The sequence below is a fragment of the Lepidochelys kempii genome, chromosome 3 (genome assembly GCF_965140285.1).
Source record: "Lepidochelys kempii isolate rLepKem1 chromosome 3, rLepKem1.hap1, whole genome shotgun sequence".
In the NCBI taxonomy this organism is placed as follows: Eukaryota; Metazoa; Chordata; order Testudines; family Cheloniidae; genus Lepidochelys; species Lepidochelys kempii.
Genome location: NC_136382.1, coordinates 210,459,549 through 210,603,727, shown reverse-complemented (window position 1 = coordinate 210,603,727; position 144,179 = coordinate 210,459,549). Strand labels below are relative to the sequence as shown.

General features: G+C 49.4%; 1 protein-coding gene across 1 annotated transcript; it reads right to left on the bottom strand.

Moving 5' to 3' along the window:
- Nucleotides 1-32,657: 32,657 nt before the first annotated feature.
- On the bottom strand, nt 32,658-127,736 carry SYNDIG1 (synapse differentiation inducing 1). The gene is made up of 4 exons (XM_073335334.2): nt 127,399-127,736; nt 107,755-108,302; nt 91,695-91,832; nt 32,658-34,101 (listed from the first exon to the last, which is right to left on the bottom strand). The coding sequence occupies exons 2-4, from the start codon at nt 108,217-108,219 to the stop codon at nt 33,943-33,945; spliced, it is 762 nt and encodes a 253-aa protein (XP_073191435.1). The 5' UTR covers nt 108,220-108,302; nt 127,399-127,736; the 3' UTR covers nt 32,658-33,942.
- Nucleotides 127,737-144,179: the final 16,443 nt, after the last annotated feature.

Sequence of the window (144,179 nt, the reverse complement as noted above, 5' to 3'; positions counted from 1 at the left end):
CTGGTTTTTGCCCCCAAAATGCAGTCCCTTTATCTCTTAATGGCTTCTGATTTAATCAAGCAACTTATCAAAGTCAAGAGTTAAACTACAATTCCCATCAGTATAGCGCAAAAGCCAAATTCCGGTCCCCAGGGTGCGTTCTCTGGGCTGGCTTTCTACTCCCAGGGAGTGTACACAAGGCAAGGGGACTCGGACCTGGGCTAGGCTGTGCCAGGTCCTGGATGGGTGCTGGGGGAGAGGAGCTTCCCTCCCGGTGCCCCCCTGTAGGGGCCAGGCACAGGGCCCGACGCCGCTCACGCTGGTCCGGGCCTGCCACCTTGCAATCAGTGAATTCGCTCCGGGGGTAGATGCAGGAGCAGGGAGCAGCGGAACTTGCCCCGTGGCCCCAGCCAGGGCCCTGCTGCAGGGGGAGGGCAGGATGTCCCAGGCAGAGCTGCCGCCCCCCCCATAGGCTGGGTGGCCTGCGCAGGTGAGTCAGTGGATGGAGGTGCAGGGTTGGCCCCACCGCCCAAGCCACCTAGTGCCACTGTTTGCCCCCTAAATGTTCCTCTGCCCACGCTCTGAAAATCTCTGTGGGGCAGTCATGTGCCCCCTGGAACCTTTAAAGTGCGCGCCCTGGGCCCCCCACCCCATCAACTGTTACGTGTCACCTCTGCCCCCTACCGGGTTTTTTTCTGTCTTTTGTCCACCCCATCTTTCTGCCCCTGTGGCTTTGTGCCCTGGGCAGCTGCTCCTCTCCCCCTGCCCTGGTTACAGCCCTCATGTGCACTGTACAGAGCTCACATAAGAGGCTTCTGTGCACTGCTCATTTTCCAAAAATACCACTTAGGTAAATGAATATGGAAATCATGCTTGGGATAAAATTTGAATATTTTAATTTCTGCAGCTGATTTATATTATGCTGTAATTAAACTATATTCCCATGACATGTGTAACGTGAGGATGGTAGTAATATGAAAAATTAGTAATTAAATCTAATTAGTTCAGTTAGCAAACGGCAGATTCCAGGTGAGGAAAGGCTTTGCAAGTTGCCCAGGGAAAACAGAAAGGCGAGAGTCTGTTAGGAAAAGCTCCTGGCTGGCTGTATAGACGATGGGAAATGGTAGGAAACTAATTTGGGAGGATTCCAGGGACGGGGGGTGTGGAGTGTAATTTTATAGAAATAGCCTTCACAAAACAAGCAGCCCTGGTGATTCTCTCCATCCCCCGTCTCAATTACTGTCCCATCCTGTTCTCTGGTCCTGCTGACAGCATCTCGTGCTGGTTAGATCCGTTCAGAATGCTGCTGCAAAGCTGCTTTTCCTAGCCTGGTGCTTTGACCCTGTCGCCCTGCTCTTTGCACCCCTCCATGGGGTCCCCCTTCTCTGGTGCATCAAACGGAAGCTGCTGGTCATTGCCTTCAGGGCCCTTTTCAGCCCATCCCCAGCGTTTGGATCTTTCATTCACTGGCGAGATGTCAATCCCTGCCTCCGCTCTGCCAGCGAGGCCAGCCTTCACCCCCCACTTGCTCCATTTCAAACCAGCCCCAGCTGCAGTCCCTGGTGCTTTGGAGAAGCTCCCCAGAGCTACCTGGTTATTCCTCAAATCCTTCCTGCAAACTTTCCTTTGCTCTGGCACCTCCACCCCACTTGGCATTAGGTAAGCTGTTTGCTGTAAAGCAGCGGTTCCCAAACCTCTCCTTTGCGGACCTCTTGAAAATGGGCGAGGGTCTCGGCAGGCCGCTCGGCGAGGGTCTCGGGTCTCGGCAGGCCGCTCGGCGAGGGTCTCGGGTCTCGGCAGGCCGCTCGGCGAGGGTCTCGGCAGGCCGCTCGGCGAGGGTCTCGGCGAGGGTCTCGGCAGGCCGCTCGGCGAGGGTCTCGGCAGGCCGCTCGGCGAGGGTCTCGGCGAGGGTCTCGGCAGGCCGCTTGGTCTTTCCAAATGTTTGTACCACTAGCTACCTGTTGTAAAGCACTTTGCATAAAAGCACTACATAAAAAAAACCCTTCATCATAATTCACCTATTTTGTTCTACAAACAAAAGCCCACAACTCCTATTTTAATATCTGTAGTCTTACCTTTCTAATGCTGTGGATGTGCCCTCTCTCCCCTGCCGCGGCAGCCCCCGAACTGGGGCTGGGAAGGATGAGGGGGGTCCTCCCCCGCTGCGGCAGCCACCAAGCCAGGCTGGGGAGGAAGGGGGTCACTCCCTCTCACCCCTGCCGCGGCAGCCCCTGAGCTGGGGAAAGTCGCCTCCTTTCTCTGGCCGCTGCAGCCCTGCACATCCCAAATTCTCCCCACCTCCTCTTCTCACCCCACCTTACATGTGTATCTAAGTAGGTGGGTGGTCCTTCAGTCTCTCACGTGCGGCCACGCAGGTGCACACCTTAGAGGGAACTATCCGCGGACCACCTGAACGGAGCTTGTGGACCACTGGTGGTCCATGGACCACAGTTTGAGAACCTCAGGCTGTGGTCTTTACACCAATCAAGATGACCAGCGTTGTCTCACTGTTTCTTTGTACTCCCCACCTGTATCCATCTATTGTCTCTCATTTTATACTTAGATTATAAGCCCCTTGGGGGCAGGAACCATCTTTTTGCTCTCTGTACAGCACCTAGCGCAGTGGGCTCCTGGTCTGTGACTGGGGCTTCTAGGTATGTAACTTTGGATTTTAAATGTTTTCAATTAATGTAATTGAATTTGGGTATTGGTGTTCTAATTTCTTTAGGTTTCAGCCTCCGGGGCAGTTACAGAAACTTAATTTAGTGGAGAAGGCTGAGTGGCACAGTGAGTGATGGAATTCAAAACAGTTAAAGCAAACGGGTATCGCAATGTAACCGTGCACTGCATTTTTATACTCCTTTCTGAGATGAAATGGTGCATCCAGAGTGATCGGTACCTGGATGAGATGAATGGGTCACAATCCGTCCTCTAATGGTATCTTGATGGTAGCCGAGCACACTGAGCTTCACTGAGCAGCCACCCTTTTTTAATCCTTTACAATAACACTCTGTAATTAATTAGCATTAAGCCTGCCTTTTACCATTTCTGTATTTCTGCTACCCTAATTAAAATACCTTCTACTCCCTCACTGGCTAGTTGATATTTAACATCGCCTTTAATTAACATCTGCATAAATACCATTCCAATGACTATCAATACAGATCGCATTCTTCCAAAATCCTCCATGTTGCATCTGAAACTCTTGTTAAGCCAGGTCCTGTTGTAAGCATGCTTGGTTTGATCTCCTAACTTATTTCTCACTTGCCCCTGAGCTGGCTCACTTCACCCAGAATTTCTCCTGCCTCATTATCAAGCTTAAACTTCAGCCCAAAAACCTTTACTCTGATTACATTTTAGCATAATAAGATAGTAAAGAAACATCACTTTTACAGGTTAGCTGCTGCTGTACAATACCAATAATTACTATTGAAAACCCGAGAAAACAAGCAAGCAAACATTCACACGGTTTGGGGGTTTGTATCCCTCTAGTGGTTGGACCAGGAAAGACGTTGGAGACTACTGGTTGACAGCTACTAGACTTGGGGCTTGGCTTGATGTACAGCGCTGTCACGCTTTAATGAAGACCCTCTAAGCCAAGGGGAAAGCTTCTCCCGTCAGCGTAGCTAACCCACCTCCCCGAAAGGAAGAAGCTACGTCAACTGGAGAGCTTGTCTTTTGGCACAGTGCTGTCGACACCAGGGGTTAGGTCGGTATAACTACGTCGCTCAGGGGGTGGCTTTTTCACACCCTCGAGCAACGTAATTATACCAATAGAAGTCCATAGTGTAGACCTGGCCTTAGTCCCCTACCTCAAGTGATGGAGGCTTCTGCTCTTAGACTGAGGTTCATTTCCCTGTGGACAACCCAGCTGGGTTTGTGATGCGTGAGCTAGGCAAAGTAATTTGGAAATCTCAGACCTTCTATGCTACACCCATTTTCCTTTACAAGAGAGTAGCTGCCTGGTGAGGCAATTGAACTGTGTTTCAGAAATAGGTACTAAAGCCAGGTCCTGTGAATTAGAACCGGTAATAGCCCAGCCAGTGAGAGACTGCTTTATCTGCAGTGATCAGGTCAGCACCAGGTTATTCCCAAAAGCAAACTGCCCATTAGAATGGATGCTGGCTATTTGCAGGGCTAGTGAAAATTGTGCTCCCCCAATGAAGAGGTTAGCAAAGGGCAGAAGAAATGAAGTGCGTTTAACTGGAAATGCCCACCAAGGTATGAAGATGGAACATAGGGAGACACAGTCAACAGGGACCACATTTGTGTTTACAAAAAGAAAAGGAGGACTTCTGGCACCTTAGAGACTAACAAATTTATGATGCATCCGATGAAGTGAGCTGTAGCTCACAAAAGCTTATGCTCAAATACATTTGTTAGTCTCTAAGGTGCCACAAGTCCTCCTGTTCTTTTTGCGGATACAGACTAACACGGCTGTTACTCTGAAATTTGTGTTTAGTAACTGTGGAGGCAGATACAACACAATTCAAAAGAGTGAGGTGTCATGCTTGCAAGAAAAGCAATAATTTTGCATGTGGGTTTTTCTCTTGCATAAATTGCAGAAGCAAGATATGTGCACGAGCATACCACTGGAATGCAAAGCTCTGACGACAATGATATGGGAACAGAATTCTTTGTTGGATCCTTTACCACATCTGCAACACTGCAGCTAGGGACTTTGGGGATAAACACAGATAAAAGATCCGAACTGATACTCCAGGTCTTAAAATTCCATGGCATATTTAAAACTGATAATTAAGCTTGCTTGATATAGCAGACATACAACGAATCCAGTTGCAAAGCTGCTATGTCTGTAATTATTATTTATAGTCCCATAGCACTTAGACAGCTCAGGCTGCTATCAGCCCTCATGGTGCTAGGCACTGTACAAACCCAAAACAAAGAGATGGGAGGAGCTTAAGGACCTACCGCTCAGTGAAGTGGGAAACCACCCCGAGCTGTGCGTGCTTGGGTTGAAGAGCAAGCTGAAAATGCAGATGATCATCCGAGTGTATAACCTGCCCATGCAGCAAGACGCAAAAGACCTTCCTGAAGAACTCAGCAAGGCTGTGCCCCAGCGACACACGAAGGATGGAACACACAACACTGACACAGATGCCAGGGCACCCTCAACAATCCACGCACCACGTTGTCGTGTCGTTAACACAGAGAAAGCACACCCTGAACTTGACCTAGTACAATTAGAGCTTATTCAGTGACTTCAGACACCAGCTGTATGGTCACTGCCCAGTTTTATTGCAGGCTAAGAAATTGTAGACATTGGCAGGATGCCATCAGCTGGGAGCTCTGCTCTGTCAGATCAGCTGAGGAGGTCATGTCTAGACTTCAAAATGCAGGCATGACTTCAGATTTGGATGCAAGCCAAAGGTTTTGTTGGGCTGACTTGCTAGCGAAAGAGTAAAGCTCGGCTCCTTCAGCTCTCCTGTGGGGAAATGTGCTCTCAGCTGCTGCTCTTTGGATCGGTGTCCGGGCACTGGAAAACCGTCCCCTTTCTGGGACTCCAGTTTCCTTTCCATACGTTGAGTTTTGGGGCAGGGACTGTCTCTTGCTGTGTGTCTGTACAGGGCCTAGCACATTGGGGCCTGTAAGTCCTACAGTAATAATAATAATCCATTACCTGTGCTGTGCTCAAGCATCACGACCCATCTCTGGGAGGATCAGGCTGAGGTGGGAGTAGTTGCAGCCTGTGGGCTGCTTTGTGGCGTTAGTGATGATCACCACAGGGAGAGCAGTGTAATGGGCCAAGGAAAAGAAGCTTACATTGGCCAGGAATGACCGATCCGTTGGGCTGAACGAGATCAGTCTCTGGCATGCAGGAGATAGACGCAGTGACCGAGAAGTCTGGCTGGATCCAAGGAGGGTTGAGGTCATTGTACCCATGGAAATGCCCCCAGAACCAGGCGCTTGGCTGAGACGCAGGGACATGTTAGCATAGCCAAGCAATAGCTTAAAGTGGGAATCGATTTTAGGATCTGCTTTAGGGGCTGTCTATGCTGCCCCTGGCAGTGAGCCTCCGGCCTGATTAGACACCTAGGCGCCACCTCTGCTTGAGCTAGTGCGCTAAAAATAGCAGTGGGGACCGGCTGCCTGGGTACAAGTGCACCCGACCTCCTGGGTCCGCCCCCAGGTGGGCAGCCCCCGTTGCTGCCCACGTGGCTACCGTGTCCACGCCACTGTCTTCAGTGCGCCAGCCTGAGCCAAGCTAGAGCATCTCTGCCCACCTGGGCTGCGAGGCTTGTGCCCAGCTGTGGTGTAGACGTAACTGTTGAGTCTGGGATCTGAAGTGGAGCCTGGAGATCCCGTCTCTCCATTTGCATCCCTGCCAATGCAAGGGAAAGTTGTGGGGTGAATATGGAATGGAAGCATTAGAGTTAGCTAAGTTTGGTTAATGAAATACGTGTGTGTGCTGTAAAAGGAGGCCCTGCTTAGCTACTGGAAGGAAGGCCTAGAAAATAAGCACTAAGGGCAGAAGAAATGAAGTAGGGAAGATGTCTGAGTCAAAGCGTAACTAATGAGGTATGGGGAAGTGCCTAATAAGGACTCTGACCATCAGGGGTGACTGCAGACGGTTTTAAATAAGGCAAAGAGAGAATCTGTCTTAAAATGAGCCAACATGCCATTTCCACCCACACGCCAGTGCTAAAGCCTGCGTGAGCCCAGGTACAATGGGAACACTGGGCAAGGAGGAGGGAGGAAAGGCCTTGGGGAGAAAGGAGGTTGTAAATCTAATCTGGATTCAGACTGGAAATAAGGATAACCTGTCTCTGGTCTTCATCTGAAGTCAGTAATTGGCAATGACATCACTTGTTTGTTAAAGGGTATAAAAAAGTGAACTCCTAAAGCATTCATTGCTAACATCTGCCTCACCACCTTGGGGCCGACCCATATGGCTCTAAGCACCCCGAGTTTAGCTATTTGTAAGTATCTTGATCAAATGATTAGAAATGTTTCGTTACTGTTTGGATGTAGTAAATGCTTATTATTCAGGCATATTTTCAGCGAGTGTATAAGTACCATTTGGCGTTTGGATTTAATGAGGAATGTATGGTTAAATTAGTGTTTGGTTTCCCATATTAATAATTTCCAAAAAAGTCAATAGAAATTTGTCTGGAACACTTATTCCTCTGGCCCTGTGAGATCCTGCAGTCTGACACTTCTTTTTTTTTTTTTTAAATGCAAAGGAAAGAAAGGGGTGATTTTTATCGTTAGTCCTGGGTCCATAGCTCTGTCTAAAAGTATCTACACTGCAGTAAAAACCCCCTGGCTGGCTCGGATCAGCTGACTTGGGCTCACAGGGCTCGGGCTGCAGCGTGATAAAATTGCGGTGTAGACACTGCAATAAAAAACCCATGGCTCTACAGCATAATTAAACAGCCCCTTCGCCCGAGCCCAAGTCAGCTGGGATGGGCCAGCCGTGGGGTCTACTTGGCCCTGTGAGGTGGGAGGGTCCCAGGCTCCAGGCCGAGCCTGGACATCTATGGTTTTGTAGCCCTGCAAACCTGAGTCAACTGACCCAGGCCAGCCGTGTCTGTGCGGTGGGTCTCTTATTACAGTGTAGATGTGCCCTCCGACTTCCAATGGCAGGTTTGTGGTTTCTTCTGTAAAAGCTGGGTGAGGTAATCTTTATTGGACCAACTTCTGTTACATATATTTCTTCTCGACAGCAGTCACATGGGAGACCCCAGCTGGCCCATCTGTGGGTCTCCTGGCTTGCTAGGTCACTGTGGCAGGTTTTCTTGTATGCTCTATTTATAGCACCCAAAATGACCCTTCCGCATTGGGTTCCAAAAGCTGATTTGACTCTTGGATCTAAATGTCATGGGCCTTGAGGACTTTAGCCATTGCTCCAGGAAAGGAGGATGAATGATGTTCTGCAGAGATGCAGCCTGTCCGGCTCTCTCTCACACAACGACCTTTAGCAGTTCAGCTTTCAGGCTGGTCTCTTAGAAGTCATTCATTACAGGATTACAGGATTTTTCTTTGTTCTTGTATCAGAAGGAGAAGAAAAGACATTGGCTCTAGGGTAGAAAGACTGGACTAGCAGCTAAAGCACTGGGATCGAGGGCTGGGTTTAGTTCCCAGCTCTGCAACAGACCCTGTGACTTGGGGCAAGTCACATCATTGCTTAGTGCCTCAATTTCCCTGTCTGTAAAAGGAAGATCATAGTTCTTCCTTTCTCCTGTGTTTAGACTGAGCTCCATGGTGCAGCCACTGCCTCTTACTAGGGGTGTGTACAGTCCCTTGCACGTGGGTTGATGTGAGATGGGTCTTCCAGGGGCACCTGCAATATAAACAATGGCGGAAAGAGAAGACACTTGAAAGAGGGAGTGAGAGGCCAGGAGTCGCTCTGACCCATTGGCTGGGACTAGCTCCAGGTGCTCTGCCTGGCTTTGGGAAGTGGCCCAGCGGGTCTGTTGGCTGGCTGGCCGAAGGGTACCAGAGGGGAGAGGCCAGCTGACTACATCCAGCCACAGTAGGTGACCCAGCTGAGGATTTGCAGCCCACAGTAGCAGAGCGCTGGAGGGGAAGACTCCAGTCCCCTGGCCCATGGCGTAGGCGATGGTGGCTAAATGCAGAAAGGGCAAGTTCAAGAGGGGCTCGTTGGGAGCTGGATGGCTAATGCGAACTCACTGAGCTGCAGCAGTCCGGCTCGCCCTCCTGGATTCATGTGAGCCAGCCCGCTGGGGAGAATCGGGCATTTCCTTGCTAAGCTTCGGGTTAATGCTCCATGCGCAGCACCTTGTGCACCGGGGCCACAAGCAGGCAGCCTGGCAGCCGCAGACCTGACACTCATGGCGGGGAGACCACTCCCCCCCCAGGCAACAACTTTATTCCCCAAAGCTCAGGCAAGAGAAAAATGAAGTCCCCAAGAACCAGCCTCCCCTGTAACCCAGTGTGTCTCTTCCGCCCCCTCCAACTGGGGCTGGCTGCTGTGACCAGCGCAGGGTGGGGGAAAAGAGCTAGATCTGACTCTTCCCCCCCCCCCCAATCAAACTGCCTTTCCCCACACCGTCTGCCTGGCTCGTTCAGCAGCCCCTGGGCTGCAGAGGACCCCTCCAGACACAGCAATCAATCCATTCCAGATCAGCACTCTGCCCCACACCCTCGCTGTCCCGCTCTCCCACAGCCTTTGCTTCAAGCTTTTTCTGTCTCTCCCGGAGGGTGCTCAGATACCACGGGTGTGGTCATGGTCTGAGAATCAAGCAAAATCCTGCCCTGTTTTACAAGGATACACCAGATGCGTAAAGGGACCCAGGGACCCTATGGCTGTGATGAGTTTAGCAGAAAAGCCTGTGTCGAATTGAATACAGGTTTCAGAGTAACAGCCGTGTTAGTCTGTATTTGCAAAAAGGAAAGGAGGACTTGTGGCACCTTAGAGACTAACCAATTTATTTGAGCATAAGCTTTCGTGAGCTACAGCTCACTTCATCGGATGCATACTGTGGAAAGCATAGAAGATCTTTTTATACACACAAAGCATGACAAAAATGGGTGTTTACCACTACAAAAGGTTTTCTCTCCCCCCACCCCACTCTCCGGCTGGTAATAGCTTATCTAAAGTGATCACTCTCCTTACAATGTGTATGATAATCAAGTTGGGCCATTTCCAGCACAAATCCAAGCTCTGCGATACAACCGCATTTGCTCCAACCCCTCAGACAGAGACAGACACCTACAAGATCTCTATCAAGCATTCTTACAACTACAATACCCATTTGCTGAAGTGAAGAAATGGATTGATAGAGCCAGAAGAGTTCCCAGAAGTCACCGACTACAGGACAGTCCTAACAAAGAAAATAACAGAACGCCACTAGCCGTCACCTTCAGCTGTCACCCCAACTAAAACCCCTCCAACGCATTATTAAGGATCTACAACCTATCCTGAAGGATGACCCAACACTCTCACAAATCTTGGGAGACAGGCCAGTCCTTGCCTACAGACAGCCCCCCAACCTGAAGCAAATACTCACCAGCAACCACTTACCACACAACAGAACCACTGACCCAGGAACCTATCCTTGCAACAAAGCCCGTTGCCAACTGTGCCCACATATCTATTCAGGGGACACCATCACAGGGCCTAATAACATCAGCCACACTATCAGAGGCTCGTTCACCTGCACATCCACCAATGTGATATGTGCCAGCAATGCCCCTCTGCCATTTACATTGGTCAAACTGGACAGTCTCTACGTAAAAGAATAAATGGACACAAATCAGATGTCAAGAATTATAACATTCATAAACCAGTCGGAGAACACTTCAATCTCTCTGGTCACGTGATTACAGACATGAAAGTTGCGATATTACAACAGAAAAACTTCCAGTCCAGACTCCAGCGAGAGACTGCTGAATTGGAATTCATTGCAAATTGGATAAAATTAACTTAGGCTTGAATAGAGACTGGGAGTGGCTAAGTCATTATGCAAGGTAACCTATTTCCCCTTGTTTTTTCCTACCTCCCCCCCCTCCCCCCCCAGACATTCTTGTTAAACCCTGGATTTGTGCTGGAAATGGCCAACCTTGATTATCATACACATTGTAAGGAGAGTGATCACTTTAGATAAGCTATTACCAGCAGGAGAGTGGGGTGGGGGGAGAGAAAACCTTTTGTAGTGGTAAACACCCATTTTTTCATGCTTTGTGTGTATAAAAAGATCTTCTACACTTTCCACAGTATGCATCCGATGAAGTGAGCTGTAGCTCACGAAAGCTCATGCTCAAATAAATGGGTTAGTCTCTAAGGTGCCACAAGGCCTCCTTTTCTTATTGTCTCTGACTGTCACTCCAAATCCTCTTCCAACACTCTTGTCATTCTGATCCTTACTGAGAGGAGCAATGTGTACAAGAACGGAAAAACGCGTTGTTCTCGGGCTACAATAATTAAAACCAATTAGGGTGTTTGTGGTGTGAGCCGTGGGTGCAGCACCATCGAATGTAATGAACATGAACTTATCAGGATGTCAGCCCATGTCCTCGAATGTAAATGAGGATTGCAACTGTAAATCATTCTCCCCAAGGGCTTGCAGAGAACATGTGTGTTTCTGTCCTTAAATATTCACTAAGGACATTTACATTCCGTAGGCCAAATGCTGTGCTCCCATTGGTTTGAAATCAGTGCATCGAGGTGATGGAGGAGCACTGGAGTGCATGGGGTTGCAGTAGGTCAGAGGAATGTCTCGTTAAAATTCTGCCACCCACCTAAGACAGCTGATGCTTAAATCTTACCTGATTTCTGCCAAAGATAACTTATTCCTGAGACTCATTGTTATTACTCTTATGACAGGAGTCATCCTGGGGCCAGTTTTGTTCAATATCTTCATTAATGATCTGGAGGATGGTGTGGATTGCACCCTCAGCAAGTTTGCAGATGACACTAAATTGGGAGGAGAGGTAGATAGGATACAGAGGGACCACGACAAATTAGAGGATTGGGCCAAAAGAAATCTGAGGTTCAACAAGGACAAGTGCAGAGTCCTGTACTTAGGACGGAAGAATCCCATGCAGCGCTACAGACTAGGGACCGAATGGCTCGGCAGCAGTTCTGCGGAAAAGGACCTAGGGGTTCCAGTGGACGAGAAGCTGGATATGCGTCAACAGTGTGCCCTTGTTGCCAAGAAGGCCAATGGCATTTTGGGCTGTATAAGTAGGGGCACTGCCAGCAGATCGAGGGACGTGATGGTTCCCCTCTATTCGACATTGGTGAGGCCTCATCTGGAGTACTGTGTCCAGTTTTGGGCCCTACACTACAAGAAGGATGTGAAAAAATTGGAAAACATCCAATGGAGGGCAACAAAAATGATTAGGGGACTGGAACACCTGACTTATGAGGAGAGGCTGAGGGAATTGGAATTGTTTAGTCTGCAGAAGAGAAGAATGAGCAGGGATTTGATAGCTGCTTTCAACTACCTGAAAGGGGCTTCCAAAGAGGATGGATCTAGACTGTTCTCAGTGGTGGCAGATGACAGAACGAGGAGTAATGGTCTCAAGTTGCCGTGGGGGAGGTTTAGGTTGGATATTAGGAAAAACTTTTTCACTAGGAGGGTGGTGAAGCACTGGAATGCGTTACCTAGGGAGGTGGTGGAATCTCCTTCCTTAGATATTTTTAAGGTCAGGCTTGACAAAGCCCTGGCTGGGATGATTTAGTTGGGGATTGGCCCTGCTTTGGGCAGGGGGTTGGACTAGATGACCTCCTGAGGTCCCTTCCAACCCTGAGATTCTAGGATTGAGGCAGCACTGTTATACAAAGTCTTACAAACGCTTTCTCTTAGCAGATGAGCTCATGTTCAGTCTTGGGAAGACATCTTGTGGTGTTAGTTTTTCTGATGCAGTTTCTTTGAGGGTGCTGTAGCTAGCAACCAGGGAGAATCATAGAATATCAGAGTTGGAAGGGACCTCAGGAGGTCATCTAGTCTATCCCCCTGCTCAAAGTAGGACCAATCCCCAATTTTTGCCCCAGATCCCTAAATGGCCCCCTCAAGCATTGAACTCAACCCTAGGTTTAGCAGGCCAATGCTCAAACCCTTGAGCTATCCCTCCCCCCGTTCCCTCCTGTTTGCACTCTGTGTTACCTGAGGCAAAGGTGTTCTCTGGGAACCGGGTATTGGTGCTGGGCTGAGAGAGCCCTGAAAGAGGGGTTTGCCTAGTATGATGCTTGAATGTTGTGTCTGTGTAAACTAAACAAGCTATACCAAACACAGACCCAGACTCTGCGTCACTGATTTCTTCCCCTGGTGGGAAAGCCGACCTACAAGGCCTGAGATCTGTTACAGCTAAGCAGGGGATCAACATTATTATTATTTATTTCTATTATAGAAGGACCCCATGCTCGGCCCTGTGAAACACACCACCCCTGAGGAACTTACACCTGCAGCCTTGCCTACAGGGGAAGGGTTTTTGTGTATAACCCAAGGTCTGAATTTAAACAGACATGGTTACGCCGGTATAACCCTCTGGCTGGACGTGCATTCTGGTGTCAGTGGCCTTTTTTGCTCTTTGGGAATAGGGGCTAAGCTAAACTGGTGAATGTTACGCTCAGACAGAGTAAGAGCGGGCAGGGTTGCACCTGTATAACTATATTGGCATTTCCCATTCACATGGCCTTCATAGAGAAGACAAAGGTGGGAGAAAGGAAGTGGTGGTATCCCTGTTCTGCAGGTGGGGATTGAGGCACAGAGGTATTAAGTGACTGGCTCAAGGTCACACACAAAGTCTGTGGCAAAGCCAGGAATTGAACCCAGATCCATAGTCCAGGGCCTTGACTGCAACACCATCCTTGTCAAAATCTCTCTCTTAAGGGCTGTGGCTGGGGAATGTCTCCATTTCCCCAGAGAGAGGTGCTCAGGGGAAAGCCGGTACTCTGGGAAGGATGTTCTCAGAATCCCTTACAAGGTCTTTGACCACCAACGGAGCCAGCTGACCACTGCGTTATACTGCCAGAGGGCAGAGATCCTTGTAAAGGGCCAATTGTCAGACTAACCCAACTAATTTCAATGTCCCCACTCAGCTAGGCCCTTGCCATTGGTGACCTTGGCCATTATGGGGCTCTGACTGTTATAAAACGTTTTTGGTTTTGTGTGGTTTTTTTTTTTTTTTTTTTTTGTAAATCCCACTGCTGACCTGAGACCTTTTCATTCACAGTCAGCGTCTCTCTCAGTGCATTTCAATTTTCCACATGCCCCTCTGACTTCATTGTTACTGTGCTCCTCAGCTGTGGGCTGCTGGGGGCAGGGAATGTGGGACATTTGAACTCTCTGCTAGAGGACACCAAACAGTAATTGGCCAGAGAGACAAAGGTTCTATTCATGTCTTCAGCGAGGCAGCTGTGTTGGATATGTAGCCCCCAGGCAGGGCTACTCTATGCCATCTGAGGGCAGCAGCCCTACACGGCAGATTATTAGCTAAGGAAATTTTTGAAGTGATGGGCGGGCAGTGCTGCTTTGATGATAATCAAATCTGCCCGGAGAGTGGAGTACTTTGGTAATGCCGTGTTCCCGTGTGGTGCTGGGAGCAGGGCTTGAACCTGGGACCTCTGATTCCAAAAGACCCAGCTTTTTTAAGCCAACACTATGGCAGGCTAATCTGCCTTTATATGTATCCCAGCCACCAGGAACAGGGGAGAGAGTGTCACCTGGAGCTAGTTATACTTTCACCTTGTGTGTGTGATGATCTTCAGGAGCAAAACACCTGCAGTCTGGCCCTGGTTTACATCCCCTGGGAACCTGTTCGAGTAATGGTGCCTCCCTGTTTTCACTGTTGTAATTGTGTGTGATTTTTTTTCATCTTTAGGGGAAGAGAAATGAACAGAGCAGTTGAGCACAGGGAAGGTTCCCCCCCCCCCGCAGCAAATTTCTCTGCTATGAGGGATTGAGCATCAAATTTCAGGGATATGTTTGGGTTAGAATCCTGTGCCAAGATATTGGCATCATGTCCCTGATTCAAGGGGGGCCCTACATACGCGCTGGGGGGGGGGGGTGCATGATGTGTAATGAACCGAGCTGGTCGGGAACTTTTTGGCAAAATAGTTTTTCATTTTGGAGGGAAAAAACTATTCATTGAGACTGAAACTCTGGGTGAGGCCGTGCCAGGTTTGAAGAAAGTTTTGTCAGGAGATGCTTCTCGGGCCCAGCGTAGACTTCCTGCTCAGAAGGGGAGACAAAGCAGCCCCCTTCATTTCAGAGCAGCCAAGACCTGGTGGTTAGAGTTAGAACGGGCCTTGAAAAGCCAGCTCTCCCACAGCCCAGCGGAGTGCTGGGGCTACCAGCCTAGTCTCCTGCTCAAGCCATTCTACTCAGTGGAACAGGGACTTGCACTGGGATCTCCCAGGGATGCCCAAAGCACCAGGCCCTTGCGAGATCTTGCACTGTTTTTCCCCTGAAAAACTTCAAGCGGTCACTGTTTCATCCTGATTGGGGTTTGCAGGGGGGGGTCCACTATCTCAAAAATATTTGTGGGAAGGGAAAACCTCTTCCCGCCCAGCTCTAATCATTAATAGCTGTTTGCTCTCTGTAGTCTCACTTCCCTCACTGCCTCGAATCACCTATAACCCTGTCTCTGCTGTACAAAGTTAGTCATAACCGAAGCACTTTAGTTATAACACAAGTTGATGCCTCGTGCATTCACATTTGAAAGAAAATCTATATTACTTAGCCCATAGATTGATTCATCTGCCCATTTATGTCAGTGCTCTAGATCAGCCCGGCATCCTGCGAATGTCTCAAATGGTTAGAAAATAACAAAGAACAGGTCATCACTGGATTGGTAGCTCCAGGAACTATACTGGGCAATCCAATTCCGTGCGCTAACAAGGAAGTCTGGCCCCAGTCCCATAGTTGTTGCTATCAAATTCTCCTGATCTTTCCCATCAGTCCTTATGAGGGAGGAATGTCAAAGAAGACTAACACCACCCTGCTCTTTCGGGAAGAGTAGCTACAAAATGAATTAGAGACGTGTGTCTGGGTACTTCTATAGATCCCTCATCATGGTATCATTCTAGAGCTGGAAACTCAAGGCACAGGGAGATTAAAGGCCAGATTCTTAGAGACAAGAAGCCACCTAACTCCCATTGAAAGACACTGAAATACCTTTGAGCCTTGGGCCGAAGTGCCTTGGCCAAGGTCATCTGGGAAATCTACAGCCACCCTGGAATTGAACCACATCTCCAGAGTCCCAGTCCGGAGTCTGAACTACACGGCTGGCTTCCACTGTAGCGCATCATTTCTCATCCGGGAATTGGGCCAGGGCAAACCACTCCCATAAAACTGATTGTGGGCACTTTTCTCACTTCACGTGTCCAGCACCTTGTGTCTTATGCTCTGCCCAGAAAGTCAACACCCGTGATATCCCTCTGCCCCCGACCGCCATGCGAGGGGAGCTTGCACCTCCTGTGCCAGACACACCACTTGCTGGAGTTAGCCTCCGCTGGTCCTGGGATACTGCCCCACAGACCGCTGGCCCAGCCTTCCGGCCAGCCAGTGTGAGCGCAGAGGGGTGGATGGGGTGCAAGGGTGTGTGGGGAGAAAGGGTTGAGCGGGACGGAGGTAGAGAAAGGTGAGATATTTTTAGTAGTATGGTAGCAGCTAGCGGTGTCCCCCAAGAGTGGGGCCCCATCACACTAAGGATGTGTACAACCTGCCCTCAAGAGCTTACAACAGAGTGAGCAGAGAAAGGGTGGGAGAGGGAAAAGGGGATGAAGTGACCTGCCCTAGGTCATCCAGCTGCTCAGTGGCAGAGCCAGGATTAGCCCCCAGCTCTGCTGCCTTGGTCCAGGCCACTGGCCATCAACCCAAGAGGACTATTTTGTGGTACCTCTTTTCCAGTGAAGTTTGTTCGTGATCGTTCCAGGGCAGTGTGACTGATCCCTCAGGGTGACAGTTCATCCATTACTGGGAGTAGGGTTGTTTTATTTTCATTAGCCAGCTTGAAAAGCAGCTGCAGATCAAAGAGCTTCCCTGCATGCGTGGTAACTGCATAATTCCCTCCTGCCGAGCAGCAGACAGCTCAGCACAGGACAAGCCGGTGTGCTGTGCTCTGCTGACGCCTTTCAAAAGCCAGAGCTAGGTTACTTTTTCAAAGCTAGCCGAGGCGACCTGTACAACAGACAGACAAACTGCCCTCCTGCCTTTCTACCCGCTGCACTGTTTGCTGCTCGACCATGGGATTCCTGCAACCTGATGAACTAGTTCTGACCCATAAATTATGGTTCTCCCGAGACCGCGATCTTGGTGTGTGAGATTTGGCATCGCCTGGAAGGGCAGGACAGGCTCTGGACTAGTAAACAGAGCTTTGGTTTCCTCTCAGTGCTTTGCTATTACCTGGGCTTTGGATGAAACTCCTCGATGCACTGACCTCCAGTGCCTGGTTCGCTCTCTAGTCCTGCTACCCTCCCCTCATCTTCAGTAACCACAGAATTTACGGACAGCGCTGGACTTCATTATTCTGCTTGCGCTTTGTCCTAGCACCAGGGGTCATGTTTATACAGTCTGTCAGTCTTCCGGGTATTTGAAGTGTTTCCAGCTATGGCCACGCGTCACTCACGCACATGATCTCACATGTTCTCACACGTGTTGGCCCCTCAGCTCGGTTACGCTGTTCCTGTACGTGGGGTGTGAACAGAAGGCAAGAGGGAAAGTGAATTTAAGCCACTGTCAGAACAGCTTCAGGGCTGCTCTAATAAATGTACTGGCAAGCCGAGAATAGTCACAGTGCAGTGGGCTCCAGCAACAACCCCCTCCCAACCCTCTCCCCAGTGGGGCCACTGCGGAGCCCTTAGGCCTCAACCCTTCCCCTAGGCCCTACAAATAGCACCAGCCCCCCAGCGAGCAGCACCATGCACTGCAGAAGCAAGTGACCTGATAGCAATAGGAATGACATGAGACCACTCCGGGAGCAGGGGTGGGCACGTCCCACACAGATTGCGTTAGTCCAGTGTGCGTGGCCCAGAGGAGGAGATGCTGCTAATTGACAGGTCAGCTTTATGCTGCAGAGAATGGCCTCCTGGTGCTGGAGCGGGGAAAGAGCTGGTGGCCTAGTTTACTGCTTCTCTCGCTGTTCGCCCGTGTCTGGGGAAGGGCAGATGTTAATGCAGAACATTAGTCACACCTCCCCTTGGATCAGGGTTACAATTCATCATGAAAACAGAAGCAGATCGACAGCTTATCCCCGCGCCATCCCCAGGCTTCACAGTCTGCGTCTTGGTAAACAGACGTGCAATATCATCTGAAAGCCACTCAGACCCATCGCACGGGCCATGATAAATTTCAGAAGCCACTGCTATTCATTACACCGAGCAAAGCCCTGGCGGTTTCTTTGTTAGTTCTGCGTGCCTTGTTACGGCCGTTTTGCTGCACGCGTGTTGTGTGCGCCCCAAAGGAGGTGAAATCGTCTCTTGGTCCAAGGAACAGTGCAGTTCACTGGTGCTGACTTTTATTTTTCCCTATGGATGCTCCACCCCTGCTCCATCCTGAGGCCGCGTCCATGCCCCGCTTCTTCCTGCCCCTGCTCTGCCCCCTCCCCCAGGCCGCCTGGGAACTGGCGGCAGGATTTTACGGTGCTTGGCCACAAGGGGAGAATGCCGAACGGTCTCGTTTGATGTGTGTGTACTGAACACCTGAAGCCCTGAGCTCACGGGGGGTCCTCAAGGCACTTGTAACAGGGTGCAACATAAATGGGCCATTGGTCTAACCCACTGTGGCGGTTCTGATGTTCTTATGCTGGCCCTTTACGGATGGGGCCTGGGGCAGTATAGGCCTGTTATTGATGTCAGCCCAGGCTGGGGCAGCAGGACATGCTGGGAAAGGGAGTGGGGGTGTAAAGACAGCCTCCTTCCCCAAAGTAAGAAGAGCCCCAAAGCGGGTAATTTATTAGCGCTCTCCTGGCACCTCTGACAGGCTTTGGAACAGGCCAAGGAAGAAGCCAGACATGGTGTGGGTCTGGGTGCAAAGACTGGCTGATGGATCTCTCTGCTGATGGATGAGGAGCAGCTTGTAGGCCCTTCTGCAAAGGGAGCCCAGCAGAGGGTCTACCCGGCCTTGGGAACATTGCTTGCTTAAGGGACACTGGAGTAAGTGCTATATGTAGTCTGGAAAGCTGAGATTAGGAACATAAGAGTGGCCAAACTGGGTCAGACCAATGGTCCCTCTAGCCCAGTATCCTGTCTTCTGACAGTAGCCGGTGCCAGATGATTCAGAGGGGCAATTAGCGAGTGATGCATCTCCTGCTGTCCACTTCCAGCTTCTGGCAGTCACAGGTTTAGGGACACCCAGAGCATGGGTTGGCCTCCCTGACCATCTTACCTAACAGCCATTGATGGGCCTATCTCCGTGAACTTATCTAATTCTTTTTTTGAACCCCACTATGGTTTTGGCCTTCACAACATCCCCTGGAAAGGAGTTCCACAGGTTGACTGTGTGTTGGGTGAAGAAATACTTCCTTTCGTTTGTTTTAAACATGTTACCTATTAATTTCATTGGGTGACCCCTGGCTCTTGTGTTATGTGAAGGGGTAAAGAACATTTCCCTATTCACATTCCCCACACCAATCATGATTTTATAGCCCTCTACCGTATCCCTCCTTAGTCGTTTCTTTTCCAAGATGAACAGTCCCAGTCTCATTAATCTCTCCTCATACAGAAGCCATTCCATACCCCTAAGCATTTTTGTTGCCCTTCTCTGAACCTTTTCCAATTCCAATAGATCTTTTTTGAGATGGGGCAACCACATCTGCACACAGTGTTCAAGATGTGGGCGTACCATGGGTTTACACAGTGGTATTATGATATTTTCTGTCTTATTATCTAGTCCTTTTCAAATGATTCCCAATGTTTTGTTCGCTGTTCTGACGGCTGCTGCAACGTGTGGATGATTTCAGAGAACTATCCACACTGACTCCAAGATCTCTTTCTTGAGTGGGAACAGCTAATGTAGACTCCATCATTTTGTATATATAGCTGGGATTATGGTTTCCAATGTGCATCACTTTGCATGTGTCAACATTGAATTTTATCTGCCATTTTGTTGCCCAGTCACCCGGTTTTGTGAGATCCCTTTGTAGCTCTTCGCAGTCTGCTTTGGATTTAACGTAACTAGTCACCTGACTCCAGGAGCTGAGGCTTTCAAACGCACCAAACATTGCAACACTTGGGATAAAATGAGGAGAGTTGGCAACCGTGGTATGTGGAAGTGACGGTATGGACAAAACAGACTCTGTCTGGGTCAAAATCACTGTGGGGAAGGATTTTATAAGATTCTGTTGGGATAGAGTTGGGGTCTTCAATAGACACCCCCTTCCCTCCCCCGTCAGACTCAGCTATGGGTAGAGATCTGTTTAATATTATTAGAGAGAAGTACTATTGGGAATTGTGATCATGGGGTATAGATTGGAGAATAAATGCTACTCAGTTATTTCTGGAGGTGATAGATGACCATTTTCTTCATCAAACTGTCACTGAACCAAAAAGTGGTGATGCAATTTTAGATTTGGTTTTGGTAAGTAGTGAAGACATCACAGAAGAGCTGGTGATAGGAAATAATCTTGGCTTGAGTGATCAGTGTGAATTAAATGGAAGGATTATCCAAACCAGGTCATCAGCTGTGCTTTTTATGTCAAAAGGGAAGAGTTGGGGAATTAAGGTAATTAATTAAAGAAGTCAACTGGCCAGAAGAGCTGGAGGGCTTAAATTTGGACGAGGCTTGGAATTTCTTCAAATCAACTCTACAAAAACAATCTCAAATCTGCATTCCAAGCAAGGAGAAAAAAACCTGTAGGGAAAGGCCCCTACAGACCCAGTTGGATGAATAACCACCGCAAAAAGTTTATTAGGAGTAAGCAGAGAGCCCCTAGGGAATGGAAAAAGGGATCAGCAAAGGAAGCTACATCATGGAAGTTAGAAAATGTAGGAATAAAGTGAGAGTTGGTAAAAGTCAAGCTCTTGCCAAGGCTATTAAAATAAATAAGAGGTTTTTTATTATATAAATAAACAGAGAATAGGGAAGGATGAGGCTGGGCCACTATGCAGTGGGGATGGGCAGGAGGTTAAAGATAATCTAGGTATGGCCCCAAACCAAAATGAATACTCTGCGTCATTTACGGGATGATGATCATATGGATCATGGGCATGAAGGCAGGACAGCTGATGAAATGGAAATGACCACATCTGAGGTGGAAGAACAACTTTAAGGAGCTTAGTGCACTCAAACCAGGGGGACCAGATAATTTCCATTCCAGAATACGGAAAGAACTGGCACATGAGATTGCTAGTAGCAAGAATTTTTAATAAATCTATTCAGGGGTATTACCATATGGCTGGAGAATAACTAACATATCTGTATTTAAGAAAGGGAAGTAAAGTGATCCAGACAATTACAGACCTGTCAGTCTGACCTCAGAAATATGCAAGGCTTTAGAACAAATTGTGATGGAAAGAATAATTAAAGGAAATTAGGTAGCCAGTAAAGCAGACATAATGCAACAGGGATTTACCAAAGGCAGATCAGGCCAGACTAACCTGCTTTTCTTCTTTGAGAAATAACTGGTCTTTTTAGATCGGGAAAGTGCAATACACCTAATATACTTGGACTTTAGTGAAGCATTTGACAGGGTACCACCTGGGAAATAATTAGTTAAATTAGAGAAATGAGGATCAGCACAAGAACTGCAAGGTGGATAAGGAACTGGCTAAAGAGGAGAAGACAACAGTTTGTGCTGAAAGATGAACTAGCGGGCTGGCGGGAGGTTACTAGTGGAGTTCCTCAAGGATCAGTCTCGGGGCCAGTGTTTTTACTGATGACCTTGGCTCGTTCGAGGGAACTCAGATGCTTTGCTTAGATGGACTCTGAGCAAATAACACAGTCAGTTCAGAGACTAATTACACATTACAGCTACTGGTTGATAGGATTTCATAACCACTGAGATACTTTCATTGATTCTCAGTGTCTTACAGTGGAGACCTCGGTAGCTTAGAGCATCATTTACTGCTCTGTCAGTCGAAGATAAATTCCCCAGTTCTCCCTGGGAAGTCTGGAGTGTGACTCGCTTGCAGAAGCTCTGCTCAGAGGCAGCGAGAGGCCAAGCTAAACAACCAGAAACAAGGCATGAAGCACGCTAACTGCTGACTGTTCCCAGATGGCTGCTGAAGAGCGATGCTGCCCTTGTAGCATAGATCCAGCTTCCAGTCTGTTGTTTTTTTTGTCCCTCCTTAACCTGGGGACACTCCCATGATAATAACGGTGCCAGTCACTGCAGTAGCTAGGGCCCAGGTCTTCACAGATATTTAGGTGCCTAACTCCCACTGAAACCAAAGAGGAGTTAGGCACCTAGTTAGTTTTGAGGAGCTTGAATCTAAATGCCTCTCAGAGAGTTAAAGAGACCAAATTCACAAATAGCCAGTGGCCTAGTTCTTCTCCCAGCTTCCACTTTAATCTCTGTTGGCCTCATTTCCTCATTTGCAGAGTGCCTGATGAGAGATGCATTTGGCATTTCTATATGGACAGCAACGTCCCAGCCTGGAATGTGTTCAGCACACAGCTAGAGTAGGGCTGGATCAGTGGGTTAATCATTAAATAAGAATAGGTCCAAACCTCAGCCTCTCTCCAAAACCAGACTTGGGGTTCTTTTGTTTATGCCAGTGAGGAAGCACCAGCCTTCGCTCCAGATCACCTTGAGGCTTCTGTGGTCATAGCCCAGAAGGGACCAGCAGGTCATCCTGCCTGATCTCCTATATATTACAGGCCACCTCCACCTGCACGTTAAACACATCCTGCCCAAAGTGTTGCAGCCCACCGGAGACTAGACTAGTATGGGCCACAGGCAGAGAACAGGCCTGTGCTTGAGGCCACCGCAGTGGCAGGGAAATGCTGAAGTGAGAGAGCCTCCGATATCCCTGGCAAGTGACCCGCACCCCATGCTGCAGAGGACAGCAAAAACTCACCAACGTCGCTGCCAATCTGAGCTGGCGGAAAATTCCTTCCCAACCCTAGCTGTGGTGATTGGTATGGCCGTGAACATGGGAGCAAGCACCAGACAGCTCAGCACCACCTCACAGCCCTGGTGTTTCCCGGCCAATGTCCCATCTCCAGCCATGGCCACCTCTGATGCCTCCAAGGAAGGAGATGCAAGCAATCAATAAAGAAAGCAGAACACCTGGCTTGTACGCATGACCCTTTGATAGTACTTTACGTTACAAGAGTCAATCAGTGCATTCCCTTGCTGGCAGAGACAGGTTTGTAGTCACTCATTGTGGGAACTCTGCTGAGCAACGTGGAGTCTTGGCGGTGGGAGGAGCGAAGGCCCAGAAACGCCGGCAGGGCCCAGGTGGAGTGCGGCAAGGCAAGTGGTGTTCCAAGGGGTCAGAGGGGAAAGCAGGAGGCATAGCTATGTATGCTAGGGAGGATGTCGCAGCTATGCCATATGAACTGGGGTCTGTGTTCCCTGGGTACTCATATTTGGGGGACGATTGTTCGGTGGCTAGGGAGGAGATGGGGAAGCTGATGACAATAAGGGATCTTGGTGTCTTGGCACTAGAATTGGAAAACCCTGGCTTCTGTGAATAAGACTCATAATTTTGCCCACTCCTGGTCTGTATCTCGGGTCTGGACCATGTACAGGTGCTAGCCATGTCTCCATATAATACTAGTATTTGGCACTTCTGCAGCAGCATCTGCCACCCGAGTTCCTCAACGTACTTTACACATATTAATGAGTCCAGGCTCTCTCTCAGCTAGAGCTGGGGCAATAAACGGTTTTTTGTTTGTTTGCTGGAAGTTGAAGAAAAATGTTAGTTTGCGTCAATCCAACTATGAAATGTTTTGGAGTTGTTGGTTAATTGACAAAGTCTCCTTTGGTCCTGGTCCAGAGCAGGGATGTGACTCAGGATCTTTCACACCCCAAGGGAGAGCCCTAACCACTAAGCTAAATGTTATAAATGTGGGGGGTGGGAGGCGGGCTGTGGGACATCAGTGGCACCAACATCTCCTACCCCGCCCCTAGCCTCTAACTGGCTTGTGAATTGCTGAAACTATTTGTGTCAAATTTGTGAATAGTTTTGTCCAAAAAATTTCACCTAGCTCCAGTCTCAATGCACTTCTAAAGTAGATTAGCGTTAGCCAGATCCGGCTCACGGCTGGGGAATGAAATGGCATTGTTTAAGCCACACGACAAGCCAATAGCAGCACTCCTGATTAAAATCCACATCTCCTGCTCACCAGTACGCAGCATAATTATTGGGACAGTCTTTGCTTGGTGTGGAGTCATGGGGCAGATCACTGATGCCTGAAGGCAACTTGGCTGACTCAGGGGCTATCAATATTTTTCTGTAGTAGGCAATTTGTGCGTCTCTCAGTGAGTTCTGTTTGCAGTGGTCCTGGCTATGTATGCACACAGGTGAAGTGTACAGTGACAGGGCATTTGATGCTTTTGCTCGGTGGTGAACATATGCAATGAGGTTAAGGAACAGCTGGTACTATGGGGAGAGTAATCATGCTGCTCCACGTTGCTGCATCATCACTGCAGGTAAAGCTTGTTTGTTGCAGATCATTTACACAATGGAGCTGATCCTTAGCTCATGTAAATGGTCCTAGCTCCATTGAAGGCAAGTTAGGAACGTTTCTATTTGCACAGCAGTCCCCCGTTTGTTTTTATGTCGTTCTTTGTTCAGTATTTGCTGGCTAGTCTGAACTTGGTTTTCATAATTCGAGTTGGTTGTAATGGTCTCACTTTGACTGTTTGCTATTCATTATTCATGTGTGATTGGTCATGTCAGGCATATGGCATTTCTTAAACAGGAGACTAATAATGAATGACAGAAAGCAAACAACGAAGAATTTTCAGCTATTAATTCAGGCTACAGTTTTGTGGAACTTCTAGGGCTCATGAATATTCTCATAAAGTAACTAGCAGTGGCTCAGGTAGTTACATAATGACTAGTCTGACCCCCATCAATCATAGAATATCAGGGTTGGAAGGGACCTCAGGAGGTCATCTAGTCCAACCCCCTGCTCAAAGCAGGACCAATCCCCAATTAAATCATCCCAGCCAGGGCTTTGTCAAGCCTGACCTTAAAAACTTCTAAGGAAGGAGATTCCACCACCTCCCAGTGTTTCACCACCCTCCTAGTGAAAAAGTTTTTCCTAATATCCACCCTAAATCTCCCCCACTGCAACTTGAGACCATTACTCCTTGTTCTATCATCTGCTACCACTGAGAACAGTCTAGAGCCATCCTTTTTGGAAGCCCCTTTCAGGTAGTTAAAAGCAGCTATCAAATCCCCCCTCATTCTTCTCTTCCGTAGATTAAACATCCCCAGTTCCCTCAGCCTCTCCTCATAACTCATGTGTTCCAGTCCCCTAATCATTTTTGTTGCCCTTCGCTGGACTCTCTCCAATTTCTCCACATCCTTCTTGTAGTGTGGGGCCCAAAACTGGACACAGTACTCCAGATGAGGCCTCACCAGTGTCGAATAGAGGGGAACGATCACGTCCCTCGATCTGCTGGCAATGCCCCTACTTATACATCCCAAAATGCCATTGGCCTTCTTGGCAACAAGGGCACACTGTTGACTCATATCCAGCTTCTCGTCCACTGGAACCCCTAGGTCCTTTTCCGCAGAACTGCTGCCGAGCCATTCGGTCCCTAGTCTGTAGCGGTGCATTGGATTCTTCCATCCTAAGTGCAGGACTCTGCACTTGTCCTTGTTGAACCTCATCAGATTTCTTTTGGCCCAATCCTCCAATTTATCTAGGTCCCTCTGTATCCTATCCCTACCCTCCAGCGTATCTACCTCTCCTCCCAGTTTAGTGTCATCTGCAAACTTGCTGAGGGTGCAATCCACACCATCCTCAAGATCATTTATGAAGATATTGAAGAAAACCAGCCCCAGGACCGACCCTTGGTGCACTCCACTTGATACTGGCTGCCAACTAGACATGGAGCCATTGATCACTACCCAATGTTGAGCCCGACAATCTAGCCAGCTTTCTATCCACCTTATAGTCCATTCATCCAGCCCATACTTCTTGAACTTGCTGGCAAGAATACTGTGGGAGACAGTGTCAAAAGCTTTGCTAAAGTCAAGAAACAATACATCCACTGCTTTCCCTTCATCCACAGAGCCAGTTATATCATCATAGAAGGCAATTAGATTAGTCAGGCATGACTTGCCCTTGGTGAATCCATGCTGACTCTTCCTGATCACTTTCCTCTGATCTAAGTGCTTCAGAATTGATTCCTTGAGGACCTGCTCTGATTTTTCCGGGGACTGAGGTGAGGCTGACTGGCCTGTAGTTCCCAGGATCATCCTCCTTCCCTTTTTAAAAGATGGGCACTACATTAGCCTTTCTCCAGTCGTCCGAGACCTCCCCTGATCGTCCTGAGTTTTCAAAGATAATGGCCAATGGCTCTGCAATCACATCCACCAACTTCTTTAGCACTCTCAGATGCAGCGTATCCGGCCCCATGGACTTGTGCACGTCCAGCTTTTCTAAATAGTCCCGAACCACTTCTTTCTTCACAGGGGTCTGGTCACCTCTTCCCCATGCTGTGCTGCCCAGTGCAGCAGTCTGGGAGCTGACCTTGTTCGTGAAGACAGAGGCAAAAAAAGCATTGAATACTTTAGCTTTTTCCACATCCTCTGTCACTAGGTTGCCTCCCTCATTCAGTAAGGGGCCCACACTTTCCTTGACTTTCTTCTTGTTGCTAGCATACCTGAAGAAACCCTTCTTGTTACTCTTAACATCTCTTGCTAGCTGCAACTCCAGGTGTGATTTGGCCTTCCTGATTTCACTCCTGCATGCCAGAGCAATATTTTTATACTCTTCCCTGGTCATTTGACCAATCTTCCACTTCTTGTAAGCTTCTTTTTTGTATTCAAGATCAGCAAGGATTTCACTGTTAAGCCAAGCTGGTCGCCTGCCATATTTACTGTTCTTTCTATACATCGGGATGGTTTGTCCCTGTAACCTCAATAAGGATTCTTTAAAATACAGCCAGCTCTCCTGGACTCCTTTCCCCCTCATGTTATTCTCCCAGGGAATCTTGCCCATCAGTTCCCTGAGGGAGTCAAAGTCTGCTTTTCTGAAGTCCAGGGTCCGTATTCTGCTGCTTTCCTTTCTTCCTTGTGTCAGGATCCTGAACTCGACCATCTCATGGTCACTGCCTCCCAGGTTCCCATCCACTTTTGCTTCCCCTACTAATTCTTCCCAGTTTGTGAGCAGCAGGTCAAGAAGAGCTCCGCCCCAGTTGGTTCCTCCAGCACTTGCACCAGGAAATTGTCCCCTACATTTTCCAAAAACTTCCTGGATTGTCTGTGCACCGCTGTATTGCTCTCCCAGCAGATATCAGGGTGACTGAAGTCTCCCATGAGAACCAGGGCATGCGATCTAGTAACTTCTGCGAGTTGCTGGAAGAAAGCCTCGTCCACCTCATCCCCCGGGTCGGTGGTCTATAGTAGACTCCCACCACGACATCACCCTTGTTGCTCACACTTCTAAACTTAATCCAGAGACACTCAGGTTTTTCTGCAGTTTCATACTTGAGCTCTGAGCAGCCATACTGTTCCCTTACATACAGTGCAACTCCTACACCTTTTCTGCCCTGCCTGTCCTTCCTGAACAGCTTATATTCATCCATGACAGTACTCCAGTCATGCGAGTTATCCCACCAAGTCTCTGTTATTCCAATCACATCATAATTCCTTGACTTTGCCAGGACTTCCAGTTCTCCCTGCTTGTTTCCCAGGCTTCGTGCATTTGTGTATAGGCACTTGAAATAACCCGCTGATCGTCCCTCTGTCTCAGTATGATATCAATGATAGAGGAGTCTCTTGCCACAATGACAATGAGTCATGAAGCTATTCACAACTCGCTCTCTGCATGTGTGACCCAGTTTAACAGAATATGGCTTTGTCCCACTGTAGTGGTAGGCTATGTATATAGGGGCATGAATGTGAGGGGGAAAGGAGTCCAGGAGAACGGACTGTATTTTAAAGAAATCTTATTGAGGACGCAGAAACAAACCATCCTGATGTGCAGAAAGAATAGCAAATATGGCAGGCAACCAGTTTGGCTTAACAGAGAAATCTTCGGTGAGCTTAAACACAAAAAGGAAGCTTGTAAGAAGCGGAAACTTGGACAGATGACTCGGGAGGAGTATAAAAATATTGCTCGAGCATGAAGGGGTGTAATCAGGAAGGCCAAATCACACCTGGAGTTGCAGCTACCAAGGGATGTGAAGGGTAACAAGAAGGGTTTCTACAGGTATGTTAGCAACAAGAAAAAGGTCAGGGAAAGTGTGGGACCCTTAATGAATGGGGAGGCAACCTAGTGATAGATGATGTGGAAAAAGCTGAAGTACTCAATGCTTTTTTTGCCTCGATCTTCACAGACAAGGTCAGCTCCCAGACTGCTGCACTGGGCAGCACAGTATGGGGAGGAGGTGAGCAGCCCTCAGTGGTGCAAGAACAGGTTAAGGACTATTTAGAAAAGCTGGACACACACAAGTCCATGGAGCTAGGTCTAATGCATCCGAGGGTGCTGAGGGAGTTGGCTGATGTGATTGCAGAGCCATTGGCCATTAGCTTTGAAAACTCGTGGCGATCAGAGGCAGTCCCAGACAATTGGAAAAAGGCAAATATAGTCCCCATCTTTAAAAAAAGAGAAGGAGAACCCAGGGAACTACACACCAGTCAGCCGCACCTCAGTCCCCAGAAAAATCCTGGAGCAGGTCCTCAAGGAATCCATTTAGAAGCATTTGGAGGAGAGGAAGGTAATCAGGAACAGTCAACATGGATTCACCAAGGGCAAGTCATACCTGACCAACCTGATTGCCTTCTCTGATGAGATAAATGGCTCTGTGGCTATGGGGAAAGCGGTGGATGTGATATATCTTGACTTTAGCAAAGCTTTTGATATGGTCTCCCACAGTATTCTTGCCAGCAAGTTAAAAAAGCTATGGATTGGATGAGTGGACTATAAGGTGGATATAAAGCTGGCTAGATCATCGGGCTCACTGGGTAGTGATCAACGGCTCAGTGTCTAGTTGGCAGCTAGTATCTAGTGGAGTGCCCCAGGGGTCGGTCCTGGGGCCGGTTTTGTTCAACATCTTCATTAATGATCTGGATGATGGGATGGATTGCCCCCTCAGCAAGTTTGAGTATGACATTAAGCTGGGGGGTGAGGTACATACATTGGAGGGTAGGGATAGGGTCTAGAGTGACCTAGACAAATTGGAGGATTGGGCCAAAAGAAATCTGATGAGGTTCAACAAGGAGAAGTGCAGAATCCTGCACTTAGGAAGGAAGAATCCCATGCACTGCTACAGGCTGGGGACCGACTGACTAAGCAGCAGTTCTGCAGAAAAGGACCTGGGGATTGCAGTGGATGAGAAGCTGGATGTGAGTCAGCAGTGTGCCCTTGTTGCCAAGAAGACTGACGGCATATTGGACTGCATTAGTAGGAGCACTGCCAGCAGATAGAGGGAAGTGATTATTTCCCTCTATTTGATATGGGTGAGGCCACATCTAGAGTACTGCGTCCAGTTTTGGGCCCGCCACTACAGAAAGGATGTGGGCAAATTGGAGAGAGTCCATCGGAGGGCAACAAAAATTATCAGGGGGCTGGGGCACATGATTTACGAGGAGAGGCTGAGGGAACTGGGATTGTTTAGTCTGCAGAAGAGAAGAGTGAGGGGGGATTTGGTAGCAGCCTTCAACTACCTGAAAGGGGGTTCCAAAGAGGATGGATCTAGACTGTTCTCAGTGGTAGCAGATGACAGGACAAGGAGTAATGGTCTCAAGTTGCAGTGGGGGAGGTTTAGGTTGGATATTAAGAAACACTATTTCACTAGGAGGGTGATGAAACACTGGAATGTGTTACCTAGGGAGGTGGTGGAATCTCCTTCCTTTGACGTTTTTAAGGTCAGGCTTGACAAGCCCTGGCTGGGATGATTTAGTTGGTGTTGGTCCTGCTTTGAGCAGGGGGTTGGACTAGATGACCTCCTGAGGTCCCTTCCAACCCTGATAGACTATGATTCTATGAATGTGCTAAGGGCTGTTTTTCTTGCTCAAATGGTAGTGGCTTCTGCTATGAGATCCTGCAGATGCCCTATCCTGTGGTGTCTTTCACATAACCCCATTACTGTTTTTGAGAAGAACTTCCATTCCCTGTGTGATGCTGACAGACCAGGTGCCAGCTCACGGCAAGGTCCCTAGGTCCCAGCTGGACATGGACAGATGCATAGCTAGTGTCTAGCCGGCTCCCCTAAGAGTTAATAGTGTTAGGGTGGGTATTAGGATGATAGGAAGTGAGTAGTGATCAGCCTCTACCGAATGCTTGTTTAGTGCTGCCTGGGTTAATTTGACTTGCAATAGCTGTTCCATACGGTCGTGTAATATCTGAGCAGGTGTATTGCGAGCCTCTGGGACCGCATGAATCAGCCACACAGAAGAGTTATTTCGTGTGACGCACTGCCAAAATTGGAGACCCTTCAATGTCACACGAGCTCTGGGTGGATCTTACAACTGGAAAATCCCCATATCTGGCTTGATAAACCAGCAACAAAAGACTCTCACTGCTGTTCTGCGCCCCACCCTGTGATGAAGAGGCGGGGAAGTGCACTCCTTCCAGCAACTCAATTTGCAGCTCAGAGCATGTGGTAGGAGGGGGATTAAAACCCCCAGACAAAGTGAACTAAGCATGTCTATATCTCTTGGCCTATGTGTGGAGTGCGGGTGCAGGGGGACGGGAAGATGTTTCTAGGCATAAGCAAGAGATCCCCAGCTGCTTAGCCTGGATTAGCCCTGAAGATCAACTAGCCCTTGCTGATTATAGAAGCTGATATTACCTTTTGAATCCTAGGACTGTAACTCATTCATGTGTCTGTTTGCTTGCTTTAACCCAGTAAATAACTCTCTCATTTCCTGTTCCTATTTAATACATCTTCACATCGTTTACTATAGGATTGTACTATAGCTTTCCTTTTCAATAAATCTCCAGTTTGCAAGAGGTCTGGCTGGAAGCATTGTGTTTGGTGTGAGACATAACGTGCACTTGGCTAGGGGTAAGGGACCGGTCCTTTGAGATCAGGAGTAACCGGAATGTCGCTGTGATTCTTGGGGCAAGGGGCCATCTATCCCAGAGATACACTGACACCCCCTCCCAAGGGAGGGATCAACAGCCTTTCCCTACAACACACACGTATGGCCCCCATGGGGATTCCCCTGAGAAGACCACCTCCTTCCACACCAGGGAGGGACCAACAGACCCCTCCCTGATGACTCTTCTGCACCCCTCCCCCTCTGGACAAACGTGGCAAACCCCACTTTGGTCACCAGGAAAGGGGTAGGACCCCAATGTGTGACTCCCCCACCAGCCTGCCCCATGGGGGGATTCCCCCTGCTAGGCAGCAGGGAGGTGGTGCAGACCTGAGAGCTCTCCTGCCGGACCACCACCCCCAACTCTTCCACCCCCTCCTGTCCTGCTACTGGGAGAGAATCTCCTGTGCCCCCATTGGGGGGGGGGAGGTGACACCCCACCAGTCCCTGCCCCATTGGGGGAGGGGAATGTTCCCCCCCACACTGTTCCCTCTTAGCCAAGCGTGATGCTTCCCCACCAGTCCCTTTCCCCTTCCCTAACCTGAGGATGATCCCCCCCAGCCCAAGTTCCAGCCCAACCTATTGCCCCCCCCATAACCTAGAGATGACCCCCCCCCCAATAGCTGGAATAATGCTCCCCCCATCCCTACCCCCACAGTGCCTGGGGGCGCTCTATAGCCCCCCCCCACAGGGATGATGTCATCGCTAGGGTGACACCTCTCCAGTCCTCTCTCCTAGCAGCCATCACTAGAGCGTCTCTGCCTCTCCATCCCTCCCAGGGGTGGCAGCCGCCTCACGGGAGCCCCCAAGGGGGCACTGGTCCCCAAGGACTCGCTGCCCAGGACACGGGAGCACCGCTTGCGTGGAGATAGCTGCAGCTGCCGGGCATGGGGCGGGGGCAGGGGTGCGGGAGGGTGTGTGGGGGGGTTGCTAGAGCCTGTGGGTGTAGTGGCTGCAGCCCCCCCGCCTTGCAGAAAGGGTGCTCTGCCACCAGCATGAGCCTCCTGCTGCCTGGGTCGGGCTCACTGTAGTTTGGGGGGATGGGGGGCCTTGCCCCCCCCCATCACTGCCTGTGCGTAAAATGTCAGCAAGAGGCTTTATCACCAAGGCTGACTCCAAAGCCAAACCCCAGCACTGCCCCTTTTGTCTGCCCAGGGGAACCAAGGAGCCACACAGCTGAAAAACCCACCACTGGGTGGGTCAAAAATTGCCATCCCGAGGCGAACATCCCCAGTGTTGGGGTGCTCCGAGCTGGCGGAGCAAGAGGGGCCCCGCGTACGGATGGGCCAGTGCTACGAATCCTGAGCTGAACGTAGGGCCGGAGCTGGGGGCTCTGAGCTGGGGGCTCTGAGCTGGGGGCGTGCATCCCCTCCCGCCTTAGCGCTTTGCGGAGCGTTAATGGGTGTGCTGGGCTAACGCTGGCTCACGGACCACGTAGCACCCAGGGGACACCCGTATGGAAGGGACTCGCCCCCAAGGGTTTGTAGCACGGCTGAACGCACTGTTCAAACGCTACACCTGGACTGTATGCTCGTGGGGGAGAGCCCAAGCCCGGGCTCCATCACCGTCACGCCGTTCGCTTGGCCAGGTGTAAGCCAAGTCTCACTTGTTCCCACTTCAGCTTTCGGCCCCTCTTCCCCTGACCTCGCCCTTGCTAACTACCCTTCCTGCCCAAGAGGGGCCACACCCAGTCCCTTACAGCACGCAGTGGTGGTGCTGTTAAGGTTTTGCACCTACACGTTAGGATGTGTGTTGCTGCACACTCGAAAAATCCATGTGGTCAGGGTGTAATGAAGCTATAGCCTAAACGGCTGTGCGTTTATCTTGCACTCTCCCTTTTGTTTTTTGCCCCGCTCTTACAGTGGATAAAAAGGACGAGGAAGACACTGCTTTACACCTCGGGCCTGGTGCAGTGGGAGCATTATCTTGGCCTTCACCATCTACAGTGCAGAATCAGATCTTCTTCCCTGATTGCATGAACTCTGGCTTGAGAGCACCTGGGCTGCTATCCCTGCACATTACAGGGCACTGACAGCTGCAGCTGTCCAAAGAAAGCTCCAGCACTTGCCCTAGCTGCTGAGTGCTGCGTGTTTTAATGAACTGTAGAACTAGCTGAAAACTAGTCCTGAACGGGGTTGTACTCCTCCCCAACTCCCCTCCCTCCCAAAACAAAGGGAGAAACCAGACAAGAAATACAGAATTGGAACAAATGATCCTCACGGGCCTTCTTCGATAAATAAATGGTGCTGACAGAACCCCAATGAGTGAATATTAAAACAGCCATTTGCAATGATCCATGTTCCAACATTATTATGTACAGATCTCTCGCTAATGAACCCATGCTCTGGAAAGGAATGCGAGATTTGAAAAGGAAAAGGCGGTGGGGTGTCAGAAAGCAAATAAGCCTCTTGTGAAGCGAGGAGAACACTTAGTTCCTTTCCCGTGTACCCGTCCAGCTGTCTGGCAGGACAGCACAGTGAGAAAATGATTTCTACGAATGAGCTAGGGTGCCATGATGTAGGAATTTGAGTGTCCTCCTTTGCTGTTCTCTGTCTGAGTCTGCTCCAGGGTGGGCTACAAAGTGTTCTCTCCCTTTGTTAGTCCCCTGCGTGCCCAGGACATATTTCCAAGGGCTGCTCGTCTTTAGCTGCTGCATCATCCCCGCAGGGAGGCGGAGGCTGCCTGACTGCGGTACGTGGCTCAGGAGCGTCACCCACGCAGCATGACTGACGTGAAGGATTAATTTTACAACAGAGCCCATGCTAGACGAACCTCATGTTCCGTGCACTGAGCGTGTTCATGCTTAGCTGTCGCTATGCACGGCCTCGCCCCATTAGTTTCATTTGAAAATGAAACAAAAGCAGGAAAGGAAAATCGTTTTCTCTTTTTTCCTCTTACGGCAGCCTACTGAATGCAAGAAGATTAGGGAACACCGTTCTATGCTGAGGCCTCAATCTCACCCTTCAGCAAACGCGTCCTACTGTCCAAAGAAAAACTTCCCCTTTGAGGGCTCGCTCCTCTAAGAACCAGTGGCTGAGTGTGCTCCTGCAGAGTTCAATGCAGTGTGGACTAACGTATTAACGAGCAAGCCGGGGCAAACCAGGGGTGGGGGCAAAGTTCTAGGTCACCAGCAGGAGCTAGATTCTTGTAAACACAGTATTGTGTAAAACAGAGAAGAGTTGGAGGATGAAAAGATGCAGGACTGGTGCATCATAAACCATCAACCCACTTTCCTGTCTTCCCAGTATCCAACACCAGCACGTGTGTCTCATGGGTGCCTTGGAAAATTGCAGTCCAAGCTGCTGTGGTTTTCTGCACTGCAGAGGGCTGCACGGGTGGTTCTTCCTCTCTCCTGAGCCTCACAAGTGGTTGTTCTTGGATAGGTAGGCGATCAGAGCCACAGCAACCCCCACATAGATGCCAGTTCCAATCGTGATTGACAGCACGGCCAAGAAGAGTGCTCGCCGGGAGCTGGAGCTTGCTTGGTGGAAGTCTCCCTTGGCCACTGCTTTGTTCGTCTGCAAGATAAACCGACAAAAACTGTATTTATCGACCCTGAAAATGAAGTGGACACACTCCTACAATACCGAGACAAATCTTACTATTCATAAATCAGCAACAGCTTCTGCGTGGAATGTAATGGAGATAGGCCCAGATTTTGCAAGATATCTGGGTGCTACTGTGGTCACATCACAGCACCTAACTAATTTAGGAGATCAAATCTCATTTTCAAAGGGGGCCTTTTTTGGCTTTCACTTTGGCCTTGCCCTTAACGAAGCAAGGCAAACCAGCCTGAATGTTTTCATTTCCGTATCGCTGTTTAGCCCAACCACCAGAATGTATTTATTACTGGCAAATGATTACCATAAATGATTAACATAATTAGTGGGTAAAACAGAAAGAAGGTTACCCGCCCCCCATCTCTCTTACAAGTGAGTTGTACCATTCCACAGTGAATATCCACGCTGGAGACATGTAAGGTATGGGGGTGGGGGAAGGATTTGTGGGCATCAAATGGAACATTTTATGGGACTCGCCCTGAGGCCATTTCTCCATTTCCACATGCAGTGTCTGAGTGGGAGTTTAAGAGCTGGGAACCCAAAAATCTACCGAAACGTGGAAATCACAACTGGCTCCTCTCGGATGGCCTTCAAATACCCGACGCTCTTCCTGCTTCCCACGCTCGCTGCCAGCTGCCAGACAAACATTCTCGCCAACCTGGCCAAAGCTGCTGCAGACAGTCACTCCACATGGTTTGGGGACAAGAGCCAGAGCCATGCTGCTGAGGGGCAGCAGGTTTGCAGCTAGAGGCTTTGGGTGTTCCCACTAACCACCAAGGTTACTGCTCCTACGCTTAGGTGCTTTGCGGAACTGGGGCCATTTATACATTCATGGGCATATGGGTGCTTCTCCCTTGGTTTGGCTGCACAAAGCTGTATTTAGAACTTGATCCCCACCCCCAGGGACTTACAGGATGAACCTCACCTTGATCCCCACTCTGACAGGGGCGGGGAAGGCATGGAGTATGCTCGGACGTCTCGTTCCCTAGCTGACTCAATGGCTCATACACACAGTCCAAAGCTGGCTGAAGCTGATGGGAACCATCCCACTGAAACCAGTCCGTTGAATTCTTCCCCTGTCTGCCCTAGAAAGCTACATGACAAGGATGCTGGATGGGAAACTGCAAGGTTGAAAAGCTCTCCTTTGGTTACTGCAATTCCATTTGCTAACAATGAAAACCAATGTCTCAAACAGCATCCTTTCCCTGTTTGGAGTACTACCCATGTCCACCCCATGCCAGTGACACACGTAGGCCAAGATCCTCAAAGCCATGGGAGTAGACTCCTAGAGACCTGTGATGATGTGGGACTTTGCCTCATTGACCGCAGTGGCATTACTTGTGTGCTTAACATTACACATGTGCTTAAGCGCTTTGCTGGGTTGTGACCCCAGTCAACCATTAGTTTGTATTTTAAAATTACCTTACTCCTGGGAACCCTGGATATGAAATGGTGCCATGCATGGGCTGTCCTCACATGCAGAATGTTAACAGTATATTTATTAGTAGAATTCAATTTTGATTTAAAAAAAATTTTGACAGACAATATCAATGGTTATTTTTAAGCATTTTTTTCTATTTTTATCTATTTAAATGTTCACAGTTGTGGGAAATTACTTGGGGGCGGGGAGACAATTATTTAATGACAGGAGATGCTGAGAGTCAAAAAGTGAAAGCTTTATAACTGTTAAAACACAAATTGTCATCATCACGTGTCAAAATATACAAAGTAAATCTCCTTAAATCAAACTCTAATACATTCTCAAACAGCATTTTGCTTACCGTGCCTGTCTGTACATTTCAGTGATTAGCGATGGAAATATTTTTTGGTCGGTGTTTGGTGAAATTAACATTTACCAATAAAAATCAAATCCTTCCAAGTCTAGTGATGATCACACTATTATTTATCCTGCCCTACCACTTAGGAGCAGCGTAAAGAATGAGACGCTAGACACTGTGCAACCATGGAACAAAAAACCCCCGTCCCTGATCCAGGTCAGTAAATAGTTAGAAAAGGAATAATATCACAGGGCTGATTCATAACAATAGCTACCACTTATCTAGTGCTTTTCGTCAATGGATCTCAAAGTGCTTTACAAATGAGGTCAGTGTCGTTATCCCCATTACACAGATGGGGAAACTAAGGCACAGTGCAGTGAGGTGACTCATCAGACCAGTGGCAGAGCTGGGAATAGAACCCAGGTCTCCAGAGGCCCAACACTGTATTCTATCCACTAGGCCACCCAGCCTCCCAAATGGCTTCTGTCACTCTGTGGGCTTCATATGGTCACTGGCAGACTTACTCTTGTCAGTTAACTACAATATATCAGTGGGTGGGGGGAAGGGGCATCATGAATGCTTTCATTATATTTCTTGGTGCACAGTCAGTCTGGTTTTGTCACTCCTCTGCCCATCTTTAGCTTTGGAACCGGTTCCCGCTACGCCGGTATTTGTCTTTTTACCATCTTGCTCCCCAAAGCAATTTCGAGCAGCCGAATGACAATCCCGGAAGCCAGAAAGGCTGCTGGCCATTACGTAGTGACTCTATTAGGAGAACTGTCTCTTCTGATTTATCAGCCTAATTCTTCTTGAGCATAATGGCTTATGAAAGCGAAAACAACCCTAAACAATACGTTAGCAGGAATCGGGGTGGGCCGGCGGTGGAGGAGGATAATTCTTGGGAAAGAGTGACAAATAAACAGCAGCCATGATGAGATTAACCCCTCCTCCGCTGCCACTCAGGAGAAGCTGCTGCTGACTTCCTGAGCAGCACACGGTATTTCCCCAGCTCTGGGAATCTGGCTGAACACACAGGCCAAAAGTTTCCAAAGCGACGAGTGATTTCAGGCGTCTCCTGTTAGCCCAGCATGGGCTACGGCCAAACAGGCCTGCCTGAAAGGCAGGGCCTGTTGAAGGGTCTCAGGTTCACTACACGAACGTACTAGTCACTCTTAAGGCTTGGCCATAGGACCTGATCCCGAGCTCAGATCCCCAAAGGTATTCAGGTGCGTAACCTAAATTTAAACCAATGTGAGTTAGGTGCCTAAATACCTTTGAGGATATGGACCTGGGAATCTTTCCATTCAATGGACTTTGGAGCTGACCCATAGCAAGAGGAGTTTCCATTTACACGTTACACTTTATTCCTACAGAAAGCTTCAGAGATGGTCATTCCTTCCTTAGGGGACTGTGATAGCTTCAACTTCTTTTCTCTCTCCACCCCTCCACCCCCTGCATGCCCTGCCTATCTGCAGCAGTCTTAACAAATGGCCTGATCCAAAACTCGCTGAAGGGAATTAAAAAAACTCCTACTGAATTTAATGGGCTCTGGCTCCGGTCCATACTCCCTTGGGAAATCTGTCTGGAATGCCCCAACTGCCGTGCTCAGATCTGCCCTCGGTAGCCCTTCACACCCTACACACCCCTGTAATAATCTTTGTACAGAATATGCCTGATGATGTATCATTTGAAAACTAATAACTCGCCAATCATATCATGGTGCCATATGATAGCAATATGATATGTAAGGTTACGAATGCCCCCATAGGATGTCACTAGCACACGTTCCAGACCAGACAGCCCTGCCAAGGCAAAAAGGTAAAACTGGTCTGTCCTAACCAAGTAGTGTGGGTTTACCTCAATTTATATACAAGCAGTAAACAGGGCCATCAAGCTATCAAGGGGAGGAGATTGCAGGAGAAAGAACAATTTGCATTTAGCAAGCAGGGGATGGGGCACGGAGGAGGGAACATCAGGGAGCTTCCTTCACTGCCAGACTCCACCTCACCTTCCTCACAGCTTGAATAAAACTTTACTGTGAGGGGGAACCTTCGGAAGAATCCATTTCATAGGTTCACTGGACTATAAAAGAACGGGACAAAGAACCCCAAGTTCTCTCTTTCAGTGAGGACAACAAAGGGACCAGCACTTTGGGCTTCTGGAGGAGATCCTGACCGAGGGGACGGGGATGACATCCATCTTGCTGGAAAACTCTGGGTGAGAAAAGCCATCTTGAAGAAAGACTTCTCTTGCTAGGGTAAGCTCAGGCACTAGAAAGCATAGGCAGAGCGCGTTATTTTCTTGTCCACACTGTCCTCGGTTTACAGCTCTCCACTGTCACCTTTTAATTTCCGGATGATTTTGGTGTTCAGTTAAAAATAATGATTGCATCATATGGCAGGGTGAGCAGACAAGATCTGAACTCACACTTGGCATGATCGTTGCTCGAATCACATTGCCTGCAGCTTCACGAGTGATCGTTCGCTTTCAAGCAGGTCACTTTTCAACTCACAGGGAAATTCTTTTGCACTGTACACCTCAACTTCAGTCTCTCTTTCTCTGTAGGTGACGTATGTTCCCTTTATCAGGCAGTCATTCATATACTGTTGTGTTCCCTCTTTGTGCTGGATCCTGTTAGAAACTGCCATACCAGATCAGAGATGTTGGAAAGGGTTCAGAAGAGAGCTAGGAGAATGACCTGAGGTCCGCGAAAACTGCCGTATAGCAAGAGACTAAAAGAGCTCATCTATTTCACTTATCCAAGAAAAGGCAAAGAGTACTCAAGTACCTACATGGGGCAGAGATGACCGATGGCTCTTTAATCTAGCAGAAAAAGGCATAGCGAGATCCTGTGGCTGGAAGCCGAAGCCAGACAAATTCAGATTAGAAATAAGACGCATTTTTAATAGTCCGGTAATTAACCATTGGAACAAGTTACCTGGGATGTGGAGGATTCTCCACCAGTGGGCATGGTTTAATGAAGATGGGGTATCTTTCTCAAAGATAAGCTCTAGCTCAAACAGAAGTTATGGGCCTGGCGCAGGAATGACTAGGGGAGGTTCCACAGCCGCTCTTAGAAGAGCTTGCTCACGATTAGCAACATCCTCCCCCTCTCCTTTTTAAAACTTAACAACAACAGCTCCCCAGCTCCAAACTCTCACTGTATACAAATGATACTTTGTAGCTTTTAAACTAGGAGCCCAAAAAGTCATGAAATGCAGAAGGTGATTGGGGCCAATTTTTGATGGATTAGAATTTGGAAACTTGTAAATTTTCTTGAAACTTCTCCCAAATTCCAGCTTTACCCAGACTATGTGCTGAAACTTTGGGACAGATACACTGATTGGGTTTTCCCCATAAGATGATCAGGTTCAACTCCCCCCTAAGTGTGAATCAGAACGTAACTTTTAGCTACGGCATCACAAAGCCCTTTCACAAATATCGTGCAGTTCAGCTTACTAAAAAAATTATAAATATACACAGAAGTGATACAAACATCTGGTTCTAAGATCAGAACCACCTGGTAGTGTCTTACTGCCAGGATTCAGGAGGACATGTTAAATCCACTATGAAAATAAAGAGAAGCCTGTTAATTGGTATACATCTTCATTTCAGCCTCAGTTAGCCAGAAGTGCTACGTTTAGTAGAGGCAGCCCTGATTTGAAGAAATCTATGTCATGGCTGTGCAATTTTAGCCGATGAGCCCCGGGGGAAGGTAAATGGGCACGTTCTCTGTCTAACTCTGCTCCCTTTTGCCTTGCTCCTGAGGCACAAGTGGAATGGGAAGCTTGTTTCTCTCTGCTGGCTGCTCTAACCTATGCCAGTGTCAGCACAGATCAACCCACAGAATCCGGGAGAGGGAACCAGCTGCAGGTACCCCTCTTGAGGTGTCAGCACAGGAAAGAAGCTGAATGGATCAGACATCATCTCTGCTTTAAGCTGTAAGGGAAGAAGGAATTAAATCTAACACAGGCCAAGGCTTCTAAATGAAGACACAGTGACTGAACCATTTGTTACTGTTCTCGTATACTCTACCTCTGACACTATTAGCTTAAAGTGAAAACAAGTAACTTCCTTACCTGGCAGGCTTTATGGCCACTGTGCTGCAGATCTGTCTAGTTCCACAGCCAAGCATCAAAGAGGGATAGAAAAGCACATTCACACCATGATAAACTACAACAGAGACAGGATTCAGGGATAGAATATCGCTCCCCACCCTTGAAAATTTCCACTGGCCATGAGAATGGGAGCCAACGTCATCGCAAAAATCTAATCTCCCTTTTCGCAGAACCCTCATTATGGTCAAATGTATAAAAGCTTTCACAGCACTGCATTGGTGAAAAACTGGGCCAGATTCTCAGCTGGTGTAAACCACTGTAACTCCACTGGAGTCAATGGGCCAGATCCCCAGGGGGTATCAATTGGGGTAGTTCAACTGAAGTCCCTGGAACGACACTATTTTATACCAGCTGAGGATCTAGCCCACAGTGTTTGTACCTCCCAGCCACGAATGAAGAAAATTGCATTTTACAGGTAAAAGTAAAAACTGCCCCATGTTCATGATTTCTGTGTGTATATAAAGTCTGCTGCAGTTTCCACGGTAAACATCTGATGAAGTGAGCTGTAGCTCACGAAAGCTCATGCTCAAATAAATTGGTTAGTCTCTAAGGTGCCACAAGTACTCCTTTTCTTTTTGCCCCATGTTAGGTTACGCTAACAAGTGACTTCGTCCATCCATGCAGGGGCTACAGGATTGAAAATCATAACTATGAAAATAGCATGATCGGGCCTCTGCTGAGCCACTTGGGCTAAAACAACACAGAGCGCAAGCGCAATTCTTCCCAAGCCACTCAGACTGGCTCCTAAGCTGGTGTAACCTGGCCCAGCTCCCCGGGTAATCAGATACAGCCCAATGCCTCTGCAAGGATCTCAGTGCTCATTTAAGCACAGTTAACAAAGTCTCAGACTGAGGAAGGTATGTAGGCAGGAGCCCAGTTTTAAGAATGTGAGCAGCGCTCTTGTGCTTAAAATTAGGCACAGGCCGAAGTCCCATACTGATCCGCAGCCAAGACGGAGAGAGAATCGTGTCAGACTTCCCTCAGTTTCCTCCTTTCCTCTTGCATGGCAAGATGGGGGTTGGCACCCAGGTGAGTGCTAAGCCAGTTTAACTCCATTTTTAGGCTGCAGGTGCTGCAGCAGCAGAGCCAGCAGGTTTGATAAATAAAAGATGTGACCGGCACAGAACATTGAAAGAATTATGAGTTGGGGATAGTTCTTCACTCATTGGACTGGGCACCATTGCAAAGAGTTCGGAGCCTGGCCCTCCACCGATTCTCGATTGTCCTTACATTCAAGCAACCCATAACAGGACTCTGACTCATGTGCCTTGGATTTCCCGGGTGACCGCATGGGCTTGAGAGTAGCTGTACAGTACTGGACAGGTCCCGGAGCAGGCTGTGGACACAGCTGGAAGGACTCCAAGTTGAGGGCAGTGTGGTTGGAAGGACAGCATTTAACCACGTACTCCCTCTAGACGCTACGGTGGTTGCAAGGTATTTTCTGCAAAGCTGTGGAAAAGCTATGGGAAAATTCCGATTTTGCTCAGCTACCAAAATGAATGTCTTGTTGTGTCAAGAGACTGTTCAAGGAACTGCTCCGGCATTTCCACCAGAGAGTCTACAAAACATATTAATCGTCTCTCTGGGCTGCGGGTCTATGGGCTTGAGGAAGATAAATATTACATCTCTGTAGCTGCAAGTTAAAAATCATACGCATCATACATCACACCCACATTGCTCACAAATGCCTCTTCTGCGATGCTGGCTTTTAACCCCAGAAACACATCCATCACAGTTAGCAGTTAAACCCTACGTCCTGCCCCCTGCCACGGCCTGAGCAGCTGGCAATGTGCTGGAAGGTCCCTGGGGAGCCGGAGGGAAAGGTGTCCTCTGTGCCAGATTGCACTGGGTGGCTGTTGCACCAACCTCAGGACTGGAGGAGTCTTCCTCCCTCCTCTGCAGAGGGGAACGATTTGGGGAATCTATGAATGTGATGCATTGACTGCCTCCATGTGTAGCGCGTCATTCATGGGCTGACAAAATCCCCACCATGAATCACACGAGTCTCCCACTCCCTCTGTTAACCATAATGGAAAATATCCAGACAGGAGAACAAAGGGACAGAGGTGACACAGCAGGTGTTTAAAAAGACGAAGGCTGTTTGGGGCGAGAGAGAGGAGCAGGCTTTCGTAGCAGAGGGGACTACAGGGACAGCTGAGGAAGTAAGAAGCTGGCTGCAGGAGAGAGAAGGGCTTCATGGTTCAGAAGAGAAGCTGTGTGCAGGAGGGGCATCCTAGACCCCCCGAGGCCTCTGACTAGGGATGCCACCAAGTGTCCGTCCAGGTTTTCCCAGGTAGCAGTCCTGGGAAATCCATAAGGGTGCTCGGTGCACACTGCCCACTGGCCAGTTTTGTGGGCTCAGGATCATCCTGGATGTCCCATTTTTTTGTGCATCAGCAGTGGCAATTCTAACTCTGCCCAAATCCCAAAGCACACCCAGAGTGGTGAGGAAACTGAGGCAGGGATGGCAAAGAGGTGAGTTATTGCATTTCTTGTGCCAGCTCAATAAACAGTAATTGTGTTCGGAAACCTTTGGAAAGCTTGTGGCATGTGTTTCAGCTACCACACGTCCCTGAAGAGGCAAAATGTAAACTAAATGCTTAAGCTACTGTGAAGTCTGGGGGGTCTAGGGCAGCCAGGCCATCGGGTTCAATTTCCATAAAGGGGTAACAGACAGAGCCCGTGCCAGGGAAGTGTTAGAGAGGCCGAAGGAGGAGCCAGTACTGCAACCGTCTCAGAACCAGGGAAGCTTCTGAGCGCATGGGCCCAGTGTGGTGGGACTCATACGCAGCAGCCGGGTGTCCAGAAGGGGGCGCTTTCCCAGAGCTGGGACAACCAGTAAAAAGATTTCAAAACATCCAGGCTTTATCCATCATTTAACGGAGGTATCCACATTTCTTTTGGACTCTGGAGATGTGGCACAGGGCAGCTCAGTTCTGTCTCGGTCTCAGCAGAGTGGGGCCTGCGACATTTTAATCTGTATTCAAGGGAAGATAAAAACTAGAAAGCCCAGGTGAGTTCCTGACACACCGAAAACAAGCGACTCGTAATGGGAATCCCGGGCGCAATAGCGCAGAACTAGCAGAATGCAGGGAGGAGATGTTAGACAAGCACAGCATCAGCACCAGTTCATTTTGAAAGAACGAGAACTCCGCCCGACAACGAAGACAACTTGTTTCCTTGTCAGACAAATGCATCCAAGTGTTGGCTGCCTGTGGGTAAGTGATCAGGACTCTTCCCTCAGCTTGGAGTAGAGTTTGTCCCTTAAGGATCAGATGCGTGAATGAAGTGCTAATGGCAGATGCATGCACCTACACACACAGCCCATAGGTAAGAGGCAGCCATATGAATTCCAAGTACGTTGCCAATGGATGTTAACTGCAGGTCCAGTTCCATTGCACTGCTTTGTATTTCCATTTTAGTCGTTGGAGAAGGGACTGTGTTAAGGTCATCTGATTAATCGATCAATCTAGAGGTGATTTACAGGGGGGATTTTCAAAAGCACAAATGGCAGTGAAGTGCCCAGTTCTTCTGGAAAGTCAACGGCAGCTGGGCGCCTCTCTGCCATTTGGGTCCCATGCCCCATCCACAGCCTCGCTAGTTCAAACTGACTGACAAAAAGCCACATCAGCCTTGTGGTGGCTGGGAATTCTTGCTTCAAAAAATCTCCGCTTTCCTGGCCAACTTATTCCAAGTCCTGTCAGCAGGAAGAGACCCCTAATTCTTCTCAGCATTTATATCGAGCTTTATGTTCTCAAAGTGCTGTGCCACAATTAACTCACTCACACACAAAGCACTCCTGAGAAGCAGGTAAGTTTCATTACCCGCACTGTACACAGGGGGAACTAAAGCGGAGAGCTACGGTTCATGGGAGCTGGCAGATCCTCAGCTTCTGATGTCAGAGGCGCTCTGGCAATTGGCACCATCTGAGGATCTGCCCTGATTTTGAGCCGTGCCTCAGCTGTGCCGTCCTTCCTCCCTGCGCAAGGCTCCAGATCCCTGCCTGCTTGAGGTGAGTGGATTCCCGCTTCCCACACCCAGCCCAGTCAGATACCCGGTAACGTGACTCCTCGCAACTCTGGCAAATCTTTCCATCTTTCTAAACACACCCTGTTGGCTCCGCTGTATGGAAGTGGCACTTCTGATTGTTTCTTGCTTGGCTGACTGTAAAATTTGTAACAGCAGCCTGGCGGGCTTTGCTATTCCTGTGATCAATATTCTTCTTCTGAGTGATTGCTGTGGTCCTTGCAATACACGTGCAGCCTGGGCCCCGCAGACATACACTGTGCAGGCCCTCGGATCTCCAACTCAGATAGACACATTGTGCTGTAAGACTGGCATAGTTAGGATACTTTTCCAAGTGCACACCTGGCTTCCAACGAACCAGATTTTTCCCCTCATTATGTAGCTTTTCATGGAAGTCATGTCCACAGATCTTATACAAATCAGACTAATCAGACACATTTCCAGGATACATTCAGTCTGTGCATTCATCTTGGATTTCTAGTTTTTCTTTTGGGATAACTCCCCCTGCTTTGCATTCGTCAAGCAAATAACAAAGGATGAATTCTAAGAAAGGAAATGATAAAATAACGACCCTATTCCGAATCCGAATCCCCAGCATTGGTGTTCGTACATTAGGAAATGATCGCACAGCTGAAGGAGGGTTTGCCATTCTACTTCTTTGAAAATATTCAACTCAAATCAAGCCAGTTTCGCTTTACATCGTCTACCTGCCAACTTCCCTCTTCTTCTTTCAAAGGGCTCGAGATGTTCTGCCACAGAGTTTAAAAACGGAGTCCAGTGCTTTAAAGTTCTTCACTTTGTTTCGGAAAGAGTAAGTCCAGCACTCCCCGCAATTGCAGTATGTTAGTCTTACATGCTGGTTCTCCAGTACATGCGTCTACTTGGTGTTCTTGCCTATCTTTACAGCGAGAACTGAGCCAAAGATCGTTAGCACTATTACTCTCTTCCTGCTTTTTCAGGTGTGTCCATTGTAGTTTACCCCCCGTGCTTTCAAGCCAACAAACTTCTATGGGTCAGTGATCCATGGCTAGGGCCGGGATGGCCTGGGGACAGGCAGGGACTGCCGCAAATCTCACTGCCCCTCAGCTCTTCAGGGGAATCCAGCAGAAAATTAACCCAGTGGGAAACACTGATGAGTGCAGCTCCTCAAGCGACACTGTCTTATCTGCAGCCCCCTCGCGCACCTGGGAGCCCACCCACCTCATGAATTCTGGGGGCAGCATCTCACGGAGTCCCTGGTGGTGCAGCTGGTTACCATGGGAACCCACAGGGGGCCCACAGGCTGCCTAAGGGCCACAGCTGCTTCAAGGGTGGTTTTGGGGACCCATGGAATTGCTATTTGCTCCCCTGGGCAGGGGCAACTCCATCCCTTTTCTCGCCTTCCCACCATGCAATGTTTTTGGGGAGAAATTAGAGACAATCCCCGCCCCAGGTCACCTCTCTGATGGGCATTTCTGCGGGCGGTGACATTTCTGCGGGCGGTTGCGGTCCCGTAACCAGTAACTCAATAGGTATGTGAGATTTGGAGATTGCTAGAGGGACGTGACCTTTGAGACCAGACCTAGGAGCTCCCCCCACAGAGCAACAGTGATCCAGGTTACCCAGCCCAGAGCAAGAATCAGCGACAAACAAATTCAGCATAAATAGCTTGTCTAAATGCGAAAAGGCAACGCTCCGTTCCACATATGCCTCCAGCGGAGAGAGTCTAAACAGTCACTAAATGCCAGTGAATACATGCACAGCTCCAAAGTTAAGTGATTAGATCCCCGGGTCACCGCTTGACTCAACCTCTCATTCAACAGAGGAATCTCACTTCAGACCTTTTCATTTTTACACTGAATAAAATTCACCAGCTGACCTGGAACAAAGAACTCAAGATTCATTTGTATTCCTCCTCTGAGACTTGCTTCGACAGAGGAGCCGTAGCCTTGCATTAAGCTGTCTACACCCTGGCAGGAAAGATCTATGTCTTCTATGCGTCAGAGCACTCGGCATGACTTCAGGAAAAGCCAGAACTTTATGTCCTCAGCCGGAACACACCAGAGCGTCGGCTCTCCAGCTGAAGTCCCAAAACCTGATCTGTTGCAAGCAGGGAGCTGGCCAAGCCCCTCTCCTGTCAGGGGCTCTGTATGGACGGAGGGAGGGACTCCATACAATGAATGATCAGAGTCCAAGAGAGATCCCTGAAGAACTGGAACGTTCACTTCTAAAAGGGAGGCCGATGCAACAACCTCTTCCCCGGGGGAGGCTGGAACCTGCTCAACAGCTGCAGAAGGATGCCGGGTGAACGGCAGTTCTGGCACAGCTGGGTGTGAAGGACGCACAGCTCGGTAAGGAACCGGGGATGGCCTCTGTAAAAGCGTTTACATTTAGCAAAATACAAATCGCAAACCATTGCAACCCCCGTCAAGGAGCCCCAAGTGCATCACAGAATGAGCCTAGCAGGCCCCAAGCCTGCCAAGACTGGGGCCTGTGTTTCATTTTGTGTACAGGACTCGCCCCCGTGAGTCTGCACGATCCAGGGGTGTAGCCATGGCTGCAGCCCCCTCCCACTTAGCATGCAGGCCCACCCAGCTGTGAGCAGGGGTGGGATGGTGTCACAGCGGCCCGGAGCGTCCCTCGGGCACCTGAGGTGCAGGACGGAGCTTTGAGCCCGCCCATCAGAAAGCCACACTCCGGCAGCCTGCCTGGCCATGTTCTGAGCCACCCCATGTGCGTGCCCAGCTCGGCGGGGGAGCCCTGTGTCTGGGGGCACCGGGGCTAGGAACAGGGTGTTGGGGGAGAAGCTGAGCGAGCACCGTCTGTCATTGCCCGGCCACCCGAAAGTCGGGGCCTACCCAAATTTCCTCTCCTAGCTACGCCACTGGCAGGATCAGGGCCTTATAGGCCAATGCTCTCAGCTAGAGCCAGGCTTCTGCTTGTCCCAGGTCCCCTCTATCCATGCCTGAACTTTGCTGGCTAAAGCCTCCCTTGGCTGTTCAGCTCAGCCCTTTGCTAGCAGGAGATGGCCGATATTTGCCTGGCCAAGGAATTAGAAGTTCCCTCTTCATTCAAAGAGCAGAGCAGCAACTCACCCTACCAATCATTCTAACAACCATCCTTCTCTACTGTAAGCCATTACAAACACAAACAAAATGGCCACCCGACTCCTAAACTACATTTCCCAGAGCTGCCCAGGCCTACTGCTCTCTACCTAGAACAGCTCCTGCTGCTGGGCATTCCTCCATTACAGACAGCCCCAACTACAGGTGGGACAGCCAGGGTAGAGAACAGTGTTCCAGGTCTCCTGGGCACCCTGTGGTACAAACACACACACCATCACAGCTTCAGTACAACCACAAGGAAGTGCTACCATGACAGAGCATATGTAGTCTGGATGACCCAGCAGATGTGTAGATGAGCTCGCACATATGTATCCTTTCCCTCAGAGAGCGCCTTAAAACGTGTCCTTTGATACGCAGCCAACACCAAGGGAATGGCCACACTGCCAAAAAAAGCCTGTATTAACCCCCCTGAACTAACTCGGATTAAAATAGCCATGAGGACACAAGTTATAACTCAGAGTAGCACTTTGAGCTAAAGACTGTAGAGGAGCCAAATGGAGTTAAAAGCCAAGTTGCTATGCCTTCTCTGCTTAGTTAGCAAATGCGGGTTGGCTAACCCAGGTTAACACTACACCTTTTATCTACAGCGGGGACATACCCCAAGCGGACAAGACTCTAACAGCTACCTCACTCGGCAACCAGGAGCAGATCAAAGACAGCTCTGTATGGTTCAGGATTCCGTCGGTAATATCAGAGCAACAAAGCAGTCGGCTGCCTCGCTATGGAAGACACACGTATAATGCCCACCCCTCTTCATACGTGTGCTAGCAGCCAGCTGTGTTTCTGGCCTCATGCAGCTCTGCCACTGATCCATGCCGTTATGAGACACTGCAGTTGTTGTAAGATTCTGTTTTATTTGTATCGCTGTAGCCCCAGCAGTGATCCGGGCTCCACTGGCGTAGGTGTGGCACACACCTAAAAGACGAGCTGCCGCTCTGAGGATCTTATCGTCTAAATGGACCAGACCAACAAGGAATTGTTCTAATCGCTGCCTTACAGATGGGGAACTGTCAGAGAGAGAGAGATGGGCCCAGTTCATCCCTGCTGCTCTTGCACCCCTGCTTCAGTGATTTCTTGAAGGAGCACACAATGGCCAAGATGCAGGTCTGCCCTGGCATGACCCCCTCTAGTCACTCCTGCAGAGGTGATGCAAAGCAGGTGGAGAGCTAGCGAGATGTACTACAGCCCTCAGCATGGCAGTATCCACCAGGGGTTATGTCTGCTTGGAGACCCTTTGCAGCAGCCTAGCTGGCACAAAGGGGCCATAGAGCAATGAAGAACCAGGCAGCTAAGTGGGGTCGCATAGCCCAAGGTCACAAGGGAAGTCTTTAGCAGAACTAGAGACCCAGATCTTCTGCATTGGTAGCCAGTATCTTAATCACTGTCTCATTCTTCCTTTTTATAGAAAGCCTTGGGATCACAGTGAAGATTCGCTCATTAACTAAAAGCCCCATGGCCTCCCAAGGAAGAGGAGAATTCCTCCATGAAAACCAGAGCTTTCTTCAAATACATCTTAAATATTTCCACTTTTGTTCTTATCACTGGGAAGAAAGGATAACGAACCAAACAAAGACTTGTATATTTCCAATGGTTCCATACAATCTCTTTCTGCCATGTTTTATTAATATGCACTACCTTTTCCCTTAATGGATTACCCTTGTGCTCTGTGTTCCCGAAATCTCCTATTGCCACACTAATAGAAAAAGTATTATTTCACATGAAAGTGAACTACTATGATGGATTCTAAAGTCACATTAGCTGGTTGTGACCCTTTATTTTGGAATCAAAGAAACTGATTGCAATATTGGCTGCCTTGACGCATTTTGGTGGCACATAAAAAAAGGCCATTCCCAAGGTTTCTTTCCACACGATAAGGTTTAACAAACTGCGCCACAGGGGTGGAACTCTTCTGTGGTGGAGATCCATTAGCATGCAAATAGTAAGCCAGGAGTGTCAAATCAGGAGTGCTCCAATTGCTAATAATTATCTTCCTTTTATTACAGCTAGTCAGGATTAGCAGCCTGGTAAGGTTCTAGAATATAACATTATTTCACAGGATAAAAATAAGAGAATTAAACAGACCCTTCCCCTCTGCTTGCTGCATACAGGCAGAGAATACCTCACTGGAGACAAATTGATAGGCACCGCTCTCCCTGCAAAAAATTGATAAAAAGGTTGTAAACATCCTCCCCCCCATTTCATTTGTTTGACAGCGGAGGAGTCAAGCTTGAACAGTAGTCACTGAATATGCCAGCTCCTAGTCACTTGGACGCGTGGGCATGTGTTTAAATTCCCCATGCTAGTTGCATCACTTGGAAACCTCGTATAGGGGCAGTGCAGGGAATCCTACACTGATTTTAATACATCGGTAGCAAAAGTGATGCTGAACCTAATAAATGCATTAGCAGAAGATCATGTCTGACATGCCCCCATCTGTCCATGGTAAGGGATAAAGTGTCTCTCTAAAGGACCCACTCCCAATGCCTTAATGAGTTGCACTAATGACTCAGGTGTAACTGGTGAAAGCCTCCCTTTGATTTCACAGAGTTTTGAACCAGTCCTCAGTGACCTTCCTTCAAGGCATTAAAAGACCAGTGGGTTACACTTAGCATCTGTCAGGATACGGGCTTGTTTACGCATACAGCGCTGCAGCTGCTGTGCTTAGTGCAGGCAACGGGAAACTTCTCCCATCAGCAGAGGTACTCCACCTCCCCGAAAGGCAGTAGCCGTGGGGATGGGAAAAGCCCTCCCGTTGGCATAGCACTGTCTACACCAGGACTTCAGCTGATATAACTGCGTTGCACAAGTGTGTGGATTTACCCCTGAGTCTGTAGTGTGCAGACCATGTCTAAGTAACTCAATGCATCAGGTCACAGAGTAGTCTGACAATCATTGCCTCAAAGACAGAAGCTCCTTACAGATGTAAATACCTTTCAAATGGCTTCCTTTTGTCAAGCCAGGCAACCTCAAAGGGGTCCCCACAGGTTTGGAAGAGTCAATCAAAAATAGAGTAAAAGGTGGGTTTTTTCAAAATCTGTGAATATGTTTTAACTAGAGGGTCGCTGGTGTAGCCCAGGAGAGAGAGCAGCCTATTAAGCTGCTACAGGCCCTGCATTCTATGTAGGCTTTTCTAGATCTCCTGGTTTTCACCAAAATCAAAAGCATTCTGCTCATGGATACCTAGAACATTTCCCTGAAATTCTGGAATTGATTGGACACGGTGGTCAAGAGCTACTGTGTTATAGAGAGACGGAGAAATGCTGCCTCTCTTCACCCAGCCAACTCACACATTTTAAACCCTCCCTGTTAGTTAAAATGTGTTAGCGATCGCCTCCCCTTTTAGCTTAGTCCAGGCACACTCTAAGAGGCTAGATTCTCCCCAGGGGTCAGCACACTGCGGGAACCTGGGATACTGAGCCCATGAGAAAACCTGGCCTTTATATAGGTGCTGAAATGGGAACTGAGCACGAATGAAACCTGGCTGCTCATGGGTGCTGAGTCCTGGGAAATCAGGCCTGGAGCAATTTTGAAAATTTGACCCCGGATGTGTAGGGGTGATGAGTGAGTGACAGTCACACTGGTCCGCCATTGCGGGAGACGCGTTCAGACAGGGCAGCACACAGCATGGGAGGCCGCATGCAGGGTGAGGAATTGGACACACACAAACTGCTGGGATGGAACTGGAGCACAGAGTTGCATGCGTGGAGTTCTGAAAGTGACGCCCCGTCGATGAGCTATCAACTCACATTCTAGCTGGCTGCTTGTTCATCAGTGAATACAGGGTCCTGTGGGGAGCTGGCTGAATAATATTCATTGAAATCATTTGTATTTTGTGACATTTGCTAAATATTTTTTGCTTTATTAGCCCTGCCAGGCAAATAATTCTCCAATACTCAAATCCATACTTCATGAATATTTTACTTAAGAATGTGCACAAACAATTGGTTTAATTATTTGCTCATCTCTAATTCTGTCATAGAATCTCAGGGTTAGAAGGGACCTCAGGAGGTCATCTAGTCCAACCCCCTGCTCAAAGCAGGACCAATCTCCAATTTTTGCCCCAGATCCCTAAATGGCCCTGTCAAGGATTGAACTCACACTCCTGGGTTTAGCAGGCCAATGCTCAAACCCCTGAGCTATCCCTCCCCTCCCTGCACTCCTGTCAAGGCACTGTCCCAATGCAGGAAGCCAGCTACTTTTTCAACGGGACGCAGACAATGTTACGCTAGATTGGAGCGCTTGTGTGTTCTTGTGAGTCAGAGATTAGGTGTCTGCGAGGAGTCTTACGTTCTGAGGTATTGCTGATAAAGTATAATACATCGCAATAGTACAACAGATAGACTTCACGTGAGCTAGGCACTTTGCTTTTTTTAATTTCTGTCCATTACAGAAAAATTGTCTGTTGACTCAGTAAATATTTTCTTTTAATATCACCAGGTTGAGAAATTCATGCTCAGTTAAATTCCATCATGTTTCCTTAGTCAAACAGCAGGACACCATGTAAAACTGCAAGTGATCTAAGCTGAGCTCTTTATTATTCATTCTGGGAAGCCAGATGCATTCAGGATCCAGATAATGTGTTTCGGATGACCTGACTGTTTCCACAGGCTTCCGATGGTTTGTTTGTCAGACGGCGATGGAATTGATATGCTTCTGTCATGTAAAGATTTGGAGCCAGATCCTCAGCTGGTGTGAATCGGCAGAGCTCCAGGGACTTTGCTGGAGCTGGCTTTGCATGGAACAGTGACTGGGGTGCTGGACTGGGTCTCTTCCTGATTCCCCCACCAACCTGGCTCTCTGACCTTGGGTCAGTCGCTTCACCTCTCCCTGACTCTGTTTCCCTCTCAGCCAGGATCAGGACCTACAGCTCCACCTCACCCAAGTCAGCCAGTGCTGGCAAATGCCTCACCCGACATGTGGATGACAATAGGGCAGGGATAGGCGCCAGGGGGCTGAAACTCAGGCCAACCAAGACCGACATGAGGATGCAGCGAGGTTGGGGGGAGCAACCAGAAGACGTGGTGTGGATTATTTGTGCCCCTCTTATTATACAGTAGGAATCCAGGTGGCTTAAACACCCTGCTCCACATATTAGAATTGGCTCCCACACAAGCATTAAAATCGCCAAGGACAATGAGTTTGTCCTGGTGTGGCATCCCTCGGGGAGTGAGTCAAGCTTGCAGGCAATGTCGGACCATATGGCGACCTCTACCCCCCAATATCTTGGTTCACGTTTAGCCTTGCCAATCCAGTAGTAGGTGTAACCTGCTCCCACCTCCTCAAGATGGGACTCATCAGCGTGTCTGGTTTCATTGAGGGCACTGACGTCTATACCTCTTCAGTGTTTTGGCAGTGAGGGCTGTTCTTTGTTCCGGTCTTTGGCCACTGTCAAGAAGAGATCTGACAGCCCATGACCCACATGCATCAATGCAATAAACTGGGTGTGGCACCTCACCAGTGAAGGCTGGGACAGCACCTGAACTGCGGCCCGTGATGGCGTGAACTCAAGACTTCCTGCTGTCTGCTGCGTATGAGCAAGACGGCCCAGTGGTACAAGAACCAACATGCGTCAAAGGAAGGATGCAGAAGTGGCGTTACCAAGCTGGAATGAGTTCTATTTAAATGCCCATCTCTCTAGACACAAGCTGATGCTGTTTTGCAGAGCAAGAGGTTTATCTCCAGCAGCAGGTTGGGAGTGAAGCACAAGGTCACGACAGGAATCTTTAGCAAGTCTCAGCTGTCATGGTTGTTGGAGTAAACAGGTGACTCACCCTTGCTGTACTTAAAATGATCTTCTTTTAACCCCAAGAAAGGGAGAGAGGGTTTATGTGGGAGAGAATTTGAGCGGCGACACTCACCCCCAAAAAGGAACGCGAGTCCAAGGGGCGCTGACTGGCTCTGCGTTGTGAAGCTAAGGGGAAGCAGTATTCTTAGGGATGGACTCTTCATCTGTGCCAGAGGATTTATGCACAAGGGACTAGCACTGAAGCGAGTTACTGGGAGGCAAACCAGGGCTGCTCGCTCAGCTGCCCCTCTGACAGAGCCGCGGTGAGTCCCTATTCAGGCATGCGGCAACAACCCAGCCATGCTGACTTCCCCTCCCGCAGAGCCTGCGGTGACTCCACCCTCTGGCTTGTGGCAGCCTATCCCTGAGCAGAGCCTGGGTCAGATGACCCCCAAACAAAGGTATTTCCCCAACTCTGCCCGGCCAGGTACCTCTGGGCTGCCTCGCAGCATCACAGACTCCCAGCCGGCTCCAATCCCTGCCCCAGCCCCGTTCCAGTCTTGTCCTTGCCTCTTCCTTCAAAGATTTGGATTGCAAGAGTAGTGTTTTAAAAATTATAGCTCATCAGCTGGTGTAAACCGCCCTGGCTCCATTGAGTTCAATGGAATGGTGCCAATTGACACCTGCTGAGGATCTGGCCCATTGACTCCAATGAAGTGGTTCTAGTTTGCACCAGCCAGGGATCTGGCCCACTATGTCTACTCAGCGGATCTGAGCTAGAGTCCGGAGCTCGGCCCCTCTGTCTCCGACAGGAGCTGACTGCACGGCAAAGGAAGCATACTCAGGTGGAATGTTTACGTGGCCCACTTGGGACATCCTCTGGTCAGATGGAGGCAGGGCATCAATAGTTTCCAGTGGGCGCAGCCATTTGGCGGCCCTCGCTGTTGGCAGGACGATTATTGTGACACAGGGATCTGGGGAGGAGGCCCAGGAAATGGCATCACAGAGCTGCAAGGAGATGATACGGGAAGTCATTAAGATCCACTTTAAGAAACAATAGTGACTCATGAGGGGTCTGATCCAAACCCAGTGACATGAACGGGACTCTTTCCCTGGGCTTTGGATCAGCCCCTGAAGAGGTGCCTTCGATTGGATTTCCTTTGTAGATTGCGCTTATTTTTGGGGCAGCTCTGCTAACTTCCTCTAGCTTCAGCATGGACCTTCGCCCTTTGCTCCAGGTGCGCGCTTTACCGTGAGAGCGCATGGGGAGACAGTAATCCTCTTGAAACACTGGCTAGTCACGCGTGTCTTGAGAAGGCCTGGATTATACATCAAGGAGAATACAGGAGGTCAGAGTAGATCACCACAATGGTCCCTTCTGGCCTTTGAATCTATGAATACTTCATCTCTTGCTCCCCCTTTACGAATTCCTCGGTAATTCAGTTGCTCTCTCGTAACACTGTATTTTGCTATTCCAGCATGCCTAGAGGCAAACTGACTAAGCCAATTACAGATTTGAACATGGGCCCATATTTACTTTTTCTCTTCGGTACAAGCAACTCTTTCCTTGGCCAGCACCACAGAGTTACTTGAACCAGTTCTCTTGTATCCTGCAAATAAGCCTTCTAGTTAAAGTATCAGTGGACACTATCCCAGTCATCTCACAAGGGTATATTAAACCAGATCCAGCTGGGTGGTTTCCCGCCCCACCCAAATAAAATTGTTTGGTTCTGCTGAAAATTTTCTATGGATTTTTGTTTTTTTTGACAAAACACTGAAAATTTTCAATAAAATTAGACATTTTCCACAAAAATTTCTGTTCTGTCAAAAACGCTTTGATGGAATTTTTTTGACCAGGTCCATGCTGGCCATTTGTAACCGGACCCACATCAGCTGACTCTGGCTAGCAAATCAACGCCAGTCCCTAACTAGGACACCTTGGTGTTGTGTAGGTGCTTAGCGGCATCAGAAGAAAACTAAATCGCTGGCAAAGATGTAGCAAAGGAAGTCCCCCGAGTCCCTCCGCCTGAGAGGGAACCTTGCCGAGGTGCGGGGGAGGTGAGCTTTCCTGGGAATATGCGGCCCTGAAGAGGAATTGCACAGGATGGCATGCTCCGCCTGTCCTGGTGCTTGGAGCACAGCGATCCGTTCCAGAGGGAGCGGGAGTAGAAAGGGATTGCCGACTGCTAAACACAGTCACTGAGAAATGTGCAGCATTCCAGATCACACCAAATGTCATTTGACAAAGGCACATTGTCTTTGCAACAAGCCAGCCGCCAGATGAAACCACTGACTGGTCTAACAGACCCATCGGAAAACAACATGAAAGCATGTGGAGTTGAACTGGGCCTGATGAGCAGTTTCTCTGTGGTATATACCAGGTTGTTGTGAGAAATTAATTTGACGTTGGTGAGAATGGGAGACGTGTTGTGTTTCCTAAGTGAGTGAAAAAGCCGACGTGCATCGAATTGAAATATGTGCAATAATATCCTGCTAGCTGAGAGAGAGAGAGAGAGAGAAGGTTCAATACAAGTGGAACTTGGTGACATGATAAAATTAGATATAGAGGTCTCTGTAATAAAACCAAGCAAGTCAAGGCTTTCTACAGAACCAACAGTTGTTCTGAGCATTAGTCCAAATACCTAGCACCTATCTAGTGCTTTGCATCAGTAGATCTCAAAGCACTTTACAAAGGAGGTCAGTACCATTATCCTGGTGTAAGTTGAGCACAGAGTGGGGAAGTGACTGTGCCAAAAACACCCAGCAGGAATACAACCCAGGCCCCTCGAGTCCTAGTCCACTGGTCTACCCACTAGGCCACACTGCCTCTATTCATTTCTCAGGAACTATGATTATTTTTTCATGTTGTTTTAGAGCCTGGCAGCCCCCGTCATGGTGTAGACCCCCACTGTGCTGGGAGCTGTACAAACAAAACCAAGAGTTTCCAGGAACAAGCCTCTCAACTGCAAGCTCTCGCCCACGCGAACAGTTAAGCAGGTCACATCTAGACTTCAAAATGTGAGAGTAATTTCAGTTTTAGATGCAAGTCAGTAGCTCCTCTCCTGGTACACAGATGTTTAGCAGCTTGTCTACATGAGACTGTTGCACTGAATTAACTACGGGGTGATTTTAAACCAATTTAGTTAAAGGGATTCCTAATTGATTTAAGCTAACCTGAAATAAGAGAGTGTCAACACTGTGCTTTGCACCGGACTGACTAAACCAGTTTTTAAAAATAATTTAAGTTAAACCAGTGCACCTTTCTTCTGTAGAAAAAGGCTTAAGTGACTTCCCTTCATTATTGCCTGAGTGTCAGAGATCTAAAGCATCATGGCACTGGGCCATGCATAGTCAAATAAGTTAGCAAAAAAGCCCACAGCGACGGACTGGGTTTTAAAGGGAAGAAAAAAAGGAAAACCAACAGCCTGGGGCACTCCAAGGGTCCCTACTTCGCATTCCTAGAGCATCACTGCCCATCTCACAACGCTTCATTAGGACCACCAGAGCAGAGACTTGTGCACAGATGGACAAAAACCTCCATTCCAACATCTCACAAAGTTTCTTGAGCCAAACAATATGAACTTTGAGGCAGTCACAAAGGCACTATACTTCAGGTAACTAGACCAGAAAACAAAATGCTCTGACAAGAATGCAAACCAGAATGGCCCATCTCAAGTGGGAGAAAATATCAGATGCTAAACAGGACATGGCTGGCAATCTGCCAAAGTCACAGCTAGGTCATTGCTACCAAGGTCCCACACATCACCCCCGAAGATCAGCGCTAGAAGAGGAAAAGAAGAGATCCGAACAAAGCCAGCAGGACACTGGTCTGCCTTTCTTGAGGAATGTGGATGGATGCTGGTCTAGAGCACCCGCTTGTGGCCTGGGACAGTCCTGCAGGGACCCTGCCTCAGTTTCCCCTTCTCAGGGCTTCCCAAGCATCATGCTCCTAACGGTGATGGAAGAGTGTACCAGCCTCAGGTGAGGCTGCTACAAACCAGGGCACAAACCCTGCACTAGCTGTGAGTTCCAAACTTAGATGTCATCAAGCAACCGCACCAAGTGCGGACTCCTCCAGCACTTTAACAGCCTGAACACAGAGTGACAGACAGGCCCCCAGGGTACTCCAGTCTGTCTTGCCATCCAGGTGAGTGTATCTCTGGGATAGATGGCCCCTTGCACCAGGATAAGTGCAGGGTCCTGCACTTAGGACGGAAGAACCCAATGCACAGCTACAGACTAGGGACCGAATGGCTAGGCAGCAGTTCTGCGGAAAAGGACCTAGGGGTGACAGTGGACGAGAAGCTGGATATGAGTCAGCAGTGTGCCCTTGTTGCCAAGAAGGCCAATGGCATTTTGGGATGTATAAGTAGGGGCATAGCGAGCAGATCGAGGGACGTGATCGTCCCCCTCTCTTCGACATTGGTGAGGCCTCATCTGGAGTACTGTGTCCAGTTTTGGCCCCCACACTACAAGAAGGATGTGGATAAATTGGAAAGAGTCCAGCGAAGGGCAACAAAAATGATTAGGGGACTGGAACACATGACTTATGAGGAGAGGCTGAGGGAACTGGGATTGTTTAGTCTGCGGAAGAGAAGAATGAGGGGGGATTTGATAGCTGCTTTCAACTACCTGAGAGGTGGTTCCAGAGAGGATGGTTCTAGACTATTCTCAGTGGTAGAAGAGGACAGGACAAGGAGTAATGGTCTCAAGTTGCAGTGGGGGAGGTTCAGGTTGGATATTAGGAAAAACTTTTTCACTAGGAGGGTGGTGAAATACTGGAATGCATTGCCTAGGGAGGTGGTGGAATCTCCTTCCTTGGAAGTTTTTAAGGTCAGGCTTGACAAAGCCCTGGCTGGGATGATTTAATTGGGGATGGGTCCTGCTTTTGAGCAGGGGGTTGGACTAGATGACCTCCTGAAGTCCCTTCCAACCCTGATATTCTATGATTCTGTTATAAGAATCACAGCAATATTCACTTTGCGCCTAATCCCAAAGAACCAAGCCCTTTTCCCAGATCAACGCCTGTGTAAAGGTATAGTACAGTGCTATAGTAAACCATGTGAAGATGTATTAAATAGGAACAGGAAATGAGAGAGTTATTTACTGGGTTAAAGCAAGCAAACAGACACACAAATGAATTACAGTGCTAGGATTCAAAAGGTAATATCAGCTTCTATAATCAGCAAGGGCTATTTGATCCTTAGGGCTAAGCAGCTGGGGATCTCTTCCTTATGCCTAGAAACACCTTACCTCCCCCCCACACTCCATCCCACCCACACAGTCCAAGTGGCATGGACACACTTAGTCCCTTCCGTAGCACTATGAACCCACAGGCGAGCATGCAGATCTCAGCTCAGCATCTCACAGTATCCAGCGGGGATGTGGGGACCTGGCCTGCCCTGGCGCCTGGCCTGCCAGCATCGCCCCAAGAACTCCACAAAGGCTGGTTTTCTCTTGGCCAATAAACCCCTCATTATCGATCACAGCCCACTGGCAAGGAAGTGCTCAGAGTCTACAATCAAAGTCCATCCTCCCTCATGCCTCCTCAAGGCCCTCCCAGACCCTGCTGCCCGGAGTCTGTCCCTGTGTTGGCAGGCCTCAGGAGCCTCCTGCTGCCTGCAGCTCTCTCCCCCAGGGTGTCTCAGAATATGTCCACACTGCAATCTAAGCCTGTTCTTGAGCCCGGGCTCCAGGCTTACCCTCCTTGTGTCTACACTACTGTTGCGCTAATCCAGGGTCCCAGGACCTTGCAGGGCTGGAGGGTCTGAGTTCGAGTGAAGCCAGGATCCCAGGGTCTGAGCTCGATTGCTTTGCAGCTGCAGCCCCGCTTGACTCAGGTCATCTGGGAGTATCCCACAGGACAACTTCCTTAGTCCTCTCTATCCCACAAGCCGTACTCCACTCTATTGAAACCGGAAGCTGCAGGAGTTCAGGCCGGCGTTGACCCATTCTCCTCTGACCGCCGATCTGCAAGGACACTGTCGGAGAGCCCCGTGGGTTTGCAACGGAGAGTGAACTCAGCAAGCCTTTTGCCTTGTCCTGGTAACATGCAGTGCGGGCAGGACAGTTTTCCCCCACAATGCACCCTGGGCTACAGTGGCCACATGAGGATTTCTGGCGCTGGGGACTCTGGGATACAGTTACTTTGACTCGGGTCGGCACACAGGAGTGTGGACACCAGAGCCCTCAGTTCGAGTATGGGTCAGAAAATTCTTAACCTAGGGTTACAAAACAATACAGGGTTCCCTAACACGGGTCAGCCTACTCGAGTCCCACTAACCCTGGGCTTCCAGTGCAGTGTAGACATAACCTCGGAGTCTCCTGCAGGAGCCTTCCTGCTCTCAGCAGCCCTCTCCAGGTCTCTGCTAGTGTCACCATCTCCCACTACCCTGGCTTTTTCCTTATCTGTGTCCTGATTCTGCAAACATTTAGGCAAGTGCTTAATTTTGCTACCGGAATCCTATTGGCTCACAGTAGCAAATTTAAGAGCCTGCATAAGTGTTAGCAGGTCCAGGGCCTAGAAGTGTCCGGACAAGGCTCAGTGTAGTAGACAATCTGGACCACCGGACAGATCAGAAGAATATTTTGCCTCTCTTTGGACTTCTGTCAGTAACAGCACTCTGCATTTCAATGGCTGTTGGATCGCATGGTCACGTCTTGTTCTTCAAACAGTCCCTCCTGCCGTGGGCTGTTTGCAGGCTGAGTCAATCCCCTGCTTAGAGTCCTGGGTTGGGGGAGAAAGCCCAAGCCGCACTGCCCCAGGTGGGGGTGGAGCTCAGGCTTCAGCTTCAGCCCTGGGTCCCAGAAAGTCTTATGCTGTCCCCGGCGACCCCATTAAAATGGGGGTCATGACCCACTTTGAGAACCGCTGCATTATTGTAATTGCCCTGTTAATTTCAGGCAGGTTGTGCTTATCTTGTAAAGGCTAGAGCACAAGATGTACGTCCCATGGGGTGTAGAGGAACACAGGTGAGTGAGTAGTTGGGACGGTCCCACTGGAATTAAAAGGTTCCTTATCTGCTGACTTTCAATACTTCTGCTGTTAAAAGGAATGGGACATTACCGCAGTAATAACCTGATTTGTAAGCTGTGTCAGGAAATTGCTCAGGAATACAGAATACGTGGCATTTCCCGAAGTCACATACCATACTTTCAGCATGTTAGTTACCAGCAGCCTCTCAGAGCATCAGCGTATGAGCTGTAAAAAATTACAGAACATGCTTATCACTGTTCACACTTCAACAGCTGAGACTACTGGAGCACCGCCAGCAAGAGCTTCATGGTAGGTGTAATGAATGCCCACAGCTCAAAAGCTTGAGAAGATCTTCCAAGGCATTTAGGACTTTTAAAGCTAGAAATTGGGGCTGACTACTCCAAACACACAGTCTGAAATGAAAGACTGTGAAGCGCCACTTTAAGGTGCCTACATCTGGGGTTTTCTGCACTTTAATAGAAACTGAAGAGAATGACAAGTCTTGAAAGTCTTGCAGACCAACATCCCCCCCCCCCCCCAGGTCATTTTCTGATCATGTATTCAGCACACTGTTCTGGGACAAAAGATTACTTGGAATGAGAGGCATCTGTCTGAATTTCCTACTGCTAGGAACAGTAGAACCACTGAGCAAGGTAAGTGCAGGCTGTCACCCCAGGATCATGCATGCATTTGAATGGATTGTTCCAAGAATCATAGACCTTAAGGTCAGAAGGGACCATTATGATCGTCTAGTCTGACCTCCTGCACAATGCAGGCCACAGAAGCTCACCCACGCACTCCTGTATCAAGCCCCTAACCTCTGTCTGAGCAACTGAAGTCTTCAAATTGTGGTTTAAAGACTTCAAGGTGCAGAGAATCCTCCAGCAAGTGACCCGTGCCCCACACTGCAGAGGAAGGCGAAAAAACACCCAGGGTCTCTGCCAATCTGCCCTGGAGAAAAATTCCTTCCTGACCCCAAATATGGCGATCAGCTGAACCCTAAGCATGTGGGCAAGACTCACCAGCCAGACACCCAGGAAAGAATTCTCTGTAGTAACTCAGGTCCCACCCCATTTAACATCCCATCACAGGCCATTGGGCATATTTACTGCTAATAGTCAAAGATCAATTAATTGCCAGAATTAGGCTATCCCATCATACCATCCCCTCCATAAACTTATCAAGCTTAGTCTTGAAGCCAGATATGTCTTTTGCCCCAACTTCTGTAGAACAGGAGGATTCTAACCTTGTGAACCATCAAGATACCCTTAGGTGAATAACCACTAGGTTGGGATGAAGCACACGGCAGGAGATGGGGAACAATAGGGAGCTTGAGCTATGGTTGGATACATAGGTGAAGCAGGTAAGGGTACAAGGCTAGTCTCAGCCAGACTGGCACTATAAGGATAACTTTGGCCCCATCCTGTCTGATCTTGTTCATCACCCTTAGTATCAGAGGCACTGGAGGAAAGACGTCTACCAAGGAATGGCAGCGCAGACCCCCTTTTGGGCAGAAAAGAGGGCATTTCTTGTTCCTGGAGGTGGAAAAGAGCTTCACCTATGGAAGTTCCAATCTTTGGAGTATACTGTGGAGAATTTGAGTGTCTAGCTCCCATTCATAGCCTTGTGAGAAGTGCCCGCTGAGGACATCGGCTGTGGTGTTCTGAATGCCTGGGAGGTAAGCTGAAATTTGCATCTGATGAACTATGCACCAGTTCCATAGTTTCATGACTTTGGCACACTGGGAGGGGAAATCTTGCTTCTCTCTGCTTGTTGATATAGAACATGCAGGATAGATTATCCATCATGACCCTGACTGATTTGCCCCAAATGAGAGGTAGTAATGAAGGCAAGTGTTCCTGACAGCCCTGAGCTCCAACAGATTGATGCAGAGACTAGTTTCCTGAGTTGTACATCTACTCTGAATCATGAGGGCACTATTACATCTCACCTTTGCATCTCACCTATTACAGCCTCCAGTATTTTTCACAGTGCACACCCATGTTCAGTTGAGAGCCCTTTTATACCAACTTCACAAAGGCCAGACGCAGTGGATTGCTTATGCCCACCAAGATCGTGGTAAAGTAGAGACAAAATATTCAGTTTACAAATGAGAGAGTGTTTGTGCCTGAAACGGGAAGTGACTGAAAAAAATACATGGCCAGTGTGATGGAATACACCCCTGTATTCACACCCTACACGCTATTGTAATAATCTTTGTACAAAGTATGCCTTGTAAGGTATCATTTGAAAACTCATAATTTGCTGGTCTGTGTTGTCTTGGTACAATGTGTGTGGCAACACTGTAGGTGAAGTAATAGGATTCCCCTGTATGGTGTTATTGACATATGTTCCAAACCATGCAGCCCTGCCCAGGAAGAAGGCAGGTCTGTCCTACACAAAGGAAGGAATGTGTGGCTGCCTTAATTTGCATTTATGTAAGAAACAGTCATCAAGCAGGGAGGGAAAATAAAGGAAGCTCAAAGTAGTAAAAAAGAACCCAAAACTAAAAACAAACAAACAAAAAACAACCAGCAAGGAACATCCTTCTCCATAGATTCTTAGTCTCCTGGCTCTCAGCTGGAAATGTATTTCAAGAGCGGGACTAATACTATCAGAAGGGAGGCAAACACCCCCAGGTACTCCTCCCCTCTGCCTGCCCACCTCATTCTCTCCACCTGGGAATACAAAAGGAAACAGCCATTGGCCTCTAGGGGAGGGGTCCTGACCTGAGAGTTTGGTCAGTAATCTGCTGGAGCACGTGGTGAGAAAGTTTGCTTTGCAACTAAGATAGTTTCTAAAGTAGACAATAGCAAGCTTTTCATCTTTATTTTTCTTGTAACCATTTCTGACTTATTGCCTCATTACTTGTGCTCACTTAGAAGGTATCTCTTCATAGTTAATCAACTTGTTTTATTGTTTAATCTAATCTAGTGTGTTTAAAGTTATAGTGTATGGGTAACTTCATTTATCATGATAAGCTTGTGTATATTATTCCCTGAAAAGAATAACCAACTTATTTCTGGACTGCCTGGGAGGGGACTGGACAGTGCAGGACATACCTTACTGGGGGTAAATCTGGGACTGGGGGTGCATCAGGGGCACCCTGCAGTTCAACCCAGGTTGGTGAGAACCAGGGTGTAACTTGCAGGCTACAGTTACACAAACACATCTGGGAGTGGGCTGCAGGCTGGTGGCTGGTTCTGAGCAGTCCAGGTTGGAAGCTACAACAGCAAGACATTGCAAGACATCCCAGGTCACAGGGCAGGGGTGACTCAGCCCCACACTGGTCTGGATTATACCCCATTATGTCAAAGCCACCTACCCAGTAGATGGTAAAAGAACACAAGCAGCTCTCTCTGATTTGCCTTGATTTCTGGTCATCTGGGTTCTCATGTACAAGGTGTTCCAGCTGGTCCAGTTGCCTGGCAAGAGGCCCTGATCCAGCAAAGCACTTAAGCACCTGCTTAACTTTAAGCACACGAAGCTTCACACTGACTTCACTTTAGTACCATTTGGGAAGCAATCAAACCTTGATTTAAAGACTCCAAGTGATGGAGAATTTACCACAATCCTTGGTGAAATGTTCACTGGTTACTTGCCTTCACTGTTAACTAACGGCATCTTATTTCCAGACTGAATTTCGATGATGTACATTTCCAGGCATTGGCTCCTGCAATGCCTTTGTCTGCTTGATAAAAGAGCCCTCTAGTATCATACATCTTTCCCCTCTCACGTTAATTATAGACTCTGACCAAGTCACCTCTTCATCTTCTCTATGTGAAGTGAAAAAGACTGAGCTCCTTTAGTCTCCAACTATAAGGCAGGTTTTCCAGACCTTGCAGAATTCTTGTTGCTCTTTTGTGAACTCTTCTCAATTTTTCTACATCCTTTTAAAAGTGTGGACACTAGAACTCACACAGTATCCAGTACTGGTGTCACGAATGGGTCTATCATCACCTCCCGACTTTTGCTCGATGTTGCCCTGTTAATGACCTAAGAGGTCATCTTACATCTCTTAGCTGCCGCATGACAGTGGGAATTTATGCTCAAGTAGTTATCCACCATGACCCCGAGGTCCTTTTCAGAGTAGCTGCTTTCTGGGGTCCAGTCCCCCAGCTGGTTAGTGGGACCTACACTCTTTGTTCCTAGATTGATGAAGCTGCATTAAAAAGCCCTGGTGTTTTGGTTTCACCCACTGCATCAAGTGATCCAAGTTGCGCTGCACCAGTGACCTGTCCTCACCTCTCTTTCCCACCCCGCCCATCTGTGCCACTGCAAACTTTATCAGCAATGATTTTATATTTCCTTCAAGAGCCTTGGTAAAAACAGGTTTCAGAGCAGCAGCTGTGTTAGTCTGTATCCGCAAAAAGAACAGGAGGACGTGTGGCACCTTAGAGACAAACACATGTATTTGAGCATAAGCTTTCGTGGACTACAGCTCACTTCATCGGATGCATGTCAAAAAATGGTAAAAATAGCGACCGGCATCGGGAAAGGAACTGATTCCTGCAGGGCCCACGGGTGTAATAGAAACAACAATACATCTGTCGGTGTCAGTTAGAAGCAACATCAAGAGGGTGAGACTGGTGTAAAGTCAGTTGGCGCGAGATTGGAATCAGGCCCATTCTTGTTTCTAGATAAGAATTCACAGGTTTCCTCGTGGCACCATCTGATCTTCCCATCGAGCGGGGGAGGTGCTCGGGTTTGTAAACGGGGCCAGGCTATTTGTAAAGAGCTGCGGTTCCTCCTGAGGGTCTCAAGCTTCCTTTGCACAAGTTTTTACCCACCCACGCACCGCACGATGCATGCCAGACCCGTTAGCAGCATGTAGCAACATGCTCCTGCTGGGAAGCCAGGCAGACATTAGCAACACCGATTGACACCACTCTTTGGATCTGTCCTGCCAATTCCCATTCCGTAGATCCCACCCGTCTCTTGTAGGGGTTCTGTCCACCACCTCACACAACAGACTTCACCCACAGACCACCAAGTGCTTTGCAGACGAGTCAGGTATCATAACCCCCGCAAATTACAGATGGGGGGTGGAAGAGTGACTTGCCAAGAGTCACCCCGGGGGTCAGCAGCTGCATGAAGAACAGAGCCCAGGTCTCCTGAGCGTCAGTCTCTCATGCACTGGCTATTGGGCTGTACAGATAGTTATGTACCTCTTGGTCCTCTGCGTGGCTGCTTCGTCAATTTCCTCATCGGCTGTTCCTCTGGGGATTAATTTAATCATGATCAGATTTGCAGATGCCAATACAACTGGAGGGGCTCACCCATATAACAGAGTACAGCGCCCAGCCACCCCCACGAGAGGAGAGGCCGTACAAAAGTGTACAAAGCCCTGTGCCTGGGGAGAGGAACCGGAATCTCACCATGTAAACGGACCCTCACAAGGCCCCTGGGAGGTAGCTCGGGACCATGACCCCCCTTTTACACAGGGGGAAGAGTGGCACACAGGGACTTGCTCAAGGTCACAAGGGAACTGGCAGCCTGGACATAAGCCCAGGTCCCCTCAGCATCAATCTGGTTTTTTAATTTGCCTCTGACGGGCACAAAGGCAGCCAGGAGCAAGCCGACAGCCACCTTCTCACCTCTCCCTGACTGCCATGCACAGGGGCGAGAGACAATCTGGGCCCTGCACCTGGGAGAGCCCAGGGGTTACTCCTGCTGTGAGCCCTGAGGGAGGACCCCACCCGAGGGAGGGAAGAGGATGCTTTGACTGAAGATGTATTGTGAAATCTGAAAATCTTGAGAGCAGCACTGCTCTAGTCCCTCTCCAACAGTGGCCTTTTTTGCAAAGCAGCCAATCCCTTGAAAGACGGAGTCCTTGGAAGCTGGCTGTTAAGTTCTGGAGGGATGTCTGAGTCTCACACACTTTGTTCCCCGCAGATAGGATTTTATTTTGATTCATAAACTAATGGACTCTAGGACCATCATGATCATCTCTTTTTGATTGTGAAGAGAACACCAGAAACAGCAGCCTGGTAAATACTGTCCCTTGCAGAGTCTAAATACTAATAAACGTCTGTTAAGCAGGCAAGATGGGCATCACAATGGATGGGCAACAAGATGAAATTCAATAAAGACAAGTGCAAAGTACTTCCCTTAGGATGGAAAGTCAAATGCACAGCTACAAATTGGGGAATAACTGGCTAGGTGGTCGTGCTGCTGAAAAGGATCTGAGGGATATTGCAGATCACAAACTGAACATGAGTCAACAATGTGATACAGTAGCAAAATAAGTTAATATCATTTTGCAGGTGTTAACAGGGATATCGTATATAAGACACGGGAGGTAACTGTCCTGCTCTACTCAGCACTGGTGAGGCCTCATCTGGAGCACTGCATCCAGTTCTGGGTGCCCCACTTTGGGCAAGATGAGGACAAACTGGAGAGAGTCCAGAGGAGAGCAACAAAAATGACGAAAGGTTTAGAAAACCTGACCTGTGAGGAAAGGTAAAAACAAAACAAAATGGTATGTTTAGTCTTGAGAAAAGAAGACTGAGGGGGGAGATGATCGTGCTCTTCAAATACGTGAAGGGCTATTCTAAAGAGGACAGTGATCAGTTGTTCTCCATGGCCGCTGAATTAGGACAAGACGTAATGGGCTTAATCTGCAGCAAGGAAGATTTAGGTTGGGTATTAGCTGTAAGGGTACTAAAGCTCTGGAACAGGCTTCCAGGGGAGGCTGTGGAATCCCCATCACTGGAGGTTTTAAAGAACAGGTTGGACAAACACCTGTCAGGAATGGTCTGGGTTTACTCGGTACTGCCAAAGAGTAGGGGACTGGACTTGATGACTTCTCACGGTCCCTTCCAGCCCTATGGTTCTATGAAAATAAAGGCTGGGTAAAACACATCACCATATTCCCAATTCAAGAGACTGACTCCAATGGAAAAGGAGTACTTGTCGCACCTTAGAGACTAACAAATTTATTTGAGCATAAGCTTTCGTGAGCTAATGACAATGGGGTTCTCCAAGACCGAGGCCTAGAATTCACTACAGAAAACCATTGGGGCTGGTTGTAAATTTTCCAACATAACTTTTCTTTTTTTTTTTTTTTTTTTTTTAAACAGGGTTATTGCCAAAATGTGACTGTTTCTGCAGAAAAAAATTATGTTTTTGTTGAAAAACAAACACCCCAAACCAAAAATGTTTTGATTTGGCTATCCTGCCACAGTGTCTCATGGGAGCTGTAGTTTGGTTTCCACATGTTCCTTTCTTCTCTGAGGGCCAGGCTCCCTGGCCAGACTACATGCCCCATGATGCAACTGTCTCCCCTCACCATGAGTAGACATGGTGATGCATTGTGGGAGATGTAGTCTCCAACCAGGACGCCAAAGCATTCAACTACAACTCCCATAAGGCACCAAGGCAGCATTTCCAAATTGAATTATTTAGGTTTTTGGTTTAAAAAAAAAAAATGCTTCTTGATGTTGTTGCTGAGGAGTTGAACTTTTCCATGGAAAATGTTGACAAAAACCATTTCCCTGTTTTTGTTGAGATGTTCTACGGGAGAAGCAGCCTACCTTCTGAGTAGCGAGAGAGATTACGTCTGAAGGAGAGAAACGTATGCGCGTAGCCGCTAGAACGAGTAGCATCTATTCCTACAGTTCCATGGCGGTCGTTCAACCCTGAAACACCCACACTGCTAACCGTTTTCCCCCAGCTGATTTAAAAGGCCGTTTATTTTAGAAGAATTTAATTCTGAAAAATAAAGCACTGAGAAAGGAAATGTTTCCCAAACCGAGAACAGCTTTGCAATCCGCAACCCTGAAAAAGGTGTGGTTACCCTTCCGGACCAGAAACCACGGCAGCGTATTAGTGCCCAACCCTAAAAGATTCCTTGCCAAGACAAGCTGGGCGATGTGGTATTGTTGGCTTAGCTGTCCTGTGAATGTGGAGAGATTACATCCGGGCAACAAATGAAACAGGAGGTACAGAACAAGGACCTGCCCTGTATACAAAAGAGAGAAGTAGTAAAATGAACACTGGCTGTAAAGAATAAGCAAAGAAGAGATAGCGGATAAATAAAATAAATCAACAGGGTAGCAAGAACTGGCCCAGCAACTGGATTCATTCCATTGCTTAACAATACGGGAAGAAACTACAAATCGTCTAATATCAGTCACTGTTAATACAGTGTTGAAATCATCCACAATTTCTCCCTAGTTACTGTGCTAGGGTATCAGCCCCTTAAGGCTGTGTCTAAACCGTGAGCTAGGGGTGTGATTGCCCTGCTTGTGCACACGTACTCACGCCAGCGAAGTGGGGCAGCCGAACGTGGCAGCGGAGGCATGGCTGAGCTATGCTGAGCACAGACCTGCCCTGGGCAGGTACTTGGCCTGACTCAGGTGCTCAGCTACATCTCCGCCCTCAACACCCAAACCACCGCGTCTACACTGCTCCTGCTACTCGCGCAAGCTCAGTAAACAGGTGTACACGAGCAGGGAAATCACATCCCCAGCTTACAGTGTAGACCTAACCTAAGAAACAGTCTCCTCCCTAAATCCAAACCCCTATTTGGAGATGGGTGGCCCTGGATTTTATTGGGTTAGGGTAGCAACTAACAAGGCCCCAGCTAGACAGAGATTGCAAAAGTGCCATTTCACAAAGGATTTTGGGATGTCAAATTCTGACGTCATTTCCGTTCAGAGCAAAACCCCAAACGTTTCAAAATTCTCCACAAAGGAAAATTCGGGGGAAAAATTAAAATCGAAACATTTCATTTTGATTGTGACTTTTCTTTAAATTGTGTGTTATATTATACAGCACATAATAAATAATAAAAAAGAAACACAGTCACTTTAAAACAAAACATTGAAACATTTCATTCCAAAAACGTCAAAAACATTTCGACATTGTCAGAACTCTCTCCCGCTTTTCTTCCACAAACACATTTTGGCAAAACTTGGCCCAATTTTGTGAAGAGTTTCAAATTTCAAGAGAATATGGTTCCATTGAAGTTTCTCTGACCTGTTCTAGTGAGAGCTGCTGAACGCACATAGCAACAGGGGGCCCTTGCCACAAACAGCTTCTGAATTTCAGACCCAAATGACTTCCTTTTGCTGATTTCTCCACTACTTTGTACTACGTGCGTGAGCCGCATCTTATCACAACGCCTAAGTTTCAACTGACTGAAGAACATTCCCCTGGGGGGTACGATGCTCTGAAACAAACCAACAACAAACATGGGTGATGACTCCTGTTTTCCTTTCCTGCATACAGGGCCTTCCTTCCTTTACAATACACACAAGCAGAGGTATTCTATTAGTAGCATCCACATTAAAATAGGTTTTAGAGACCCCAGCCAAATTTAGGTTCCATTGTGCGGGACACTAGGTAAACCCACAGTGAAAGACAACCTCTTCCTCAAAGAGCTCACAGTCTAACAGACAAAGGGTGGGAGGGGAAACCGAGGCACAGAGCCAGAAAGTTTAGTGAAGTCCTAGATCTGGTTTAATTCTGAGAATCCATGAATCTCTGGGGTGGCCCCATGGGTGGCCCCAGGTAGGGTTGATGTGTGTACCGCTTCACCCATTGATGGAGAGTTTAATAGCATGGTGAAGATTTAAATAATACCACGATCAAATAACCTCAGATCTTCACCACAAACTTTACCCTGCCCCTGAAACTAGCATACCAGTTTTCAAGCCAATCTGACTAATATAGATTTAGAGAGGATTCAACATTCTTCTTTTAACAGAAACCAAGTCACAACCTTAACTAAAGAGCAACCGCTGATCGCTCCATAATTTGTGTTAACACAACAGGACTACAAAGGGGAGACTGAGAACAGGCTAGGAGGTGGACCACAAAGACTGATCCCAAGCTTGATACTGGTTAGCGCTGTGCTGACTGCAGCTGCTTGGGAATTTTCATGGGACTGTATCGCTCCAACGAGACTTTAGGTAGGAAAGTTTCTCGGGCCCAGGATGGAATTTCTAGTCGAGAGAGACAGAGAGAGACCCTCTCCTGAGCCACCAGCTGTTCAGGACACTCACACGGGATCTGGGAAAGCGCAGGCTCAAGTCCCTGCTCTGAATTACAGAGACTTGATCCTGGGTCTCCCACATCCCAAAGGAATGTTTGGCCCAGCTGGCTATTCTGGGGTGGGGATGTGTGGCAAGTTGCTAACCCAGCACCTCCCTCCTGGCTGGATGTGTGTTGCAGCCACTTGCCTCAGTTTCCCCCTCCCCTTCTCTCCTTTTGCCTATTCTGACCATGGGCGTGTCCTGGCTCTCTGGCCTGACTACTGTACAGAGTCCTGCCTCTTCCGGGACCAAGGAATCCTTTGCTAAAGCCCTAATGTGTTGTATTTAGAAACCAAACCTTCGGCTGGCAGCCGCCTCTGCTGCTTTAGCCAGTCCTCCTGTCTAGCCACAGGCTTCTAGGCCTGGATCAACGCCATGGCCTCAGGGTTCAGGCAGGCTACAGCACACCAGGGCCTGTCAGACTTCCGGCTCGTCTCTCCTTGTCAGTATTTTTTCCAGGATGCTTCCCAGAGAGAGGGAACTTGCTGCCTTTCCTCTTCTGGGTCTCTCCCATCCAGCTGGGCTCACCCAGCTCTTCATGGGGGGAAAAACCAGCTCCCCACAGCTGGCCTGTAGCTATAATTAGGCCTGGCCCAACCTCCAGCTGCACCCAAGCTGGATTTGGCCTTTCAGGCCCATATTAACCCTTTCATGGCATGTGTGGGGTAAATACCCCATCACAGGGGATGTTTCTCTCTCTCTTTCTGGTTTTCACAAAAGGTCTTGGGTTCATTCCAATGTAGAACAAAAGCAAACGTCAAACCTCAAATGTTTCACTGAATCCTCGTTTTCCAGCCAGTCCTGCAGCTGAATTTCACAAAGCTAGGATTTAGTTCTCACAAACCGATAGTAGTTATCATCCCATAGTCTGTTCTCTGACCTGCAAAGACAAGCCAATCAGCGGGTATTTTAGTGAGACATTTCTGCTCTGTTCTTCTGGGGGAGGGGATGGTCACTTGGGGGACTGAGGCAGCAGACCCTGACAGAAGTTCTGGAAGCGCTAACGCTGCTGTACATGGACAAGAGCAGGGTTAATACGTAACATAGTGAAGTTTATGTCAGGACCAGAAGGCTCTTCATGCCATGATTTTCTTCTTTATTGCTCCCAACACAGCTGCAAAGACTTATATTAGACTGTAAAGTTCTACAATGCAATCAATGTAAATCACAAACATAAAGCCAGGAAATGTTCCCTTGTGGCACTCACAGACCTCCATGATCAGCACTATAACTTCCCCGGGTCCCCTAATTGCCTTCTTTTCATGGCTTCTCTGCAGACCAAACAGCAGAGTCAAGAGGAACGTCTGGAAGCACTTTTTCCTTGCTTGGAATATGTCCAGAGCCACAACTCTGAATGCACCAGTTCAGGGTACAGCTACATCTGATAAACCAAGGATGGACATTGACTGGTCAGAAATCCGTGGCACGTGTTACCACACAGACGCTAGACAGAATGCTGCAGTCAGCCGCGGAGACTATACTCAGGAACTTGCAGGGATTGCTTCAACAGGAGCCAGCAAATTCATCTGACAGAGGAATAGCCGGTCTCTTCTCAGCGGCTCTTTTGTATTGGGGTCACCTCTGTGACCACGGCACACGGAGATGTTTATGCCGGTGGAAGCCGAGGCCAACACAAGCCGTGGAGAATGGGAAGCAATTGCAAATCACACCTCTGCCAGAGAAACAGGACTGCCGTGATCGATTCTCTCTGAGAAAGCGCCAGAACGTGTGCTGGTGGAATTGCTGCCCCGAGAAGACTGATCCCTGGGAAGAGGTGCCGCCTTGCAGGAGTTTCTCATGCAAAAAGGAAATCAGGGTGCTGGAAAGCTCCAGTTCTGGCTTTGGCTCTGAAGATTCCTGCATTCAGGAGAAGTCAGAGGCTCAAGCAAAGGAATTTTCAGAGGTTTGGGGCCAGATGGACGGCAGGACCAGCATCCTGCCAGCGAACCTGGCACGCTCTTCCGGATGGTAGCAGAAACTATTCAAGCCGTTAATGGGGCATCACCACTCCTGAGAATGGGAGCTCAGAGACCATGGGCCACATCCCGAGTTCTCTGTGTGGGTGCAACCCGAAGCCAGCCCCAAATCATGGGGGAATCCTCAGTTGGCCTAGAGGGGGCATAGCGGGCTCGCTGCCCTCCACTCTGGTGTAGGGGGCATGACAGGCATGGGGAGAGGCGTGCCGGAGTGGAGCAAGGCTGGAGTGTGCACGGCTGAAAAGAGAGCTGGTGGAGGAAGAAATCAAAACAGCACAGTGGGTAACACCTTACAGTTCCCCCTGGCATGGAGCATATTCTGGATGTTCGACGCACCATTTGCTCTTCAATCCCACAGAAATCAGTAGGTGAGAATGGATCGTTATTGGGCTCAGTACAGGAGTAACCAGGTGAAATTCTCTGGCCTGTATTAGGGAGGAGGTCAGACTAGATGATTTACTTGTCCCTTCTAGCCTTAACATCTATGAATCTGGGTGCTTCATTCAGCAGCATGGGGATTCTGCCTTGAGCTCGTGGGTGCTTAGTTCTCTTATTGTTCCCTCCTCCCCCACCCAAGGTGTCAAGCTGGGAGAAAGTGGAATTAATAAGCATGAAACGGCAATTTGAGGAAGCTCCACTAGACGAGTTGGTTCATGAGCAGCTTTTTCTAGGTCTTGAAAGCCCACCAGGAAGGACTCGTCACCGGTGAAATAATTGGTGGCACATCATTTCCTGGTAAAAGGCATTCATCTCCACGGGGACAGGACAACTAGATGCTTATTTGGCCACTCTCAGCAGGGAGGGATTAGAGCTGAGTGACGAATGGGTTTTTTGGTTTGACAGCCAAACTGAAAAATCCAAAACAACGTGGTTTGGTTGAACTGAAACTGTCTTTTTGCAGGTTTTCTTGCTGATATAAAAAGAGATGCAACATTTCACTTCACCTGGAGTGAGTTTTTGTTTTGTTTTGTCTGAGGTCAAATTACATTTTTGATTTTTTTTTCTTTTTTGGTTATTCTCTGTTTTTTTCCCCACCCTTTTTTAAATTTGCGTGAAAAAAAAGGATAGATTTCTAAACGGATCACTGTTCTGAAATTACCATTTGAACTGCTTCATTTCAACAGGGCCAAAACAAAGCACTTTACCCCCCCCCCCAACCATTCATCGAATTCACTGATTGTTACCGTGTCCCCCAAACTGCATTTCTGGGGGGCAAATTGACTATTCGCCAGACAAAAAGGAGAGAGAAGCCCTGTTCGATTAGGGCTGTCACAGATTGCATCCCCGGGGGAGGCAGGCTGCGCTGAGCGACCCTTTCAGGGAGTCCTAGGCATTGCCAGGGTCAGACAGCTACGCCCCGGCGTCACCGTGACCCCGGACGCGTGGGCGTTGCCAGACTGTCACCCCTCAGAAGTGACATTCGGCGGGCGAGGCAGCGCCTAGGAGCCCCAGCCACGGAGCAGGACACCCGGATGCTGGGCGCTGCACACACAGAGGGCGACAGCCACTGCCCCAAAGGGCGGCACTGAAATACGACTTCAACAACCCCGAGAGGCTGCCAGACACGCCGCACACACACAATGAGAGAGACAGCCCCTGCCCTGAGGCATTCACCCTCAAACAGCCACCTTTCCCAGACCACTTCGGCCGCCTCCAGGCTCGGGTGCCAGCAGGAGACACTTGGGGCATTTGCAGCTCCTGGGGAGCTCAGCACCTGTAGAAAAGAGGCCAGTTAAGCCCGTGGCGGAAGCATGTTGTGAATGGGGGACCAGAGGGGAGAATTGCCAGGGGGTGCAGTGGCAGTTGGCTGGGAAGGGGGGGGGTCCCGGTGGGTTCCTACCTGCTCCCCAGCCTGATGCAGGACATCGCGGCAGTTCCTTCAGCTCCTCCACATCCTGCTTGTGCTTCCCTGGCCACCCACATTGGCCTGAGTTTATGTGGGGGTAGACCCCCCCCAAATATTTCCACTGCAGGAGTGCTTAGCGCCCCCCCGGTTCCACTGCCCCTGAGCTGGGCACCTGGAAAGAGAGGCTTCCAAACTTGTGGCTTAAGAAGGCACAAACAAATGGGGAGAGGGGAAAACTGGCTCCATGGAAATACTGACTCACGTCACTCCATCCAGAACAAGCCAGGGCTATTTCAGTATCTGGCAACTTCCAGCCTGATCCCAGCCCCTGGATTTCAGTGGTTCTTTCCACTGACTTCAGTGGACTTCGGATCCATCCCACGGTGAAGGACAGAAACAGTCAGAGCATTGTTTAATACGGATACTCCTTGAAGTGTGGGAGCAAAGATCCTGTCTGTATCTACTCTGTCTTTATTATCCTACACAGCACTGCAGTGGCAGACAAACTGACAGGTCTTTCCCATCTCTAATGGCTCTGATTTTCTGAAGCATGTGAGCCAGGAAAGAGGAGATTAAATGTTTGAAGGAAGATACAAGACATGACAGCATGGGTTTGTTTCCTCTCTCTGGAATTAGTAATCAACTGAATTTTGCTGCACCATGTATCATGGACAAAAATCTTCCACTTGCTTTTCTTGAAATATGTCATCCCCCTCCCCCACCCGCACTAAATCAATCCAGTAACAAAAATTAATGTGCAGTTTCTTGCACACACAAAATACGAGTTTGCAACCTGAATGAGTAACACACTTGCATGCATTACAAAACTGGCCTATTTCAGCCATATGTAAATCTAAGTGGAAACTGAAATGCCTCATGACACTCTTTGGCAGCATTTTCCTCTGGCTGTTCAGCATAGAATGCCTCGTGTCGGCTGCAAGGAACAAATCTCCTGCCTCTGGCTCGAACACACAGGGTTCTACTACCAGAGTGAAAGGATCAGCTCAGTTAGCTCCGAGGCAGTAGCCAAGACTCAGCAACTTTTATATGTGGTCTAGCTGCTAGTAGCAAACAGAAAACCTCACTCGGGGAAGAGGCTGCAGTCGGCATGTGCTGTGCCTTGCTTTCTTTTGCTGTGCAAAGAACTACCAACTGCAAACCAGTGTTTCCCGGTTTGGGGGTAAGCGTGGCTGGGTCTGTCTTTTCTTTCCGTGCCTGTACAGCAGGGGAGCCCTGCCCATGACTAGGGCTCTCAGGTGCTACTGCAATGCTAATAATAATCATTATAAATCAATTAACCACAGACAGCGTTAATTTTCATTGCCATAAAAACAATAGTGTAGCCGTCACACCTAATGTGGTGTATTGAAAGCTGTGTTAAAATGGCACGCTGTCACTAAGTTTTAAGAGGTTTCCTGGTCCTGCTGGCAGGCTAAGGGGCTCTGTAGGGAAGCCCTTATTGGGTCTTCAATAGTCCGTCTGCAGACAGGCAGCTCATGTAAGGAGGGCTGAGCTGTGGCTCTCTGGCTCAGGGAGCAGCCTGCTTTGTCTCTGTACGTGGCTGTTGTGTGTTAGAGTCGGTGTTCTGTCACAACCTTGCCAGGAGAGTCCTGCTGCTGAATTTCTAACTCTCTGTGTGTGTGCCCTGAACATAACACCAAAATGTCACCAGCCTCCCCTTTTCACTCAAATGGAGACAATCCATTTTTTCCATACATGGCCGTTGTTTAAAAAACTTTTTCTTCCATTCTTTTTAGAGACTTCTCCCTTCGGCCCTGCTGCCTGGATCACCTGGTGCCAATGGGGTCCCTTCAAATGGGATTCCAGCCCTGTCCCAAGTAATTTTCTGGCAAAGTCTCCAGAACCAAGTCAGCTGGGATGGCAAATGTGAGTGGCAAATTCAATATCTTATGACACATTTTGGCCGCATTTTTTTTCTGATTGTTCAGTGTGGTAATGCCCTTTGTCAGTTCAACTGCAAGAACGGAACCAGGAATCTCAGGGTTTAAAAACACAGAGTTCTGTGGCTTGACCGAAAAGAATTTTAACTTCAAAGGACCAGCAGACTCAAACTCTTTGCATAGTGCAGCCAACTAGGCAAAAGGCCACTCAGTGCTGGGACGGGCTACAACAATCCAGCCGTTTTAAAATCCAGTGATTTTAACTGAATGAGAACAGCACTCAAGGACACAAAACAACATGAATCAAACCCATGTAGCTCACTGGTGGTGAATGGGTGCTCTGTGCCAATCCACAGAGGATATGAGTTGCAACAGCGCCCACTAATAGCTCATGCTTTAAGATCTGGAGGCCACTGGCTCCAATGGGAGATAGGCACCTAAATTACTTTGAGGCTCTGGGCCGTAGTCCTTTGTTTAAGCACGCTGTTAGCGTGACTAACAATAGCAGGTGGAGTATGGTGCTGGAATTACAAATCTCTGAGTAACTTTGAAGAGCTGCCCTTATTAATACATGCTCATCACCTCCCAGATGAACATTCCTTCCTTATTCCCTTCGCGGTGGAATTTTAGCCACGAATTACACTGGCCTGAGGGTACAGGTCTAGGAGGGTGACCGCTCCCAGCCTGGTGACAGGAATAGGGGTGTCTTGTAACCCTGCTGAGTTAGGAGGAGTTTCCATGGACCATTGTGAAGCGAGGCTCAGCGCTTGCTGCCAGCCCTGGCACGTCCCAGGATACCAGACCTGAAATCAGGTCATTCTTATATATGGACAAATCTATTTCAGGTCAGTGTTAGAGGCTCCTAAAATGTCATCAGTCAGCATCTTTCTCTTCTCTTTACAACCTGTCCGGCTGGACTCTCCGCGGCAGAGCCTGAAGGGGTGTTAATTACTACCCCTCAGTGGCACTCGAATGATTCACACCAAAGAAGCGGGTCCCTAGGGAGCAGAATGAAAAACGACCCAGTAAACGCACCAAAGCGCTTCTACAGTGGTTTCCCCCTCACGCCCACGGCAGCAGAGGGTTCGTAGTGGCCGGGTGCCACAGGAAAGCTTTCTGGATATTTGCCATCACCTGACCCAGGTCATTCACTCCTGACCCCGCTGCTTGTGAGCGGCATGGACACCTGAACTCACGCTGCTCGAGTCTTGCCTGCACCCCCCACCGCACAGCCCGAGGGAACAGGAGGGGCTGACTGACCGGGCACTGGCTTGAGTCGCAGAAGAGCAAGGGTCTGGTTTTTGGCTCTGTCACCGATGCCTTGGGCCAGGCGTTTAGGCCCGGCTTTTTAAGTGCATGTAGGCATTGCTGCCCTCAACACTGCAACGCTGCAGGTCGGAGCCTAAATCTTCTTTTCAAAAGGGAGTTAGACACTGAGGAGCCAAAACCCTATTGACAGGCTTAAATCCCTTTGGACAAGGAGATGCAGGCTCTTAAATCAGTGAGGTGGTGTGCTGCTGAGCACAGCAATGCCTAACGACCTTCAGAAATCTGGGCCTTCACCTCCCCGGGCCTCCCCTGGCTCTAGAGTGGGGTAAGAACAGTCCCTTGGATTATCTTGTCTATTTAGATTGGAAACTTCTTGGGGCAGGGTCCGTCTCTTGCCAGCACCTCGCACAATCATCCCTTGAGCTTCGTTGTGACCGGTCGTATTCTGACACTAGACCGCTACGAACAATGCCAACACCACTGCATTATCCTTGTCACCTGCTAAACTACTAGAGACGATCAGCTGCCGCATGAAGCTAATTTCAGACTTCGTGCAAGTGAAATGAATGTCACCGTCGTGTGACTATGCTCTCTGACCAGCTCTTTCCATCCAAAGCTCAGAAAGCGCTTTGCAAAGCAGGGAGGTCGGTGGCAGAACTAGCCTGTGGATCTCCCAAGCCGATTTCTGTGCACTGGCCCGCACTGTCTCCTCTTTTCTTTTTCCATGGCATAGGAAGCAGGTGAGCACAACTTGGAACAACACTTAAAAAGACGCATCAGAGGCCAAACCAACGTGAAGACCCCTGGGAGAGAGGTTTCAGAGTAGCAGCCGTGTTAGTCTGTATCCGCAAAAAGAACAGGAGGACGTGGAGCACCTTAGAGACTAACCCATGTATTTGGGCACAAGCTTTCGTCAGCTACAGCCCACTTCATTGGATGCACAGAATGGAGAGAGATCGCACTATCCTAGACAAACCTGATTCAATGATGTCTGCCAGGAATTCATTGTGTTCAAAATGCAAATGTATGCACTAGTGAGGGACTGTCTGTATTTCCAGGGGGGAGGAGGACGACAGCCCCCAGGAACTAAGAGTGGGGGGCAGTTAGGCAAATTCCCTCAGGTTCTAACAGCTCCTGAGAACTCCCACCAGCTGGAGAGAGGCTCTCACATACGGATTCATATTGGATCCTTCAGGGTCCAACAGACAAAGAAAGGATTTTTGGTTAAACAGCCCAAGTTAAAACAGACATGATCCCCGAACCAACGGGGGGGTGCGGCGGGGAAGAAGAGTTGGAAAGTCTTGGGCCCGCTCAGGCCCCATAAGACTGGGTGCTTGTTCCGAGCAGAAGCTGTGATGAACTTGTGACTACGGGAAAAATGCCTGCATGGGGTGTGCAAGACTAATCACCAGCGTGGGCCCTTGTCGGAGGGAGGGGCTGCTCTCTGGTACGCTTGTGAACCTGCCCACTGGTTTGTTCACGTGTTTGCTCTATAAAGGTTTTGCCTGAAGAATACGAGTGCTTGCTTGGAACGAGCTGGGTGGTAACTCAAACCTGCGGCAACGGTGCCGTGTACCATCTCGGAGGAGAGAAGCAAAGCGGGCCAGCTCAGCCAGTCTGATTTCTGCTGGGGAAAAACACCGTGGAGACAGGGAAAAAATCCCAACCAGAAGGGGGAGAAATGCAGGTCTGGAAGGCAGCTGAGGAACTGGGAGCCTGGAGCGGGTGCCTCGGCTGGAGCAGAGAGGGGGGAGACAGGTGCAGTTGCCCTGAACTGTGACGCCCTCAACAGAATATGGAGGATAAATGATCTTAATTCTTTCTTCTGTGATAAAGATATCAGGCTCTGTTCTGCTACGGGGGGGGGGGCATCTTTGGATGTAGCTGATGTAATAAAGCGGTCTCTCCTCTTCTACAGCGGCGGCCCCCTTTTGCAAAAAGAAAGCTTCTCATGCCTGCTGTGTAATGCAAAGAGTGATAAAATTAACAGATGTCTTCAGCAGAAAGGACTTAACACTGACCTTTCCGCAGTCTGCAGAGGTATTTTTCTTCCATGCTAATAGCAATCAGAGCTGTATATCAAAGACCAGGCCACGATTCTCAGATATGCAGCATGTGTCTCCACACATCTTGCAACGGCTAATTTGTTTTGGGTTGTTTGGTTGGCTTGCCATCTTTTGTTTTCGTTTCGACACCGTCATGTGAACTGATCACCTAAGACAATTCACACACCCCTTTCAAATGACTGACAAAAGAACTTCTCAAGCAGGAACTGATTCTAGCAGCCTTAAATGACAAAGGATGTTATACACTTATAGCTCCCGGCTGGACTGGCTGCTTCCACTGTTTCCAAAGGTTTTCATGGTGCATCTTTGGCCAAGTTGCCAAATGTCTAAATGTACGTGCACAACTGCCTGGTTTGGATTGTAAAAGGCTTGGGCACTATTAGATTGTAAGCTTCTGGAGGCAAGGATGGTCTTTTTATTCTGTGTCTGTATCGAGTGCTGGGCCATGACTGGGATGACCCAGCACTCGATGACAATAAAATAATGAATAAAATTCCCACTACCAATGTGGGTCCCTCAGAGGTTCCCATTGAGTTCAGTAGAAACAGCAGGGGGTTCAGTGCTTCCAAAACTTAGTCTATTAATCAGGTGCCTAAATATGGATTTAGGAGCCATGCGTTCGCCTCCTGTGTTTTGCAAATCTCAGCCATAGCTCTGAGCTAGTGGCTGTCTGAGGTCCTGTTTGAGCCATAGCTGATTGAAAGCCCTACAGCTGAAATGCCGACAAGAGCCCAAAGAAATAGCCAGAGATGATTGAGCTTTATCGCCCTGACCTTGATCATTTACCGGGCCACCGCAGGAATAGTGAAGATGCACTGACCAATCGGTTCGGGAGCCAAGTGTTTCCCTGAATCAGTGCCTTAGCCTCTGGTCTCTGAGCAGCCATCAGGTGCCAATTACTTTTAGCCACTACCAGCCTTGGTCAGTGATCTAGAGATTAAATTTCCCATAGTCTATTACCAGTCTCCTGGGTCACCTAATTCCACCACTCAATTCATTTGTGCCTTTGGCAACTGAAATCTGTGCAGCCAGAGGTGAAAGATTAGCCCATTAACTAATATTATGGCATTGTTCCCAAAGACAAGGGCTGTTCCTAATCAAAATAACCCTTTCACGAGACTCAGCCTCCTCGCATCTCTCAGAGGTACTTACGGCACTGAAATGCGCCTACGGATCCACATGATGCCAATGTATTCTCGGTAATAAAACTAATGGAATATTTTATGTACACTGGAGAAGAGTGCTATTGACCTTCTCCTGCACCTTCCCCTCACTCCACACCTTCCCCATTCTCACACGGTGGGAGCATTACACTCCGCCCAGGTTCCAGACTGATCTGAGAGGAGTGATGAGCGGCATTTTACACAAGACCTTCTCGGACTGGAGAAATCTCAAAGGGTCAGGTGTGATTCCAGCGGGAGGAGACTGGCTGCCTCTGAACAGCTAGGGGCACACAGGCTTAATTCTCACGTGCACTAAAAGCGCCAGCCACGGACAGATGGGCCGATGGCTGGGGCGTCAGCCTGGAACCTCAGAGTCCAGCTCAGATCCCTGCTCTGCCCCAGGCCTGCTGAGTGACCTCAGGCCAGCCAGGTAGGTCTGGATCCACAAAGGGGCTAATACGCCTAACTGCCCTTTAGGTGCCCAAGTTCACGGAGAGCCTCAAACCCCTTGTTTAGCTGGCACCCAAATTCCCACCAATGGGGACACCCAAGTCCCGGCAGGCTTCTCACAGTATCATTCCCCTGCCTGTGGGGCCCAATCCAGCAGGTGCTGTCCAAACCAGGCCTACCAGATGGGCCTCACGCCAAAGGAGGGGGTGGATTGGACAGAGAGCATGCCCTAGCATACCCAATAGCCCAGTGGTCAGGGCACTCACCCAGGAGAGGGGAGACTCCAGTTCCTGCTCCAAGACAGGTCGAATAGGGATTTGAAAACAGGTCTCCCCAATCTGAGCGGAGTGCCCCGGCCATGGGGCTGCAGGCTATCATGGAGGGAGGTCTCTCTCCCTCTGGTTTCTCATAAGGAAGGTCTGACCTGGTTTAGGTGCCTAATTCCAGGGACTGGTTTACAGCTGGAACTCCCCGCCAGTGCCTGCAGACTCCAAGGGTGCCCTTGGGCAGCCCATGTCAGGAATTCCCTGAGCATGGCTCTGGGCAGTAGGCCCTGGTGGGGAGTGCCGGGGTCACAAGGGATTTACTGGGAGGTGGCTGCCGAGTTGGGGAGGGGAGCAGCCCTGATTCGGGTGTGGGGGGGTATGGAGTAGAAGTCCAGCGCGAGGTGATTGATTGGAGGGACAAGTGTGCCTAGCACCAGTCCATTTGTTGGGGGGCGGGCAGTACCAGTTGTGGGGTAGAAAGTTCGGCCACTGGCAGACTGGGATCTTTGAGCCTTATCAGTGGGATAGCAGGAGACTGGGAGGAGTGGACATGGCCCGTGTATTTTAGCTAGACTGGTGCAGGATTGCAGAAACTGGCGCCTAGGGAACTTTTACTGCAAACATTCAGGCCCCAACAGATTGGGTGGCAGCTGAGCTGGGTTTTGGGAGCCCCAGTGGGGGCTGATTCTAGGATTTGGGCCCCTGATTTCTTTTGAGAATCAAGCCCTAAATCCTTGGATTCCGGCACTTGCACCCAAGCCTGCCACGGCCCTGCTCCGCCATAAACTCCTGGTGTGACCGTGAACAAGTCACGTCTCTCCCTGTGCCTCAGCTCCCCACGTGTACAATAACGGCACCGCCCGACCTCCGGCTGACGAGGCGCATGACGCGTTCTACTGGACCTCAGGAGGCTCCGGTGGTTGTTACGGGGATGAGGGCCACAGAGCGGGCTGGGAGGGCAGGCGTTTGAGGCCTGTTCTCCACTCGGATGAGAACAAGACACCACCGTTTGAAGGACGCCCCTCTCCAAAGCGCCGGTGATGGAGCAGCATGGACTCCAAGATCACGGCTTGTGCTCCTCAGGCACTGAAAATCCCGCCCATCATATGGACTATACTACATGTCTTATCTCCCTGCTTATTTGGAAACAGAGGGCAAAGGACCCCAGTACGTCTCTCTGCCTTGGCTGGGAGAGTACGGACCAGGAGCCGTCTGCTTTCTCTAATTTATTTAAAACTAGAAATCACTGCATGTTCCACAGTCGTCAGTGCTGGATTCAGCACAGGCAATCGGGAATATTATTGGCTTTTCCAATCCCCCGGGGAGGATTCATTTCTCCACGTGCTTTTTCAAGCCACTCCATGGAAAGACTGAAAGCAGAGACAAATGAAATGGCTGCTAAGTGAAATCTGTGGTGGGCTTAAAGCACATAAGGGAGGATAGGCTGGTGGGTAAGGCAGTGAGAGCAAGTATTCAGGAGATCTCTATTCAGTTCTCGACTCTGCCCAGAGCTTCCTGCGTGAGCAGAAGCAAATCCCTCACTCTCTCTGCCCTGTAATCCCTCCCCTGTAAACCGAGGCTTACGCCAACACTCCCTTTGTCTGTTGGGGTTGTAGCTCTTCGGGCAAGGACTGTCTCTCAGTGGGGTCCCAGGTCTTGGCTGACACCACTGGGTGTTATCAATGTCTGTGAGCACGCAGGAAATCACAACCATTTAACGTTCATGATGTTTGCTAGCACTGGCCCGGACATCCTCTATCACGCAGCCTTGTAAATGTGTCAGAAGTGCAGTGCTCAGGATGGAGGCAAGAGCAGGTCACATTAAGGGTATTCTAAAAACCACGTTCTCCCTTGGTGTCGGAACAACCCGTTCCTTCACCGATTAACAGTGACACACAACCTCTCTTATATGCCACGAGAGCAGCACCCGTTGAAATTGCATTTGTTTTTATGGCCTCAGAGCATAAAGCATTCATCGATAAATCCCCAGGCTGGACCAGCCCCTGCCACACTGGTATGGTTGTAAAAGACAACTCTATCTCTTTGAACATTTCAAGCTGGTTTATTTTCTGGGCCACAGCCTTCTCATAATTAAACAATGACATGTAGTAAACGGAACTGTGATGAGTCTGTTCCTTGCAAGCTACCTTTCCAATTATTTAAGATCAGCTTCAGGGCCGAGGCAATCAAGTGGTTCATTAACCTAACCTCCTCTTCTGAGCCTTGGTTCCTGACTTAGGAACCTGACCACAAGATCCAGGGGACAAGGGGGCCTTCTACAAGGTATTGCTAAGGTTTCCTGACCCACAGCCCTTTTTAGCCAATAGAAACCAGAGGGCAAAATGACCATAAAGACAGCTCTTCCATCACACCATCACCAGCCCTGTTGAATTCTCTTCTGTGTGCAGACTCCTTTCAAAGGATGATGGTTTTGTAACCCCAATGGGCTAGATCATCTGGAAGTCTGCAGCATGGCTGGGAATTAACCCCTGATCTCCTGCATCCCAGGCCAGTGCCTTAATTACCAAACCATTCTTCCTCTCCAGGCACCGCAGTTCAGTTCCCTGATGTTGGGAGAGATTTCCAGCGAGGTCATTCCTCCCAGTAGCTGTGCTGAGAACAGCTGTCATGTTATTTAATGTTGGCACTGGCTGCCGTCATTCTGTATTCACCCTCCGCCCACCCAATTATCACCTGCATGATTGGGGTGACAATGAGCAAGAGCAATGAGAAACCAAAGGCTTTCTGCAAACACACTCTGGATGCTAACTTTCAATCTGGCAGCCTTTCAATAACAGCCCATACATACTTGATGGCCACACATTTGTCCCAGCACTGTCAAATTCATTAACAAAGGACCGATCTGTATTCTGGCAAGCATATGCCCTTCTCCGCCAGTTCTCGACATCCAGAGACATGCAGACACACTCAAACTCAACTTAATATGCAGGCACCACGTGGCATTATCACCGTCATGACAGCCATGTCTGTTCGTTGCGTGCAGCCAGCCGACTCCCTCGTGAACATCCACACGTGTGAGCCATCTTGCTGGAGGGAAAACGTTTCTTCAGTGAAATCTGCAAGTGCATAATCTGGCCTTCATTCCTCCTTGGTAAGGGAATGATTGTTAAGGAATCGTCTACCTGATCTGCTTCCAAGCACTTCTGCGGCACACACTGGCTGCTGTGTTGCGTAGTCCCGTCTCTTTGCCTTAAGGGGCAGCAGATTAGATGAGAACGTTGAGAGGAGATCAGCCAGGGATGCCTACCCGCTGTAGCAAGCTGCCTTGCCCATACTCTGAGTCAACGACCGGCATGGAGGGCAGGGCATGCTGTGCTTCTGGAGGAGTGTCAGTCAAACGAGATGTTCGACCAGTGACCACTCGAGGTCATTGAAAGGTGCCCCTGAGACCAGGGATGTGGGCAGGACCAGTGTCCTGGGCAAACACCACCTGTTGCAGGAATTGGATGTGGAATTCTCTCTGCGTCCTCCTGGCTTGCAATGTTGCTGGTAGACAGAACACCACAGATGTCCCGCTTCTTACGAAGAGCTGAAGGGAGCTCCCCAGAGTGTCTGTATAGCTGGTCACGGCTCTGATCTTGGAATTGCATCCTCACGTGTGCACTCACGGTCCCCAACTCAAGTCAGTGCGCCTGCGGGGGGCTGAGGCCTGATGCCAGGGTTATTAGGGGCTGCGCTTTTCCAGAGAAGCTCCTAAACTGGGAAGCTAACTCGCTGCAAACTTGCGTGGGTGCTTTACGCCAGTCAAGTCCTAGAGTCATAGACTGCCAGGCCAGAAGGGAGCAGCAGATCATCTAGTCTGACCTCCAGTACGTCATAGGCCACCGGCACCACCCAGCACCCAACAGCCAAAATCCGACCAAAGTATCACAGCCCACAGGAGATGTGCTGCTGGCGGAGAACAGGCGGGACCCAGGTCCACCAGTGCCCGAGGCTCCCGCAATGGCTGGGCAATGATTGAGACACACCCGAATAATCCTAAGTGACCCACTTCCCAGGCTGCAGGGAAAGGCAAACGCCCCCCAAGGTCACTGCCAAAGGGGCAATATTGCTGTGCTTCACGGTCGATTTCATTTCCTACGGATTATTTTCACATCAGCTGCTCTGGTGTCGCACTCTGGCCTGGAGAGTCCTGGTGCCGTGCAGCCGATCAATCCCCAAATGTCAGAGACTCTTCCAGGTGTCAGTGGGCAGAACCCTATTGACTTGGGGGGAAACTGGATGGCCAGACAAGCTGGATTTCTACTACTTTACGTGAGTTGAAAATCACATGCACAGAGCAGAGCTCTTCAACCTGACCCAAGGGTCACAAGGCAAGTGTCAGAGTTCCCAGTCATGTGGGAAAACAACTGGGCCTTCTCTGGCTCAGGCTCTCTCTCCTCTTCCTGCCCGCGGGATGGGTGCCGGGAGAGGGGCTGCAAGCCCGGCTCTTGCCAGCTGCTGCTACTCCTTTGCACGGTGCGTGGTGCGGAGCGAGCGTGCCATGGAGCAGCTGCGCCTCTCACGCCACAGCAGATACAGAGCAGCAGCGGATGGCAGCCAGCAGCTCCCGCCATTCCAACCCCACGGCTGGAGGAGGAGAGATGACCCCATAGGCAGCAGGCGGTAACTCAGGTTCAGCGGGAAGGCTTAGGGGTAGGTCAGAAACTGACTCAACGCTCTCAGGCCAGGTGGGCTGGGGCCCCAGCCGAGATCAGGATGCCATTGCACGGGGATCCGTACATACAGCACAGTGAGGGACAGCCCCTATGCCAAACAGCTTACAGCCTAAATAAACTAGGCAGACAAAGGGTGGGAGAAAAGAAAACCACCGTCATACAGAGGAGTACACGGTACTGGATGATTGTACCCGTGAGCCGACAGCTTTAGAAAGAGATCAGATGATGCACTTGAGAAACGGGATGTGAATTGAAAAGTGTCACGTAGCAGCCGAGGGCAGTGCCAGGAGAGCACCTCAGTGTTGTCACTCCCCAGCTTCTGAGCGCAAGCCCGATGCTCTCACAAGCTGGACACATTCTACAGGCAGAGCTGCTGGAGCTGCCTTCATAGAATCATGGACCGTCGGGGTCGGAAGGGACCTCAGGAGGGCATCTAGTCCAGCCCCCTGCTCACAGCAGGACCAGTCCCCAATTTTTTTTCTCCCGCCCCCTTGATCCCTAAATGGCCCCCTCAAGGATTGAGCTCACAACCCTGGGTTTAGCAGGCCAATGCTCAAACCACTGAGCTATCCCTCCCCCCTAACCCTTGACTTAAGGTAGCCTCAACCTAACTGTTTCCCTGCTTATCCTGTCGGTGGGAGCCTACCAGATCGGACTTCTCAGTCGCGGCCCACTGGATCAGGCCTTGGACAAAACAATGCTGGAGGAGCCACTGGGCCACAGGATATCTGGGTGTGGGGCTTTCTCGGTCTTTCCTGCTGGATCAGTTCCCCTGTGTGTAAAAGGGCAGAGACAGAAGGACTTTACATCCCAGTGGTTAGTGCACTCACCTGGGAAGAAAGGAAATGCGCAGTCAGGACCCTGCTACCTAGCCAGAGGGGGAATCAAACATGAGCCTTCCATAGCCTGGATGAGTGTCCAAACCACTAGGCGAAAGCCTATAAGGGCACCTCTGGTGCCTTGGATTTGTATGAGAAAGGGCTTTGGTGCCAGACTCCAGGAGAGGACTCCTGGCTGTGAATCCTGAACGGAAGGAAGTGTCTCGGACTTAGCTACCCAAGTCACTTTAAGAGGTGGGGCGTAGGCCACACCCCTCTCCTTGGCATTTCCTATTGGCTAGTTTAGGCGGCGCCCCGCTCGAAATGCTGGCTTTTGTGGGTCTCACAGCACCTCTCCCCCCGCAAGCATTGTCCAGGGAGCCTGGACGCCTAACTCAGAGCTGTGGATTCCATCTGACGGCGGGGCACCTAAACGTTCGGTGTTGCTACGCTGTGTCTGAGTCCCCTTTGTGGATCTAGCCCTCAGACACACTGGAGAGAGCACTTTCCGGGAGGACGTGAATAATTCGCTGTTCTGGGCAGGGAATAAGGCTTCAAGCTGGGCTTTGGATGAAGAGGTTAAAGAAAGGTATTAAACAGCTACCCAGTCACTGAATGAGTTTGGGGTCCTGGGGAAAAACAGTATGGGATTGTGTAATTAAAGCCTATCCTAACATGTAGGCAGAATAGGACCAAATAAACAGAAAGGGGCCAAATTAAGGTTACACAGGCAACCTTAATGCTGGCATTTCCTAACTGCTGAGTGCTTGATCTTGGCCACCTTGGCAACATGCAGTGTGGGGCAAATGCTGAGGTTATTACTGGTGCAAACTGTCAACTGAAGTCAATGAACTGGATCCTCAGATGGTGTAAGTTGGTGTAACTCCACTGAAGTGGCAATTTACACCAGCTGAGGATCTGGCCCACTGGGAGCTTCCCTGAGTGATTTTGAGTATGGACTTCAAGATTTAGGCCAATGTAAATACAGCAATAATATGAATTAAATAGAAGCAATATTAACTAACTATTAATATTTAAACAGTTTAAAAAGAACCAAGACATCGCTGTGTCTTCTGTATGGAGCCTGGAAAGCCTTGACAGGAGGGGTTTTTAAATCACAACACTAAGTACCAATTCTCCTGGGGAAGTGGGGTCTAAGGCGTGAAGGATGGAAGCGCAGCCTGGGACTGCTGGATTTGGAGACCTGCACAAAGCCTAGCTGCAAAGATTTCTGCCATGAACCTTCTCGTCTTTGAAGAGCGCCTTCCTCACAAGAGCTTTGCGCGAGGAGACTGAAGAAATGCTTCTAATTTTGACTCGATCCCGAAACATAAGGGTTTGTCGGAGTCATTCATTTGCAAAGCCGTTTAAAGCTCAAGCCTTCTAAAATATTGCTTTGTTACAAGGACAAAGAAAAGGCTCCTTTTCTGAGTTCTCAGGAGGGACACTTCAAAGCACTCACTCTCACTCGCTCTCTGATGATATTACACTATTTTATTGGAACGTGAATTTCATGCTTACAGAAGATGTCGGCCTGAAAGGATGGAGAGGATAAAGCATCCACAGAATAGATACTGCATAGGCCAGGGCCATACAGGCCTCTCCGCACTGCCCCAGTGCGGCACTTAACCCTGAGCTGAAATGTTGGTCTACATTTTCAAAGCAACTAGGGACTTTGGGAGCCCAACCTGAGACCCCCGCAAAGGGGCCATGTTTTCAGAGGGTGTCTTAGTGAAAGCCATTCCCCTTTTTAAGAAGAAAAGGAGGACTTGTGGCACCTTAGAGACTAACCAATTTATTTGAGCATGAGCTTTCGTGAGCTACAGCTCACTTCATCGGATGCATACCGTGGAAACTGCAGCAGACTTTATTTATACACAGAGAATATGAAAAAATACCTCCTCCCACCCCACTGTCCTGCTGGTAATAGCTTATCTAAAGTGATCACCAGGTGGGCCATTTCCAGCACAAATCCAGGTTTTCTCACCCTCCGCCCCCCCCCCCACAAATTCACTCTCCTGCTGGTGATAGCCCATCCAAAGTGACCACTCTTTACATAATGTGCATGATAATAAAGTTGGGCCATTTCCTGCATTTCCCCTTTTTAAGGTGTCTCAATTTGGGTAACTAAAAATAGACACACTGAAAAGCCACTCATCGCTTTTGAAAATTTAAGCCAACACTCCTACGTCCTTTGTCTCATCCCTTTTGCTGCATGGGACAGCAACGTCCCCAAGAACCAGAGCTGTTCCTATGATGGTATTTGTTGCGAACAAGTTGTCTGATGAATTTAGTCTTTTGTTCTTTTTCTGCACATTTGTTTGTTGCACATGAGTATTTGCAGAATTGTCCATGCACACAAATCTCAGTAAGCCTGGTTGCAAACTACCCGCCTTGACTCTGCCGTCAATCGTTTATTTATCTGTCAGACGTGATATGTCGCATGACATGATAGGACAGTGAGGTCTAAAGGACAGAGCATTGGACTGGGACTCAGTTGACCTGGGTTCTAGTCCTGACTTTGCCACTGGCCTGCCAGGTGACCATGGACAAGCCACTTCAGTGTCCCATGCCTCAGTTTCCCTGTCTGTAAAATGGGGCCAGAAGAGAGGGTTCAGGAAAGATTTCTTTCTGCAGGGGGTCCACATCGAGTATGTGTTGTAGCTGTTTGATGATACCCTGTGTGGGTTCCACTATGGGGTGGTAGATGCAGCTAGGGGTGTGTGGTCAAAGGCTCCCACACCCCCCCGTATTAAGAAGTTCTCTTGGGGTATATTTGGGTGGCCCACTCCATGATGCACTCTCTCCTGACCTGCAAACTCCCCCCCTCCACCACCACCACCACCCTCGCCAAGTTCCTCATCAGAAGCAAGCTCCCCACAGACCGGGAACCACCAACTCTAAGCGGCACCAGACCCTGCCAGAGCAACAGATGCAACCTGCAGACATATCTCCACCTGCTGCGATGATCAACACCCCCCACAACACACCTTTCAAGATCCCTGGATCCTACACAAGCCTATCACAACGTGTGCTGTACTTCATCCAGTGTACTAAATGCTCCCAATAACAACTATGTGGGGGAAACCAGACAATCACTGCGCTCTCCAATAAACTTACACCGGAAAGCGATAAAAGACACAACCACCACATCACTGGTGGGTGAACACTTTTCACAAAGCGACCACTCTATGTCTAGCCTCTCAGTCCTCATCCTCAAAGGAAACCTGCGCACCACTTTCAAAAGGTGAGCCTGGGAGCTTAAATTCATAACTCTGCTAGCCATTAAAATCATAGTTTTAATAAAGACACTGGATTTATTGATTACAACAATCTGCAATGCACGAACATCCCTTTTTAGACCTATGACTATAGGGTGTTAACAGGCTACCTCACCTAGAACGGTTCCTTAGGATATGCGAGAGACAAGGTGGGTGAGGTAATATCTTGCACTATGTGTTAACTACGTATGCTAAACAATCTGTTCCACCTTGGATTTAACGTGACACTCGGGGTACCTTTCCCAGACTTGAAGCAGAGCGCTGTGTAACTCGAAAGCTTGTCTCTCACCAACAGAAGTTGGTCCAATAAGAGACGTTACCTTCCCCACTTTGTGTGCGTGTCTCTCTCTCACCACTGCCACACCAAAATAATGGATGGAAAACATTCTCAAACACTTTAAATTCAAAAAAACCCCAAACCTCTCAATAACCATTCAGAGACCATTTGTCTGGGGTTTTTTTGGGGGGAGGGGGAGAAAACAGCTTTCAAAAATACATTTTACATTTTAAAACGGAGTTTAATAATACTAACATTTCACAATATATTTAAATTAAAAAACAAAAACTGTTGACTCCTTCCCCCCAAATGCTTGTCACCCTGCCCTAGAGGTAATATACAACACACTGTACCTTCCTTTCTGACAATCAAGCCTCTATTAATCTATCTGAATTGCAAGGATGCCTTCTGGTAGGACCATTTTCCCCAGCAGGCCCTCTGAAATTTGACAGAGCCAGGTAATTGTAATGGTAAGTGGGCTCTTGTCTTCTGCAACAGGCTGCTGCTTGCTGACCACTTGGTAATAGTTAAAAAAAAAAAGTAATAGCAAAAATTCAAAAAGTAATAGCAAAAATTTTTTTAAGTGCATCAGAAGCAGGAAGTTGCTAAACAACCATTGGGGGCCCTGGACGATCGAGATGCTAAAGGAGCACTCAAGGACAATAAGGCCATTGCGGAGAAACTAAATGAATTCTTTGCATCAGCCTTCATGGCTGAGGATGTGGGGGAGATTCCCAAACCTGAGCCAGTCTTTTTAGATGACAAATCTGAGAAAGTGTCCCAGATTGAGGTGTGATTAGAGGAGGTTTTGGAACAAATTGATAAACTAAACCCTTTCTTAATGATTCCCAACTTCTGCCAATGCACACTAAGAGGATGTTTTCAGAGAACTATCCACAATGACTCCAAGATCTCTTTCTTGAGTGGTAACAGCTAACAGCCTAGTGTTGGCAGCTCACTTCATTATGACCACTGACGAGCCCACCAATGTGATTCCAGGCCTGTAAGTTACATGACCCTCTGTTCTGAGAGATTTCAGGCTTTATGAAGACGTACTAGAGGGAGATGTAGAGACGTTCAGTGGATATTTGTCATACTGTGGCTGGAAAAGGGAAATCCTTCCTGAGACAAATTTCATGTTTTTGGAAATTTTTCCATCTGAATGGGGTTGAAAAGTCAAAAAAGCAAAAAGGTCTCAGGAAGGGATTCCCAGAAAAAATCCATTTTGGAAAGAACCAAAATGGAGTTTTTCAGCTTTCCCTCTGCCTGCCTGGAATGCTCTTGTCAATTTCACTTTTCTCCTGGACAGAAAATGAAACTGACAGAGCCTTCCAGGTGGGCTGTCTGTTAGTGGTCATTTAGAGTTTCCCTGGGAAGGGGGAATGGAAATTTTTCAGCAACATTTAAGTTTCTCCCTTGCAAAATTGAATTTTTCCAAAAAGGATATTTTCCAACAGAAAATTCTTGACCCTCTCAGCTATGAAGCAACATAGGACTGGACCACAAGAATCAGAGCTAAGGACTTTTATAGCATCTGCACTCAGTACAAAGGAAAACATGTAGGTATATACCACCATCGATATATGCATTTACACAGAAGGAGACCTGTAACACACACTCACCAGTGGGTTATCTATACTCTGAACCCCTCTCTGCTTCTAGCTACCCACAACGTGTGTGTGTGTGTGTAACCCAAAAATATATGCCCAGTTGCCCCCTTCCACATCACACTGGGTCCATCCAAATCCTAGGCTACAGTGTTCTGAGTTAGCAGGAGAGACTTTTACATTACCTCATGTGACAAATAAAAGGCAGCAATCCCCAGTGGCCAAAAGCAGCAGAGCATGGAGAATACGCTGAGGCCGAGATGATCCCTTGGGGGCATCATGAGGAAATTGTCTTCACTCTCTGTGTCACTCGAGTAGTCGCTCTGGAAGAGCAAGAGGAAGCAGGAAGAAAGAAAAAAAACCCGGTTAATGATGCAATTACTCCTCCCCTGCCAAAGGCGCAGTCTGTGAGCACCTACGAGAAGAACCTCCCCAGTAACTTTCAGCGTATTTTTATAGCACAGACAGGGTGATCACCTTTTCAAAATGCAAAAAAAAGGGTCACATACAGGAGCCCCACCCCCTTGCCATGAGGCCCCGCCTCCTGCTCCTCCTCTTCCCCCGGTGGCCCCGCCCAGGCCAGAAGCCAGAGCTGAGCCATGGTAAGAGCTGCCCAGGGAGCCCGGGCCCCTCCATCTGCCCTGGCCGGGGGGCTAGGGTGCCCCAGAGAAGCCCCGGCCTGTGTCCCTGTCCCTGGGGTGCGCTGACCAGGGCAAGGGGAGGGTCCGGGACTCGGGCAGTAGTAAGAGTTGCCCAGGCAGCCCCAGTCTCCAGCTTCTGGCCAGAGGGCGGGGCCATGGGGGGAGAGGAGGAGCAGGGGGCGGGGCCTCATGGCGATGGGGTGCTAAGGCTCCCCTCAGCCCCCCACGGGGAAGAGGCTGGCACTGCCCCGAGCCTCAGGTGGAGGCAGAGCGGGGCCACAGGGCATCGGGGACAAATGCTGTCCTGGAGTCATTCAGCCCAGGACCGGGACTCGAACTGTACATTTCAGGACTGGCCTGCCCAGTTAGGGACGGGGGGTCACACTAAGCACAGACCCTGTTGCTGTTCCCTGTTCGGGGGAAGGCCCGACGTGTAAACCTTGGTCGAGCCCTAGTGACGCCGTAGTAACCATGTTAGTCTCTTACGATACGGCCTCTTGTGCTTTCGTCATTTCTAAGCACTTCACCCGGGTCTCTATCAGTACGAGGCCGCCTGTTCCGGCCCTGCAAGGAGCATCAGCACAACGGCTATTCACTGGGGCCCGGGCATCCCCTTTGCCCTGTGGAGAGGGACTCTGCCCCAGCCCCACGCAGGCAGTCTGGGCAAGCGAAGGGCTTGACCATGGGCTCAGAGCTGGTAGCCGTAACAGTCCACACTGGCTAGCAGCATTCACTGGGAGGAGCTTTCTATTTAGTTTTGTCAAATACTTCCCCCAGCCTCAGAGCCTCTACCCCTCCTGCCAGCCACTTCCTGCCCTGCAGGGTGAGCGCCGCTGAATCCCTATCAGATCCCCCAGACATTCGCCTTCCTACAGGCTGCTCACTTCACCCTGGACCTACCCCTTCCGGCGTCGTTGGCGCAAGACGAGCGTGACACCCTGCTGCAGCAGCATGGCGAGCAAAGCGCTCCCCGGGGACAGGTAAGGAACGCGGCTGCTCTTTCAGCGCTGGTGGCGGAGGCAGCCACGTACCCCGGCCATGGATTGGACAGTGGATTTTTTTTGCCTTCCCAAACTCTCCCTACTTCACCAGCCCAAAACCCGGCTGAATCTCTTACTCTGTGAATAACACTGACTCCTTGGGGGGAAGTCACCCCTTAATACATGTTGGGTGAAATCTTAGTCCTGCGGAAGTCAAGCGGAGTTTCCTCATGGGCTTAATGAGGCCAGGGTTTCACCCAGTCTGGTTTTATGACCCAGGGCACAGGTTTTGTTCCTGCTCATGACCCCACAGCTTTAGCAGCACTTGTCTTGTTTCACCATGAACATAGCCAAGGGCAGGGGTTCTGCATGTCCAGGTCCTGCTCGCGTGAATGGAAGGTGCACGCATGCATCTTCACGGAGAGTTAGGAGAGAATGTATTTTTAAAAATGAACTCATTTGTCCAGTCCAGCTGTACTAACAGACACTATTCCTTTTACGAGGCGTCACTGTATTCCCACGGGCTCTGACACTGACTGGCAAACCTCCCCTGGTGCTCACTCACCCTGGCACCACCCACACCGAATCATGTGGGACTTATTGAAGACTTTGGGGCTCTTGGTAGGGCGCTGAAGAAGAGGAAAGCCTCTGATCTTCTCTGAGGTCCTTCCAGCACCAGGGGAGGCACCGGTGATCGTGGGCTTAATTGGGAAGCTCTACGGAGGGACAGTGTCAGGGGGCTTTGTGTGGGGAGAGCAGAATTATCGGGGAAGATCCAGTGGGGTGTAGGTAACTAGGGGGCTCTGTAAGAGAGCAAAATGGATTGGGGAGCATGTGGACGTGTTTTCAAATGACCTGGCTCTGCATGTGCCCAGGGTTCTCGATTAACGGGCAGCTGTGATTTTGGGCCCTGGCGGGGCACTGAATGAAAATGTGTGTGTGGGGCGGGGGGAATGACACTTTAAAGAAGGTCTGTGGTGGGGGGAAGAGCACAATTAATTGAGGCCGGTAGTAACCCCTCCTCCCCCTGCCGCCATTACTTTTCCTTTTGAATCTTGCTCTTCACTATTTGTTTGTTCAAAAAGACCTTGCAGAAGATTTTAGCAGGATAAAAAGTGGTGGATTGATTGTTATCCCCCTGTCCACACAGGCACCAGTAGATTACCTGTATAACGTGTTTCGGCCATTGCCACGTTTAACGAGGGTGTGTTTTATCACCTAGACTGGGTCTACGACAGCGCCGAAATACTGCCGGTGGCCTACAGCTACTGGTGTATTAACACTGCACTGAGACGAACGTGGCAGTTAGCATCTCGCCCAGCTCACGCCTGGACTGGTCACCCACAGAATCATAGAATCTCAGGGTTGGAAGGGACCTCAGGAGGTCACCTCGTCCAACCCCCTGCTCAAAGCAGGACCAATCCCCAACTAAACCATCCCAGCCAGGGCTTTGTCAAGCCTGAAGACGATACGCCAGACAGTCATAGGGGAAAGCCTGTCTTCAAACCTAGAAACTTTTTACAAGGGAAAGCTCAAATTGAGATGAACACCATGAGAGAGCGAAAATCTGTAGGGAACCCCATGTGAGATCCTCACCCCTGTGCCTGCCCTTTTGCGCTGGCTTAAAAGGGCTGGGGCAGCCTAATGGGGCCCTCATGGCCTCTTATTTGGCTAGGTAAAAATCCCCCCAGTGCAGGCATGGTGGGAGAGAGCTAGGAGGCTGCTCTCTAAAGAACCCCTTGCAAGCCCTGCATAAGGAGGAAGGTGTCTGGGGCCACCAGACACAGTGGTGTGGAGATTAAGAGATGCAATGCAGAATCTTGCCCCTGCGTTGCCAGGGGATGTTGTGAAGGCCAAAAGCATAACTGGGTTCTGAAAAGAACTACCTAAGTTCATGGAGGATAAATCCATCAATGGCTATTAGCCAAAATGGATCACTTGATAAATTGCCCTGTTCCATTCATTCCCTCTGAAACATCTGTCAATGGCCACTGTCAGAAGACAGGATACGGGGCTAAGTGGACCACTGGTCTGACCCAGAATGGCCATTCTTATATAGCAGCACGATGTAGAGAAGAAACATTACAGAAGGCACTGTATTTCTGATTTACCACTCTTAAGGGCCTCTGCTGTGGACAAAGTAACAAACTTTGACTCAAAGTGAAACATGAATGAGCAGAGCAGATTTCAGACACTTGTGCATCGCCAGATATACTGCTTTCCCCATAAGGCTTATTGCTGGAGCTGCAAATATCGGTGTGCACGACTGTACCATAGAATCAATGAGAGGTTCTGGCTGGCTCATTGATTGCACTGTAGGTGGATTTATTGCGTTCAAAATGATCTTTTGTAAGAAACATGGTTCCAATGGCACAACTTTCCCATTTAACCCTTTTCTATGCTATGACAATCTCCAGACCATCACCAGCACAGTTCTGCTGCTGTATCTAGAATTAATCCAGCCCCTTTCCTTACAGTACCTGCCTAAGAAAGCTTGAGGCCGTTCCTTACTTCATGTGGACTCTGAATCCAAAACCAAGCAAGCTTTTGATTTTATCCTTGTAAATCCAAAACACAGCCAAATGCTTGAACCAAAGTGTGGCTGTCTGAGCCCATCCTTGCTCTTCCTGGATTTTGAATGTGTATATCTAGACACCAAGAATTACTATGTCTCAGGGTGAGCAGTAACTTACATTCAATGCATTGCCTCTGGAACAGGATTTTTCAGATGGCAATATACAAATCGACCTCAGAGCAGGATGGAGAGTGCCACACCTGGCCAAATCATGCCCTCTTCTCAGAGAGCAGTAATTGCAAGTGTGAAGATGCCGTCTAAATATCCATATTCTTTGGAGAATGGCAGGGAGCTAATCCCGGGAGCTTTCAACAATCTCTCCAACTCACAAGAGCGGTATGTGTGCAGTAAAGGGGGCGTGTTTATGTCCCTAAAGATGGGCTGAGAATCAGTGATGAATTGCCCTTTACTTTCTAAAGCACACTTCAATCAGAACCTAAATGGAAGCTCAACGTAGTTGGTATTTCATATACCTTGCTTCTGAAAAACCTGCTCCAGAAATCCTTGCTTTGAAATGCTTCTATTCTGTACAGGCTGGAGTGCTGTCCCAGAAACACAGCTCACTTCCGGGCAATGGTGGAGCCCTCTAGGTGACCCTCACTTAGGATGCATAGACCCAAACTCTCAGCTCCTGTAAATGCTTGCAGCTCCATTGGTTAAGACTTGTGGAGCGTTTGGCCCTGCACGTCGACCGGCACGGTGTGCCAGTGACAACAGTAAAGAAGCACAACGACACTGATGGAGGGCACTGATTAGACTACGAGGAGTTCTCCCTTTTTTACTCTGCTTCACTATAGAGCTGCCGCCTCCCATCTCCCCCCAGTCTGGTTTCCCCCTCAGTTTTCAAGAAACAGTGCACACATCCTCCCACGATGGAACGGTTACCAGACAGCTCGTTTTACCATCCCAGTATAGAGCCCGTCTGGCCTTGCTGTGGCTATGTACAATGTTCATGGCACAGGCACCAGGAGGAGAGGAAAGTGATCAGGAACAGTCAGCATGGATTCACCAAGGGCACGTCATGCCTGACCAATCTGATCACCTTCTATGACGAGATAACTGGCTCTGTGGCGATGGGGAAAGCGGTGGACTTGATATATCTTGACTTTAGCAAAGCTTTTGATACGGTCTCCCACGGTATTCTTGCCAGCAAGTTAAAAAAGTATGGATTGGATGAATGGACTATAAGGTGGATAGAAAGCTGGCTAGATCGTCAGGCTCAACGGGTAGTAATCAACGACTCGATATCTAGTTGGCAGCCAGTATCAAGCAGAGTGCCCCAAGGGTCAGTCCTGGGGCCGGTTTTGTTCAACATCTTCATTAAAGATCTGGAGGATGGTGTGGATTGCACCCTCAGCAAGTTCACGGATGACACTGAGCTGGGGGGAGAGGTAGATACGCTGGACGGTAGGGATAGGGTCCAGAGTGACCTAGACAAATTAGAGGATTGGACCAAAAGAAATCTGATGAGGTTCAACAAGGAAAGTGCAGAGTCCTGCACTTAGGACGGAAGAATCCCATGCTACAGGCTGGTGACTAACTGACTGGCTAAGCGATTGTTCCCCTCTATTCGGCACTGAGAGGCCACATCTGGAGTATTGTGTCCAGTTTTGGGCCCCACACTACAGAAAGGATGTGGACAAATTGGAGAGAGTCCAGCAGAGGGCAACGGAAATTATTAGGGGGCTGGGGCATGTGACTTATGAGGAGAGGCTGAGGGAACTGGAATTGTTTAGTGTGCAGAAGAGAAGAATGAGGGGGGATTTGATAGCTGCTTTCAACTACCTGAAAGGGGGTTCCAAAGAGGATGGATCTAGACTGTTCTCAGTGGTAGCAGATGACAGGACAAGGAGTAGTGGGGGAGGTTTAGGTTGGATATTAAGAAACACTATTTCACTAGGAGGGTGGTGAAGCACTGGAATGGGTTACCTAGGGAGGTGGTGGAATCTCCATCCTTAGAGGTTTTTAAGGCCCGGCTTGACAAAGCCCTAGCTGGGATGATTTAGTTGGGGATTGGTCCTGCTTTGAGCAGGGGGTTGGACTAGATGACCTTCTGGGGTCTCTTCCAACCCTGATATTCTATGATTCTATGTCTGGACCCCAGGTGTAGTAAGTGTGACTCAGAGGAAGGCTGGTAAAGAGACAACTGAAAAGTATCCCCAAGTCTCATGCATGGATAACAAGTGTTAATATCCCTATGGCTTGGCAGAGCTCAGTGTCTACAGACTCCAGTGGCTTCTATTAACATATTTCCTTTTAGGGGGAAAAAGATTGAATGCAAATAAAACATAACTAGTACAGCCTGTTAATTAATTGCCTACATAGTAGAACCATGAAATGTGGGGAGGGGGTCTGACCTGAACTTCTCAATCTGTCTGTTCTGCCTGTAACAGATTATTCCCTTTCCCACCCTAAAGCCTCTCCCCCCACCAGCTATAACCCACTGGAACGATGAACATTTCACCACAGCCAGCGCATGTGGGGGACAGAATATCTGTGGGGCCAGGACTTACGTTATAGACCTTGCTCCTGCAGGAGATAAGGATGGCTGCAGACCTCGCAGTGCTGGGAACTAAGGCTGGGGCATTTCAAAGGGCCCTACGGGAGGTAAGGACCCAAATTGTCATTGACAGTCCCATGGGAGTTGGGCCCCTTTGAACATCCCAGCAAAACTTGTTTTGATTTCGCTTTTCACAACACACTTCACACTGTTCTATGCAACTGGGGTGGCAGGGAGGGTAAATGGGGAAGGACATCACTGAATCTGGGTCAAGGTCACAAAAGTCCTATGATCGGGTCAGTACCATAGCGTCCAGGAATGCTGCTACCCCAGGTGCTTCTGTTAATGTTAACAGGTCATTCGTTTTAAATGGAAAGGCAAATACAGCCGCAAAGCTCGACGGCACCTGAGAGCTGGTACCTTGCAAACATGCATTTCAAACATCAAAGCTAGTTTGTGGATGGAGAACTCCCAAACTCACACCTGAAATCAAAGAAAAAAGGAAGAAAAGAAAAGCAGTTTGGTTTTCATTAACTAAGAAAATAAAACAAGATGACAGGGACTGAATGCAAACTGTGTCAAAGAACAAAATTCCGTTTCTCACCTCAGGCGCTGACTGACGAGAATTGGCCGTTACCGCTAAGTTCTAGAACCCTGCAAACCGTATGGTTTCTAATGAAAACCCAGGAGAGAGTTCGCTATTCTGGGACTTGGGGCTCTACAATCGGGTCAGATTCTAGAGACCTGTACACACGAGCATAGCTTGGCTGCAGCATGACGAGGCCAGGGAGTAAAGTGTGTTTGCAGGCTTCGGCCCATAGGTTTGCATTTGCATTAATATTCCAGAAAGAAAGATGATCCAGTGGTTAGGGTGCTGGCCTGGTGCTCAGGTGATGGGAGCTCAAGTCCCTACTCTGTCACAGATTGTGTGCGAGAGACCTTGGGCCCATCACTTAGCCTCTCTGTGCCTTAGCTCCCCATCTGTACAATGGGGCTAAGAGCTCTTCCCTATTTCATGGGGCATTCTGAGGATAAATATCGTCAAGATTGTGAGGTGCACGAATACTATAGCAATGGGGGGCACACAAATACCTGAGATAGATTCTTCAGCTCACATAAATGCCATAGAAACTGCAAAGGTCTGTTAAGTACCAGATTTCCATCTCAGGTGCATGTTGCATTATTGTTTCCTAGGTCTAAAATCCCATTCGTGTGCAAGCCCTATAGGGTTTCTTCCAAAAAGGGGATTCTGTGCATCCGAGATGAGAATTGGACCATTCCGCTTTCTGCATGCTCTGAAGAGGCATTGCTGGAATACCGAGCCATCTCAGCACGAAGTTCATCACTGCGTTAGGGTGGAAGGCAATTCATTTTCCAACATTGGATGAAACGGCTCCCTCCACAGAACCAAACTGCATGTTTTTCATGGTAGCTGCACTCAAAGGAACATACATGGCTTTAGCATGCGCCAGCCTGTCCAAGGAGAATGGAAAAAACCTTGTTCACTGGTGTTTGTTCTGGGCACGTGTTGTACAAGCCGAGCTCTCACCCAGGAATTTTAGAATCAATATCCAAGTCTGACTTCAGTCATAAGAGGCCTTAGAATCCCGTCAACCGTTTCATCCTCCACGTAGATGCCACACAGTAAGTAGAGTTTGTTAACACAGAGCCCAGGGGTGAAATCCTGTCTTCTCTGAAATCAATGACAAAACTCTCCTTGACGGGACTTTGGGCAAGTCATCGAGGCCCCTCGGGTCTCAGTTCCCCACCTGTACAATGGGAGCAGAGCCCTGTGAGGCTGGAAATCCAGGCACGAGTCCAGGGCACGTAGACACGATGGAGAAAAGGGCCACATAAGCACTGAGACAGATGTAGCGATTTTCACGAGACTTGAGCGGAGAGCTCAGGTGCAATAGATCCACCTCTAGGCTCCTTGGCCTTGTGCTGCGATTCGTCGGGCAAAGGGACAGCTTTCGGTTTTTATTCACTCAAACACTTTTTTTTTTCATTTTACAGAGAATATTTCAGTCATCGGTGGATTTTTTTTTAACAAGAGAACTCAAATCCATTCTCTTATGCTCTATGTATGAATAATTCACTCTCTCACTCCTGTATTTCATCAATAACTTGGGTTTCTTTAATAAGCTCATTACTAAGACGTTAGCATAGCAGAGCGAGCGCGGTATGACGAATGATACTCCTGGAGTAGAGACAGCAGCCCAGCCACAGAAGAATACCTCAGTAAGGAACTTGTGCCGTATTTTAATAAAGCCTTATTTGGTGGGTTGTCTAGCCATTAGCCCTGACATAAAGACCTGCCTGCCAGGTGCAAAGGTTACGGACACCTCGAGACATCTAGACAGAGTTATGTACAGTTCAGGGATGGCACCGGTGACTGTGGTACATGTTGGCACCAGAGACACAGGGATAGGGGAGTGGACCCGGAGGCCAAATTTAGGCTGTCAAGCAAGAGATTAAAGTCCAGGACCTCCATGGTAGCATTCTCTGAAATACTTCCAGTTCCATGCACAGGGCCAGGCAGAACAGCAGAGTCTCAGTGTATGGATGAGACAATGGTGTAGGGAGGAGGGGTTTAGGTTTAGTAGGAACTGGGGAACCTTCTGGGAAAGGAGGAGCCTATACAGGAAGGATGGGCTCCACCTAAACCAAAATGGAACCAGACAGCTAGCTTTTCACATTTTAAAGGTCACAGAGGAGTTTATAAACTAAGGGCCAAGGGAAAGCCGACGGGTGCAGAAGAGCACATGGTTCAGACAGAGACATCTCTGAGGGGAGGATTTATTAAACGGGATAATCTGTGTCCTAGCAAAGAGGAGAGGATAGAAGTTGATAAAGTACAGACAGGAACTCAAGAGAAACAGTCAAATGAAAAAGAGTCCCATTCAATTACATCACAGGAAGGCAGACAACTAAATACAGACAAATGTTATAAGTGCTTATTACAAATGCTCGAAGTCTAAATAGAGAGACAAAGTAGGTTGGGTAATATCTTTTAATGACCAACTTCTGTTGGTGAAGCAAAATTATAAAGGAACAGCCACAGGCAGAGAAACCCTTTAGAAACAGCATACGGGAGGCTCAAACCCAAATTAAAAAACAAACCCTAAGAGGACCAAAGCAGTGCTGCTGTGGCTACACAACAGAGTAGAAGAAGCGGTTAAGACAAAAATGCACCTTTTAAAAACTACCTCACCCACCTCAGCTCTCCAACATCCTGAGAGCAACATGGCTCCAACACCACTGCAAACAGACGGCTAGATACTAAACCGGGTGAACTTGAGTGTCAGGTATTCACTGAGGATACGGATGTAACAGCTATCCAAGAAACGTGGTGGAATGAGGATAAACAAGGGGACAAAGTTGTCCTAGCGTATAAAGTATACAGGAATGACACAGCAGGTTGTGCTGGTGGGGGAGTGGCACTGTATGTGAAAAAAGCAGAGAGTCAAATAGAGTACGAATCTTAAATGAATCAAATTGTACCATAGGATCTCTATGGAGAGAAATTCTGTGCTTGAATAATAGGAGTATAGCAGCAGGGATACACTACCGACCACCTGACCAGGACGGTGACCATGACGGTCAAATGCTCAGGGAAATTAGAAAGGAAACAAAAACAGAAGGCTTAGTAATAATGGGGGATTTCAAGTATACCCATTATGACTGGCTGGGTGTCATCTCAGGACAGGATGGAGAGATAAAATTTCTAGACATGATTAATAACTGCTTCTCGGAGCAATTAGTCCCACAAGGGGAAAGGCAATTCTTGATTTAGTCCTAAATGGAGCACAAGATCTGATCCAAGAGGGGAATATAGCTGAATCACTTGGTAACAGCAACCGTAATGTAACTGAATTTAACATCATGCAGGGGGGGAAAATACCAAAGAAACCCACCACAGTCGCATTTAACTTCAAAAAGGGAACTACACAAAAATGAGGAAGCGAGTTAAACGGAAATTAAAAGGAACAGTCACAAAGGTGAAATGCCTACAAACTGCAAGGAAACTGTTTTAAAAAAGCAGAATAGAGGCTCAACCTAAAATGTATGCCCCAAATAAAAATCAATCAAATTAAAAAAAAGAGTAAGAGGACAAAAAAATTACGCCATGGCTAAACAACAGATTAAAAGAGGATGTTAAGAGGCAAAGAGACATCCTTTAAAAAATGCATGTCAAATCCTACAGAGGACAATAGAAAGGAGCATAAACTCCGGCCAGTCAAGTGTAAATGTATAATCAGGCAGGCCAAGAAAGATTTAAGATCAATTAGCAAAAGACACCAAAACTAGCAGCAAAAAAATTGTTAAGTACATCAGAATCAGCAAGCCTGCTAAACAATCTTTGGGGCCACTGGACAACCAAGGTGCTAAGGGAGCACTCAAGGAAGATAAGGCCTTGCAGAGAAACTAAATGAATTCATTGTACCAGTCTTCACTGCAGAGGAGGTGCAGGAGATTCCCACACCTGAGCCATTCTTTTTAGGTGACAGATCTGAGGAACTGTCCCAGATTGAAGTGTCAGCAGAGGTGGTTTTGGAAGAGTTTGATAAATTAAACTGTAATAGATCATCAGGACCAGATGGGATTCACCCAAGAGTTCTGAAGGAACTCAAATATGAAACTGTAGAACGACTAACTGTGGTACATAACATATAGCTTAAATCAGCCTCTGTCTCAGATGAGTGGAAGATAGCTAATGTGACACCCAGTTTTAAAAAATGCCTCCAGAGGTGATCTGGCAATTACAGGCTGGTAAGCTGAACTTTAGCACCAGTCAAATTGGTAGAAACTATATTAAAGAACATAATTATCATAAATGAACAAAATAGGTTAGCGAATAGTCAACATGCCTTTTGTATAGGGAAATCAAGCCTCACCCGTCTATTAGAATTCTTTGAGGGTGTCAACAAGCATGCGAGCAAGGGTGATCCAGCGATCTAATGTACATGATAGAGTGTACCTGGACTTTCAGAAAGCCTTGAGTTTGCTCTTAAGCAAACTAAGCTGCCATGGGAGAGGACCTTCCCTCTCCTGGATCAGTAACAGGTTAAAAGACCGGAAACAAAGCGTAGGAAGTAATGGTCAGTTCTCAAAGTGGAGAGAGGTAAATAGCGGGGTCCCACAGGTCTGTGCTGGGACCAGGGCTGTTCAACATATTCACAAATGATATGGGAAAAGGGGTGAACGGTGAGGGGGCAGGGAGGTCTGCAGACAATACAAAATTACTCAAGATCATAGGTGCCCATCGGAAAAAAAAATTAGCATGTGCTTAGCAGCCACTGGTAGCCAAGCACCCCCCCCCACCCTCCCATGGATCAACTCCTCCCCCTCCCTCCCAGCACCTTGGGCCCACCGCAATCAGCTGTTCTGCATCATGCAGGAGGTGCTGGGGGTAGGGTTGCCAACCCCTCCAGGATTGCCCCAGAGTCTCCAGGAATTAAAGATTATGTTACATGGATGTATTCCTGAAGGTTTCATCAATCAAAATTGGCAACCCTAGCTGGGGGTGGGGAGAGGAAGGAGCAGGGACAGGGTGTGCTCGGGGGAGGGGGTGGGAAGAGACAGCGTGGGCCTTGGAGGAAGGGGTGGAGTGGGGGCAGGCCTGGGGTGGAGGTGGGAGAGGTCGAGCACCCCCTGGGTAGAGAGGAAGTTGGTGCCTATGCTCAAGATAGTTAAGTCCAAAGCAGACTGCAAAGAGTTACAAAGGAATCTCACTGAACCGGGTAACTAGACAACAAAACAGCAGATGAAATTCAACGTTACATAAGAACGACCAGACTGGGTCAGAGCAAAGGTCCATCTAGCCCGGTGTCCTGTCTGCCGACAGTGGCCAATGCCAGGTGCCCCAGAGGGAATGAACAGAACAGGGACGCACCAAGTGATCCATCCCCTGTCACCCATTCCCAGCTTCCAGCAAACAGTGGCTAGGGACACCATCCCTGCCCATCCTGGCTAATAGCCATTGATGGACCTCTCCTCCATGAATTTATCTAGTTCTTCTTTGAACCCTGTTATAGTCTTGTCCTTCACAGCATCCTCTGGCAAGAAGTTCCACAGGTTGCCTGTGCGTTGTGTGAAGAAATACTTCCTTTTGTTTGTTTTAAACCTGCTGCCTATTAAATATTGTTGATTCAATATTTAGCTAAACCAGTTTAACCACCAATGTAAATTCAAACCGGTATAACTTTCCCATGTAGACAAGGCCTTGGCCACACGTTGGCCCGCCTAGAAAGGGTCTACGGCGGGGGGTTAGCCCCAGAAAGAAGCCACAACGCAGATGTGTGGGGAAGAGAACACTTCCCTTGCAAATCTGTGCCTTGAATGGGCACTGGGCCATGCAGCTCACATCTAACTGTCTCTTGGCACAGCAGCTGATTCTCCCAGATACACAGCGATGTGCCGCACATACGGGATGGCAGGATCAAATTTTTTGAGTCTCTCCAAAGGCTGATGAAAAAAGACTTGGATCTCTGCTTACATTTCCCTTTACTGCTGATCTGCCTTAACAACTCTGCGGCACAGCCAGGGAAGCCGGTGGGATGAAACCCTTTTCCCGTCCTCCGTGTTATTGCCAGGAGGAGGGAGACTCCTTCGCTCACCAGTAACTGGTGATGAGCACTGTTAGTCTGCAGGGCTCCTGCGGTGTCATTCAGAGGCTCTTTTCTTCTTTTAGACAGAGACAGAGACATTTTTATGTCATTAACAACCCAGCGCAGCTCATTCCCCACCTCAGCCGCTGCTGCGCTAATGTTTTCTTCATTCACACTGTGGCAACTTCCAGCCTAGGATTAGCCACGTGAACAGATTCTCGTGAACGGATGCAGGGACCGCACCCAGAGAGGCATGTTAGGGCTACACGTTCCCATTGCCGGGGACCCCCCCAGGGAGACCTGCACTAGGATCCCTTTGCAGTTCCCTCTCTGCGTCACATTCAGAGGCGAGGCATTAGCACCGTAAGGGAGCGGGCAGGGGGCGAGACACAGGAGCGGCTGTGAAGATAGGGTGTGGGGCTGAGGCAGAAGGCCAGAAATCAGGGCTCTGCGTTCAAGTCCTCGGTCTGCCATAGCCTCTGACCTTGGGCTCCTCTCCTCAGGACCATTGAGGCAGCTGAGTTTCATTGAGCTCACTGGGAGCTAGGTACCCAACTGCCTTGGAGAACCTGGGCCATAACCTCTCTGTCTCAGTGCTGTGATACTTCGCCCTCTCACAGGGGGGCCGGGAGGTCACCTTCGCTCTCGACTCGGAGGTGCTCGGTTGCGATAGCACTGGGGGGCCCAATGACGGGGCTGATCCAGGGCGCGGTGGGTCGAGGTTAGCCCGTTCATGCTCTCCCCTTGCTGTCAGCAGGGCTCAGGGACCCTCCCCCGTGGCAGGTGCTCTCTTAAGCAGCTATCGGAGCTGGCTTGACATGAAGCGTTCAGCTCCCACCAGCAGCTGCCAATTCTGCATAGCCAGCCGCGCTAAGGCAGCGTTCTTCTGGCTGAGAGCCAGCCGCCTGGGGGCTCCATGACGCCGCAGCCCTGGCACGGGCCTCGCACTGCGTCTCTGCGAGTGGGATCATGCACAGATCTACTCTCCCCCCCACGTCTGCATGTGCCATCGTCTCAGCCTGGGCTCAAGGCGGGTCAAGGGCTTATCGCAGCCCCAGTGCCCACTGAGCACCAAGACAATAGACCCCCGCGGTGTAGAGAGACGGGGCCCCCACAGGAACCTGCCCTGCCTGTTTGGGCCAGGGGGACAATTGCTGTGTGTTTGCCGTATTAGGGGCCTCAACCGAGACCAGGGCCCCGTTGTGCCAGGTGCAGACAACACGCGTTCTTCCCCGCCTCTCTCAGACACGCAGACTCCCTGCCGCTCTTCTCTCCTCAGATGGGCACCTCCGCCGAGCATTTCCCCTGGAGCTACTCTGTCCCAGCTGGGGTGACCCAAACTCTACCCAGGATCCAAGGGGAAGACGTCCCATGGACCGGGGCTGCTCGAAGCACTTGTGCTGATGCAGCAATCAGCCCAGCTCCACCCCTCCAGCAGAATTGTCTCTGTGGTAGAACAGTAGACGGGGGCTGGGTTGTGCCCGGCGCTGTCGAGCGCCTGGCGTGCGACGCGCTGTGCTCCAGAGGCCGTGCAATCTAACCAGGGCACAGAACGCTTCAAGGTCACATTGAAGGTCGGGGCAGACGTGGGAACAGGACGCAGGTCTCCTGAGCCCAGTGCCCAAGCCACCAGCCAATGCTGCTCCCTACAGTGACGGAAGGGGAAAGAGGGCGTCTCTCCTACCTCCTTGGAAAGCAAAGAGGGAAAGCGTGAGGCTACTCCCCCCGCCCCAGGTTTTGCAGAGAGCTTTTCAGAACCACACGGCCCCCTTTGTGCACAGTGACACAGGCCAGACCTGACCGAACAGCCATTAGACTTCTCAGGAAGAGCCCCCCGGATCACAGCAGGCCCCGTTTGGACTGGGCTCCTTTTGAATATTTTGTTGTTAAAAACCACAGAATCCTGTGAAAGAGGGAGAAGCCCATTCAGTGCACACACAGGCCCTCCACTGAGCCCCCCGGCACGTCGGTTCCAGGGGCGGTCTGCAGCTTGCTCCAGCCAGAAATTCCAGGTGGCCTCAGAAGGCCTGGCTGGTTTGAGTTCACCGAAAGGGAGGGGCTCTCGGTGCAGGATTTAGGGCCAGATGTGTCAACAACAGGATCATGCAATTAAACACCCATGATAATTATCTACATCGAACCCTACATGGAGGAGCTGGCTTTGAAGTGGACAGCTGGGCAATTTGTTGTCCTAAAATCCCAGTCCCCAGAGCTGACTGGCAAACACCGCAGGACAGGGTTCTTACAGCAAACTCCTCTGGCATACCTTGTTAAGACCATGTCTCTCGCGTGGAGTTGGTAGCCAAGACAGCCTGACGGCTACTAAACCGGACATGAAGAATTCCCCTTTCCCTGCTCTATCGGTACAGAAACCGCAAAGAAAAAAAACATTTCTGCCTTTTGTTGCATGTCCATGAGCCAATCAAAGGGTAATGCTAGCCCTAGGGAAACCAGAAGCTTGCAAACTCTTCCCATCTGGGCCTTTTTGAATGGAGAAACCCCCTGGCCAGGGAACAACATAAAGAAATACTTAGCCTCTTAGGTTTTATTTGGACCATGTGAGGCTACAGTTCAGGGCTGATAACACAGTAACGTCTTACATGGACACACTTCTTAGGGCAGCTAGTGGTAGCCAGATCCAGGCAAGACGATCCAGGCCGCAGCCCAGCAAAGCACGTGCACAGTAGGGAGCCTCACAGGCTTCCAGTGGAAGTGGACGGGTGAAACACATGGACCCCACTGAACTCAATGTGAATTTTGCCAGGGGCTTCAATGGGGCTGGAGGTTTCACCTGAGAAGTTACAGTCATGTGTGTGCTCAAGTGCCTTGCAGGATCGGGGCCGCACCAGTGCTCGAAATGAGCATCATGCCCCTCCCATATCATTCAAAATAACACCCCCCAGCATCCCTCTCCAACAGGCAACATGCAATATCTGACCTCCAGCTCCTGGAAATCCTCATCTTCCTCCACGTCATAGGAGAGGGTGTGGATCTTGATGTCGTCACCGGAGAGGTCGATGAACTTGCTGTCGGGGTACTCCAGGCTGTCCTTGGTGGGGGAGCGGTCCTCGATGAAGGTGGTCTCACAGCACTCGGCGCTCACGCTCTCCCCCCAGGAGCGCAGCACGTTCTCCGAGTAGAGGATGAGGTTGGGGCGGTAGTGGGACTCCACCGTCTGTTGGAGCGTATTGGGGTCCAGCAGCTGCTGCACCGGGTCGTTCCTGCTTTGAGCAGCGAGATTGCCCACAATGTGGCTCTGGTACTGTGGGGCTGGGTACACGGAGACCAGGCCATCTCTGTTCTCCGCCATTAAGTTCCTGGTGTTAATTAAGCCATTCTTTTTCCCAGCTTCAGCGATTTTCCCGTGCATTAGCACACTGGTCTGTTCTAGGAGCCCATCCATGCTGGTTTTTTCCTTCCTCCCACAGGGGTCTTAGCTGGTCACTCGGAAACACTGCTCACACTGCAGTAACGGCTCCCATTTTCCTGAGGGGGGGTGTGAAATAAATACTAACATGAAAATTAAACACCAGACCTCCCAAATCTGCACCCGACCCCTGACAGCAGGTATAATGACGGAAGCAATAAGAAAAGAAGTACTTGTGGCACCTTAGAGACTAACAAACGTAGGCCCCGATCCTGCCAGCCGCTCCACGCAGGGAGTTCGCCCGGCCCACCGGAGCCCCGAGTGGGGACTTCCCTGGCCTTTTCTAACCCAGTCCTTTTAAAGCAAGACCTTAACGCAGGGGTTCTCAACTGTGGGGCGGGACCCCAAAGTGGGTCGTGACCCCGTTTTAATGGGGTCACCAAGGCTGGTTTAGACTTGCTGGGGCCCATGGCCGAAGCCCGAGTCCCACTGCCCAGGGCCGAAGCCAAAGCCTGAGGGCTTCAGCCCTGGGCGGTGAGGCTCAGGTTACAGGCCCCCTGCCTGGGGCTGAAGCCCTTGAGCTTCGGCTTTGACCCCCTCCTCCCCCCGGCCAGGGGTGGTAGTAACTTTTGTTGTCAGAAGGGGGTCGCGGTGCCATGAAGTCTGAGAACCCCTGTAGTTTAACGCATGGAACAAGAGAGAATGCCCAAGCGACGTGCCAAGCCGGCCTGGGGTTTATGTTTTCGCACTGGGCTGTGCCATGCCAAAAGGAGGATTTCAGCTAAGCATTAACCCTCAGGAGAAACTCCACACTCATGGCACAAAACCCCATGAGCATCCACCGCACCTTCCCCTGGCAAATTAACAAAGAACGGGAAGAAAACACAAACCTTGGAATCTGGCCTGTACTGTTAGCACAGAGTGTGTCAAAGACTCATCCCCTCCCCCACGCTTCAACCAGGATCAGGGCCAGTGAGAGACACTTTGCTAGGAGGGATCCCGTGCTCCCCATGGCCCGGTAAGCTGCCCGGAGCTTCAGAGGAGTTCAAAGCTCCCTGTGGGTCACCACCTACCAATGACACCACTGGGTGGATCATCCTAGCGGACCGAACCCTCAACCTAAAAGCAACAGCAGCTACCACTTGGCTTGAGCCAAAGCACCAGGCCTATTAGCTCGCAGCCAGTAGCAGGCTTGTAAACCTCGCAGCCAGTAGCAGGCTTGTAAACTGAACCGCCATTAGAGGGACAGAGCCATGACACAGGGTTTCTTGTGCCTCTCGCTGAAACCTCTGGTGCTGACGGCCATCGGATACAGGTTAAGGGACCACATGGACCAGTGTTGCAATTCCTGTGTGCCAGGCATGACATGTATGGCATACAGGTCGATTCAGGTCCTCCCACGTTGCTGACAGAGCCAAGACATCAGGTTCCAAGAGAAACAGCAGGGAACGTGGTGGCGTGACAGGGAGGGATGTGAAAGGCAGGGCCTGCACCCACTGCCTGGCTGGGGTCCATCACCCAGAATGTTTCACGCAGCGGTTGCATGGCAAATGCTTTTCACTTCACTCGCATGCAGCCCACACAATGCCTGCACCTCACTCCCACTGGATGGAGAATTTCCTATCCTGGTGTGCACTCGGCACATTCAAAAACACAAATCCACAAGCAGGGTGAAGTGAAAGCATCCATTGTGCTTGCCCAGACCTGACAGCAAATGGATTCTTGTAGAGCTCTCAGGGTTCCTGGAAGGGGCTCATTATCTGTTGAAATTTCAGGCTTTTGGTCTGAGGAAAAGGGAAATGTGTGTGTTTGGGGGACAGTTTCCCTTCAAACTGACTGAATACCACCTGAGCGCAAGGGATTACATCTATCCCAAGGAGCTAATGGGACTCAGTTCCTCCAGGGATCACTGCAAATCTATAGCGCGGGTTTGTGTGTTAATATTTCCAGCGGGACCTCCACACTAGCAGTTATTTTTTCACCCATCTCCAAACAATTCCTCATCTAAGGAGGCTGCTGTTTATAGATGGAATGTGGGTTTGGGGAGTTGTTTCAATCAGAACTGGCTTTCACTTCACAAAGGGTATGTCTACACCGCCATTACACATCTGCAGCTGGCCTGTGCCAGCTGGCTTGGGTCACGGGGCAGTTTAATCGCAATGTCGACACTCCGGCTGCAGGTCGAGCTCTGGGACCCTCCCACCTCGCAGGGTCCCAGAGCCCGGGCTCCAGCCTGAGCCCACGTTACTCTAGCCTGAGCCCGTGTTACTCCAGAATTCGATAGAAGTGCAGTCAGCAATTCTGTATGTTCAGGCACTGCCAGCCCAAACCAAACCGCACAGAGCTAGGGAACCCTTTGGCCCTAAGAGGCAAAGCCGTACAGCTGCATGTTAGCAGCTTTGCGATCAAAATAAAAAAATTAAAACAAAAAATTATATAAAAAAGTAAACATAGAGCAACCTTGGTTTTAAGTGCCCCTAACATATTATTGTTATAACTACAAATACTAAAAATTCTTTAAAACAACAGTTCATTAAAATTTAAAAAATTGGTAACCCACTAAAATCACTAAATCTGATAAAGTGAGCTGTAGCTCATGAAAGTTTATGCTCAAATAAATTGGTTAGTCTCTAAGGTGCCACAAGTCCTCCTGTTCTTTTTGCGAATACAGACTAACACGGCTGTTACTCTGAAAACTAAAGGTTATGTGCTTTGTTTAAAGTTAGCCATAAAAATTAAATAAAACATATGCTTTAAAGCAGTTTGGGGAGCTTTTCTTTAAGCAAAGAGCTGACATCTAAGCTCCCCATCAGCTGGGCAAAAAAAGGGCCCTAAAAACCCGGCTGGTGATCACTCAAAGCCATCTCAAACTGTAAATAACTATACCTAAAAATGTCCTAAACCTATCGCGTATGTGTGCTTAAAATCTAATGAATAGCAGTTTTCAATAAAAGCACACTTGCTTGTATCAATCATTTATCAGACGGATGAGCTGTGCCCGCTATTAATTTATTCCCCACACCACCTTTAAAAAAAATAAAAAATAAAAAACAGTTAAATTACCACTGCTTTGGATTCTAAAAAACCCTGGGTAACACCAGGGCATCTATGGCACAACTGAAGAGCCCTGCAGCCCAAGCCAGCCGGCACAGGCCAGCCGCGGTGTCTAATGGAAGTTAGTGTCAGCGTCATCAATGCGGCACGGGCCAGCCAGTGGTGAGAACACAGGACCTACAGACCTGAAAGCAAACACGCCTGCTGCTGGAGCTAAAGGACGAATGCCCTTTCATGGGCACAGTCATAGCCTGGTCAACCTCTTACGCAACTCAGCCTCTAGAAGAGACCTAATCCATCCCGTCTAGCTAGTGCGGTTACATCCAGGCACTAGAAATCAACAGGGCGGCTCATCAGACTAAGAACACTTGTTTCTGGCCCAAACCCCTCCTTCTAGGGAGACCTGTTTGCTTCCAATGCAGCCTGTGTAAATTGCTACTTGAAGTTCACAGGTATCCAGTAAATCAACAGGAGCCCAGATGATCTCTCCGCCGCAGTCTGATCCAAAGCCCGGAAAAATGTATTAACTTCAGTGGGCTTTAGAGCAGGCTCTCCAAGACAACCCACCCTACTGGGAGGATTTCACTCCTGTGGATTGTCTAGAGACAAAGCTGAATTCAATATCTTTCTAATTAGAGCATCTTTGCCCTCTCTCTCCATCCCACGTGAACAAGGGGAGTGGGGAAATCCTGTCATGGAGTGACCATGACAAGCAAAATCCCAGTCTTTCGTGCTGGTTTCCTCTAAACAATTCTAGATTTCAAATATTTGCTGTCCCCCTGCCTACTTGCTGGAGATATTTAAAACACTTGTAACAGCTGCTCTACGGTTCTTTCCACTGGGGAGGGTGCAGGAAATTTGTTTACAGTACAAGAAAGCTAATGTAAGTAGGTTCCAATTGCTGCCCGCTGCTTGGTTTCACGGCACGGAGACCCTCTTGGTTTAACATGTCAAGAATACACTTTATTCCCTTGGCTAACAGTTCTGAACTTGCACTCACAGAACTTGCATGAGGGCAGGGTGGGTAGAATTCCACCCTGGTGGATGCCCATGGAGTTGCAGCAGGAATGAATTTGGCCCTAAACCTGTAGAACCTAGTGAGAATATTTAAGCTAGTTTCCAGATTAATTTAGCTCAGGATTTGAGGGTCAGTTTCACCGAAGGGTTATTTAAAACCCTTTTCAGTACAACTAACATGAGACAATATTAGAGGAGTCAGAAAAGGGGCCTCGTCTTTATGATTAAAACTCGTTTAAATGAGTGATGCTCATCATCCTGCAAAACAATCAGCCAATTTTCTCCTCTAGCTCATGCCAGTGCAAAGCAGGAGTCCCTCCACCGATGCCACTGCAGTTACACCAGGGTAAAAGTGGCATGAGTGAAAGGAGAATCGCTTCCTCAGCTTGTAAGTAAAGCTGGCGATTTGAGAGCAGCAATTATGGCAACCTTCATGGAACTTGCAGGGCAGAGCACAGGTTGCAGAAGGGAAGAGTTTGAGGAAAGCACCAGGAAGTCAGTCTGTGTGCACATGGCTGGAGCGCTGGCTGAAGCATCTCTGTAAATAGTTATTTTAATAAAGAGCCAGTTTAGTTTTACAGGCATGAAGTCATCTTATGTTCTCACCCAGAATGCTGTACATGAAACAGTGATGGCGAATGGCACATTGGAGACCCACCTTTGAGTCCGTTCTCACTGAGCTTCTGGACAACAAATGTGTCTTTAAGAGATCATTAGCAGTTTGAGACAGCCCTAAAATTGAACCTCTCTTCAGTATTTGATATTCTGGTGGGCCTCTGAATTTCAAGCTACCCCTTTGCTGTGGGGAAATGAAAGGAAAAACGCCGACTATTGGTAACACACAAAGCCTCAATATTTCTGTTCAGCTGCTTTGTAAAACTGCCCCTTCCCTCCCCTGAGGCTGTGGGACCTCCCTTAAAAGGCATGGGGACAGCCATCAGCTGGGGAAACACTTACTGGATATCTGCCAGGGAGCAGCGAGGTAGGTAGCAACAGGGTCCCAGAGCTGGCACAGAACTCCTGTCCTGGTGGCCCTGGTCTCTCATGGACCCCCAGGCTTTGGAGCCTGCTGTACTGGGGGGTAGTGGAAAGAGGGCCCGGTCTCTCCAATGGAGATTTCTTCCCCCTCAGATTCCACCCACATGTTTTCCTGTGGGAGGAGCCAATCGGGCCATCATTTACTGGGCAGTTCTCTAAAGGGACCTCTTGGACAGGAGTCCCCAGGCTTGCCTTCTATAACAGCAGTTTACTTGGGCATCGGGCTAAACGCATGGAGGGACATTGGTGTTGAATATCCCTTCCCTTCAGGAACAGCCAGCCTAGCTCCCTCTAACTTCCTTGATAAGAATATTCATCTAACAGGAACTTGACCATTATTGGGGCCAGGACCCGGGTGCCAGGTCTGCAGCTGGCCCTAAAGAACCAGTTTCAACAACAGTATAATAGTCATTCATCGCAGCTCTTCCAGAAGGTCCTTCTCGACCAGTGGCAACCTTTCCTCCAGCTGGCTCAGGCAAGGAACGTAAACACAACAGAGCAACGCGTCGCCATGAGCCAAGCAAGTCACCTGATGTTTTGCACCAGTCTCACCTTCTGTGCTCAGCAAGGGACATCTCTGAGCCTTGGATGGCTTCAGAGGAGTTCCAGGAGCAAGCTGGCCAAACAACCCTCTGATGGACGCCATATGGGGCGGTAGAGAAGCAGCATGGCCTGTAGTTAAGGCACTGCCCTGGGACTCAGCAGACATAGGTTCAAATTCTGGTTCTGCCACAGAATGCCTGCATGACCTTGGGCAAAATACTGACTGCCTCTGTTCCCTGACAACGACACGAGGATAATAAATAATCACTCGCCTGTTCACACAGTAGCCTCCAAAGAGCATGTCTCGCACTGTATATATACACACACACACACACACAATGCCGAGCACACTGGGGCCCAGATCTTGGCTGGGGCCTCCAGTCGTTACTAAGATACAAGCAATTTCTGATTGAATAAACCTCTTTCTACAGTACAGGATATCATCCAGAAGCTGCTCTGAATGGTTTTATAATCTGCCTTATACCACTTAATACTCCTCTAGCATCGGTATGTTTTTCGTCTCTTCAGTTAGTGACAAAGGAAAGCGAGACAAGGAAGGCAAAGAAACATTCTCACTTTCTGATTAGTTCTCAGTATCAGACATCATATGCAGAGCTAACCATTGTTCCCTGGATAGTCCAGCTTTTCCCATTCCCTTCTCAGATAGAAAAAGTGTTCTGGTTCTCGATAGAGCAGAGTGAAATTTTTCAACCAACCCTTGCCCTCTGCCCCGTGGCTGGCGCCCTGACACACATTTGTCCACACACACAGAGCCACCATGTAGAAATGCTGACAGGAAGCTCCACAACTGGGGCATTATTTAGGATAAAATGTGTACGTCAGGCCGTGCCCAAAAATAACGCACGGGGTGGCCACTGTTGTGCCAGTCATCTGAGTGGCTTCACTAACGTCGGGCAAGCAGAACCCACACCTCCAGGAGGTCACACCGCCCAACAAAGAAAGTCTTGTCTGTGTCAGTAGGACTTGGGGAAATGCAATTTCAAACCACCCTTATCTCTGCCTTCAAGTTCACCTGTCAGATTCCCTGCCTGCTTGCTGTAGGCGCTAATATTGACCAGATAACGCTCAGCTCCAGGAGCTGGAGTCTCATCCTGGGTTGTTATTTACAACAGCGCAAGCGAGCATAAAACGTTCGCCATCTCATCTGGCAGAGTGTTAAACACACTTTGGATTTGAGTGGGGACACAATGCGGTGGCGAGTTGGGCCACTTCCAGCAATGGCAAGATCAGTGACATTATCCTCGGGAAAGCACCCAGACTAATCCTGCCTCCAGCTTCCTGGGCCTGGTCCCCCGCGGTGGCTAGGGAGGGCTCAGAGAAGTAGTGGGACTGGAGAATCTGGCAGTGCACAAAGCGGCCTAGATTTCCATGGTGACTAGTAAGGTCTGAGGACCCAACTTGAAACACCATAAAAAGTCCTAACAGAGGCAGGGTATTCAGAACCTTCCGAAAACTAGAGCCCTTAATGGGTCTCAAATCACTTGTCACTTTTGGAAATGAAAGCCATCCTCCAATTCTTCTCCCATCCCAGGGGAGAAAAAGAGGTGTGGTGCTGGGGAACACAGAACAAAATTTTCCTAAGTGCCTAAGGGCCAGATTTTTAAAAGCATTTAGGCACCTATCTCCCCTCGAGTCAATTATAATTTGGACCTAAGTGACTTAGGAGCCAAGTGACATTTTCAAACTTGACTTAAGCACCTACATCTCATTGAAAGCTGATGGGATTTTGGCTGTAAGTGCCCTAAATCTTTTGAAAATCGGACTTCGACACCTCAGTCACTTAGCAGAGGTGTAGCCATGTGAGTCTGTAGCCACAAAAACAACGAGGAGTCTGGTGGCACCTTAAAGACTAACAGATAGCTAGCCTTTAAGGTGCCACCGGACTCCTCGTTGTTTCAGTCACTTAGGTGTTTTAGAAGGAAAAAAAAAAAAAAGAGGCCAAACAATGGCCACTCTAGTTGCTACGGGGATCATGGAGGGTATGTCTACACTATGCCAGCACAGCAATGGCTTTATGGCACCATAACGTAAACACTTCCTACCTCAGCCAAAGGGGTGTTTCCATCAACATCGTTAATCCACCTCTCAGAGGCAGGAGCGAGGTCAACAGAAGAATTCTGCCATCAACCAAGCCATGTCTACCCCTTGGGTTAGGTTGACCTAACTACATTGCATACGGCGTGAGATTTTTCACAGCCCTGAATAGTGTACCCAGGCTGATCTTGTTTAAGCGTAGACCAGAGGCCAAGTTTGGTCTCCAGCTAGGAATGCCACACCAGAAGTTCCAGACCTTAAAGGTGAAGTAACACGTACATTTCTTAAGGCACCACTCTCCCAAGAGTGTTTTGCCACTGATTTCAACACACCCAGGGCAGAGCTAATGACTAACTGGCTGGCGGCCACCCACTTGAATCAAGATCCTAAACCAACAAACAGGAAGGATCACGTGGTTGGTCCACTTTGAAATCTATGTCTGAAATTACTGCAAGGATGAGAAAATGAGCCGTATTTCCACTCAGCATTCCTATAGTAACAGGGCTAATGCGTTCCCCTAATTCAGAGGTGATTCTCAAGTAGTGATCACCCAATGTTCTGAGCACAGACTGGGTGAGATGCTTGCCTCTCTTTATTTGAATACAGTGACAACAAAATAATAAAAGGTGTCACTGATTGCTTTTGAGGAGAAATTCCTGAGCTGCAAGCCTCTAAGCTTTAATCAATAAGCAACTTGAATGCCAACAAATTTTGTTGTGCAATAGAAACAAGGTCAATAGACACCAAGGGACTCAAAGAAGAAACAGAGTTATCTATTCATTTCTCAACAGTAAAGCAGCAAGGATGAGCCATCAGCAGACGGTCTCATTCCAAACCCTCACAAGTCCTTTGTATTTCTGAGCCACAGGCTTAGCAGAGTTAAACCAGACATATTTCAAAGGCATATGACGACAAACATTTTGAAGCAAAGATGAAGCACCTGCCATGGCGCTCACCCTTCCTGCTATGCATGTGCAAACAGAGTTACAAACAATTTTCTTAGCTGTGCGTGTGTGTGTGTTGCTTTGTGAAGAAGCTATTACCAGCTGGACAGTGGGGTGGGAGGAGGTATTTTTTCATATTCTCTGTGTATATATAAAGTCTGCTACAGTTTCCACGGCATGCATCCGATGAAGTGAGCTGTAGCTCACGAAAGCTCATGCTCAAATAAATGGGTTAGTCTCTAAGGTGCCACAAGTCCTCCTTTTCTTTTTGCAAATACAGACTAACACGGCTGTTACTCTGAAATTTGTGAAGACGGAGTCTGGCAGGTCTAGCCCCCACCCCGTATTAGTCCATTGGTCAAAGGAGCCTTGTGTGACATTATGGAAATTCTCACCTATTCATACAGCTGGATGTGAATTTCTTTTTACAAAGATCTTTGTCATCAAAAAATACTGATTCATGAACACTTTTGGTTGTGATGATACGGGGCCAGTTGGCAGAGATCTCCAAGCTCCAAACAACGTTGGGAAAAAAGTTACTAAGTTGTTGAAATACTTTGTTTTGTTCAAAACAAAAACGCCAGGTTTTGGGTTCGCAGTGACTTTTCATTGAGAAATTTGAGCTAATGAGTTTGGAAAAAAAAGGCAAAACACTTCAAAATTATTGAAACAAAACGTTTTACCCTTAAAAAGGTGGGGTTTTGAATGAACGTTTTCAAGATTTTTGACCTTTTCATCTCTAAATGATCAACTTTAAGGGTGTGAGTTTCAGAAGCACTCATTGCTGGCCTAGGCCCCCCCCCCGCCGCTGAAGTTGATGGGAGTTTTACCATGGATTTCACTGAGGGCAGAACTCAGCCAGTGCTGAGCACTTCTGAAAACCCTCACCACAATAAATAACCCTCTACATAGATTTGGTTCTTCTGGGGGGTTTATTAATCAATTAGGATAGAGTTCCCCAGAATATGGAGTGCACCCCGGGAAGACTAGCTAGAGCAACACAAATAGGCCTCTCAACTGTTCTCCAGAAACTCGGCTTTCATTTACAAAAAAAGTAAGTCTCTAGCTGTCGTGGTTGTGAAAAAAACCTTGAGACCGTAGCCTGAATGTAACCAATGCAGGTGTCTGCCTGAGTTTGCAGAGAGCCAGAAACAATCTCCCTCAGAAGCATGAACTGCACCATTGATTTCAATGGGTCTTAGTGATTACATCAATCAACATTAACTATTTCATGGCTCAGTGGAGCATGGGAGGGCTTGTCTACAGGGGGAAATTCAGTGGCTTAATTATACCACGATAGTTATACTGGCATATCTCCCCATGTGGGCATGCTTCTTCCAACATAAGAGAGCCCTTTTCCAGTTTAGCTTATGCCACTTTGAAAGCAATATAAACTAAACTGGGAAAAGGCTCTCCTATTCTGGAGTAAGAGTGTCACACAGGTCGTTAGCCTGGTAAAATGACAGCGGTACAATTCATGTAGGCAAGCCCTAAGAAAGGGGAAGATGTATCCTATTACCAAACTCAGCCCAGGCTACCTGCACTTTCGGCAAGGGGCACAATCAGTTTCATTTGCCAACCTTTGGAAAGCTGGGTTCTACAGCAGGACATCGCTGCGTTAGGGATGGGAACAGGGCTGTTCGTTGTTTCTGCACCTCTCTGATGAAAGCTGAGTTTCCTCATCAAAATTAGAATCAGAGTTCGCTTCTAAAATGCACACAGATGAATCAGGGTCCCAGCTAGGATGGAAATAAGGGTCCAAATGCAAAGCTAAGGGGGGTGCTTGGGTATAAAATAAGAAGCGTCTACGCTGGGCCTTCACTTGGGCTTTAACACTGACACCCTGTGTGCCGCAAAGTGGCTTTTATTTCAGCCTGATGTGTCACCTGAAGCGACCATAATAACTTCTGCCAAACTGCAGGCCAGGGAGAGACTTAAAATTCTCACTCATTGGGCCAGGGACGGTCATTTCCTCAGTGTCCATACAACGCCTAGCTCTGGCTGGCCTCTCAACGATGCTACAATATAAATAACAATTATCAGAGCTCATTCCCTTGCTAAAAACATATTGCTTTCAATTCAGATCCTCACAGCCCTGACCCCATGAAGCCAGCAACCAGAGCTCTGACATCCCGGCTGAAGATCTCTTTATTGCCCCTTTATCCCGTCTCCCCATGTCACCAGCTGATCCTCCTTTAGCAGAAAACAGCTGGACGTGTTTCACCCCTTTGGTCGTTCCTGCTCCCTATGAAATCAATGCTGAACTCCCCACCGAGCTTGATGGGAGCAGGATCAGACCCTCCATTAGCTAGGGGGGCTGTGAAAAGGGGGCACTTGCCCCTTTTGCATGGAGCATGCTCCCCGCGCAGGACTTGCAGCTTCTTCTGATGGCACAAGAGCGCAGAATCAAGCCGGGATGGTAAGCTTGGATCCGCTGCGGGGCAGGTCGCTGGGCTACTGACAGGTGGGGCTGAGCCTTGCCTGGACTTTTAATGCTCAATACTTGTTTGGTGAAATTCTAACTTTGGTAGGATGGTAAAACCGGAGGCAGTCTGATGTGCTTGATTTTGTTCTAGGTGTGCTGTTAGAAACACCCCCTGGGGCTCAGGCTCCTGGCGTTTAATTGCATTCACTCAGGATAATGGAAGCACACTGGCACTGCGGCTAATTTATCATTGACATTGGCTCCTCTGATCTCCAGAGCTCCCCGGCAGCAGGGGAGTTCACTGCCCGGATCGTAGGCCAGGATCACATACTCGCGGCTCGCTCGCAGAGCCGAAAACGCTCCTTGCCCAAGTCCCCAGGCCAGGCCACAGCGCAGGCTACTTGGGCTGGCTAGAGAGCTCAGCGGGCAGCCCTCGCCCTGAAGGAGACTCTTAACGTACCTTCACGGCCTGGCGCTGCTCGCAAAGACTGGCTGCTGCCTGGAGCCTGAGCGAAGCTGCCGACGGCAGCTGTTCAGAGCTCTGCCCTGGTCATTAACACCGCCCTGATGAGCGAGTCACGTCTGCCCATCGAGGATGGAGGTGGAGGGAGGCTCAGCGGGCATGCCCCAAGCCCGTCAGTACCCAGCCCGGGGACGCTACTGACCCAACCAGCGGGCCAAACTGGGCAAGGAGCCCTGGCCCCGTGCTGCCTGGGGCACATTGCGCAGACGTGAAGAAGAGCTGACAGGCTACTCTAACTACACCAACCCAGGCTTCGTGGCGGTCACTGCTGAGCCACCCCCCAAACACACACATCTGACAGCGTCCCTCATCCCAACCTGCAGCCCCCGGCCAGTCCAGGCCCCACACTGACCACGCGTGGCCTGGATCTGCGAGGCTGATAAATGGAGGCCATGAGGCCAAGCAGTTTTTCGCTTGTGAAGGCAAAGCGAGCCTTACCCCGGCGCTCCCGAGGGGACAGCGGGGTTGCTCATGAGCGCGCGGTTGGCTTTTCATAGCTGCTACCGGTTCAGACATTCAGGCTGAACTGCTGTGTTTTGTCTTGATTTTATTAGTATTTGTATGACAGAAAAACCTAGGGGCCCAACTGCACTGGGGGCCCACGCGCTAGGCCCTCAGCAGACGGGTAACAAGGGACAGGCGCTGGCAGTCTAAATGGACAACGGGTGGGAGAAAGGGTCACCCAGAGCCAGAACCCGCAGCCCTGTCCAGCGTCTCACACACGAGCCCAACCTGCCTCCCCTCTTTAGTCTGGGCAACAGTGATGCGTTCCCCAGTCTGAGCGCGTGCAGAGCAGAACAGCCCGGGCACGGGGACCAGCGGGATGCCAGCCGAGGATCCTCATGCATGCAGCCCCCCTGAAAGGTGCAGTATGACCTGTGTCTAGACAAGGTAGGACTCCACTAAACAGGGGTGAAGAGCAGAGGAAGGCGGAATCAGTCCAGCATCGCAATCCCTGGCTTTTCCCTGTGGTATGCATCTGATAGAGGGGGAGCACCACAGAGACCATATGCCCAGAAGACAAGGGAGTGCCCTACCTTGGTCTCAAGACTGTAGCTTGCAAGCTTTATGCTCTGCCTCTTAACAATCAAACCACATTGCAACAGCAGCAGCTGGTGCTGCTAAGTTTGCAAGGCTCTAAAGATGCTACACAACCTACTCTGGCTTGGCTGAGAAATTAAACTGCCCTTTGCTTTTCCAGCACAGGTAACAAACTCTGACCTACCTGCCTGCAGCTGAAAGCCCAGACGCATTCATGGCAGACCCCTGATCAGCGTCTGAAGAGAGACAGTCCAATGGAGGCTCAGGTACATTCAGAAAGGTACCTCCCTGCTGCCTCCCCCCGGCCCCAAGGTATTATTGCCATCAGCTAGTAGGGTGACCAGACAGCAAGTGTGAAAAATCGGAATGGGGGTGGGGGAGTAATAGGAGCCTATATAAGAAAAAGACCCAAAAATCAGGACTGTCCCTATAAAATCGGGACATCTGGTCACTCGATCAGCTAGGCTCATACTTTTCTTCACTGATTGGCAGCTCAGTTCTACTGCTCTGCTCACACCTCCCCTTTTCCGATCCCGCCCCCAGAGACAGTGTGGGTCTCTTAGCTCCGCCCACCCCAGCCACGCTCCTCTCTGGCTAGGCCTGGGGTCACTCAGACACTTGATGGAGGTGTTAGGGGGATGCGCTTTGGAGCGTCCTGAAGAGAAAAGTATTTCTTTTTCTTTGGGAAAACACAGGTATGCTCACTTTATACGCTGGAGCCTTCCCCTTTGACTTCGCTGGGAGCCCCACTCCCACTGGGAGTCTGCCCCCCTGGAGATCTCCTCCTTTATTCACTATTAGCAGATTTCCAGACCGGAGGCAAGCACGAGGCACTGATGTACTCTGAAACCCAGCAGGACACCCGTCCTTCGCATGAAGGAGGCCATGCACAGGACGGCCAGGAACACTAGAGTCTTCCTGCAGAAAGGAACCTCGCAGTCAGCAGCTGAGGTCACTTAGCCAAGCAGAAGGAAAGCAAACTGCCCTGCCTTGCACTTTTGGAGCCTGCAGATACATCTGTTCTCTGGTGTGGATAATTGAATTCTTAATTGTAGGGAAGGACAAAGTGCTGCTCTCATTCAATGCAGTAGAAATCCAAAGTGACTCCACGGGCTCCTCTGTGCGTAATTAAGAATTCATCCCATACACCAGAAAACAGGTCAAATGAAGTAGAAAAATTCTACCTTGGTCCCAGACTTCACCTCACACATTCAAGGCCAATCTGACCCTTGCTGTAGATTTTAGCAAGGGCCAGAACTGGGCATTCAATGACAATTCAGTTGCAACCTTAACTCTGCAGCGTCACAATACCCAGCACTTCTCAATATCACTGAGAGATAAATTCAGATCACATTTACACTGACGCAGGGCCCAAAGAAACTCCGCTGTCTTTCTTCTACTCTATGCCAGTGCACCCATCACTGTAGTATTTGAGCAGCTTAAAGGGGAAGCAGTGTGGCCCTGTGGCTAGGGCACTGGATGAGGACTCAGGAGACCTGGCTCCTACTCCTGGCTCTGCCAGAAGCCTGCTGAGTGACTGGGGGCAAGTCATGTCACTGCCCTGTGCCTCAGTTTCCTCATCTGTAAAATGGGGGTTATAATACTGACCTCCTTTGCAAAGCACTTCAAGATTTAATGATGTGAAGTGCTAGATAAGAGCCAGATAGTAGTAATATGGAACTACCCTGCACTTTCATTGTTCCACTGGAGATGGACTTCCCTCCTGAGACCTTGAGGGCTGAGTTACCAGGGCTTCTCTCTTCTCTAACTATTATTGTGATTTGTGTTACAATAGCACCACTGAGATCAGAGCCCACAGCGCTATACTCTGTACAAAGACACAGGAAAAATCCGTCCCTGCACCGAAGACCTTACAGTCTAAACACACAAGACAAAGGATGGGAGAAAAGAATTGCTATTAACTGCCATCTTGCAGATAGGGAAATGAGGCAGAGATAGATTGAGGCCAGGTCCTCAGAGATATTTGGGTGTCTACCACCCACTGCCATGAATAGAAGTTAGGGCTTACATGTTATCAAGGGTCTCCTCCTGGGTCTCTTCTAGAAGAAGGGGGGGGGTGGTCGCGGCTGTTCCCCATCGTACAGGATCAGCTGTGACCTCGCACAATCTGTTTAACCGGCATGAACACTGAGACGACAACGGTGATAATTCTCCGGGGTAATCACGTCTGTGGTAACCACTCGACCAGAATGTTTAGGTTGATTGACAAGGCATTTAAATGAATGATGTCGTATCAGACGACACCCCAAGCAAGATCACAGTTTGCTTCAGAGATGACATACACAGCAGGTCAACCGCAAGCCGACAGAAAGAGGCCAATTTAATATGCAAGGTACCTTTCCCCTCTTCTCCAATTGGTGCTCTAAGGGCTGCTATTGCACTACAGCTGGCCTCACGCCTTGTGCACGACTGCCGGGCTCAGTCCTGTGAACTCCTACCAAGAGTCTCCAAATTTACACTATTTTCTCAATTACATTTTCCAAAGCAGCCTATAGAGGCAAATCCACTGTCACTTGTAACAGAGCCGGCCCACGGAACGGGCCAAGGTTTCTAGAAACTGGAATGGGACACAGGAGACCTGGATTCTATTCATCTCCCCGCCACTGACCTGCTCTGTGACCTTCACCCAGTTATGTCGCACCTCTGTGCCTCAGTTTCCCCTCCCACCCACCCCATTCCTGTCTTGTCTATTTTGACTAGAAGCTCTTCAGCACAATGACTGCATATGTACAGAGCTTAGCACAATGGCTTAGCAAACCCTGATCTCAGCTGGGGCCGCTAGGTTCTACCGTAATACAGGTAAGGACAGAGCAGAGGATGGGAAGCGCCAATGGAAAAACAGGGAGACAATTCAGAATTAATGCTCCCTCACTGGCAAAATACAAATGTATGAACTGACTTTGCCAGTGAAACAATTCACTGGTACAGTAAAATAGCTAATATCAGTCTATCAGGGACAGGAGAATTAGATTAAGCTGACACAGTCAGGGCAATAAAACAGAGCTTGCTTTATCAGGTTTTTAAGCAATTACGGAGCCAGAAAGAGACAATGGTGCCAACATGCCATGCAATAGGAACTGAAACGGGGCTGGGCTGTAACTGGAGTGTGACAGGACAAGCTAGGGGAGGCACAAGAGGACGCAGCGAAGAGAATGGGACACAGACAGAATTAACCAGAGTCAGGTCGAGTGGGGCCTGGGCACAGTCTATAAGGCACAGGTAAACGCATTCAGGGGCTGGTCCGAAGCCCACTGAAATCAATGAGAGGCTTTCCATGGATTCCGCTGGGCTTGGGATCAGCCTTTATGGATGTTTTGTAGCTCCTATACTGAGCACGGGAATGGGCCCTAGAAAGCCGAGCAGAGCTGACACCAATCCAGAGTTATCGTGGAGCCAGCCTAGCAGACCCCACCACAAGAGCAGAAAACAAGGGCCTACGCACCTTCCCCCGCCACCATGGCCAGACGGGATGAAAATTGGGTGTGTTCCCGGCTCGGAAGATGGGCCATGGGAAGATGGTGGGTGGGACTGGCAGGAGCAGAGCACACATCGTCCTCCCCTGCAAACCAGTGGGAACCCCACGAAAAAGCGATGCTATCTTAGGGCTGCACCCCCCTTTGGAGCTGTGCTGGGGGTACCTGCAAGCAGGGGAAGCCCTGTCAGCAGCAAGATCCCCTAAGATCTCTGCAGGCCTTGAGAATAACCCCTTGCTTCTTCCCTGGGCCAGGCAAGCACCAGCCACCCACCCACCAATCTAGTGGAAAATGCACAAGGAATCCTGTGGAGCTCGCAGCCACTATGCAGGTTTCTCTGGGAAGAGAAGAAGAAACAGGCCCAGTGCTCCAATTCAGCAAAGCTGAACTCCCCCGACTTCAAATTAAGCACACGCTCAAACGCTTTGTTGAATCGAGACTTCAGTGCTTAAAGATAAATTAAAGAAATTTTGCAGGTATGTGTGTGGGGAATAGGGACCTTTACAAAGGCTAATGCATAGATATATGCAATAGGGACAAGAATGGCCTGTGTCCTGCAGGCACACAGTGACGTCCCACTGCACCGCATTGCTATTTTGAAATGCAGTCTTTGCAGGTGCAGTGAAACCCAGTGCCGTCTAACACTGCTGTGATGACACTCAGCATGCTTTGCTGAGTCCTTCTGGCCAGATCCTTCGCACCGCCCCATCTAAAACACTCGAGCGACACTGATTTGTGCCAGCTGAGGATCTGGCTTTTTGTTTTATTACCACCGAACAGACTGTAATAGCTCTAAGGTTCCACTGCGTTAATTACACCTAGGGAAGTTTGGCCAAAGGATGTATTATTTATTCTGTGTGTCCGTACGCCCAAGCATATACACAGACTTATTGCATCTTGGTCGACCTAAAGTTATTAGTTATTTCTAATATTAAAACTTCACTTTGTTTTTTTCTCCCCCCACGGGCACAATGAAAATCATGACCTGCCCGATTCCTGTTTCCAAAGAAACACAACAAGGATGCACACAAAAATTCTGAAGTCAGCAACCCTCATTGGCTTTGCAGTTTTAGTTTAAGAGCAGATCAAACTGGTTTTAACACTGTCCTGGACTGAGACATTTATGGCTGAGTTATAAATGCCTGCAGATAGGAATCGATAATAGAAAGGAAGAGAAGCATTTCATGGCACTAGTGGGCATTGCTAGAATATGTGACACCTTCTGATACCATCCTATGAAGCCAAAACATTAGGAATACTGAATGCAGAATTCATTAGGTTAAATGGGATGTGCTGCAGATATACAGTTCAACTGCATTATACCTGCATTTGTGTAACTAAGAGCTTTAGTTCTGTGTATGATTTATTAAGTAGGTGGTGGTGGAGGAATGCAATGTTCTTTTGCTTGATTTAATTTATTACAAATGCATTTATCTTCCATAAACACACACACAAGCTGTAGATACAAAATTGTGGCTAAAATGTCACCTTGACCAGTAAAATGAGAATTAATGTATCCTGTGGCAGGGCTGAGCTTCCAACTAGTATGAAGAGGCTCCAAAGGCTGCTAGTTTGAGGTAGACAACTCATTAACAATAATTAACACTAACTAATTCATACAGAATGGATACAAGTGTATTCTTCACCCTGGCTGCAGCCTAGGACCCACAATAATCCCCTGGAAAATGCCAGTGAGCACATCTTCCTGGGTTTGAGACCAGCAAAGCATCTTTCAGTGGTTGTTCATGCCGTGTCAGAGGGGTTCACAGCTCATTTTTGAACTGAATGTTTAACCCCCTCAAGTTAGTTTAGATTTTTCACAGGTTCTTTCTTGCCTCCCCTTTCTTTACTTATCCTTAGTTGTTTATCTTTTTTTTTTTTTAAACTTTTATTCTTAGGAGTCAGAGCCCATTAAGAAAATACAACTGGATATACCTTTGCACGCCTCATTGCTAGTTTTTGTTGCAAACAAATCGTGCTCTGCAGACGACACAGTATAAACTATACCTACAAACCCTTGTCCTACCTTCTGACAACACCTCAGGTAGCTGCATTCCCACGTTACCGACAGGAAACCGAGGAGCGAAAGGGTAACAGACTTGCCCTAGATCACACAGCAATCGGTGGCAGGAGAGACCCCCATTTCCTGACTCTCAGGGGCTGGCTTTACCCACCCGCTTCCCTCCCCCGAAGGAATCGGTTCCTACCTGCGAACGGAAGGAGAAAATCTCTTCTTCTTGCAGAATTATTCTGCTTGCCCAGCAGCCTGGGAACACTCGCTCTGCTCACACGATCAAAGCCCGCTCCACCTTCCCCTTAATCAGCCACCTCCCGGACACCTGGTCCGCTGTGCATTGAGCCCCGGGGCAGACACCACCGCACTCCCCGCTGGCAGGGGCGATCCGCAGCCGGGAGCCGCGTCTCCCCAGGCAGGGAGCCCCCCGACAGGTGGCCTGGCCGGAAAACAAACTTCCCCTGGGTGTTTAGCTGGACAGTCTGGCGTGTCCGCCCCGGGCGCCGCGCCGCGCCCTGCATGTTCCGGGCACCGGGCCGGGCATCGCGGGCACCTTCCCCCGGGACAGCGCCGGCTCGGGACCAAGCTGCGCCCGCCGGCAGCCCGAGCCCCGGCGGGTTTGGTGCAGAGAGCTGGGGCGGGGGCCCCGAGGGAGGGGCCCAGCGCTTGTGCCAGGGCTGAGCCCCCCCTGGGCCGGGCAGTTCAGAGCCTGGGCGCCTCCGCTGTGAAAACAAAACCGCTGGAGCCCAGCGCCGCTCCCGTTACAAGGGGAGCCCCGGGGAGCCCCCGAGACAAGGGGGGGCAGGAGTCAGAAGCAACACGTGCAAACCCCCCCCGCCCCCCGCCCCATACACTCACACCAGAGCTGGGGCAGCCCGGCGGTTACAGGCTCCATCGCCCGGGGAGCGGGGCTGGGATCCTCCCTTCGGCCCCGGCCTGCGCGCTGCCCCGCCGCCCCCGAGCGCGCAGCCCCCGCCGGGGCGCATCCCCGGGGCGCGCCCGGACCCGCGTCCCCCGCCTGCTCCCCGCGGGCTGCGGTGCATCCTCCCGCGGCCGGCGGCGCTCACCTGGTCCGCAAGGTGACCCGCCTCTAGCTGCCCCGCACACGTCGCGCCCCGCATGGCGGCGCCCCGCGGGAGGCCGGGCTGCGGGCTAAGGCGCCGGGCTGCGGGCGCAGGGCAGAGCCGGCGGGGAGCCTGGCTGCACCGCGGGCGCCTGCCGCGGCACTGGCGGGGAGGAGGCGAGGGCGGCCCCGCATGGCAGAGCGGGCCAGCCGCCCCCCTGCTGCCGGAGCGCGGGGTGCCCCGCCGGGAGGAGCCGCGGGGAGGGAGGGAGGGAGGCGGCGGCTGCCCGCGGAAGCGGCGGAGGTTTGAGGAGAAGAACCGCGGCGGCCGCTGGCGAGGCTGGCCGGGGATTGACCGCCCTGCGCAGCTCTCCCTCCCGGTCCTAAAGGCAGCCCGGCCCCGCACCGGCCCCGGGCGAAGCGATCCGGCTGCTTTTCCTACCAGCTCTTCCTCCCCGCGGCTCTGGCCCGGCGGGAGGCTCCATGCTGCCCCCCCAGGCGGCCCCGGCCGGGGGGCTCTTGCAAAGGATTTCCCTTCCCCCGGGAATTCCTGCTGCAAAGGGCACCCGCAACCAGCCCCGTCTCATGCGGGTTAATTGTTCTCCCCCTGCAGTCTCCTTGCAGAGCCCGCAAAAACCGGGGGCTCGCTCTCCGCACTCGGCTGGTGTCACTTCGGTTTGGCAGGCGCTGAAAGTCCCGCCTGGAATCGGGGCTGGGGGAGCTGACAGTGTCCCCCTGCCCTGCCCTGCCCTGCCCTGGAGCAGAGCCAGTGTGAGCTCCAGAGCTCGGCTCTCACCAACAGCCGTGGGCCACCTCCGCCGCCGTGCCTGGCTAATCTCCGGGCCCCAACGGGGCTCCAGCCCTGCGTGGCCTGTTCGTCAAACACAGGCAAAGCTCCGGCTTTTAATTTCACATCTGCAGTGCAGCTCACCTGTAGGGCTGGCTGCTCCGAAACACGGACCTGCCTCCCACCTGGGCGAGGTGCCCGGCCTGTCCTCTCGGAACGGAAAAGGGCCTGCAGGGCTCCATGCTACCGAGACATGACGGGGCTCCCGGGGCCAGGGTCCACAGGGCGCTGAAATCAGTGAAATGACTCCCCTTAGCTTCAACGGGCTTTGGCTCACGCCCAGACGCCGCTGTAAATCAGGGTAAACTCGGCCGAAGCCAGCTGCATTACACCCATGTCAAACCCCTGTGAGGCCAGAATGAGCCTGGCAGGCTGCTCCCCAGCCGGGCGGTGGAAATCCGTTAGACCGGAATAGCCGGCAGCCCCACTGCTTGAGAAACCCGGCTGGGCCGGGCACAGCAGTAGAAATAGGCCACAGGGAGCTATCCCGCGCCGGCAGCTGGCTAGCGGGAACAACCCTTCCGGGGAGATCTATGATGGAACCGGTTTTCACCGCTACTTTCTAGGACTCCTTCGACTGTAAACTCTTTGGGGCCGGGCCCAGCTCTGTTCTGTTTGTACAGCGCCTAGCACCACGGGGTCCTGGGCTCTGACTGGGGCTCCTACACGGCATGACAATACAAACATAAGGATAGTAGGAAAGTATCAGGGGGTAGCTGACAATGAGGAGTCCGGTGGCACCTTAAAGCCTAACAGATTTATTGGGGCATGAGCTTTCCTGGGTAAAAAAACCCACTTCTTCAGATGCATGGAGTGAATTTTTTTAAGGGTAGTAGGGTTCATTGATTCGGCTGCGTGTCACTTTCCACCACTGTCAGCATTGCTAGACCAGCCACTTGGGTAGAAGCTTCTCTCACCGCTCTGGACGCTTCAACTTTTGTGGCTTAAAATTCTAGCACAAGATCCCTGCCCATTGTGTGTGTTTCATTTCTTTCTTTGCTCTTTCTTTGCTTTTGTCAACACAATTGGCAGTTGTACCAGCTGCAGATATCATCCACACCATGATAGTCATCAGGCTAGCCCCCCTGTGGCTCCATACCCATTCTGTGCCTTGGAAATCTTTAATGAGGAGCATGATGGATTTTCTATTCTTGCAAGCAGTCTCCTCATTAGTCATACTTGCAAAAGCACTAGTGACAAATCATTAATGAAAGATCACTCTCAATATTTAATTGTATTTTAAATCTCTTGTACATGGCTTGGAAATTTACACTTGGCACATTTTTCTTTCTCCATTTATACAGTTTTACTAATTTGTTTGCTCAGTTGCTGTTCTTGAAATGTGAAAAGTCGAGCAATTCCGTTATTTCTACAGCTGTTCAAAGCATGGAATTTCTGTCCCACCTGAAATTCTGATACTGACATTTATTTACATCCCAAGTCGGGACAAAAAGTTGAAATGTTGAAACTGTTGCTGGAATGAAAAGTTCAGAAAAAATCTACTGAGAAATATCAAAATATTTTGTTTTGATGTTTTTGATCAAAACATTTTGATGTTCACACATCGATGCATTTCATTTTGAGTTAATTTTCCCAACCGAGAATTCAGCTGCACTCAGTCTTTTCCCTTGGAAGATTTTTGTTTTAATAAAGCCCCATTTTTCTGAAGGGTAAAAAATGTTTTATTGAAAATTTTTCTTCTTATTTCTTGGGTGGCATCGGGGCTTGAAAAACCCACTTGCCCATCATGGCCTCACCTGGAGTATTGTGTCCAGTTCTGGACACATTTTAGGGAAGATGTAGAAAACTTGGAGAAAATGAGGAAAGGTCTAGAAAACATGACCTATGAGGGAAGATTGGAAAATTGGGTTTGTTTAGTCTGGAGAAGAGAAGACTGAAGTGGGCGGTGGTGGTGGTAAGGGGTGACAGGATAACAGTTTTCAAGTCATAGAAAAGGTTGTTACAAGGAGGAGGGTGATCAATTATTCTCCTTAACCTCCAAGGACAGGACAAGAAGCAAGGGGCTTAAACTGCAGCAAGGGCAGTTTAAGATGGACATTAGGAAAAACTTCCTAGCTGTCAGGGTGGTTGAGCACTGGAATAAATTGCCCAGGGAGGTTGTGGAATCTCCAGCATGGGAGGTTGTTAAGGGCAGGTTAGACAAACACCTGTCAGGGATGGTCTAGTTATTATGTAGTCCTGCCTTGAGTGCAGGGGACTGGCCTAGATCACCTCTCGAGGTCCCTTCCAGTCCTAGACTCTGTAATGAGTAGGAACTTTCCTGGGCAAATATCATCCACTTCTGCAGAATCTCAGTGAGCATTAAAAAAAAAATTCCAGTCCTGCTAGTTGTGACAAAAATCCCCTTGCAAACATGACAGCGTAACCCAATACAGTACCACCTGCCTGAGTCTGCAGGGAGCTGCCCTCCAGAGAGGACGGCTAGTCCACTGGTTAGAGCACCAGCCTAGACCCTGGGACACCTTGTCTTCAATTCCTTGCTCTACCACAAGTCATGCAGCCTCTGTGCATCAGTTCCCTCTGCAAGGGGGCCAGTAACACGGGGCTGCTGGGTGGGTGGGAGGCGCTCGGTTAGCCTGGGGATGACAGGTAGGAAAGCACTATATCTAGAGAGTCACTATGATCTGCTGAGGAGAGGGAGGGGCTGGCTGCATCTGGACCCAGCTGCCACCACTGGTAGGGTGGGCGTGGGTGGTGTGGTCCAGAGGATCAGGCAAGCCATTGCTGGTAGGAAGCACTGGCCGAACAGTTCTGCATGTCTCAGGGGGCTATCTGCCGATACCACCCCGATAGGGGGAGCAGTATGAAGCAAGACGGGGCAGGAGGATCTCCAGGAGTCAGTGTATTGGGGGTGGGGGACAGCAGCATTCATCCATTTATTTCCTGTTTTGCGAAGGACAAGCTGCCTCCATTGATGATAGTGTTGGGGGGCAGCGTTAGTTGATGTAATTCGTGTTTGGGGAGGGAGCATGCCCTGAGGTCCAGCCTGCAAAGAGCAGGACACCGTGATCTCTGGACCTAAGCAAAAGGCCTGGAGGGGTATCTGCTCCCCAGGAGAGCTGGCAGGCAGGGCTGGGACTCAGGAGAGGGTATGGCATGGGGCTGGTGTATAAGCTTCGTTCCTGAGCCAGTGGATACTGGGTAAAGTTTCCCGGCTCTGATGAACATACCCTACGGTCACACTCATGCAGAGCTCTACAAACCGACATGTGCTGCTTTCTCAGTTCTTCTTAAAGACCTGGCATTTGATTAATCTCAACAGCTTGCCCAGTGTTCTCCTTTTAGCTGTTATCAGCTGACATTTCTGAATGTTAGCCACAATAACACAATGCAGGTATTAAATGCAGGACTGATTTTTAAATTCCGTCATTTATGAATTGAATGCAGAAGATGCCCATGAGAAAAGCTGAGAGTACAAAAATAGGGGTATTCTCAGATACCTTAATATCTTCAAAGCCAGTTCAGAGTATGCTTCCATGGGAACAGCTGTCATTTTGCTATCATAATTTGCATCTACTACAACACTCTGTACAATCAGACACACAATATGATTCTATTAATATCAGAGATAAAAGACAGATCGAGAAGATTAAAATGGAGTGAAAAGGGAAGTTAAAGAAGAGAGGGATGTAGGCCGCAGATTACATGGAAAATACACTCTAGCCAGTTCACCAGTGTTGTGTGTCTTCTGCTACCCTCTGCTGGACAGAACCACAGTCATTCCGGTACTTGTCAATGGCCCCACTCTGCTAATCGCGATAGATAAGCCTCTTCTAGTGCAAGCAGCAGAAGCTGGGTGTTTGCAGAAGGAGCAGCTGCGTTCTGATCCCCGCTTGCTGTGAAGCTGGGTGAGCATCTTGTACAGCAGAACAACAACCCTGAGGTCTTAACTGGCAACCGGCGTCTTACAGCCTGTACCTATACAAACCCACATCTTTGGGTCTGCTGGTATAAGAGAACAATGCGGCATTCACACCCACCGTCTCGCTCCGACACTGGTCAGCACCAGCTCTGCAGTCAGCCGCAATGGCATAACCTGCCCTCCGGGAAAGCTCCCTCCTGACCCCCTTAGAGGATTTTCTTAACCACTGAAGCATGAAGGTTTGAAGCCTTCCAAACTCTGGTTTATATTTGAGTATTATAACTAGATATTTTTGTTACCCATTGTGATGTGGAGGGAATTTACTATTTTTATGAGTGATATGTATGGCAGTGACTTACTTGAGTAGGGAATGCTACCCAGAGGGGGGGAAAGGGTTAAAAAGCTACCCCCGTGGCATACCAGGTGCCCTGAGTGTTGAGGTATGCAGCTGTGCGGGACGGAAGGAATGCAGAGCATTAAAGGACTGGCTGAAACCAACCCTCTCAATGTAGGATTTGGAAAGACAACGGGGTCCCCAGGGACTGAACCCCACACACCTAACAAGGGGAAATGCCAGCAGGCAGCGCATGTGAACTCAGGACAGGAGGACGGTGGGCCCCCAGGTGACAGGAAGCTAATAGAAGAGCTGGTGTCTGGGGAGACAGCAAATGGATTCCATGACAGCATGGCTGGGCAGAGCACGGGCTTGGCCAGCATGAACTGAGTCTTAACCCTTGCGCCTCGGTGCTGACTCAAGCATTTCCCCACACTGCCTTTCTGTTGACGAGGTAACCCCACTCTGCTTTGAAAAGGCTGCCTGGGGTCACTGCAAACGTGGGGTGAGGTGCACTGGGCCCCCGTCTTGGGCCAGGAAAGGGAGCTGGGATTGCCCCCACTGGATTTCAGAGCAGGCTGAGCAGAGCGGGACAAGCCTCTCTTTACACCAGCATGGTTCCAGGGGCTTGGCCAGGTGTCTGCAAAATCCCTGAGCTGGTGCTTATAAACCAGACCTTTTCTCCCCAGGGGGCCAGGCGCTAAAAGGCTGGAGCGGGTACAACTCCAGTTAGACCGACGCAATGCAAACTCCAGGGTGGACACACCCGGAGCGCGTGGGGGATGGGAAGTTAGCAAAGGGCGGGCTAGAAGGGAAAGGCTCTGCCCGCTCTTACAATGACAGGGTAAGAGACCGCGCTCCGGCTGGTCTAACCTCCCCTGCAGCCTGCTGTGAAAAGCTACGTGAGAAATATCCCGCCCTACTGTTGGGGTTAGGGCTGCGAAGAACCATCCAACCCGCTGAACACAGGCGGGGCGGGCAGCGGCCTGGCAGCTCATCTGCATTGAGCGACGGGCTGAACCCACAGTGCTGAGCGGGGAGGCGAAGGGCGTGTGAGCAGAGGTGCAGGCAAAGGGGGCGGGGGTGGGGAGTTCAAAGACCTGGGAAATACTGTCTGGGACTTCCCGCCAGAGAGAGGAAGCGAGCAGCGCAGAAGGAAAGAAGTGGAGGCAGATTGGTGCAGCTTGGCATGGTGGGTACATTGAACTCTTCCTAGGGGCCCGGGGCCATTTCAAGGAACAATATTTCAAACCACTAGGAAGGAGTCCCCTGAGAAATCCCAGATCTCCGGTGACATTTCCCAGAGAAGGATCTGAATTCAGTGGAGCAGTGCTGCTCACCCCAGCCCCTGACACTATTCCCCTTGATCCTTTGCTTTTCCCCGGCTTTGCCCTGGTTTTAGTGACCTCGGCCTAGAGACCCGTCAGAGCTGGACCCACAGCTGAAAGCTTCCCCGAATCTCAGCTCCGAGGCAGTAATAGAGTCCAAGGAGTTTGTGAGGCCCTCAGCATCCCTGAAGCCAGGCTGTAACTGGCGTGGGAGGTGGGGGAAAGCAGGTCGGCTGTAAGGAGAACGCCCTGGGTCTGAGCCGGGGGGTGGATACCACTGGTTTTTCAGCACCGCTGTTACCGAGTGTTAAACTTGGTAAAAAATAAAAATTAATTAAATAAATAAACAACAACAACAAAACAACCTCTCAGCAGCTGGTTTAATAAACATTGGCACTTACATCTCAGCGGGGGCTCCCGCTCTGCCTGAGCAGCTGTGTGTGTTCTGGTAGCCCTGAAAAACACCAGGGAGCAGAGCCCCCCTGCGCCAGGTGCTGTACAAACACAATCAAGGACAGGCCTTGTCCCATCAGCGCTGAGGCCCAGCTCCACAAAGGCTGCAATGGAGACTTAGTCCAGTGGTTAGGAGACCCACTCAGGATGGGGGAGACCCTGGTTTAAGCCCCCTCTCTGTCTGCTGAGGAGAGGGGGATTGAATGAGGATCTGCTGCCACCTCTGGGGTGCAGGCCCCTGGCTAAGGGCTACACGGATGTGGGGCTCACTCCAGCACCCCTCTTGAAGTTGATTAATTCAATCTTCATTGGGCCAGGGAGAAAGAGACGCCTCCCAGCCCTGTTTTGCATGGAGCACGGCTACTGGAACAGGCCCCACGTGCTAGCTAGGCAGAGAAGCACCCATCTCCCCTGGTTCATGGATCACGCTGGGGTTGTGTAGGTCACGGTGGCACCTAAAACTGGGCCTTGGGTGCTTCACCCCCAGCTTTAGGCCCCTAAGTGCCTTTGTGGATCGGGGTCCTAGAGCCGACATAATCAAGACCAAGGGATACAACGTTCCAGCAAAGGACTGGGAAGAGAGGCAGAGATTAAGTGGGTTTTCCACAGTTATGAAGTTCGCTGCCGTAGCCACATGGCCATCCTTCCTCCGAGTCCCAGGCTACCGCAGACAACAAGACACTTCCTAGTCCAGACCCGCAGCTGATGTAAGTCAGTCAATGGAGCGATGCCCGTTTACACCAGCCGAGGAACTGGATTCCATTGTATTCCTTAGATTACACCATCCCTGTGGCATGTGAGCTTCTAACTCAGCACTTCCTGCCCCGACCACTACAGGTATGTGGAGAAAATACTGTACTGAGGAGAAAATAATGAAGCCCACTTAGTTTCACTTGGCTGGCATAGCTCCTCCAGAACGTGGAAGCAGAAGCTGCCTGTGGCATCACCTGCAACATGGGTCCTGTGGGGAAAGACCTTCAGTCTTTGTGGCAGAAGGAAGCAGCTGGGAGGCAAATATGAACCTTTCTTAAAAGTAAAATTTTAATCAACGTGCAACAAAACCTCTGAGTTTTTAAAGCGATAAGTTGGGTGGGGGGAGGGGGGAAGGGGTGTCACACTCCAGGGTCCAACGTTCCCTGACTTACAGGGCAGAAGTGGATAAAGACAAAATACTCCCAGAACCAGCAACTGTACCTAGGCACCAGTTCTGGGCCGAGGACCAGAAAGAAAGCTTCCCAAGCCGAGACCCAGCACGGACACCTACCTGCCACCAGCAACTCCAGCCCTTCCCTGCACCCAGCCATGTCACTCCGCCAGGCTGCACACAGCGCTCGGGAGGAGTTGGGCAAGGAGTGACAGAGAACCTGGTTCTCGCGCTGGATGAGAAGGATGGTGGTCACCTTCCTGGAATGAGGGCAGGAGGAGGAGGAGGAAAGGGGGGAAATGGGAGAATCCTACTTGGGTCTATAGTGGGGCTTGAACCTGGGACCTTCCTGGTAAAAACATGAGCCTCTACTACTTAAACTAAAGGATTAAAGCTGGCAGTGGTGAGCAGCAGCCAACTCAAACTCTTTACGTGGCCCAGCCCCTGGGTGGGGGGACGGGGGGATGGAGACAAAGGCCCACTTTTGCCTAGCATGGGTGCAATATCATCCCAGCCTGCCACCCAGCCCATCCATCCACAGGAGAAGAGAGGCCAAACAAAGCTCAGAAAAAAAGAGAAATGTCTGACATGCAGAGCAGGCATCTCTGAATTCTGAGACAAAGGGGCAACGACGTCTCATTTCATAGGCTTCTTCCCGGAAACACAGCACAAAATAAACCAGCTGCATTATGGAAGGACGGTCACCTACTCCCCAGGTCAGGCTGCATCACCGTCATCCCCACCACCGTGAGGGAGGCTTCCTTGCAGAGTGAGGATCTCCGGCAAGATGCAGAGGGTGGTCTGGTTGCAAGGGAGGCACATACGCATTCCTTTCGTGCCCCCGTAGCTTCAGCACCCCTGAGATCGCTGCCACGTGGCGGTTACTCCTTGGTACCCACGCTTTGGAATTTGTTGGTCTTCTGTTCTTATCTGTCCATACCAATAAAGCTGCCTAAACTGACCAGTGCTGACAGAGGCCACAGCTATCCTTGTCTTTAAAGCCACACTTTGGATCCTCTCCCAAAACTATCCCTGTCCTGAAAGGGAGGAGCAGCCTGGATATTCAAAGTCAGGTAACCAAGAGGTGCCTGCCATGGAGCAACTGAAAACTGGAGCTGTTTCCTGTGTTCCAAAAACCATCCAACTCTTTTTTTCCCCCATGCAGAGGAACGAATAAGGAGGGCAGGAGGTAGATGAAACTTCTAGGACTGGTGAGAGCTAGGTCTGGTCCTGTGCACCACCATTTAACCCTGGAAATGCGAGACATCATCCATTTTGCAGCCACGGAGCAGAATGACACAGCGCTCTGCCAGTGCATTACCAGCATAGGCTCCAGAGTGGAAACCATGCCAGCATCTCCTCCTACAGAGGATAAAAAAGGCATACCAAGGGGACAGCCGACTTCCGAGTTTCACAGAGCTCTGCTGCAGATCTCAAGCTTGACGGCTTGTCCCTTCCACCAGCAGAAGCAGGTCCCATAAAAGATATTCGCTCACCCCACTTTGTCTCTCTCCAATCCTGGGACCAACGTGGCTTCCACACTGCAAACAAAAATGCTCCTCACTTATTCATTTCTCAGAACAGAGCAGGAATCCAGAACTTCCACCATTTCAGCACAGACCACCACGTGAACTAAAGGAATAACTCCTTTTTCTGGCAGCAGTAGTAGGCTGTAATCCTGCTATGTGGACTAGCCACTAAAGGGAAGGCATGATCCCTGCTGAACCAATGGGCGACACTTTAATGGGGGCACATAAGTACCCATTGACCTAAAGGAAACCAAGTGTCACTTTACAGATCTGGTAAATAAGGGTGATGGACATTCCACAAGACCACTTCAGGTGCAGCCAGTAATTGAGCCCCTGTCCCCAGCTCTTACAGCCAGCACTCATCCACTTTGCTACTCTACCTCTCAGAAAGATTAGGCCAGACCTATGCACTTGGCTATGCTACCTGTAAGAATGCTGCAACTCTGTACCCATCCCTGGGAAGAATCAGCCCAGAGGAAATCTGCTCAGCTCCACCTCTTCTTTCACTCCTCCAGGCAGGCAAGTGGGTGCAGGAGGATTTTGCTGAACCGAGGCGGGGGAGGGAAGGGAAGGGAAAGTGTTGAAGGGAGCTGATCTTGGTGCAGTGCGGTATGGAAGGTGGCGATGGCAATCAGAGTAGGGGAAGTAGGGGTGATTGCTGGCACTTAAAGCAACACCATGTATTTTGAGCACCAGATGCTACAAATGAAATAATAGAAAGGGCACAAGATTTCAAAGATTATTTATTCCTTAGAAAAAGCAATCCAGCTATAGGATTCTATGCACAGAATTTCACAAACCTGTTGGCTGGCACTTTTGTCCCTTAGAGCAAATTCCTTACTCGAGAGGCTGGCTATGACGGAACCAGAACCCAGGATCAGATCCACAGCATGGATTGCATAGAATTCAGAAAGTAACCACAGGTCTGACTCGAATTCCCACTGAGAGCAGTGAGAATCACTCCAGTTACTGGATCAGACCCCAAATGTGTAGGCTAGTGCAAGATTAACTTTCAGAATTTGAAAACAACATGTCATCCAGGCAGTTCTGGAGATGTGCATTTTTCCACATCTTGTGGCTCAGCTGACGAAGAGGGTGCTCCCTGCACCTAAACTGCAATACAGAAATAAGTCTCGCCTACCACGTCTCAGCCCCCCTGAGATTCTCCAGCCATCTTCAGCTTGCATAGCACAGAACTAGCTAAAGTCTTTTGGGATTAATGCAGCCTTGAATGCTTCAGTGAACGATGATCGGACTGATTTCTTCTCCCTTGTTTTATGCTTTGCTATTGAGACAGCGAACACTGAAAACAGATTACCACCTTTTCCATGCTATCCATCATTCGTTTCACAACACAGGTTCTCCCTGCACTCAGGCAGCACATTGGCGCATCTCTTGCTGACATCAGGAAAAGGAGATGGGGTTGATGCAGCTTCCCCATGGAGCGTCAGGGTCTGTCATGTAGATTTAAAGAAAAGGGTAAAAAGAAACGAGGTGTTAAGCACCAAGCGTGGTGCTTACTTAGCAAATATTGTAACACTTAAGGGGGAGGGTAGAAATCAGCACTCCCACAATGCTTAACAAAATCACTGAAAGAGCAATGAGCTGAACCAGAGGGAAAACGATAAACGGACGGATTAGCCTTGGTCTTTCTAGAGCCCACGCTAGTGCTGTATGGCTTTGTCCCCCTCTAGTGGTGAGATCATGCACACAGGTTTATGAGCCTGCTACGGCCATTGAGTTAACAGTGGCTGGCCGTTCAGAGTGAGTAGGCCAGGCTCTTCTTTTAGCTACAGAGGTCCTGGGTTCAGGCCCCAGGACAGAGCATTACATCCCCCATTGCTCTATGGTGAGATGCATGTTCCCTGACCCGGCACCAAGGTTAGGGGAAAAGACTTGTTTCCTAATGTTTTCAATCTTGGGTGTGTAATGTCAGGCACCTAAATCCACATGTCAGTAAAAGGGGCTCTGGTTTTCAGAGTACAGGAGATGTCACTGCTCAGCTCTTCTGGAAATCATAGGGTTTCAGAGTAACAGCCGTGTTAGTCTGCATCCGATGAAGTGAGCTGTAGCTCACGAAAGCTTATGCTCAAATAAACTGGTTAGTCTCTAAGGTGCCACAAGTCCTCCTGTTCTTTCTGGAAATCATGACACTTCCTGAGATGCCGAGGGATGGATTGAGCTGAATATACCTAGGCCCTTGGGTTTTAATATTTTGGCCTTAATCCTCTCAGCTACAGCAGCATGGTGGTCAGCGTCTGAGCTAGGACTGCTGTAGTACAATGGTCAGCCCTGGCCTGGAAGGACAAGCCCCAGAGATCAGAGGACCATTCCATTTCCATGCCCACTGGGATTCTTGATCTATCTTCTGCGGCTGCCAAGAAAGGCACCAGTTAGTGCTTGCTGAGATGGGACCATCTGTCAGCTAGGAAACAGGCTGGCTCCACCATCTGGTTTCTTATAAGGAAGCAACACAGCCATCAACTTGTAACAATATTCAGGCACTGCAGGCTTTGGCCAGATTCAGACAGATGGCTGAGATGTGAAAGGCTCCCCTTGGACGAGGTTAGCAATCTCCTGTGCCATTCAGTCTCCTAATACAGAGATGCATCTTCACTCACTGGGAACTGGAACAAAGCCGCTGCACATCTGGGCATTTATGTCACACTTCTATTTGCAACTTCTTCCCAAGTTACCACAAACGCCGACTTCTTCTTATTGATATCACAGTAGTGTCTAAAGTTCCCAAAGGAGATCAGGCCCCCGCTGTACACACACACATAATGAGGCAATCCATGCCCTGAAGACCTTATTGTCTAACTAGACAAGCCAGGCAAAGGAAACATTATTGTCCCCAGCGGGGAACTGAGGCACAGAGTTTAAATTTAAAGCTGGGCAGGCAACGGCTTTCCCATCCCACTAAAAAGTCAAGATTTTGACACGCTTCCCCTGCCACACTGGGACGAAAGGGAGGCTTTGGAACTCTCTGTTGTATGAAGTAACAGAGAGCCCCCCCACCCAGAATGCCAATAGCCCAGTGGTTAGCATAGTCACCGGGAGACAGGAGGCTGCAGGTCAAGTTCCCACCCTGAATCAGGCACAATCTAGTCTGGGCAAGTGCTGGAACCACTGGGCTCTAGGCTGGTCTAACGTGCGGCTCTGGCCAGCTTTCCTCTTGGAGTGGTTCCACTTTGTAGTATAAATGGAATAGTCCTTGGGCCAACAGACTAAAGCGGGAGTGACTCTAGTCTAGTTAAGGTCCCTACCAAGCAGAGCAGAGCAGCCTGGTTCACGTCTCCCAGGATTGCCCTAATTGGCAGGCAATCGAGTCTGTCTCTCTCCAGCTCCAGCAGTCTTTATTTACACAGAGTTAATGAGGAGACAACATCCTTTCTTCATCCCATTGTGTCTACATTACACAGAGTGCAACAGCTGCTGGCAAACACCTGGTTCCAAGATCAGCGTTATATACGATGGAGTGTCAGAGGAAAGGCTGTCTGAATTCGCTGTGCTTACTCCTCTTCCTAGTTTGTGGGGGTTTCTAGCAGGGCGTGACACTCATTTCATATGGCAGCCAGAACAGACGCTCTGCCACAAGCCACATTCAGCAGAACTGGATAAAGATAAGCCAGGCTGGTGGTTACTGACATTCACCTTTGGACTTATTGGAAGTTTCCTTTTCCTGGACTTGCCAGGTGAGGAGGATCTACTCTCCAGTTGGCAGACAAGCACTCATCAGCGTCACTTCCCCTCACCCAGACACGCATCAGCTTCTGCCAGATGTACACCTTGCCAGCCCCTCTGAAATGCACCCAAGTGGTTCTATCCCTGTATGCAGAGTCTGGACTACGGGGGTGTTTATGTTGCACTCTTACTCCCATGTGTGGATCCTGCTGGCACATGCTGAATGTTTCTTAGCAGGCATTGATTTAGTTGTGTTTGAAACTGGACTCCCTCAATGCCCACTGTCAGGTAGAGTGCAACCCTGGGGCACTCTCCAAAGCACACCCCTATGGCATGGAATCCAGGGTTGTGCAGACAACTGCAAAGATTCATGGGAAGTCCGAAGGTTGGATCCAGTCCAGGGGTTGCAGGTCTGACACCACTGGTTTAAGCTATCCAGTGCTTTTACGGTTATTTTAAGAAAGAGCTTTGAGGTTGATTTAATAATGTCCTTTATTTTTAGGAGAGCAGAAAACAAAAGAAACACGGACCTAGATTCTCATCGAATGCAAACTGTCATAGCTCCATTACTTACAATTCAGACCAGGGTCTTCCCAACGCTGCATCAGTGGGATGACTATTCAAAGCTCTTCACTTCAGTGGGGTGAGGCCAATTGACATGAACCGAGGGAGTGGGTCTTAATTTCAGCTTCCAAGTCTAAACCCAAAAAGGAGACTCCAGTGTCCCATTTCAGTGTTTCATGTTCTGCTCATGGAGTCAAAGTACCAGTAGAGTGACAGTGATGGGAAACAATGGAAGGGCAAAAGTGATGAGGAAAGGGAAAGTGACTTGGCTGCATGCAAGACTCATTGAGAGAGAGCCTGAATGCTTCTTAATGAATGGGCTCCCGAGTGTATAGCAAGACTCAGGAAAGGAATTCATCCATCCAGCTGATACATACCAAGCTGCTTGGCAGGCTCACAAAATGACACCTTAAAAGGCAGGGAACAAGTTATCAAAAATATCTTACAAGTGAACTTCCTCAGCTCAGTTAAGCCCCAGAAATGTATCGTCTAAACACGTGTCACCCTGCCCGGTACAGCTGATTAGGTATTTTACTGGCTTTAAATGGCTATTAACGAGAGGTAAAGGGATGGTAACAAGTCTGTTCTGTGTGCTTGGTTAAAGCCCTGGTGGTCAGTCTCCCTGGTTACCCCCAGAGATGCCCAGGGAATCGAGCCGTGTTTAACCACATGAAGTGCTCAGGCTTTAACGGGAGCCCTGATCAGTCACCAGGCCACGTTCTCATGGGTGGGACATCACAATCTGAGTGTGATTTGTTATTATGACATCCAGACACTAGACACAGTCTGGGCGGGAGGGAGATGTTAGACCCAACCCTGGGCATGGGGTGCTGTGTAACTGCACTGTCCCAGAGGCCTGGTATCCCAGAGACACCATTCCACCCTCTTGGTCCAGGAAGGAAATGAGCTAGTGTAACCTTGGAAAGGGTGCAGTTTTCTTCACCCTGATAGCTGGCCATGGAGCTGGGGTGGAGCCAAACCCGCCTTACCCCTTCCCTTTTGTTCACAGCAGGGATTATAGGAGACCTGGCCCCAGGTAGGTTTTACAGGGCAAGGGATGGGACCTTTCTACCATATGCAGCTGCATAAGTCAAGGATACAGTCTAACCCTTAAGTAACATTGTCCGTTTTACCCATTAACGCAGGGATGGAGTGTTCCAAGGGCCCTTGCTATAAAGGAACGGAGACACGCCCTGAATGGAACAGGTTTTTCCCCTGTAAATACATCACTAAGTTACTTCGGGCTTGATCGCACTGGAGGTGTTGAAGAAAAGCTCCCAACTGAAATCAATGAAGCGTTCTGCTTCCAAATTAACTGCATGCCACGGCCCTTAGCATCTGGGCATCACATCAAAAACGATGGATGTGGAAAAAATTGGAAAACGTCCAGCGGAGGGCATCAAAAATGATTAGGGGACTGGAGCACATGACTTATGAGGAGAGGCTGAGGGAACTGGGATTGTTTAGTCTGCGGAAGAGAAGAATGAGGGGGGATTTGATAGCTGCTTTCAGCTACCTGAAAGAGGGTTCCAGAGAGGATGGATCTAGACTGTTCTCAGTGGTAGCCGATGACAGAACAAGGAGAAATGGTCTCAAGTTGCAGTGGGGGAGGTTTAGGTTGGATATTAGGAAACACTATTTCACTAGGAAGGTGGTGAAGTACTGGAATGGGCTACCTAGGGAGGTGGTGGAATCTCCTTCCTTAGGAGGTTTTTAAGGCCTGGCTTGACAGAGCCCTGGCTGGGATGATTTAGTTGGGGATTGGTCCTGCTTGGAGCAGGGGTGGGACTAGATGACCTCCTGAGGTCCCTTCCAACCCCGATATTCTATGATTCACCAACTAAGCAGCTAGGGACCACTCCTGTAAATAAATACTTACCATCAATAACGAGAAATACTGCAAAGCACTCTTTAAAATTCAAACAGCAAGAGGCATCATCTGAAAAGGGAATGCAGAAAAAGAACTACTGTGCACATCAAATGAATTGTCATCTACCTGAGAGGAGTCTCTATACCGCTGGCACTGAGCGGCATGATGTTTATTCCAATATTATTAATTACTTCACTGGTGATGTGGCATTAAGTTGGCAGATCTTCTCTTGCAAGCTATGTGTCAGATCCTCAACTGGTGTAAACTAGCATAGCTCCACTGAAGTCAAAGGAGGGATGGGGATTTACAGCAGCTGGGGGATTGGAACTTACTTTTCCAAACCGGGATAACCAAATCCAAAGTAAAAACAGCCACCAGCATGATTTGACCAGTCTGCTCAGAGCCCGGGTAAGCCGAACACAATGGAGCAGTCTCTGCTGGCATAACTCAACTGACAGCAATGACTAAGGGCTGCTCACAACACAGCCTTACACACGAAACGCACAGTAGGGGAACCAGTGTGGCTAGCACAGTGGACTAGAACTCGGACACCTGAATTTCAGTGACCTTGGGCAAGTCACTTCACTAATCTGGATTCAGTTTCCCCATCTGTAAAATGGGAAGGATGGTAGTGACCTCCTTTGTAAGGCACTTGGAGATCTACAGAAAAGAGCTATGTATTAAAGGGCAGAATGCAAACTCCTTGCTCCCACCAGTGAGTAACTACTCACATGAGCAATCCCCCTGAAGTCTAGGGCATTACTCATATGAATAACTACTCAGAAAAGGGGATAAGGGCTTGCCAATGAGTCTGCAAAGAGTCATGTCCATTTTCACACCAAGTGCTTATTTTAAGATATTCCCATTTGAAGCTTCCGCCATCCCTGCTGTTTTAACAAATTCATTTTGGAAGGCTAGATAATTAATAGCATGCCAGGGATTTCTTCCAACGTGACTTCCTTGGAGTACGTTCTAGCCCCTTTCCTTTTAATCCAACTTCTCGGGAACATTGGATGACTTGTTTTGACAGGAATTTTACGTTCTGTACATGGGAAACATGGAGCAGTGTTGATGCAGAGTTCACCACTCTCTCCTACGCACCACCACCCATTCTCAGTGACTCGCTCCACAGATATCGGGGCTGATCCC

Bases quoted from the DNA above. Each gene is read 5' to 3' on its own strand.
- SYNDIG1 (XM_073335334.2), bottom strand. From the start codon at position 108,219: ATGGATGGGCTCCTAGAACAGACCAGTGTGCTAATGCACGGGAAAATC. The intron at 91,833-107,754 runs GTCAGATATTGC...TTGCTCTTCCAG, and splicing joins AGGATTTCCAGGAGCTGGAG to AGCGACTACTCGAGTGACAC. The intron at 34,102-91,694 runs GTAATGTAAAAG...TTTATCTTGCAG, and splicing joins CCTTTTATTTGTCACATGAG to ACGAACAAAGCAGTGGCCAA.